General features: G+C 40.6%; 2 protein-coding genes, 2 long non-coding RNA genes and 1 pseudogene across 20 annotated transcripts; 3 read left to right on the top strand and 2 right to left on the bottom strand.

The window, feature by feature from the left end:
• Positions 1-28687: 28687 nt before the first annotated feature.
• On the bottom strand, positions 28688-90676 carry ILDR2 (immunoglobulin like domain containing receptor 2). Of its 15 annotated transcripts, none has more exons than XM_054526101.1 (10): positions 90447-90644; positions 73002-73334; positions 71966-72085; positions 55051-55107; positions 52135-52281; positions 50860-51036; positions 42558-42671; positions 38126-38342; positions 36193-36918; positions 28688-34932 (listed from the first exon to the last, which is right to left on the bottom strand). In XM_054526101.1, exons 1-9 carry the CDS (start codon positions 90490-90492, stop codon positions 36207-36209), a joined length of 1923 nt encoding a protein of 640 aa, XP_054382076.1. In that variant the 5' UTR covers positions 90493-90644; the 3' UTR covers positions 28688-34932; positions 36193-36206. The 15 variants fall into 15 exon arrangements, with proteins under 15 accessions (XP_054382076.1, XP_002809886.1, XP_054382101.1 ...); XM_002809840.5 differs by having other exon boundaries at positions 36246-36918; XM_054526126.1 differs by lacking the exon at positions 90447-90644 and adding an exon at positions 88413-90433.
• On the top strand, positions 63079-66795 carry LOC134761944 (uncharacterized). The gene is made up of 2 exons (XR_010141204.1): positions 63079-63482; positions 66034-66795. It is a non-coding gene; the product is annotated as an uncharacterized LOC134761944 (long non-coding RNA).
• A 2446-nt stretch (positions 90677-93122) lies between the features above and the next one.
• LOC129048952 (uncharacterized) lies at positions 93123-104280 on the bottom strand. 2 transcript variants are annotated; one of them, XR_008511665.1, is made up of 3 exons: positions 100251-100382; positions 99479-99570; positions 93123-94011 (listed from the first exon to the last, which is right to left on the bottom strand). It is a non-coding gene; the product is annotated as an uncharacterized LOC129048952 (long non-coding RNA). The 2 variants fall into 2 exon arrangements; XR_008511663.1 differs by lacking the exon at positions 100251-100382 and adding an exon at positions 104090-104280 and having other exon boundaries at positions 93281-94011.
• MAEL (maelstrom spermatogenic transposon silencer) lies at positions 104063-138091 on the top strand. 2 transcript variants are annotated; one of them, XM_002809841.3, is made up of 12 exons: positions 104063-104600; positions 104853-104945; positions 106494-106593; positions 107813-107968; positions 109157-109198; positions 119294-119418; positions 120187-120241; positions 120367-120508; positions 132108-132170; positions 133712-133844; positions 136962-137037; positions 137545-138091. In XM_002809841.3, exons 1-12 carry the CDS (start codon positions 104469-104471, stop codon positions 137730-137732), a joined length of 1305 nt encoding a protein of 434 aa, XP_002809887.2. In that variant the 5' UTR covers positions 104063-104468; the 3' UTR covers positions 137733-138091. The 2 variants fall into 2 exon arrangements, with proteins under 2 accessions (XP_002809887.2, XP_054382150.1); XM_054526175.2 differs by having other exon boundaries at positions 104231-104600; positions 106494-106584.
• On the top strand, positions 121068-121186 carry LOC112130941 (5S ribosomal RNA; annotated as a pseudogene).
• Positions 138092-144179: the final 6088 nt, after the last annotated feature.

The following is a 144179-nucleotide window of genomic DNA, read 5'->3' as shown; positions in this document are numbered from 1 at the left end:
GTTACAGGCAGGGTTGTTACCTACAGGAAGAAATTGACGAATTGTCACATTTGGGGACAACCTGGGAGCTGCGGACCAAAGAGGCCTGAGAGCAGTTGAGTGTAAAGGCAGGGCATACAGAGGCCACCTGTAGAGTTTACCCTCTCCCCCGCCCCACCCCCGACCTTGGGTCCTGAATGAGGAAGAGAGTAGAGTGCAACCCATTGTGAGCCCTTTCTCATCAGGCTCTAGGAAATAACAACAGCTGATATGTACGAATTCCCTGCTAGGAAGTGAGTCTACTATATTACCTCCTTTAGCCCAAACCATAATCCAGTGAGGTTTGAATTGCTGCTATCCCCAGGCCATAAGTGAGGGAACTGAGACTCAGGAAAGTTCAGTTGCTCTAGATTACACAGGAAGTGGCAGAGTTAAGACTGGAACCTAGATCTCACTGACACCAGAGTCCATTTTGCCACAATAACCACAAAAATATGTTAACTCCAGTGAGCACTTAATATCCGCCAAGCATTGTACTGAATATGTTTTTTGGCAATGTTTTAAAATCCTTGCCACAACCCCCCACAAGGTAGGTACTACTATTGTTATTCCCATTTTACAGGGAGACAAACTAAGTCATAGAGAGTTAAGAAACTTGCCCACAGTTACACATCTAGTAAACTCGCCCACAGTTACACATCTAGTAAACTTGCCCACAGTTACACATCTAGTAACATCTAGTAGAACTGGACATAAGCCCAGAAAGCCCCATACCAGAACTCATACGCTAGCTACCATGTTCTACTGCTTACTCTAGTGTAAGTGCCCCTGTCCATTTCTTCCCAAAGATTTCATCTGAGACAAGCTGGAATGGTCTGAAAACTCCCTGATGCCCTCCAACCAATGTAGCTGATGCCATCCTTTCAATCATCCACATTCTACTATACCTCCCTGCAGCTCCATGATTTCTGTACACTGTGGGGATGGAGCTCATGCATGCCCTGCACCCACATTTTGAGAGACTCCCCCTCTACAGGCTGCACTGTCCTCATTAGATGCACATCAGATAGGTAAGAGATTTAGGCAGCATAACCTTTTTTGTTTTCTTTTTCTTCCTCTCTCTCCTTCCCCTCCTCCTCCTCCTCCTCTTGCTCTGTCACCTGGTTAATTTTATTTTTTATAGAGATGGATTTTTTTTTTTTTTTGGAGACAGGGTCTTTCTCTGTTGCCCAGCCTGGAGTACAATGGCACAATCATGGCTCACTGCAGCCCTCAACCTCCTGGGCTCAAGTGATCCTCTCACCTCAGCCTCCCAAGCCGCTGGGACTACAGGTGTGTACCACCATGCCCAGTTCTTTTTTTTTTTTTTCCTTTGTAGAGATGAGGGGACTTTCTATGTTGCCCAGGGTAGTCTTGAACTCCTAGGCTCAAGCAATTGGCCAATCTCGGCCTCCCAAAGCGCTGGGATTACAGGTGTAAGCCACTGTACCCAGCCCTGTCTTTTTTAATTACAAATATATGACACCTGAGTTTATTGCTTTCCCCAAGTTACCAATTGTTTTGTAGAGTACAAACCTAGAAAATAGTAACTGAATGGTTGACCCCAGTTCAGGAAGATGAGGCAGGTCTCACCCACATGAAACTAGGACTACTGCAATTTCCATATGTTATTTAAAATGGACTTTGTGGAACTGTACCTTTATGGTAGATCCCAACCCAGCTGGCTTTGCTCTGTTTCCTAGTAGGATTTGCGGGGCTTGCAACTTCAGACAAAAAATTCCAGAAGTGTGCCCTTTGCTACTTCTGCATTATTAGAATCTGTTGGAAGCCTGTGATGTTCCATTTGCCTGTGAAGAGGGTGACAGCTGGTGTAAACCAGGGTCATGAAATTTGGCTGCTTCCATGGCAGTGATTTCAACCTGAGGGATGCCTACTCAATACAAAATAGTAATGGCGGTCACTGCTAGATATAACAGACTCCTGGGTAGCCTCAAACCTCAAAGTACTTGTATTGCTTTAGGCCTGAATGGCAGGTTTTTGCAGAATGCTGATAATAGGAGCCTCAACCTTTTCCACTCTGTGCAGAAAAGAGGACATGGAAAGAAGGAACTGTCTGTGTGTGTTCTAATGCCAAGCAGAGCCAGCTTCTCACCGGATAATAATAATGTTAGGAAACATTTATGAAACATTTAACATGTCCACATAAATTAATGTCTAGTCTATTCCAACAATTTCCATGTCATGTAGGGGATACTGTGGAACCAACCAGGCCAGGGCAATGGAATCCATTCCATCTGGTTGCTATGGAGAGCCCAAGGGGGACTCCAGAAAACATACAGTGTCTGCCCATCATTTCTGGAGCCTGATATAACCAAAGGAGATTACTGGACTTTGCTTGCTTGAACAGATTATTTCTATTTAATTCACCCTACAATAGCTTTCATAAGAGCAGTGGTTCTCAACTTCGGTGTTACAATCACTTGGGAGAATTTTTAGAAATTCCATGCCCTGGCCATTCCCCAGAACGATTAAATTAGAATGTCTGGGGAATGGAACCCAGGTATCAGTATTTTTCAAAGCCTTCCAGAGATTCTAATGCACACCCATTCCTCATAGTTTTCCCCCTAAACCCTATTTAATAAGGGATAGGGCACCTATGTGATAGGCTAATAGGCGCAGGGCACCTACCACATCAGCCAGGGCAGAGGACCCCTGTGGGCTGGGAACCCCAAACATTCCTGGAGAGCCTAAACATTAAGTACACTGAATTAAAGGAAGCACATTCCAAGATGTTTGCTAGGCTCAAATCAGAAACCAATTTTACAGAATCGTTTTATAAAAAGTTATAGATTCTTGTTGAGGGCATTCCAGGATGGAGGTAAACTGGCCTCAGTCACATGGAGGTGGTTGAGCCTGGGCCTTATTCTCCAAAGCACTCTCATCTGGTAACCAGCTATAAGTTTCCCTTTGGCTATCCCGAAGCTTTAAGAAAATTCACACCTGGCTGGGCGCCGTGGCTCACACCTGTAATCCCACCACTTTGGGAGGCCAAGGCGGATGGATCACAAGGTCAAGAGTTCGAGAACAGCCTGACCAACATGGTGAAACCCTGTCTCTACTAAAAAAAAAAAAATAGCCGGGCATGGTGGCGCACGCCTGTAATCCCAGCTGCTCAGGAGGCTGAGTCGGGTGAATCGCTTGAACCAGGGAGGCAGAGGTTGCAGTGAGCAGAGATCACGCCACTGCACTCCAGCCTGGCCTGGGCGACAGAGTAAGACTCCATCTCAAAAAAAAAAAAAAAGAAAGAAAAGAAAAGAAAAAGAAAAAGAAAATTCACACCTAATGTGACAATCTACTTTCAGTTGTGTGTAGGGAATTAGGGAAGAGCCTAAAGGTGAACAGATAAAATAGAAGCAGTCACTTTGTTTAGGCCTACATGGTGGCTGGACACTGCAGGACTGGGTTGGCAGTGGCGTGAGCAGTGACGAGAGCCAGGCAGTCGCAGAAACACACTGCTGTTACAGACTGACCTAAAGCCTGTGTGAACCCCTTCAGCTGCCACGACTGCCGAAGTTCTCAGTGCCCCTGAAAGTGAGGCTGGAAGTTCTGTGTGCAGCAGGGGGGCGAAGAGACATTATTATTTGGACATAATGATGAATGCGACCTCAGCTGTACTCATTAAGCAAGTCACGTTTGCCACATATTGGCAATAATCAAATAATTCAATCCCTAATCAAATTCCCCATTAAAACCAAGTCTCACTCCCAAATATATGTGTTTCTCTTGGGCCATAAGTGTTGGACAGAGGTCTTCATGGTTGCTGCAGGGAAGAAATGTATGAGTAGTCTCTCCAAACAACCAAGCAGCCTGGGGATCAGAGGTCCAGGACACAGGGCCACATATGTGATGTGTGTTATATTGGATGCTAACATCTTTGGATGAAAGGCTGTTCCTGTCTGGTGCAGTCATGAGCAGAAATGACCAAATAAAGCTTGTGCTTGTCTTAATCTATGTTATTTGTGAATTATTTTGTCTCTAGTCTCCCCAAACAGAACAGTGAGAAAAACCAAGGCACTAACTTCGATTTGGCAAGTAATAGTGTCATTTTGAAACATCTGTAATATACCTGTTTACCTTTTTCAAAATTTTTACTGACAAAATCACACTATCCCTCTAGTCATAATCTGAAGCACTGTGTCTCCATAGTGATGATTCAGGCTCCCGTTGCCATGGTGATCATTCTATGGGCTAAAACACTTCCATCAGTTCTTCCCCTCATTCTCATTACCATTGTCAGTTTCTCAATCCAGGCCCTTATTATGTCTTTGGGATCTAGCACTGGGCCTGACAAATAATAGGTGGTCAATGTATTGAATGAATAGCCCAACTGAGATTATTAAAATACCACTTACCTCGTCTTTCTGTCTCTAGGCTTTGTCCTGTGGGTTATTATGCCTTATCTTTTCATTTCATTCATCTGTTTTCATTTACTGGCAGTTTTACAGAAGAAACACTTGCTCATTTTAGAAAATTCAAACAATTTTAGATACCTACAAAGTTAAAAGTAAACATTCCTCTCCACCAAAATAAATTCCAGCTGGATCAATGATTTAAACATAAAAAAAATGATAAAAGTTCCAAAAGAATTTATAATCTGTGGTGAGAAAGGCTGCTTTAAATAAGAACAAAATCCGGAAGCCAAAAAGAAACAAAATTAACATGTTCAATCATATAAACATTTCAAAACGCTGTATGAGAAAAAAATGCCATAAACAGTCAAAAGATTAATAGCAAACTGGAAAAATATATTTGCAGAACAAATGGTAAAAGTTAAACTTCCTCAATTATCAAAGAGCTTTTACAAGTCAGTATGAAAAAGATGACCAGCCCAGGAGGAAAATGGTCAAAGGTTATTAATGTTTGCAGAAAAAGGAATACAACTGGTCAGAAAACAAATGACAAATTAATCTCTCAGAATTAAATAAATACAAATAAACAACAATTAATAAATAAGATTTTTTTACCTCTTTCGCAAATACAGATGTTTAATGACACCTAATGCTACAAACCTAAAGGGAAAATGAACACTTTGCTAAGTCATTGGTGGAAATTTGCATTGGTGTGTTCTTTCTGGAGGATAATTTGACAATATCTTTCAGAATTTAAAATGCACATCTCCTTTCACTGGTAATCCCTCTGCCAGAAATTTACACAATAGATATAGTTGCAGATGTTTAGCAAAATATATGTACAAGAATATTTATTGCTACATTGTTTTGCCACAGCAAAAGACTGGAAACACCCAGTAAGTGGGGGCAAGTTAACTAAATAACAGTAAACCTGTATGATGGAATAAGGATGCCTCTGTGAAAAGACTGAGGTAGTTCTGTGACCTCAAGAGTCAAAAGAACAAGTTGCAGTACCACATGTAACATTTTTATAAGAACAGACAGATGCACATATGGTGTGAAAATATGCATTAAAAGAGTTTTTAGAATAAATTACAGAATTAGTTATCTGTGGTATGGAGACTGGTATGAAGACAAGGAAAAAACCTTTTACTTTCATTTTGTATCTTTTGCTCATTAAATTTTTCATCTTAAAGGGAGCCAAGCTATGAGGATGCAAAGGCATAAGAATGATACAATAGACTTTGGGGACTTGGGAATGGGAAGTGGGAGAGGTGGGTGACAGATAAAAATCACACATTGGGTACAGCGTATACTGTTAGGGTGATGGGTGCAGCAAAATCTCAGAGAACCCCACTAAAGAACTTATTCATGTAACCAAACATCACCTGTTCCCCAAAAACCTATTGAAATAAAAATTTCTGTTTTTCATCTGATACATGTTTCATGTATGACATTAAAAGAACTATTAGCAGGGGTTTCCTTTACTTCCCTCAACTGCAATGCCCAAAGATGTATTTTACATTCAGTTTTTTCTATATATGTATAAGAAAGATGCAAATATGTATCTTTGAATATGCATAATTATCATCTCTGTTGTTAAAAAATGGGGATTATATATAGTTCAGAAATTTGCTTTTCCAAATTTTTATATTATTCACATCTTTCCATTTAAGGACATACTGCATAAAATTCTACAGTAAGACTATGCTGTAACTTATTTACCCATTCTTATATTATAATGTTATTTCTATTTTTTTGGCCTTTACAATTAATTCTGCAATGACCATAATTTTACATAATTAATTTTTGTATGCATGTATTTTTGTAGGACTGATTCCCTAAAGTGGAATTCTAAGTAAAAACAGAGATGACTGAGGCACAGGAGGTCACAAGAAACCTCCTGCATGCAGGTCATTTAAAATATCTGCTATTATCATGTCTCTTAACCTTCCATTGGACAACATGAGTCACGGAGGTGGTGAATTACACTCTGCCCACAATGTAGCAACGGCAAGGACAGAGACAGAAGGAAGATTTGGGGATATATAATAAAGTTTGCCACATTGCCAGGATGTGTGTATTTTTGGTTTTGTCTTTTCCTTTAATGACATTAATTTCTTGAGCAGCTGCTGCCAGTGTCCCACTTATATCCCCCTCACATTCACCTCTATAATATAGCCAATGCTGTCGCCATGAATATCCAAAAGTTCTGCCTGAGGACTTTTCTTCAGCCCGGCAAAAAGGATAAGCCAGAAGTTCTGGAGAGTCATGCCCTCAGAAGCAGTTCTCAACCGAAGATGGGCAAGGAGTTGAGGAATAACTAGTCCAGATTCCGCACTTCTCAACTCAGGTGAAGGAGGCATTCCTATATAGCCTCCCACATTCATCCATCTGGATTGAGCTCCAGTTGCGGGAAATGATAACTGCCTTAACGATGTATTGTTTATTGACGTCCTTCCTTTCCCTATCTCACTTTCCCAGGACCAGCCCTCTCCAATAAACTAGTTTCCTCAAATCCTTATTTCAGGGTATGCCTTTTGGGGAACCCAAACCAAGACTATCTTACTCCAAATTAATTAATCCCTTGTGTGTTAATTAATCCCTTGTGTGTTAAGAGTTTGGTGTAAAGATATGTAGAACATATCTATGGATTCTAATTTAGTATATCAACATTAAAGTATAAAATCAAGAGCTTTTTTAAAAATCCTAGATAATTCTTATATATTAGACCTATATTTTTTTGATGTGACATTAAATTCAGAGTCTTTACTTCACCATGACTGTTACTTCTTATTTTCCCTCTAAATTCTAACAAATGAACTCTGAGAAATGCTCAGAAAAAGTGAATCAAATATAAGATGATTCTTCTTCAAAGAAAAATATAAAATTCACTCTATCTTCTTGCCTAGCTTCATCTTTATGAACTCTATGTCCAGGCTCACTTTCATTTCTTGTCAGTTATTTTCCAGGAATACAAATTTATTCTTATGCTATTATCATTATTATTATTATCATTTTTGAGATGGAGTCTCACTCTGTCACCCAGGCTGGAATGCAATGGCGTGATCTAGGGTCACTGCAACCTCTGCCTCCCAGGTTCAAGTGATTCTCCTGCCTCAGGCTCTTGAGTAGCTGGGATTACAGGCATGCACCACCATGTCTGGCTAATTTTTGTATTTTTAGTAGAGATGAGGTTTCACCATGTTGGTCAGGCTGGTCTCAAACTCCTGACCTCAGGTGATCCACTGCCTTGGCCTCCCAAATTGCTGGGATTACAGGCATGAGCCACTGCGCCCAGCCTATTATTTTTGACTAGAAGCATGCTTAACCATTTGATCTCTTATCACAGGGTCTCTGTGACACTCAGAGTCTAGTTAATAAAGGGAAACTATTACTGTTCTTAGGGCAAAAGGGACAAAGAGACGAGTGTTACTCATGAGAATTGAATTATGGAAGAGATATCACTCCTCTAGATGTCTCTGCTTTTATCAGAGATATGACATCAGGACAGATGTAGTGGGTTAAATTGTGGCCCCCAAAAGATATGTCCAAGTCCTTACCCTTGGTACCTGTAAATTTGACCTTATTTGGAAATAGGGTCTTTGCAAATGTATTTAAGGATTTCAAGATGAGACCATCCTGGATTTAGGATGGGCTTAACGGGTCCTCCTGCATTTAGGGTGGACACCAACTACTTGTGTCCTTATAAGAGAAAGAAGGAGATTTGAGACACAGAAAGATACAAGGTAAAAAGTCATGTGAACATAAAGGCAGAGATTGGAGTAATGTGTCTACAAACCACGGAATGCCAAGGATTGCCAGCAGCCATGAGAAGCTAGGGGAGAGGCGTGCAAGGGATGGTCTCTAAGAGCCTTCAAGAGGAGCCAGCCCTGTTGGCACCTTGATTTTGGACTTCTGGTCTCCAAAACTGTGTGAGAGAATAAATTTCAGTTACTTTAAGCTACCCAGTTTGTGGCAATTTGTTATGACAGTCCCAGGAAACTAGTACGGCAGGGAAGGAATGGAGAAGAAATACCCTGGCCTCTCTCCCCCCCGCCCACTGATCTCCTTCCAGTGCTTTCCACCGGCCAAACTGAAATGGGAAGGGAGCACAAAAGAGGCAGTCTGCAGAGCACAGCATGCAGTAGATCTGGAGAGGAGCAACTGAGAATCCCAGCACCACAATGAAATAAAAATTACAGTAAACAATAACTATTTTAAACAAGGTAATAAATGAAAGCATACCAGAGACAGCTGCTGAATTGCTTCACCTAGACAACCAAGGCTAAAAATAATTCATTTGCTGTGGGGCTTTGTTAAATCACAAAAGTAAAAGAGAGCATTGAGATCATCCAACCCAAGTGCTTTCTCATTCCGTTCATCAAGAACAGGCTTGCAGGGATTGGTGACTTGTGCACCTTCACTCAGTAGGTAAGGGAAGGAGTTGGGCCTGAAACAAGATCCGCCCAAATCTCCATCGGTTTCCCCTTGGCTGATGTGTTATTTTCCTCATCTACAGAGATTTCTTTCCATCAAGAACTCCATCCTAGTGTTTTTACTTTCTCCATTTTTATGCTGTTTACAGAAACAGAAACTGTCCTTTTCAGATGGGCTCTCAAGCAGAGCCCAACATACCACAGGAAGAAATTGCCCCATCTTCCCTGGAGAAAATGCCACTTGCAGAATCAGGCACCACTGATTTCCTGCAGAACTGTACTATGAGGTGTCCAGAGGTATGGCTGGAGTCAGCATGCTAGCTAGCTGTCCACACCCTGATTTGCTCATTGAGCACATGTGCATTAATAGGTGCCAGGCCTTGCACCAGACAATGAAGGTGCAGCACCAAAACCAAACACAGTCCTTGCCCTCAGGGGGCTCACAGTCTAGCAGAGAAGATGAATGAGCAAATGTGTGAACTGGGGGGTGGCAGGTGCGGGGAGTACCTACCTCACCCAGCTTGGGATTCAGGGAGGCTTCTGAGCCATGGAGAATGTAAGAAACTACTTTTTCCTCAAGCACCATAGAAGCTCATGAACAGATATTTTCCTCATTCGATGGCATTGATTTTTTAAATACAATTTATCTCTAGAACAATTTGGGGTTCACAGCAAAATTGAGCAGAAAGTATAGAGATTTCCCATGTATCCCCTTCCCCCTACATACACATAAGCTCCCTCACTATCAACATCCCCTGTTAGAGTGGTTCATTGTTACGGTGAACCTACACTGATGTATCATTATCACTCAAAGTTCATAGTTTACATTAGGCTTCCCTCTTGATGTACGTTCTATGAGTTTTAACAAATGTATAATGACATGTATTCACCATTAAAGTTTAATACAGAATACTTACACTGCCCTAAACATCCTCTGTGTTCCACCTATCACCCCTTCCTCCCCACTAACCCCTAGCAACCACTGACCTTTTTCCTGTCTCCATAGTTTTGCCTTTTCCAGAATGTCACATAGTTGGGAACCTACAGTATACAGCCCTTTTCAGATTGGCTTCTTTCACTTAGTAACATGCATTTAAATTCCCTCCACATCTTTTCATGACTTGATAACTAATTTGTTTTTAGCATTGAGTAATATTCCATTGTCTAGATATCCCACAATTTATCCATTTACCTACTGAAGGGTATCTTTGTTACTTCCAAATTTTGGCAATAAAGCTTCTAGAAACATTCGTGTGCAGATTTTTGTGTGGACACATTTTCAACTCATTTGAGTAAATGCCAAAATGTGATTGCTAGATCATATGGTAAGAGTATGCTTAGTCTTGTAGGAAACTGCCAAACCAAACTGACTTCCAAAGTAGCTGTACTATGGTTTCTTTCTGAAACGACTTAGTCTCGTACCCAGCAGTACCTGGGTATACACGAGGTATGCTTTCAGCAACTCCAACAAAAAACCTCCCTGCTGGCCAGGTTCTTCCTTCTAATTGTAAGATGCCCCTCCCTCTGTCCTTTATATTTTGTCTTCTTAGTTTAAGTCAGAATGTAAACCCCTGTACAATTGGTAACAGTTTTTATTGTCATCGATTATGTATACCTTGAATAGGAACGAACATTCTAGGAATGTTTTAATAAAGCAAAATGCAGTGAAGGTTAAGGGGAAGAAGAAGCAGCGTACACAGTTGATTCATGAACTTCCTGTCCCAGGAGTATTTGCTATATGCACGGGAAGAGATTTGTCCTGTTTAATCTGATAAGTGGGGAAGGAGCTAACAGCCACCAGGCATTTAACTGGAACTGGGGATACAAAGGTGAGAAACTGTGTCCTTGAGAAGCTCGCCACTCAGGCATGTACAAACACAATTTCAATATCATATGATAAGTACTATAATTGCAAAAACCATTTTTCCTTTATTTTCAATAGACTGCCTAGTTGTCAATAGAGGTGTCACATCATGTGTTGCAATCTTTGATGCAGAAAATATAGTTTACTCCAAAAGAGGTATTAAAGCACCACAGAAGTGCAGAGGCTTAGAGGAACCTCACTCTGGAATGCCTGAGATATCTTCATTGAGGAGGCAAAATCAGGCCTTAACACTGTAGGGGATGAAAGAATATCTTTTCTTCCCATCTTAGGTTTATGGCCGAGGCCCCTATAATGAAAGACAGGTTTACAAGAGAAAAGTATACACATTTATTTAATATATTTATGAACATGGGAGGCTTTGGAAATGAAGACCCAAAGAAACAAGTAGACTTGTATATTATTACGTTTAGGTTTGATGAATCATGGACAGTCATAGAGAAATACAATGGGAGGACAAAATTGTATAATCTAATGCCAATAAACTGCAGAGAACTTAGAAAGCCCTGTTTGTTCAGATTCTTCTCTGTGTTCTCATGTCTTCAGAGATAAGCATACTCCATTCTTCTCGGTGTTCCCATGTCTTCATAGATAAGCATACTCCATTCTTCTCGATGTTCCTATGTCTTCAGAGATAAGGATGTTCCTTTATCTTCAGAGATAAGGAAGGGCACCTCTCGAATGAGGGTCTTATGTCCTGCTTCAGGGCAGATGAGTGATGGGGAGGTGAGGGTAGCTTCTGCTTCTGCTGTTTTCTGAAATGCCAAGGTGCCATATTTTAAAGTAGCACGTCCTGAACTCCATCAATGCTCAACAATACATGTCACTTTTTCTGGCTCTATTACTGAAAGAAAGAACTTTTAAGTCAGACAAGTCAGCTTGGACAAAGGTGTAGAAGTGAGAAATAGAATGGTCTGTTTGGAGGAAGAGCAGATGGTTTGGTGTGGCCAGAGAAGGTGCTGGTGCTGCTGCTGTTGGCAGGAGGTATGGGATGGCAGGAGATGGGATATAGGTGGACAGGAGTCAGCATGTGAAGGAGTTGGATGCCACAAGCTGGAAGTTTTCTTTGTACTGTAGGCTTGTGCTGTTGAACAAGACAGTCAGTGGCTCTCAAGTAGGTAAAATGTGGCTTCTACAACTAAGCAGAAGAATTTTAATTTTATTTACTTCTGTTCATGTAAAGATAAAAATGGAAACAGATATATATATATATATATCATGTTGAAATGATATTTTAGAAATTTTGGATCAAATAAATTATATTACTAAAATTAACTTAATCTACTTTTTTTTTTTTTTTTTTGAGACAGATTCTCACTCTTGTTGCCCAGGCTGGAGTGCAATGGCACGATTTTGGCTCACTGCAACCTCCGCCTCCCGGGTTCAAGTGATTCTCCTGCCTCAGCCTCCTCAGTAGCTGGGATTACAGGCACATGTCACCACACCCAGCTAACTTTTTATTTTTAGTAGAGATGGGGTTTCACTATGTTGGCCAGGCTGGTCTTGAACTCCTGACCTCAGGCGGTCCACCCACCTCGGCCTCCCAAAGTGCTGGGATTACAGGAGTGAGCCACCATGCCCAGCCTACTTTTTTTACTTTAAAAAAATTAGGCTCCCAGAAACTTTGAAATTACATATGCAGCTTACATTATGTTTCTATTGCACATTGCTGCTATACGCAATTGGGAACCATTGAGAGTTTTTGTGCAGGACAAGAATATGATCATGTTGGGACTTTAGAATAACAACTCTGATAGCAGAGTAAAGGATGACTTGGTGGGAAAATACAACTAGCAGTAAGGTGACCAGTTAAGAGGCTATTGCTATAGTCCACATTAGAGCTAATATAGACCTGCACAGTGTCAGTAGGGATGGAACAGAGGAGCTGTATTTAAAAGATATTTAGGAGGGGAAGTTGGCGTGGCTTGGTAATGGGTTGGCTGTGTGTGTGTGTTGTATATTAAATAATTTTGTTGGTCTTTATCTCTGGTTCCTGGGAGGTAACCTCTAAACTTTGGGATTTCCTGAGTGACAGGAGTGTCTTTGTTATTTATGCTGGGCTTCCTGGACCACCCCTAATTTATGCTGATGAGGTGATTCATGGTGTGCCACTAGATGATTTCAGGATAGGGGCTGGCCATGCCAGTAAGATTAACTATGTGATTAAAAGTTTGGAGTTTTGAGCCAAGTGAAACCGACCGGACCTCCCAACCTTAGGGAGGGGAGGAGTGGGGACTTAGAGATTGAGTTCAATCACATGGACAATGGTTCAATCAATCATGCCTATTTAATGACACCCCAATGAAAACTCTGGACAACAGTGCTCAGGTGAGCCTCCTTGTTGGTAATATACGTCAATGTCCTGGGAGAGTGACACATTCTGAGGACAGAGAAACTTCATATTTGGGACCTCCCCAGGCTTTGTCCTATGCATCTTTCTTTTGGCTAGCCCTGATTTGTACCTTGATAATAAAATTGTAATTGGAAGCATAATGTTTTCCTGAATTCCATAAGTTGTTCTAGTAAATTATTAAACCTGAAGTCATCATGGGAAACTCCAAAATTTGTAGCCAGTTGGTCAAAAGTGCAGGTGGCCTGGGAACCCTTGAGCTTGCAGCTGGCATCTGAGGTAAGGGCAGTCTTGTGATGGAATGTGCCCTTAACTTGTGACATTTGAACTCATTCTGGGTAGCTAGCATCAGGGTTGCACTGCACAATGAAAGAAAACAAGTTGACAATGACTCCACAGTTTCTAGATTAAACAGTATAAGACACCCATAGGAAATGAAGTCTAGTTGGGGCACGAATTTGGTATTATGCCTGTCGTTTTTGAGGAGTCTATAGTCTTCAGGGTTGAGATGCCTAGGAAGAAGTGCAGGTGGAATTCAGGAGAGAGTCCAGGCTGGAGACAAAGATTTAGAAGTGTTCCATATACAGGATGTTGAAATAGAAATATTTCTGCCTCAGGGTTCTCTAAAGCCCCTTGATCCCCACATCCACTTTCCTCAGACTCTGCAGATCATTCTGTGTCTTTGTCTTTTCTACCAAAACTCCACCCCAAAGCTATTCTTTTCTCTTTGTGGTCTTCCCACCCTGGCCCAAAGTAGCTCCCAGAACTCTTCCAGCCTGTGTCCAGCCAAAGGTCCAGAATGGCTGGATAACCAGGTGGCTCAAAGCACACCTTCCCTACCTGGTATGTAATGTATCTTCTGCTCTCACCAGTTTTTCATCTGACAATCTTTCACCTCTTCTGGATAAGGAGGGCACACTCTGAAGCTTTGCATGTTATTTCTCTTATCACTTGTACATGATATGACATGATGAGATCATTTACTTTTCTTAATGCCAAAGACATTCATTTTTTTTCGTAACAAATATTTGGGTCCCTAGTATGTACTTAGTGTTAAGGATACAAAGACAAAAAGGAGGCCAGATGCAGTAGCTGACACCTGTAATCTCAGCACTTTGGGAGGCCAAAGCGGTAGATTGCTTGAAGCCAGGAGCTCAAAGACCAGCCTGAGCAACATAGGAAGATCCCATCTTAAAAAAAAAAAGAAAAATTAGCCAGACATGGTGGCACATACCTGTAGTCCCAACAACTTCGGAGACTGAGGTGGGAGAATCCCTTGAGCCTGGGAGGTAAAGTCTGCAGTGAGCCATGATTGCCCCACTGCATTTCAGCCTGGGTGACAGCGCAAGACCCTGTCTCAAAAAAACAATAATTATGATAATAATAAAAAGATGAAAAAGACATGATTGGCCGGGCGCAATGGCTCAAGCCTGTAATCCCAGAACTTTGAGAGGCCAAGGCAGGCAGATCACCTGAGGTCTAGGAGTTCAAGACCAGCCTGACCAATATGGTGAAACTCCGTCTCTACTAAAAATACAAAAATTGACCGGGCATGGTGGTGGGCACCTGTATTCCCACCTACTTGGGAGGCTGAGACAGGAGACTTGCTTGAACCTGGGAGGCTGAGGTTGCAGTGAGCCAAGATCATGCCACTGCACTCCAGCCTGGGTGACAGAATGAGACTTCGTCTCAAAAAAAAAAAAAAAAAAAGAAAAGAAAAGAAAAAGAAAAAGACATGAATGCTATCCTCAAGGAGTTTACAGTCTGGGGGAATTTGAACATGCACGTGCTAACCAAATTCTTTGGTTATGTGATTGTGTAAGTTGTAATTGAGGAGCTAACCTATTTCACTTTACAAGCTGACAGGAGTTAGCAGATTCAAGATGAGCCATGGGCCTTTTTGCTACCCTCTCAAGAACTTGTTCATAGAAAAAGCTGGATGTCAGAAAATCAAATATTTCTTCATGTTTTATGGCTAAGTTGATACCAAACATTCAAGCATTTAGATCTGCTTTTAAAATCATTTCAAAATATGTATATATTAGCTTTTTTCAATACAACCCTTCTTCTCCTTGCTCTGGTACTTATGTGAATATCCACAAGAGGGCTAGGGGAAGATGAAGAATTATTTTGGGACAAGCTCCACGAGAGCAGAACGCAAACAGATCTGTAAGATTTCCAAAGATGGCTACATAGGTCGAAGGACAATGCAAGGATTGGCTCTACTCCCTTGATACTTTGAGTCATTTAAAATCCAGCACAACTGACATCATCTGGGAGGCTGTTAGAAATGCAGAATCTCAGGCCCCACCTAAATTGTGCTGAATCCTAATTTGTATTTTCAACAAGACACCCAGGTCATTTGAATGTCAGTATATATCTGTCACCAAAGTTCCACACTCAGGTCAGCCTTCCAGCCTCTCTTCTGTCTATTGCTATCCTTTCGTGCCCACCATGGCAGCCTCCTTCTCTCTATTGCTATCCTTTCATGCCCCTCCATGGCAGCCTCCTTCTCTCTATTGCCATCTTTCATGCCGTCCACCCCAGGGCTGCCTCACCCATCGCCCTCTTCAAAAACCCTGAGTTGTTTATGTCTGTCCCTTTACCATTTCCCACTATTCTTTTGCTCTCTGATTTCTTTTCTCACAAGCATCCTACCCCCACAAATAAAACTTTTCATCTCATTGCACATACTTTGAGATTGCCATAGATAACAAATGCAACAGATATTGAAAAGGTAAAATCAACAGGACTCAGTAATTGCTTGGATAATTATAATATTCTCTAATATTTCTTTCTTTCTGTGAAGCATATAGGGTTGTTATCCATCTTCAAAGATGGGTAAACCACAGCTCAGAAAGGTTACATAACTTGTTTAATTCACAGACCTGGAAAGTGGCAAAGATGGGATTTGAATTCAGGAGGTCTGACTCTGGGACCTGGACATTTGACTCCTGTACTGGGGTGAGAAAGTAAGAGAAGTCTGTGATGATTCCTAGGACTTGTATTAATTAACTGCAGTTGATGAGACCACCAACAGAAGTAGAAAAAATAGATGAAAGTGTAGACCTTTTGTTTTGTGAGGTGGTATGGGTAGTTCTAAGTTACTGTTACTTTTATGTTAAAACTCCAGTGTATTTCTAAGGTTAAATGAAAAATTGATTGCTTTGGATTTTCCCACCTTCTTCATTCTACTTTTGTAACAATTTACTCTGATGTTTAAAATCCCTAGACCAAGCTCTTCCTGAAGGAATACAAGATGACAGGTGGAGCACACCAAAAGCACACTCAAAAGCAGAAGTAAAGCCCCAATAGCTTTATAGCTTTGCCCGGTCTCTTTGGTCACTTTCCATTTTTAGCAATCAGAGTTGGTGGCCTGGAAGTACAGTCTGGGGCTACAAGGGGCTCACACTCTGTGTATCTAACGCAAACTAATTGAGCAATGCCTCAAATGCTCCACATTCCCCGAGTTTCTCAGGTTCTTGGCAGCTACACCAACGATTGAAAATAAACTCTGCTCCCTTCCTCTTGGGGGAAAACAGATGGCCGGATCCCCATCAACCTTACAATCACTAGGTGCCTCAGGGTTATTACAAACATTAACTAAGAACTTCTCCTACAGCTCCTCTCCATGGCCAACTATGAACAGCTTTTGAACAAGTTTGTTATTCATAGAATGACAAGCAAGAAAGCCCCCCAACCAGAGAATCTGTCTGCCTGGAGAGCAGGTGAGGCTTTGACACCAAGACATTATTCTTGCTGGTCCTCTCCTCTTCCCTCCCTCATCCTGAACCAAGGCTCCTTTTGCCCTCAATGGCACTGTCCCAATTTGTTTTTTTTATATTCAAGACCTGATTTCTCAAATGTTATAGACGTGATTTACAAAAGGGAGACAGTTTTAGAATCCTCTGTGATCATTCTCTCACAGGCCAAAAGACTGGATTTCTAAAACACAAAAACCAGGGCCAGCAGGATTTTATTTTTCTGCCTTCTTCCCTAGTTCCCCCACGGGGCTGCTTAGGCTCATTGGTTGCAGACAGATATCTGTGTTAACAAAATACAGCCACTGACATTCACATTACCTCATCCATGCAGCAGTTTTGTCATATGGGTCCCTTTGATATTACGAGTGACCTTCCCCCTTGGTGCCAGAGAGATTTTAGCTGGAGTGCAGTGGCGTGATCTCGGCTCACTGCAACCTCCGCCTCCCGGGTTCAGGCGATTCTCCCGCCTCAGCCTCCCGAGTAGCAGGGATTACAGGCATGTGCCAGCACACCCGGCTAATTTTTCATTTTTAGTAGATATGAGGTTTCTCCATGTTGGTCAGGCCGGTCTCAAACTCCCGACCTCAGGTGATCCACCAGCCTTGGCCTCCCAAAGTGCTGGGATTACAGGCATGAGCCACCAGGCCCAGCCAGTTTCTTTCTTTTGACAGATGCAAAAATCTCTCTCTTTTTCTATGAGATCCTGGACCTCTTCTGTCTGCCAAGGCTGCACATATCTCTCTCCCACTTTACAGGTTAGGAAGAAGAAACAAAAAGCTAAAGTGCATAACATAAACTCTGAATCAATCCTTCTTCCTGTCCTTCCCAACAGAACCTGAATTTGCCTGGGTGTCATATACTGCCCTCTATGCAACAGCTATGACTCAGAGAGCAGTAACTCCAGGCCTATTCCTTATTCATCTAAGCCAATCAGAGGGCAGTAACTCCAGGCCTATTCCTTACTCATCTAAGCCAATCAGAGGGCAGTAACTCCAGGCCTATACCTTATTCATCTAAGCCAATCAGAGGGCAGTAACTCCAGGCCTATTCCTTCTTCATCTAAGCCAATCAGAGGGCAGTAACTCCAAGCCTATTCCTTATTCATCTAAGCCAATCAGAACATGACAAGCTAAGTCAGAAAGTTCAGGCTACAAAGACTCGTATTATATAATTAGAGAAATGACTTCTTTCTTCCTTGTTGGAGGTGAGTGAGGAAACACATTGTCTCAGTCACCGACCACAAGAAGATCCAGTTTAAGAATGAAGCTTAAACTTGAATGGCAAAGAGTAGAGTTAAAAAGATATTGGTAACATATTTAAACTTTTGGAACAACCAATTATTGTAGCCTGTTCTACATTTTGTAGGCTAATAAATGTCCTTATTGGTTTTGCCAGTTTATGTCAAGTTTTCTGAGTTTTGTTTGTTTGTTTTGCAATCAAAGCATCCTATCCTACCCTGCACTTCAGTTTTGTCCACCTCAAGAAATTGCACTGCTGTTTTCATTAGTTATTTAAGTCAGAGACCTGGGAATCATATTTTTTCCCTTTTCCTTCACTGTCTCCAAAATTGAATAAATCAACAAGCCTATTTTCTCTACCTCCAAAATACATTCATAATCTATCCTGTATATCCTTCTCCACTGTCATCGTCTTATTCCATTGTCCCCCACACAAAATCTGCATTTGCCCTCCAACAGTTCTCACTTCTTCCACTCTTGCCTTCCCGTAATCTGTTCTCCATACAGAAGTCAGAATGATCTTTTTCAAATGTAGGCCACATCATTCATCTGTTTGAAACTTTCTAATGGTTTCCAACTTAGAAAAAAGTCCACATTTCTCATTGATTTAATTACAGTAAAGACTATATCACTATAATAAAGACCTCAAAATACAGTGGCTTAAATAAGAGAGAAGTGTATTTCTCTTTCACTTAGTCCAGCCAGGCAGGCCAGTTCTCCATGAGGTCATTTGGGAGCCAGGTTCCCCCCATCTTGTTGCTCCACCATGCCTAAGGCTAGTACATTGTCCTTATTTACATGGTTGGTCACTCAAGGGAAGGAAGTTAAAGGCAAGTAATTTCCCTTCAGTCAAGTAAGGTGAGTGTTGCACATATCTCTTCTGTTCACATTCCTTTGGCAATAACTCTAGTCACATGGCCACAACTCACAATAAGGAAGGCTGGGAAATTTAGTCTCTGGTTAGCTATCCAGATAAGAGTCTTTTTCTAAGGACAAAAAAGAGAAGAGATTTGGGGAGGGTACCTAGCAGTCTGGCATCTTTATAATGGCCTTCTCAGCCTAAATGATCTAGGTGATGTTGGGGGCCCCTGCAGCCTCTTCAACATCAGCTCCTACGTCCTTCCTTGTTCACTAATTTTGAACCATGATGGCTTCCCTTCTGTTCCTCAAACATTCTGAAATCATGCCTACCTCAAGCACTGTTCACTTGTTCTCCCTTTCCTTGGAACTCTGCCCGATGGTCCTCTCAATCTCAGTTTCTTCTTATCCTTCAAGTAACAGTTTGAAAATGTCCCATCCTTTGAGAGGCCTTCTCTAACCACCCTTCTAATATTTTCCTCCTCTTAACAGTCAATGTCCATGATCCTGAGTTATTTTCAACACTGATCCTTTTATGAAATCATTTGAGTATTTCTGTATTGGCTGTCTCCCTCGCTGGAGTTTGAGCTCCATAAGGGTAGGGGGCCTTATTTGTCTTAATCTTATTCACTGCTGTAAGCTCAGTGCCAAACCATTGTATAGACATGATTAGTGCCCAACAAATACTTTTTTAAATAACTTGAATAAAAGGATAAGAGTATCCTAAGCAATATCTCCCCATCTTGTCCTTGTGCAATTATCTTTCAGATCAAAATGTGAGATTTTGCATTTATCCCTTCTCATTTCATCTTGTTAGATCTGGCCCATTGCCCTCGTCTACAGATCTCTCTTGGGTGTGACTCTGAACCTGCCCCCTGCCAGTGGATCTGCAGGCCCTTCTCACCACTGCATGCTAGTAGGCAGGCAGCCACATGGCTTGCACTGTATCAACTGACACTCAAGGTTCCACACTTCTTTAATCTACACTTCCTGTTCATTGCACCCCCTTTTCATATGAGCTTCTACAATCTCCATAGTTGTTTACAAAGCAAGAACTGAGTGTCATGGGGAATAATGAACAAGGATTCAGGAGATCTGGATGCTAGCTCCAATTCCACTGCTGTTTGTTGCTGTTTTCTAAATCACCTTGAGAAGTCATTCCCTTCTTTGTGGTCTTGACTATTGGATCTGTAAAACAGAGAAAATCATGCCTGTTTTGCTTTACTCAGAGACTCAGATAACAATGTACATAAATATACTATGGAACAATTTAAAATTCTGTTGGAGTAGAGGGTAGTATTCCAGGACAGCCAGGGCCAGATCACAGGAGTCAGAGAGAATCTGTGCAACATGGGGAGATTGTAGGGGCCCAGAGGCCGTTCTCTGGAGCACATCTTCCAAAACCCCACTGCACTGTACACAGTAGGGCGTCTTGTATTTTCCTCCCCTGGTTTTCATGCCAAGCATGGAGACACCTCCTTAAAAAAACTGCAAAAGAAAAAATCCCTTTGTGCTAGGTAACAAGATAAAGGCCTTACTCAGAAGGGAGACTTTTAAATATTGTTATAACAAGTTTAACCTATGGCCCTATATTGCACATTCTAAAGTCTCTCAAAAATCCCAAAGGGGATTGTATTCGTAATAAAAATGTAAAAACTTAAAAAGCTTCTTTTTATCTCTCTCTCTCAAAATCTCGTATAAATACTGGTTATACTCAAAATCTACTTTTTTTCCTCTCCAAACTCTGCTAGCCCATTCTGGCCGTGATCTCTTTCATCCTCTTCTCTCCCATGGTCAGCTGGTTCCATGTAAATCAATCGAGCTGAGCCAGGTTCCACTGGATTCTTTCCTTGTGAACCCATTAAATCGTTTAATACCACAAAATCACAGAAGCTGAGCCAGCTGTTCAGCATTTGGTGTGCACTGAAGGAGAAAGAGTTTGAGGAGTGCTCATAACATTTAAATTTTCTACCTATAACACTGATTTGTTACCTTTTAGACTAAATGAAACTGAGGCTCAGATATGGTGGAGAGGGAGCAGACCTAGGGTCTACCAGAGATTAAGTAGCTTTCTCTAGTAGTTCAGTGGTTTACCCTCCCCTCTACCTCGACAGGATGTTTTCCAGGCTCCTCTGAGTTGTCCAGCCCTGATGTCTCTAACTTATACACATAGCTTATACTTTTTTGTGGTTCTCTAGAGCTTGGGAATAGTAATTGTATGTGCTGATAAAAACACATACAAACAGCTTTTGGACTGGTTGCCTCCTTCATGTCCCAGCCACAGCATCATTTAGAACCTCTATAGCTACAAAAAAATCATCAGTTGGAGTGAGCAGCCAAGGTTGGAAACTGATAGAGGGACTCTGGTGTTTCTGCTTCCAAAATCTGTGGCCATACTCTATCTCAGAATCTCTTCTGCCCATGGCTTATAAGTGAAAACAATCCTCATCGCCTGCCTTCCTCACTCCTCCAGGTTTTTATGTGAAAGGAATCAATTTTTTGGCAAGTCCCTTTGAAAAGTTTTCCAACCTCTGTTCTAGGGTATGGCTAAGCTGAAAGCCTTAAAGTGACTGAGATCATTTGTACTGGCTGAGATGTGACCTGGATGTAAAAGTGTTTGCGCTTATTCAACCCACATGGGAGTGACTGCTCTGCAGCCTTCCTGAGGTCAGAGCTCTCAGGATATCATAAAATGATCTCATTTTGGTTTAGTTAAGCTCACCCTACAAGACCTACTGCGTGCCACATACCACAGTGGTATGAAGGATATACTAAGAAAAAGAATACTTTCAAAGAACTTGCATTCCAGTGGGTAACCAGACACAAAAATAGATCATTTTGTGTTCATGCATTGAACATGGTGACAGGACGAACACTGCAGAGGAAGCATGGACCTGGGGCTCTTAGCTCAGTCTGGTGGGAGTGGGGCTTCCTAAAAGATGCAACATCCAAGCTGAATCTTAAAATGTATGTAAGAAAGTGCTCAGAGAGGGAGAGGAAGGTATTCTGGAATAAAGGAACAGAGGTACAGAACAACACAGTGTAGTCAAGCTCTACAAATGTTTCTGCATATCACAGCATAGCAAAGAAGTAGAAAAGAAGTAGAGGTAGAGACCGGCAATGAAGTTGTGATGGCAGAAAGGGGTGGGATCACAAAGAGCTTTGCGTGTTCTAAGGCACTTGACAATATGTGAAAAAGACTATGAAGACCCAGAAGGGTTTTAAGAGGGAAGTGGCAGTCAGACTTTAGTCTTGCCAGGTATCTTAATTTCAACTGAACCACTTGTTATTTGAGTTTTCTGCTTAGGAAACATTTGGAGGTCTGGAATTTCATGACTGAGAGTCCTTATCAAGATATGACGTGGCTGTATGTAAGAGTTCAGATGTACCCTCAGGCTTACCCTCATGAATAAATTGTGTGATGCTCTAGTGTTTTGCCTGGACCTAGGGGGCCCAGCCACCCATCAATTCAGGGCCTCCATGGCATGCAGCCCAGTGCCCCATTGCCCCTGTCCTCTGTGCAGGTCAGCACTGCCCACTGCCAGACTGCTCTCTACCAAAAACCAGGGTTAAGTAGCTCCCTTTCATCACTAACAATTCTTACAGCGCAAGTCGTTAGGTCAATTTTTTCTTTCTGATACTGTGAGGATAATTTGGCAGCATTATCAAAGCTGCTGGTCTCCTTAAGTCAAGAATTTAAATCATTCCATTTAGTTCTGAACTTCCTTGAGAGAGAAAAAAAAATGTGTTGATGAGTTCCTTGGAATGAGAAATATATTTGCTATGATGAACAGCTGTTTGCCAGTTCTTGAAGACGTTTCTCTCTGAAGCACTGAAAATATACACAAGAGCCCTCAAGTGTCTGGAGAAGAGGTTTCCTTTTGAAAATTCCCCATGGCCTACTGTGAGTGACTTGAGTTTGGATCACTGTGAAAAATCCACCTTCATGTGATAGAGTTATTTACGTCTCAGGAATCGCCATGGAACAATGAGCACTCTTCCAAGTTCTCTTCATGGAGTGTGCTGTAGGCCTGTTCATTTCTTTTGAGGGAACATCTCTTAATAAATGGAGTCTCCCCACTCCACAATCTGTTGCTCTAAATTTGCTAAAACATTTTCAATATTTTGTCTGAATTCCTGTATCAAATTCTGGAATGGAAAGAAAGTTTAGTATCATGGTAATCAATAATCAGAGGAATGTGAGATATTGGTTGCTTGGAAGCAGTTAATAAGTTTTTTTTAAGAAAATATATTTAAAAAGTCATATAATGTAATGTAAAAATTATACATATTTTGAGTGACATAGTCCTATTCTTCCATGACCAATGCTGTACACACATAAAGGCTAAGAATTAAATGGGAGCTCACCAAAGAACAACCAACTCCCAAAATGCAGGGTTTCTGATAACCATGTTAGAGAAGGCCGCTTTGGTCTGAAGCTGAGATGCAAAGAAAGGACTCTGCCCAAGTCACAATGTTCTCCTTCACATGAAAGAAGGAAGCACAAACGTGCTGGCCATCCCTGAGAACAGGAATTGAAAGGTGTAGGACCAGAAAAGAGAATGTGGGATGCGTAAACACTTACTATACACTGGGAAATGTGGCATGCTGAACTTCAGACACTCAAGGAATCCAGGTAGTTCTCCTTTCCTGTTTATACAGAAAGAAATGAAGAGGTGGATAGGTGTCTTAGTCACTTCGGGCTGCTGTAACAAAAATACCACAGACTAGGTGGCTTAAACATCAGAAATTTATTTCTCACAGTTCTAGAATCTGGGAAGTCCATGCTCAGTGCACCAATACATTCAGTTCTTGGTGAAGGTCCTTTTCCTGGTTTGCAGACAGATGCCTTGCTGTATCCTCACATGGCAGAGAAAGAGAGGAAGTAATCTCTCTCCTGCCTCTTCTTATAAGGACAATAATTCCATCATAAGAGCTCCACCCTATTGACCTAATCACCTCCCAAAGGCCTCATGCCCAAATACCATCACATTAGGGATTAGGATTTTGACATAAAAATTTGGGGAAGACACAAACACTCAGTCCCTAGCAACAGAGAAGCAAAATGTCCCCTGTTCTATGGAACTTAGAGAGGAAGGGAGAAGCACCTTGCCCAGCATCAAGTATTTTTCTTGAAACTGTCTAGAACCTCTTACAAAAAAAGTAGAAGGTGAATAATTAGGAGACAACAGGAAGTAGGAGAGAAGAAATGAGGGTACTGGAAGAATCCAGGGAGGAGATGAAAGGTCCTAATGAAGGCAGTGACACAGAGATGGATTTCTAAATTCAGAACGAGACAAGTATAACCAAGGACATTCACTGGTATGTGGAAGGCTCTGGTAGGATTTGTCACTGAGCTGCGGTAAAAACAGCCTCCCTGAAGCCTTGGGTGGGAATAATATGTGTGAGGGAATTGGCAACAAAAGGAAGCCAGAAAGGCTGGTTGTTCAGGGCTCTGTGGCTGCAGATAAAAAATCTTTTTGGATGCAGTAGCAGATAGCTGTTGGTGTTGTGTATGTGTTTTGTCTGCCCAGCATCGCTATTCTCACTTCTTCTATTAATAACAACTCTCTTCTCTCTTTGGAGAAATCTTCCTATCCCACTATCCAGTCCATCGCAGTCTCACCTTCCTGGTCATAAACAGACTTGCCACATCTCTGGCCACATGATTAGCTCAGATATGGGCACATGACTCAATATGAGTTGACCACAGTCTTTCTCCAGGATTGTTCTCATGAGTAAAGCCTTTTGCCTGCTTGGTCAAATGAGCTGGAAAGTTGTGACTCTCAGACTGCTAGTGGCTATATTCCTGCCTTTTGGAGTAAGTCTATCCTCACTGAGAAAATGTATTGATGTAAAAATACAAGTAGGTGTGGATGATGGACAGGGAATCTTCCTACATTGAGACCCAGGTTTGTTCTCAGTTCCTACAACTCTTCCAGCCTGTGAGCTACTCCAGGATCTCTCTAATAGATGAGCTCCATTTCTCCTTTTCTTGTTCTTAAGCTAGTCTGAGTTATCTTCCTGTCATTTGCAACCAAAAATTTTTTTTACTAACACAGCTGCCAAAGGAACGAAACATCAGAGGCTATTGCCTTGGCCTGAGGGAATGAGAAAAGCTAGGTGCCTAAGTCATACCAGCAACACAAAGAGGCTGGGAGGGTGGGGTTGTATATTAATGTCCATTATAATTTTACTACATTCAGTTGAACAAAGGGTTTTTCCAAAAACAATGTTAATAGAAATTGACATATATATATACGTGTGTATACATATATATGTGTGTGTGTGTATATATATTATATATTATATATATTATATATAATATATATAATATATAGTATATAATATATATCCTTCTAGCTTTGCTCTACTGGACATTAACATCTCAGAGAAAGAAAAAGAGCCAGAAAAAAATCCATTGTGGCTATGCTTCTACACAAAATTTGTAACAAAATATGAGAAAATATCTCCAGAGAGCAAGGATTGTTTTAAAAAAAAGTAAAGTGTTTTAACATGTCTGTAATTTTCTCCTCCACTTGGTTTTTAGAGACAGTGAGAGAGAGAACAAGAGACAGAGAGATTGATTCATCTTTGTACAGCTGAAGACTAGGGAATGGACTATTTAGGTCCTTTGGTTCTACAGTTTGATGACATGGTTTTTGCTTGTTAAAGAGAAACTGTCTTCACCATAATTCTGCAGAATCAGAGTCCTGACCTGACTTCAGAAAGCAATTGTAATTCAATGGTGTTAAAAGCACGCTTTAAAAGAGCTTTAAATCACAAAAGGCATGTACCCAAATCCCACTTGATCCCAAGCAAAAACCTCATGGTTTTCCCCACATTATATACACAGAAGCCTGCCTCAAAAACATAATATGGCAAGTTCTAAACTGGCAAAGTGTAAGAAAAACATATCCCTTTTAAAGAAAAAACTCCTAATGCACTTAATTTGCTTTTCAAAAACCAAATTCATATATATAAATTCATATATAGCATCACAATAAGCTATATAAATTCATATGTAGCTTTTCCCTTAAGTAATGTGAGGCACACCTCCATCCAATACGGGAAGGTTAGCAAGAGTCACTCTCTTGGACGTGTGCCACTAGATGGCGTGTCAGACTAACTCACTCACCTCTAAGCAACTTCCTAGCTACTTCTACACCTCATGCCATTTTTGGTGAGTCATCTTAGGCCACCTGATAAGCATTCAGGAAGTGCTTATAACCAATTCAGCAGAAAATATAATTTTCACCTAAGTGGTGTGATGAGTATGATTAGGATGTCTCTGCCAAGATTTTCTAAGAGAACCTGAAATTAGCCTACTTCTTATTTCTTGAAATGAAAGCATATAAAAATTGGATTAGAATTAGATAATCATAGGGAAAAATGAATTATTTGTTTTGCCTAATTTTAATCCATCCTATAAGTCTACTCCTTCCTTGCTGCTTCTTTTTTTCTTGTCTTTTTAAATTTTTACCTTTTTGTGGAGGATGGGCTCTCACTATACTGCCCAGGTAGGTCTTGAACTCCTGGCTCAAGCTATCCTCCCACCTTTGTCTCCCTAACTGTTGGGATTTCAGGTGTGAGCCACAGTGCCCGGCCTTCCTTGCCTTTTGAATGAAATCTATATCCATAATTTATTTGACCACTCTTAACAATTAAGAGCCTTCTGTTCACTTTTAAACCCTAAAATAGTCTATGTCTATAATTAAGAAGCCATTCTCCTATATTATCAAACTCTAAAGAACATGTAAAGTTAAAGCCTCTTGCCCTCCCCATCTTAAGTTTTTGTTTGCAGTCTAGAGGTTGTATTAGAAAGAAATGCATGATGCATGTATGTGTGCCTTTTTCATTTTCTCCCATTTAGCACACTTACTTCTTCCTTACTCAATCATTCACTCTTCCTGGCTCCCCCAGGGTTGCTGTGTATATATAGAGTCATTATGGAGAAATGTAAGGCAGATAAGGAGCAAGAAAAGTTTTTCTTGACTGGCACAATGTAATATGGCATTGTACCACACATGAGCTTAAAATAAAAAACTATAAAACCCATAAAGAAACAAAAAACTGTGAGTGAAAGTTAGCAGAAGTAACAAACTCTAAAAGTAGACCCGTAAAGACTGCAGATATTGGAATTACTGGATATAAAATTTTAAGTTAGTATCTTTAAGATATTCAGATAAATAAGAGGGCATTGTAAAAAAAAAAAAAAAAAAGAGTGAGCCACAAGACAACAGGGACTATGTAGATTTGAAAAAGAACTAAACTCCTAGAAATGAAATATATATGAATTAAAATTAAAACTCAAATAAGGGAGATTAGAGCTAGCTGAAAAGAAAATCAGTGAGCTGGAAGATAAACCTGAAGAAATTTACCTGAATAGGGAACAGAAGACACAGAGAGAGGAAATACAAAATATAGATTAAACAATATGGGGCATAGAATGAAAAAAAAATCTAACGCTTAATTGGAATTCTCAAGAGAGAGTTTAAAAAGAAGAGGAAATATTTGATGTGTTAATATAGCTGAGAGTTTTCCATATTTAATGGAAAATCCAATCCACGGATTTAGGAAACACCACAAATCCTAATCTGGATAAATAAAAAGAAATCCACACCTGGTCACATGTTAATTAAACCAAAGAACACTAGAGACAAAAAAATCTTTAAAACAGTCAGAGAGACCAGACAGATTAGGAAGGATAATTAAACTGGTAATTGACTTCTTAAAAGCAAAAATAAAAGTCAGAAGGGAGTGTAATAATAACTTCAATGTCCTGAAAGAAATAACTATCAATCTAGAATCATAATCAGTGAAATTATCTTTCAAGAACAAGAATGAAATAAAGACTTTTAGATCAACAAAGACTGATGAATATCCTACCAACAAATCATTACTGAAGTAAACTTCCTTCAGAAAGAAAATATTTCAAAAGGAAGATCTGAAATATAGGAAAAAAAGATGTGTAGAAAAAACATGTGGGTGATTCTAAACAAATACTTTATAAATAAAAACAAAAATATTTTATAAAGCTGAAAAACCAAGATGGAATTAAAACAGACAAAATAATACAAAATCCAGAGGTGGTAATCAAACTGTTTTAGAGTCTATCTTTAAGTTAAATCTACATGTTAACATTTTTAAGTTAACTACTTAAAAAAAATTGAGCCCAGATGCTTCAAGCAAAAACAGATTTTCTGCTTGACAAGGCCACTAAAATCTGGAATTCCCTTGAGAGGGCTTAGCCATCCAACACAGGATTAATAGTTCTCGGAGTATTTATCACTTCTTTTGCTAACAAAGGTTTTTAATTGCCTCCTCTTAATTATGGTGCTGTGGAATTTCTCAAATCTTAACAGAACTTGAAGTGTCCTCCCACGAATAGCTTCCTTCCTCCCTTCCCCCCTTCCCCAAGTGTAATTTCTAGCAGGCATATGCTTGCGCCCATCTTGGAAATGAGCTAGGTACCATCACCTTATCCAACCACCTTTCCTACCCTTCATCTCCTTCTGAATGTTACACAGTCTGTGGAGAGCAGTAAGAGTGACAACAGAATTTATCTAGCTTATTACAATCTGTAAAAGCATACCTTTTGCTCTGTGAGTACCAGCCCCCTCTGTAACCCCACAATATGTATTCCTCTATTACTGTACTTACAACAATCAGAGGAGGACATGTATCGTATGATTCTCTTGCTGAGGCCATTTAATGTCAGATCATGATTAACCATAGTTGTGTTAATTATGAGTTCTTGGTAACAAATGTAGGTAAGAATTCTTTATTACATTTAAAACATTACAATCAAATTCAATTTGTATGTCTGATAGAAAAAAAAAAGTCATGGACAACAGTAATACAAACATTTCAGTTTTGATGTCAAAAACAAGGCACAAAAACAACTGAAAGGTGGCCCTCACGAAGCCAAATTCTCACCCTTCTCTGTCTCACCCTTCTATTCCCTTGTTCTTTTTTCTCACAAAGCAAATTTCTTATGCAGTCGTGTCTAATACTTTTGTTAATAAAATGGCTTTTCCTTAAAGCCAAGGTAAAAGAGAAGCTATTTGTGTCTCTTTCAGCCTTCCCAGAAGAAATGAGTCAGACTAGTTACTTCATGGCCAGCCCCACCAAGAAACTCTAAGAAAAATTTAGCTAAACTACTATATCTTTTTCCTTCTCACATTCCTTATCTCTCTATATCTGATCCCTCTTAGTTCTACCTAAAATCTTAAAATGTAGTGAAGATGCCAGATTTTTGCTGTTAAGCAGCTTCTGCCTGGAGTTCTGAATCCAGATCAATCTGTAGTTTCGTTCAGAAACTTCTCTGCAAGAAGGATTCTCCAGAAAACCTGAAGCACATATTACCCCTCACAGCACAGCTAATGAAAATGAGGCTCTCAGCTGGGTTCAGTGGCTCATGTCTGTAATACCAGCACTTTAGGCAGCCAAGGTGGGAGGATCACTTGAGGCCAGGAGTTTGAGACAAGCCTGGGAAATATAGCAAGACCCCATCTCTACAAACAAACAAAACAAAATTTGCTGGACGTGGTGGCATTTATCTGTAGTCCTACCTACTTGGGAGGCTGAGGGAGGAGGATTGCTTGAGCTAGGAGTTTGAGACTGCAGCGAGCTGATAGCACCACTGCACTGCACCGCACCGCACCATGGGCCACAGAGCAAGACCCTGTCTCAAAAAAAAAAAAAAAAAAAAAAAGAGAAAGAAAAAGAAAACGAAACTCTCCTTGAGTGAAGCCACAACTCCCTTTTAGATTAGCATTTGAAAAATGAATGGTGCTTAGTTGGATGAAGCAGCAACAGTATCTGTCTTCATAGCTTCACCACATCCATGACATATGAACAAGCATCAAGTCTACGGCTCTTCTCACCAGATGTCTCACTGTGAAGAGAAACTGGAATCTGGAATACCCAGATTCCAGTCCCATGAGTATTTAAGGAATTGGAAAGGACACTAGACAAGACAGTCAGAAGGCCTGGCTTTATAATTTTAAAAACCATTTGACTACAGACAAGTCACTTAGTATTTTTCAACCTCAGTTTTACATTCTATGTAACAAGACCACAACATCTGCCCTGCCTCTATCACAGGAGTTGATGCTGGGATCAAATGAAAGTGTTCTGTAAACAGTAATATATCATAAAAATAACACAAATATTATTAGTATTAACCTTCTCCCCTTCAAATAGTGCTAAAGCTCAGGCTGCTTCTTAAAGCAGCTCAGCATTGCTCTTGCACCACTCTAATATTAAATGCCCCTTCTTCAAGCTTCATAGATCAGTTTCCCAGATGACTAGGGGGTAGGATAATGGCAGAAAAAAGCGAGGCACTTTTTCCTTCTAGGACTTTCAGTAGCTGGCCCCCTATTTTAGTGAATTTGGATTTCTACATCCTATCAATCAATTTCAGACTTCCATTAAGATGCTGGCAGCATTTAAATCTGATTTTGGAAGGATATAAAATGAGGACTTTTATTCTTGTCCACCCAACTTTAGGTAAGACCAAAGCAGAAGTGCTATTGGCCAGTCATCCTTATAATTCGTATGCTTTATAAAATGATTGAGTTTTCCATTTCCCCAAAGGCATCTTTTCCTTCTATTCATGATTTAAGCTTTGCTAAAAATATATCAAGGGAATGAGAAAATTACCTGTAATTCTTGTTGTCTGTTCTGAGACTGTCACAATAAATCACTATTCTGGGAATGGAAATATCTACAACAGGCTCGCTGGGAGTGCTCCTGACACTCCTTTCTCTCTGCCTGTTTTCCCACTACCACTAGCATACTCTGCTGAGCCCATCCAGGTCACAGCCAGACTTCTGAGTGACTCACCACAGCCAGCCCCAAAGGATTGAGAGGGACCTCACCAGGACATTTGAAGAAAAAATTCTAAGGCCCAAGGAACCCTCAGGACTAGCTGTTTGGAGTACCCAGAGGTATGACTTAGTGCAACAATTTCCAAATGCATCTGATCTCAGGAGTCACCTGGAATGCATATTAAAAATATAAATTCTGGCTCTAGACCCACCCAATCAATCTCCAAGGCAGGGTCCAACAATACCTTTTTAACAGCAGCTATCAAGTTAATTCTTATGGTTAGGCAATTTTGGGAAACACTAATCAGCAGAAAAGATCCAGAGGTTGGGAGTCTAAAGACCTAATAGGTTTGTGACTTCATTAATGGCAGTGATGGTTTCTTCACCTATTAAAAAAAAATTGGGTCGGGGGCGGTGGTAAATTACAACAGTATCTGTGACTTCAGCTTCTCTCAAAGGCAAGATCTAATCAGACTGCCTATGTGAAATTTTGTGGACTATTCAGAAATATTTACAGATGTGGTCAGGTGCCTTGGGTTTGGGTGGCAGCCTTTTCCCATCTCCAGTATGCCTAATCCTATGTCAAGTGCACAGTGAGGATCATGAAAAGGGGGATGTGAGGGCTAGCATCTCCGTGAGACCTGCCCTGTGTTGGTGAATATGGGCAGCAGCACTCACAGCCGCAGAACTGAGCCCCAGGAGCAGCCATGCTGAGCTCCCCTGTGAACGTGCTTGAATGGAATAGCTGACATGCACCAGGTCCATGGCCATTGTCTTCAACTCTCCAACTTCCTAATGAATCCATGCATGGCCTAGAGAAGCAGCTCATCTACCAGGGGACACCTCCTTGCCACCTGCATCCACACTCCCTCCTCCAGCGTGTTCCTGACTCAGTAGTGACTCATAGGCAAGCACAGCAGCTTATGCATCATCCCTCTGGGACCCCTGCTGCTCACCCTTTCCCAATCCTAATTCACCTCTTTTCAGTTCAGACTTTTGAGTATTGGCTTTTCAGATCACCGAGTCTATGTTTAAATAAGACGATGGACAAACACATACAACACTTTAATATCAAAGTATTCTCATTTAAGTTTTTAAAAAAACTAAATCTCTGGTTTTATTACAATTGATCCATAGCACTATTTCATACTCTATGTATAAAATCTCCTTTCTTGAGCATGTCTTATTTCCCCTATTAAATTACGGGGTCCTAGTGGACAGAGATTATGTCTTACACAAGATTTACTTTGTACCCCAATTAAGACCTAGGAAAGAAGCTAACAATAAAACCATTTCCTATGCAGGACACACTATTCAAGGGAGAAGAAACAAAAGGACACGTAGAGGAAAGTCAGGGGTGCTGAGAACAAGCTTTGACTTGTCAACTCAGCCTTAACTCCTGTCCATATACCCAGAAACAACTGCTTTTTCTCTCTACTGAAAGCCTGGAAGTCTGAATGATTTATCCAGTTCTACAAAGGACAACCTGGTCCCAACTCCCAAGGTTAATTCAGTAGCCTGCTATCTTCTTTGTACTTTTCAGTCTATCTGTAGTTTTGTTGTCTTTGGAATTGCAGGTTTCCAATTTTAATAATTCTTTAATTCTTTCCCATTGCTACCCTCAACCTTCACCAAAATCATACATCTGTAGCTTTAAAAAAACATTATTTTTGGTCTCCGCAGCTGGTGCTATGAGGCTCTTTGGTGGTGAAAAGCCTGACACAGTGCTCAGTATAAAGCGATAATAGCTACCACAGCTACCCAATATTCTCCAAAACTGCCTGAACAAGTTGAAATCCAAAGCTGGTGACTAAGAAATGTTTTTTATCATCTTTTCCATCTGAACTGGGGTCCAAACAGACAGGCTAGACCTAGGCTTTCAGAGGCCAGGGACACCAGCAAGTCTAAAACTCAGCACCAGGGTTATGGCTTGTGTCTTCCAGCCCTTGGAAGTGCCAGCACTGGGTTCAACTGTTTTCCTGATTTCTCTGGGACTGGCCAAAGCAACAGGGAAGTCCTTTGGTAGGTCAGTTCTCCAAGCAATGACACATACCAGCTCATCCCTCCGACCCTCACCCAGCCACTTTTTTATTTCATTGCAAACATAGGACTTTTTTTGGAAATGTCATGGAGTACAAATGGATACTAGAGGAATGGTACTCCGAGAATAGGGTCTAGCTCCAGTCGGTTGGCTCTGGAGAAGACCAAAAAGATGGTAAAGAAGAGATCTTCAGAGGCTGTCCACAGAGCCATACACAGGGAAGAAACCACTGCTGGATTAAGGGATAGCAAAGTCAAGCATTATCCTCCACTGATCTGACCCAAACATGTACCCCACAAGGGTGCAGGGTGAAGAGCTTTGATAAAAATCTGTCAACAATAGTGGAGGCTATGAGAAACACAAGTGTGGATGGAGTAAGAGGTTCAGAGATGAACATTCAGACAAGAATGAGTCAGGTTTGTTCTTAAAGAGACATGAACATAAAGAATGCATCAACTTCTCATGCCTCGAGTAGGAATCTGAAATTTGGGCTGGGTTCAGCTAGGCAGTTCTTCTATTGGTATCACCTGGACTCACTCATGTCTGCATCAGCTGGAAGTTGATGGGCTGTCAGATAGGGTGACAGGGGTAACCGGGCCCTTTTCTCTTGTCATGCAGCAGGAGAGTCCAGGCTTGTTCACCTGATGGTAGTTGCAATGTTCCCAAGAGCAGCAAAAGAGGACAAGCCCCATGCACAAGAACTTTTCAAGTCTCTGCTTGTGTCACATTTGTTGGGCTACTGGCTAAATCAAATCACATAGCCAACTCCAGATTCAAGGGGTTGGAAAAAAGATGGCACCTCTTGATGAGAAGGAAAGAGTTTGTGGCCATTTTTGCTATCTACACAAATGATAAAATCCAGAGATCTAGCTTTGGGATTTAGGCAAAATCTATCATTTAGGCAAGGGTGGGAATAGGAAGTACTCCTTGCTGAGAAAGCAGTATCTCTAATCTCCTGACAACAGCCATAGTGGCAGTCTAGTCAGGCCAAATGCTGTATGTTCCACATCCCCCATGTCCTAGAATGGCAGAACTGGGATGGCAGAAACAATTAACAGTAAGTGAAGCACAAAACCAGAAAAGATTGAGTGAAGTTTCTGGGTGAAATGGTCCACATTCAAAATATAATGAGATGATGTTATTTCCCTTTTAAATTCCTTCTCATTCTTTTCTATATGCATTACTGCTTTCTCCTCTTTCCTCCCTCTTCTCTTTCATGTGTGTATTTTAAGCATTTATCACAAGGCATCCGATGACAATCTAATCAGAGTGCAGAGGGAGGCAGGGCTCTGTGTGTGGCACCAACCTGTGGGAAGTCCAGGAGAGGGGAGGAAGAGAAGAGCCCTTAATGTCTAAGACTCAGATATTGACATGTGCAGCAGAAAAGGAAAAAGCAGTTTACGTTCTCAGAATGGAAAAGGAAATACCACTTAGACAGCTTTTCAAAAAGGTATACTCGCTTTTGCTTTGTCCTAGCCACTTAAGAATTGTCATTCAGAACAGCAAATTGAAGTCATTTCTGTGATTGTCCCAGAGGTCACTGTCACTGAGCTCACCAAAGGCCTTCTGATTTTAGTGTAACAACAGTCATTGACTAGTGACTGGAAAGTGATGGGGATAAAAGGTATATTTTGACTTGAAGCTATCTTCCCTTGTCAGAAGAAGGCCTTCTAATAGTAGTAATAAATTCTTCTGTCTCTAAGTATAGCACAGGAGGTATAGAAAAGCATATTGTAGGCATAGGCAATCTCTGGAGTTTAGCAGTCCAGAGCTAACTCTCTTTCAGAATTGTAAATGGAGTCCTGGTTCTGTTAAGGGAGGAGGTTGGGCAGGATAAACGCTATAGTCGAGAAACTCTGTATGTAGGAATGTTCTCACACATTCTTGCTTTCTTGGTAAGCTTCTCAAACTAGTTAGATGGACACAGAGGTTTGAAATCAGCCTCCCTTAAAGGCTGCCTGCCATCCCTTGCCAAAGCAGAGATCAGCAAATCTTCCAAGGTGATGGCCAGAGAAGGTCCTGGGCCTGCTGGTTCTTGGATTTGTGTCTTGTCCCCGTAGTCCATGTCTGATTTCTCATTATCCAGAGAAATGTCGACAACATCAGACCACAAGGGACATCCTGGTTGGAAAGTCATTCTAGGAAAGAGCAGAAAGAGCCCAACATTAAGCCACATGCTAGTTAAAGAAAACAACGAATAACAGATGGTTCTCTGGGCAGAGTCCACAACCCGTTCAGTGCCAGGCACCCCTGACTCTCAGAACCTTTCATTAGACCTGTGATGGTTGATCCTAAGCCTCAGTAGAGGCTAAAGCCAGCGTACATCTGATAGGCTTAGTTTCACGGTCACAGAATAACTTCTCACCCCCTTTGGGATAACTACTATGTTTAGAGCTCTACAACAGCAAGTGTGGTTGGTATTCCATAAACCTGAAATCACCTGAAAGTTTCTTCCCTACTCATAGCACTTTGGTTATTGCATTTTTTTATTTAAGGAAAAATAAAATAGACTGAATTCCTTTGGAAGGGTTAATAATTGTGTCAAAACCTTTTTCTGTTCATATTCCTTCTCCCCATACTAAACACTAAAGAAAACGTCCAGCTTGGATTCATAAAAAACGAAATGGTGGGGAGGCAGGGTAATTGCGAAGGGGGAGAAGCAGTTGTGCTTCGAGAGTGATCTCCAAAGCATGGGGGTCAGAGGCACTTGGTACCCCACAGCGGACATTTGTGACTGTCCCCCAACATTTCTCTGAGGTCCAGGGCTCCCATTTTGGGACTGTGGGATGGAGTAGGCAGCTCTTGGCATTTTAAAAATAATGAAGTCTATGTAAGACCACTTACAAAAGAGACAATGAACTGGGTAGGGACCAAAGGATTTCCTTCGCATATACGGGCACAATACAGTTTACACTAAATAAAACGTCAAAAGAGGACAGACATGAGTTGTCCTTTGCAAGCAGCAGTGGCTCTTAGCCTTCTCTGGGATGTCGATTCTTGGAAATTGGATGCAAGTTACAAACCCTCGCCCCAAGCAGGGCTGGGGAGGAATGCACATAGACGGATGCATTGAAGATTCTGCACACAGACCTCAGAAGCCCACTAAAGGCCGGTAGTGGTGATGGCTCCTGGAATCCCTTATGCTAAACGCTTCTGAGTTGGTTAAATACTTAATGCTCCCTGTAAAACCATGTACACGCCTTCAACTTTCTGCCTGGTTTTCAACTCTCCCAGCCCTTGCTTCCTTCATCTGGCCTTGGACAGAGTGAGGCTGAAAAACCCCCCGGCCTAGCATCCGCGGACGAACTCTCCTAGGCAGGCCCCTGCGGCCTCTCCGAGCAGGACCCTCCCGCCTCGCCACCTCCCCGGCCCCCAGATAGCGACACTGCCCGCCCTGCCTGGAGGCTCCCGCTCAGTCCCCTCGGAGGAGGGGAGGCAGACGCAGTCTCACGGTTTTCTTGGCGGGCTCCTTTTTCCTCTTCTTCTCCGAATTGCTGTGGTAGGGCAGGTCGCGGCCGCGGTAGGACGGGCCGCGGGTCAGCTCCAGCTCGCTGTAGGGCGGCAGCGCGTCGTCGGATGCGTCCTCCTGGTCGTCCTGCGACGAGCCGGCCTTGTAGGTGCCGGGCGGCGACCACGCGTAGTAGGAGGCACTGCGCGGGCCGAGCTGCGCGCTCCGCTTGGATGGCGTCTCCAGGCTGCCACCGCGGCTAGCGCCCTCGGGCCGCGCCTGGCGTTCCCGCGCGCTGCCCAGGTACGAGTGGTCGTATTTGGGTGCGGTGCCTGGCGTGCGGCTCACCAGCCGCGGCAGGTGCGCGTCCTCGGCAGGTCTGCGGCGCGCTGGGCTGAAGGCCCAGCCGCGGTCAGCATCGGTCAGGGGCTCGCGGCTGCGGCTGCGCTGGCCGTAGTACTCCTCCAGGGAGTCGTCCTGGTAGAAGCCGCTGTGCGCCCGCGACTCCGAGCGCTCGAAGCGGCTCCCGCCCCGCGCCTCGTGGCTGTTGCCGTCGGCCCGACGGGGCCGCTGGCCGTAGGAGTCAGCGAAGGCCGCCAGCTCGTCCATGGAAACGGCCGGCACCCCCGTGGCGAAGTTCTTCCGCGACAGCATCTCGGACTTGGAGCGCGGCTGGCTGCGGGCAGAGGAGGAGGGGGTCAGACGGCCGGTCCCTCCCTGGAGCTCGAGGTACAGCTCCCAAGAGCAACCATCGTGTCCTCGGGCCGCGCTCAGGAGACCTCGGCCTGAGCCTCAGCTCCGCTCCAGGCTGGATGAAGCATTCCAGGCTCCTCTCACACCCCAGAACGTCAAGTAGGGGCAACCGAGTCTATCCCACTCGTGTGCCACGCATCAAAATGGGGTTGTGTGGATAGAACATATTCTGTATCCTATGGAATACTGACACACCGTGGGGCTGCCTTCTGGTCATTATGTTGTGACCTCTGGTTGACAGCCACACGTCTCCACCCTCAAAGCCAGCGCAGGTGTCAGTACACACAGTTATGGTCCCAGGAGTCCCTGTAATGTGTGGTGACACACAGAGAGGCCTTTCTTCCCTCAGAGCCGAGGGCCAAGTTACCTACTGGGGCAGGAGGGGAGAAGGACGCTTGCAATTTGTAAGGGAAAGGCAATGTCGACTGTCTTTTAAGGTAAAGGACAGATGAGTGGTGACGGTGCTATTTAGGGGGAATAGCAAATCTTAGCCTCCCACAATTGTTGTGGGAGGCCACATCACCTGGGTAAGTGCCTTAGCACCTAGAAGTTTCCATTTTCCCAGCTTAAAATAGGGACATTAATAGTAGCTGCCCTTTAGAGTTATGAGAATTAAATGTAAGAGAAGTGTTTGGCATTTTACTTTTCACATACTAAATGATCAAAAATGAGGGAGATGGCCAGGCATGATGGCTCACGCCTGTAATCCCAGCACTTTGGGAGGCCAAGGTGGGTGGATCGCTTGAGCTCAGGAGTTCAAGACCAGTCTGGTCAACGTGGCAAAACCCTGTCTCTACCGGAAAAAAAAAGATGGAGATGATGGGTGGGATTTTTTAGAGGTTATAGGATAAAATATATGAGAAGGGCAGAGATATATTAATGTTCATTAAAGGGTCTAGGGGACCCATTTCAAAGGTCTTGAATAATTACTTCTACACATGTTGTCACAAGTGTTCCCTGTCTTGACAAATGTGAGATGTTCAATATCCTGTAGAAAGAGAGATGTGTCAGGATAACCTGGAATGGGAGACAGAGATGCTACTGGATGGCATCTTCCTTGCCTCCGATCTACCCTGCCTTCCAGCTCCTGCCCCCTCACACCGACCAGACCTGCCCCTCACAGCCATCACCTGTGCCTGAAGCTCTCTCGATCCTCTTTGTTATACTCCATGGCTGAGGGCCCGTGGCTTGCCCCACTGCTGCCTCCCATGACACCTGACCAATAGTCAGGATTGCTCTCCAAGTCCCCAGACACAGGGAACTGCTTGCTTCTCATCTGATGGAAAGACTGGCGGAAATTGCTGTCCTCCTCATGTAGGGAGCTGAGTTCTGAGATGGTGTTGTTATCTGCAGGGACAAAATCAGGCATGATAGTGCTTTCTATGTGTTACTCTGTTTTAGACAGGAAGAGAATCCTGTTAAGGGCTGAGACCCTAGGCTCCAGGAAACTCCTGCCTCATTCCTGTCCAGGGTGGGTTGTAAACCTGAACTAGTGGTGTTTGTATTCTTAGCTCAGCAGGAATTGGCTCCAGTTTGAAGCCTACTTGCTTACAGAGAGGGAGGTTCCTACATGCTTTGTTCTTGGAATAGGAGAACAAGTTTGTTATTATTGCACCTAAGGCAGGCTTTCCAGAACTCAGGATCTCTGTTGCTGGCCTCCTCCTAGTACATCATCATCCTTGTTCAAATGTTTTCTTCTTCCTTTATAATTGTGTGATGAGCTGTGTTGATCCTAGACATGTTAAGCCAAAAACAGAAAAAGAGAGACAGAAGCCATAGATCACAGCATCTTCCTTACTGCTGGCCCAGTCCTAAGATGGACCTTCAGAGCCAGTACTGCCATATGCTGTAGAGGCACTGCATTCCGGCCTCCTTTGGCTGTGCCCCTCCCCACAGAGCAGGAAGTCCACAGAATAGTTGAACAGTCAAGGAGAGACCTGTACCTATTATCCATATACCCCCTGCCTTAGCCCATGCTCATTTAGGAACCTGGAAGATCCTGCTCAAGTAGCACCAAGCCTACTTCCAGCACTTGGGCAGACCTCTTCCCCTCTCCCAAAAAAGTTTTCCAGGGGTATGTGTCCATGAGTGGCTAGGCCAGCATTTCCAGTATGGAAAGAAAAGGAGGGTGTGCTGTACTTATACCTGTGGGCCTCTACTTATACTCTGGCCCCAACCCAAAAATACAAATGGGGGTATCTAGTCACAGCTTTCTAATTTCCTAAAGTGGCCTAAGTAGCTTTTTGCAAAAGCACTTGTGAACAAGGACCAGAATCACAGTCTGGAAAGGAAAAAATAAACAAAAACTCAACTATTTATTTATAAAACTTTGAAATGTATTGAATTTCATTGTACTTAAAAAATAAATCTACTGAATCTATTTGCAATGTAACTGAATCCATTGGTTTTCTAAAGTCCTTTAATTAGAACTTCAAAATATTATCAAAAACAACATTTACCAAATTTCAGGCCTAGCTGCTGAGTGAGAGGTGGGCCAAGATAAGATGTAAAAATATGTGTCTCAGATTCCCTCTGCTTTCCCCCCTCACTATCCCCAAGAGTCCTTGGAGGAACAGGGGATTTTTGCACAAAGATGAGGGAGGGTCTCCCAACACAGCCTCCTAGTTCTGTTTCACCAGGGACACAGCGTTTGCCACGAATGCCATTCAATTTTATCATGCAATCAGTTGATTTTTAATTATAATTTAATTTTTAACCTTTTCTTCCATCTAAGAAGAAGGGACTATGCCTATTTTAAGGAAAATAACTCAGATACTATTGATTAATAAAATCTAGAACTTTCCCTTTCTCATGATCCCCATGAATTCCAGTATCCCAGGGATCACACAGAAGAGGCCTTTAAAATGCACCAAATGAGCCTACTGAAAAATAGCATTGTTGGCTTAGAACTTTCCTTAAACTTCAGGGAATACTTGACTTTTTTTATTTATCTAGATAATGAGGACGATCTATGTTTCACTATTCACAGTGATGGATTGTCTAAGTTGTATATTGTGCTAAAATTTCTGCCAAGTTGAACACAAACATCGACCTGCCCCCATCTCACAGACATCCATAATGTAACTCTAGGATAGGGGTAAGCAAACTTCATTTTGTAAAGGGCCAGAGAGTAAATATTTTAGGTTTCGCAAGCCATATTGGCACAACTATTCAATTCTGCCACTGTAGCATGAAAGCAGTCATAGATGCAACATAAGTGGATTGGCATGGCTATATTCCAATAAACCTTTATTTATAAAAACAGGAAGTGGGGCTGGGCATGGTGGCTCATGCCCATAATCCCAGCACTTTGTGAGACCAATGAGGGAGGATTGCTTGAGCCCAGGAGTTTGAGACCAGCCTGGGAAACATGGCAAGATCTTCATCTTTATAAAAAATTAAAAAATTAGTTGTGCATGGTGGCACATGCCTGTGGTCCCAGCTACTGGGGAGGCTGAGGTGGAAGGATCCCTTGAGCCCAGGAAGTCAAGGCAGTGAGCTGTGTTTGCACCACTGCACTCCAGCCTGGGTGACAGAGCAAGACCTTGTCTCAAAAAAAAAAAGGAAGTGAAATATATTTGGCCCAGGAGATATAGTTTGCTGAGCCCTATACTAGAACTTCCCAGACTAAAAACATCCCCTAAACCACCCCCACCATTTAGAAGGGCAAAGCAAATGAGGACCATACTGGCTAGCAAATTCATGAGCCTGGACCTCAAACTCAATTCTTACAGAATCTGTTACTCTCCTGCCCCAACCTGAAACCATGAGATCCATTTTATAATGAGATTTCAAGATTGCCCAGTTCCATGATCCAGCCCATGGTTTACTATGCTCTTCAGCAATAGGACTTCTCAAAGTAAACAGTATTCCTGCTTTATCTCTATGCAGTTGTTATAATATTAACTTGCAGTTTCCAGGAGATCAGGGTTCCAGTTCTGGCACTGGCACTGAGTACTGGCGCTTGTTACTTTCCCTTTCTACCTTAGTGAAGGGGATGGATTCAACAACCTCAGAGTCCCTTCCAGCTCTGGCATTCTAAAGTCCTATTAGCTAGAAGGCCGTGGTCTCTGAACAGAATGGAGCCATGGAGCCATCCACATTACAGCCATGGAGCCATCCACAGTTTGCCCAAGAGTTTCTTCTGGAAAGAGCACAGGACTGGGAATCAGAAGAGCTGGAATCTGGTCCTAATTGTGTCACCGCATCCCTAGGCTTCTGTTTCCTCACCTGCACACTACAAAGGTTGACCTAGGCCATCTCTAAGACCTCCTTTGACTCTAAGAGTCCATTACCTTATGACCATTAAGCCCCTAGAGACCATTTTAATCAAGTAGAGAGACAGGAGACATCACCTAAACCAGAATTCTTCCTTTAGTTTTAACCTTAGCTGTTAACTTTTTCTCTGAGCTGTGAGATTCGCAAATTTCCTGCACAGACTCCTCTGTGGTCCCTGACTCACTCTGTCTCTGGCCCCTTACAGGGATCCATGACAACATTGTTACAACTAGCTTGTCAAGTGCAGTGACATCTGCATTCCTGACATTCCAATCTGGAAATGGTCTTTTTATAGTCGGTGTGGTGGGAGGATACAGCAATGGATACAACGCAGACAGGATGAATTTAGAATTGCAAACTGGGTGGAATATGTTGTCCTTAATCTGAATAAAGCTCCTCTAGTCTGGGACTGTTTCCCCAACAATTCCGTCAAGTCTCTCGTTAGTTCCAAGAAGAGGAGGGTAAAGAGACAGCGTAATGACCTCACTTCCACACCCGCCAGCACCCTCTGATAATGAGCTTGTCCATGTGGGACCTGCCCTGTGTTACCTCCCATGATACATAAGTTGGAATCCACCCCAAGAATCAGCTGTGTCAGCTGCAAAGTATGCAAGGGCTGGGGGTGAGTTAAGGGTTGGGGCCTGGCCACCTCAGACTCAGTATTCAAAAAGTTCTTTTGACAAGAGGATCAGCCTCTTTGCTTGCCCCTTAATCTCTGTTGTTTGGCATCTTCGAGGAGCGACATCCTCTTTTTTCCAGATTCATGTGCCAAACTTGTTCTTTCACTTTCAGGAGGCCTCCATGCAGCGAGTTGGTGGTTGTATTGTCCAAGGCTAGCGCCCTTCACGTTGGAAAAAACTGATACTTAAGCTTCCACATCTTAAGACATTACTTTGAATATATTTTAAAGGGAGTAGAAGGGAAAGACTATTTGGAGTGCTTTATTAAAATAGTCTTTCCCTTCTACTCCCTTTAAAATATATTAAAAGAAAGTATGTTGGTTCTCTCCATGGGGCATGGATAACACAGCCCCAGAAATACTGACTGCCCCATGGAGAGAACCAACATAAACCAAGATGCTACCGAATTGCTCTACTCTTCACACCAGAAGACCTTTTTTTCCCTCTGTGTACTGAGAGCTACTTTCTTCAGTAGTGTCACCAGCACCCCTGCTAATTCTAAGCCTGCAAGCTCAGGGCTGCCCAAGTTTGGTGACCCCCAAATCCCCTTTACATACTAACTCCTGCATAATGCACAGATCACAGAAAACTAACAGATGCTCACATCTGCCTCTCATCCTTCTGGCTGGATCAAACTGAGCCAGCTCCTTCTCAACATAGTACAGGACCTTCATGGAGTCTCTCTCTTTGTCAGCCTGGATCCGGTAACCTTTGCGAACTGTTGAGAAAAGCACAAGAAGGTGAGCTGAAAAAGGAAAATATCAGGAGGAGGCCTCCATTTATTTTACCAAGTAGAAAATAGGGTTCCCAATTATAACAACTCTTTTTGAAATCACCCAGAAATAACGATCTATATTTATACATATGGGACCATATCTGTGATCCCCTTTATCAGATGGCGCCACTGGAATGGAGGACCTAAAGGTCAACAACAGAATTCCATTACAGTCTATTTTTAGTCATTTGTTAACTTCTGCTTCCTATCTTTTGACCTCTTACAGCTCCACTTAGCGCTGATCTTCTCAACGCTTTTGTGTTCCATTGGAGGAGCATATTCACACTAAAAAAAGACCACTTTCTAGATTGAGGACATGCGTCACTCTAGCATCTGAGGATCCCACCTTCACTTTGTGGGAGAACAGGTAACTTACAGATACTCAAACATCAAGGACCTTGACAAAGTTGGCCTGAAAGCTTTGAGTTGCCTAGGAGATAGTGCAAAAGTTCCTTAAACTGAGTTGTGTATAAGAGCTAATATTAATTTCTAGACCCTATACATAGTAGTACAAAACAAAATTCAAACTATGTGGATTTTTAATTATGGTTCCATTTTATTTCTTTAGCATTTTCCTTTTAGGAGAAGGAATACTGTGTTTTAGACATGATTAATTTGACCTGCTGCGATGTGGTTACAAGCAGCTGTTATTTTCAGGGCTTAATAAAAAATAAAACTAAAGCAGGAGAGAGAACATCTCCTACATCTCTATCACTCATATTGTCAGAGACAAAGGCTGTTTAATCCCCACATCACTTAGTATCAGTCTAGCCCAATACCAGCCCCAAGAGTGATAGATACCAGTGGGCCTAATGCACAGATAAGAGAAAGAGGAAAAAACGAAAGAGAGAAGGGAATGATGGAATGGGTACTGAAAAATAATGGTAATTAGTCAGTACTTACTGGGCACTGAAAATGTGCTAGATACTGTGCTAAATGCTTTACATGGACATTTGTTCCTCAGAACCACCTAAAACAGTACTGTTATCAGCCATATTTTATGTTTGAGAAAATTTTTGGTCAGAGGGGTTTCATAACTTGCCCAGGAAAAATTTAGCAGTGCCAGGGCTGGAACCATGTAGTCTGATGGAAGCTTAACCATATTTGGGCATCTTACCTCTCTAGAGTTTAGGAAGAGAGGTAGTGAGAAGAGACAGGTGAGAAAAACAAGGAAGGAAAGCCCAGAGTAAGAACTGCTTTAGCTATGCCATAGGTTGTATGGTCTGCACAGCATGGTCCTATATTCCAGCTATTCGAGACTTTTCAATGGGATGTAAGCTAGTGACCTAACTCCAACATTCCCTGTTCCCAAAGTGGGGCAAACACCATAAAGAAACCATATGACTACATGTAAATTCAGAGAAAACCCTGCTGTATAGTGTCTGGCCATGTTACCCTGGCTGTGGACAAAGCCCTCCCACACAAGCTATTTACGTGGAAGATTAAAATGTAAAATTCCATAGCACTCTAATTGTAGTCCAAGCACTAAAAACAGAAGTCACCCACACACCCATTTGCAGGTGCACTGATTTTCTATATGAGAATATACTGGGCAGTCCACATTCATCTCAAATTGTGGAATTACTTAGAAAAAAAATTAATGAATCTCAGCACACACTTTTTAGTGGCACTTTCTCCCAGAGGTTAGATCCATAATCCTTGTGTGGAAGCAATGATTAGCAGAAATAATTTTATTTATCAAGCTAAACATTCTTCCATCTCTACAGAGGCATTTACTGAGTCGTACAGACAGTTCAATTAAAATGCAATTATCCCACGGAACTGCTATGTCTGTTCTGGAGGCAGTTATGTCTGATGGATGAGACTCCGGCCTGGGAAGTGGGGAACTGGGCATTGTGTAGGCATGCAGTGCTATTTATTGAGGGACCTCAAAGAAATGGTGACCTATGTAGGACTCAGTTTTCATGTCTATAAAATGCAATGAATACTTCCCAACCTTTAAATAATCTCTTAAAGATGAGAGGACAACTAAGACCAAATCAGTGGAGCACTTTGAGTTCTCTGTCATCATCAGGAGCTGCTCAAATGCTGCCTCAGCCAAAGGGCTGTCTTTGATTCTCATAGCTTGAAAAGTTCTGTCTCTCTCTCTAACTTACAAATCATTCAGTTTGAATTTTATTATGGCCCTTAATATATTCTAGTTTGTTTCAAGTTATCTGTATAAATGTCTAATCTTCTCAAAGATTCTTGAAGGAAAAGAATCCTTATGGTTCTGGATCTCCATGTGCCTAAAACCATGCTTTACACATAGTGGGGAACTTAAAAAATGTTCGTTGCATTGCTGTCAGTCTGGGAATCGGGGCAGGGTTAATGGTTTCTTTGAGAAGTGCATTTTCAGTAGAGTTTTCCCCTCTAGACTGCAAACTTCCTGAGAGCAAGGACTAGGTTCACTTCTGTATCCCCAGCACCTAGCATAGAGCCTGGCACATTGTAGACATTTGAAATATGTGTGTTTGTAATGAATGAAGGAATGAGTGAATGAATGAGGAGAAACTGGGAATAGAAACCATATTATAAGAGACTACAACATATAGCAGATGAGGCCATATGGGTGGTTTATTGGAGAATTTTGACCAGGAAGGGAAAGGCTTGGATCGTAGAAAAGTTTAGGTAAGTATCATGATCATTATTATTATTAATTTTTTTTGAGGAAAACTAGCATGTCTGTATGCACTATGAAAAGGGCCTACCCTACCTGGAGCTGTGGTTTTATCTAGGTGTTCTAATTTCTGAAGCACTGTTATGGTAAACATTCAGTGATACTGAGCTAGAGGTCATGGGGGAGGGGGCCCATAAAGTTGTTGCTGTATGGCACAATGTACCAGCTGTGCCCTGGCAGAGAGAGATGGTCGGTGAGAGATGGCTGCTACCCTGAGAAGCAGCTGGAGGATCCTCAGTTAATTGCCACTTGGACTAGAGCATAGTTTTCTATGTCATTATAACAAATTACACTCCTCATTATGATACAGATTTGATTGTGTATGCATAGGTTATCATGTCCCTGAAAAGTTACAGTAACCATTTATAGCCTCAAATGAAGATGATAGTTTTGCCTTCAGTGCTGGCATTATAAAGAGACTCCACTGTACCAGATACTTTCAGCCTTGACTTCTTAGTCACAGCAGCCCATGACTTCAGAAATCTAAATTCCTCTAATTTGTCAAAAAAGACAGAGGCAAAGTATTGATCTTTTGACTTTAGGAGTATCATCCATTTGGTTTCAGTAGCTAAAAACCTGGGCAATTCTCCTTCTAAAAGCTATTGGACTGTTTAAAAATGATAAGCTATAAGTTCAAATATACTAAAGTATTCTCTGATCCTGGTAGAATCTGGCTGTATGTCACATATATTCTGAGGAGCATATGAAACATCAGAAAACCTTTTCTGGTCCCTCCTCTCCAAGGATGAGATTTTCCTTTCTGAGCTGGCATTATGGATCAATCTTATACTGCCTTGTATTACTTACTCATTTTATTTCCACTTACAAGCCCCAGCGACCACCTGGTAGACTGTAAATTCCTTGAGGGCAGGTAAAATTTGTTGGCATTCATTAAATTTTTCTTGATTTGAAAGCAAATAGCATGGTCTCAAATTGTATCTGTAATTTGTCTGAAGATCACAGAACTCTCTGGGACGTATGGTGATGTTTTAATAAGAAATGTCCTAGACTATTGGCCAAAGTTCAGCATATTTGGAAAATGACTTTTTCTCCAGTGATGTTTCAGTTTAAGATCGATGGATGATTTATCTGTTTTCAAGTTCAGTCTGGCCCAAGTCATTTGGTTGCTGTGGCTCTTCATACTTCACCTCCTCTAATTTATTAGCCTTGCCAACTTCAATTTTACTGGAGAGGGGATATTGGGATATTCACTTTGATGCCAAACTATAATTTTAAAAATTCTTATTGTTAAAGGATTTTTGCTGATACTTTTGACCCAATTAAGGCTTAGGTAGTTTTCAGCTAATTTCCCCATTACAGCCAAAATCCAACTTGTAAAACTTGCAAAAGAAGTCTCTGAGGCAGATACTCATGGATATAGCCTTGTTCTTCCTGTCCTATCTTAATAAGCTAAGTAAAGCTGTTTATGGATGATGGAACAGCTGCCAGATTCCACCCCCAAGGTGACAGCAGCTCAGCTGTGGGAGAAGTGATTCTTAAAATTTGCATATTCTCTGTATACATACAGTAGGCATATATATAGATACACATCCTTATTAATTTTGAAAATGACATTTCAAAACCCTACTTGCCTACTCAATTCTTTTGCATGAAGAATGGGTGGAGGACAGGTAGATGTGGAAACAAAATGGATTAGAGCAAAGCAGAGTAGATGTGGAAGGACCAGGTGGGAGATCATTGTGTTAAGCAAGGTGGGAGGTAATGGCAGCAAGGACTAGGACAGTTTCAGTAGAGATGGAGGAAAGGAAACCAACTTGAGGTTATTTTGAGATACAATCTAAAGGACTTGGTGACCAATTGGATGAGGGAAGTGGGGGAGAAGGAAGGGATAAGGATGAAGTCTCTGCTTCTGGTTTGGGCTAAAAGGTGGACAACAATGCCATCCACTGAGATAAGATATGTAGAAGCCGGTTCGAAGTGAAGAAGCAGCCGATTAATTCAGTTTCCTAGGGGCTGAGGTTGAAATGCCTGCAAAACGCCCAGGTGGGGATGTCCAGAAGACAGTTGGATATACGGTATTAAGGAGCAAAATAGAGGCTGGAGATAATGATCAGAAGTCATCAGCATATAGATGATGATTGAAGCCACAGGAGTGAATAAGGTTTCCCAGGGAGAGGACCTCAAACAAAACAGGAACATCTGGAGGATGTACAGTGGAAGAACACCCAGCATACACAGAGATAGGTAAGAAAAGTTACAAAGTACAGTGCTGAGAAAGGCAAAGAAAGATGAGCGCCTCAGAGTGGCAAATGCTTTTGAGAAGTCAAAGGAGGTAATGATTGAAAAGCATCCATTAAATTTAGCAATCAGACCATCTTAGCAAGAGCTGGTTTCTGGAATGGTGAAAGCAATAGCAAGATGGAAGGGAGCCGGGGAGTTGGTGAGAGCAGAGGGAAAGGAAACATTTAATATTCAAAACTCTTTCAAGGAGTTTGGCTGTGAAGAAGAGTAAAGGGACAGGAAAGCAACATCTGAGGACCACAGGATTTTTGTGAATTGTTGTATTTTAATGGGAGAGACTTTAGCATATTTTGAATGCTGACGGGAAGGAGTCACTAAAGATGAAAAGAATGGAGATGTGAGGTGGGAACAGGGTGGAGTGTGGGTATTCAACACAGAGAGAGCCTTGACAAAGCTCAAAGGGATGGATCCAGAGCAGCACAGGAGCAGGCAGTCTTCTTGCATGGTAACAAGGTCTCAAGTAGCTGCCATGAAGAATGGGAGAAGGAGCTAGAGTGCCTCTTACCTCTTCCATTCAGGTACCAACTGGCTATACTATACATAGTTCATCAAAGATGCCCTTTTCAACCACACAGTGTTCAAAAGACTGTTGTGTACAAATGTAATCTGAAAAATTACTGTTGTGAAATAATTACCCTAAAATTGAAGTAGTATATAAATATAAAATAGGCTAAATTGACATTTTTGTAAATTAACATTTCTTAACATTTTTAATGTTCTTTAAAGAATAATCTACATGGAACACTGGCATAAGCCACCTTTGCTAAAGGAGGACTAGCCAAACACCATCACTAGCACTCCCCATGGGACCATGAGTACAGAAGCATGCCTGGTGAGGATCATGAAGAAGTCTCTCCTGGCTCCACCAGCCAGACCATGACAGCATGGGCCAGACTAGCTGTGGTGACACTGATCGCCACCCTTCCTCTTTTTCCTTGCTAACAGAACCATGATTTTGTTCACTTCCAAAGTAAATAGTTGTTTAGGCCTAAGAGGTGCATCTTGAGTAGTTCAAGCCAATTTTGTTTATGAATGGGCATGAGCTCAATTCTTGCTGATAAAACTAAAAGGGAAAGTCTGCTGGAAAAGTTTTTCTCACTCTTGAAAAAAGTGGTACAATACAAGGAAGAGAATACCATTTTCAATCTTTGAATTTGCTTAATTACCTGGAACTATGCAGTCATCAAGAGATCATGAGGTAAGCCAGCTGAGGAGGACAGGGGATGTGCTCAGGATAACAGAAGAAAAGACAGAGGAACTAGGTCCTTCAGGGCTGCCACTTGAACTGTTCTATTAACCAACCCTGGAACTACCTTACCTCGACATTTCTTGTTATGTGAAATAATATATTTTCCTATTTTAATGCCACTTCTAATTACAATTGGTTAGTATGGCAGAATGAGACCAAAATGGTTGAACTGCAACAAAGAGAAACTGGAAAAAGACAGAAAATGAGAGAGAGCAAGTATTTTCTATTCTATGAATAAGAACAGTTTTATTAGATAATCCATGAAATAAAAAATAAGGGGGAAAGGATTCTGGTGGGAAGAAAGATTAGAAAAAAGACAAATAAAGAGTATGAGATAAGTTCCACTAATGTCTCTTTTGCCCACTTCATCTTTCATGGAAATGGATTATATCGTCTAATGTCTCTTTTGCCCACTTCATCTTTCATGGAAATGGATTATATCATCTTTATTTCTCTAATTCTCTGTGTGTCACTGATCATTAACTTTTACTTCTCAGTCTGTGACTCATTCTGTATCAGATGTCAGAATTCTACTAATAGCTCCTGGGAGAGAAAAATACAAATCCTAATTACTCATTGAGGATAGCCACTCATTCTACAATCAGGCACTGGCAGCTCATTAGGTGGGCTAGATAGCCTTCCCCACTTCACAATGGAGGCAGTCCAGATACCTCCAGGGAAGAAATGTCTGTTTTACCAACCCCAGCGGCTCATCTACATCTAGGGATTTAAAAATCACCTTCTAAATCTATAGCACATACAATCCTAACCTTCACTACCCTGTAATCCTGTCCAAATGCCTCCAGAAGAGCTATATTTTAATGCCCCTCCACCTCTCCACCTATAGCTCCTACCTACCCCTGCCTATAACCACAAATTAATAGTGCCTCAAATGGGGCTAACCTTCAGCTAAATCAGCTCTCCTTACCATTTATTTCAATTCCGTCTATGATCTATGATCTAGACAACTTGGGGTCATCCTGAAGCCTCCTTTTCCTTCATTCCCCAATATCTCATTATTTCTTTCAAAGTGTCTCTCAGCTTTACGCACACATTTCACTCCCATTGTCTCCATCATAATCTAGATGCTCACATATCTCAACCACTTCAACCACACCTTAGCTCATGGTCTCTGGCTCTACTGTCTCCCACTTGCCACTCCCTTTGTCATGGTGCCACCTCTGCCCTCAGGAGCCTGCCCACAGTGGCTCTCACAGCAAGCCCCAGATCTTCTGGAGGGGTTTCAAGGCCCTCCCCAGTCTGGCTCCATCATATCCTTCTACCTTCTTCCAGTCAATCTGACAAATTGGACACTGTCACATACTCACACTGTGTTCTCCCAGCTCTGGGATTTCATCACGCTGACCTTCCCACTTGGGGTGTTCAGCATCCCCTGAATGTGCTTTCCTAAATCCTATTCATTCCTCTAGGCTCAGCTCAAATTTCACCTCCTCCCTGAAGATTTTGTGACCAGTCCAGTTCTTTCTTCTTTGAACTGATTGTCTTTAGCATACTCTTTAGCATCTGATTATCCTAATAAAGGTCCATTCTCTCCCTGACCAGGCCACGCTGCTTGTCAGAGAAACCATGTCCTACACTTCTTGCAGGCCCTCACAGTAGTAGTGAACTCCTGTAGGTAGGGATGAAACAACTATTTGCTAACTGAATAATCAACATTCAAGGGATACCTTGTCTCTTTTCTTACAGTTCTAGTAATTGAGGAGTCTAGGGAGGAGGCAGGGGTCAGCAATGTCCTGCAGCCTTTGGAAAGCATGACATGTACCCTAAAAGATATCTGACATAGCTGGAAGGATCCCATTTCTGCAACGGAGAAAACTATTTTCCAAAGACACATCACTGAACTGACAGTTCTTAACAACAAGGAACCACTGTGGGGGCCTGAGACAAGCATGGGCAGGGCAGTCCGGAACTACATTTACCACTGTGGCTTCCTCCAGTGGAGTCACTTGGTGCCAAGGGAGGTGGATGCGGCTTGTCCATCAGCATGCCAGATGAGGGGGCTCCTCCCAAAGGGACAGAGGGGATGGAGTAAGGGCCGGGGACACCGGAGACAGAGGGAGGGTACCCGGCCTTTGCTGCTTTCCCTGCTTCATACACTGTGGAGGGAGATCAAGAGCAAGAGAGATTACGTCGTCCCACCCTCCACAACCCTCACACCAAAAATCCCTGAGGATGCACTTCAGGGAGCTCCTGGATGTGTGTATGTGCATGTGTGAGCATTTGTTCTTCTAGAACTGAACTGATTCACCAGAATCACTCTCCCCCACTCCCTTGGACTCTCCAGCTCCACCAAATGGCAACGACAAAAGGAATTACAATGTTTAGTACCTGGCAACTAAGTAATTAAGTGGTTCTGGGAGCTGTCACAGCAGCATCCCCAGTGACAGCAGCAGCCCACTCTTACCCACACTGTCTGGAGGCAGCCTAGCACAAGGACTGCCCAGGGCTGCTTCAAGGAGGATCCTGAACCTTCTCTTGAGAAGGAAAGCAAGTAATGGGCTTGCACATGGTCCTTGCTCTGTGATTTCAAAAGCAGAGCAAATAACCTGAGTCTTCCTAGAAACTGCTTTAATCCTGAAGACACTAAAGATACCTGGTGTGCCTCTCTCTTTCAAGATGTGTTTGGTTTATGGGAGGGGTACCAAACTTAATGTCTATATGGGCTTGGCCAGTAAGGTAAAAATTGTGAATCCTCAAATAAGAACTAGGCCCTATTGTGGCCCATGTCATCACGGGAGTAAATAAAACAAATCTGTGGCTGGGTGGGTTCCCAAAGGCCACAGTTTGCACACTCTTCTTATATAAAAAGGAGGTTCTCTGCATGGGAAGGGAATGACCAGAGAAGATTTCCTCTAGTTTGAATGCCCCAGGCAGACGGAACAGTCTTACCCCACAACCTCACCACGCCAAACCTGCCCTTCCATTTTATCAATAGTGTCCATGAGAATTCCAAATGCATGGAGTGACAGATATCCATGGATAAGAAGTGTGGAGAGGTGTATGTAGGTGAAAAGGCAAATGAGAATGGTCATCCCTGAGGCCAGGGGCACCCAGCGGAGAAGAGAGTCTGGAATGACCAATCTTGGGGGTGGCAGGACAGGAGGTGGAGGAGGAACCCAGCGCACACAGCTGTCAGGTAGAGAGGTAGACATTTCTCTCGATCGCTCTGTCTCCCCAGCGGTCACTGTACTCACAGGCTTGAGGGCAGCAGCAGGAATCTGGGCAGCATGGGCAGCGGACATAGCAGCAGCAGCTGTGAGGGCAGCACTGGCACCAGCAGATCCCCACCAGGACGAAGAAGAGGAAGACGCCCAGGAGCACCAGGCCAACAAACACCCACTCTGGAAGGATGCACAAAGAAATCCACACTCGAGGCAGCCCACCTCCAGGGCAGGGTGCACTCTGATTGGCATCTCCCGGTGAAAGGGGGAGAGGAGGAGGGACCTAGGGAAGAAAGCTTCTCTCAACAGGAGACAGAGCCCCAACACTCAAGAGGAACTCTGAGAGTCAGGAGTGCAGACCCTCAGTCCCGGGGAATGGAGAAGAGGGAAGAAGGTTATCTATGTTACATTGGGTACATGTAATAACCGGCACAAAACAATGTGGGGATTTCAGAGTCCTGTACTGGGGAAAGGATTTACACTATTGACCGTAGCGTCAGAATAAGGATGGGACCACAGCTGAAAGAATCCTGGCTGGTGGGAAGGACAACCTTGTCTGCTGGGCTATGAAGTGGTGGGTTCTGTGAATAGTTATTTTTATTTTTTTATTTTTGTCCAGTTAATCCTCTCTATAAAAGTCTAAGTCCTGAGGAAACAGTCTCTATGTCTAGGGGTCTAGATGTAGTTTATAGTTAGGTGGTTCCAGGCCCCTTATGTAATGTATTCACCTGCTTTCCCTGCTGATTGCCCCTAGAACACCTTTCCTGTACTCAGCACCAGTTCTGAGATCCAAACCTTTTGCTTATACCGGGACAACAATCCATGGCTAGAGAAAACTAGAGACGTGGTCTCCATAGAGAAGACACTGTCCCCGTAAACAGAGAATGAGTTTGGTTTGATCACACTCAAGCTGCCCATGCTAGGCAGCCAACCTAGCCAAGGGCTCAAGTGGCTCTGAGCTTGGATAAATGGCAAGGCTGACATGTATATCTGGGTATGTTTGTTAACTCCGCCTCTTTCACAGCTCTGCCAGAAGCTGAATGTGAATTCCGTTTCATTTGCCCATCCAAAAGATTAAGAGAAAGGAAATAAATTGCGAATGGCTTAGATAAAAATTACTGTGGCCCTCAGGTGACTTGTCTCAGCATCATACTTTAGAGACTTGGCTACAGGACCCAACTTCCCCCTGGAGGCCTGGACAGACTGGGGAGAGCCATGCTTTCCTTTAAAAGCCAAAAAGACTAAAGCAATTCATTTTGGTTAAAAGCCATCTATCCCAAATCCCTTTACAATGAACCTCAAGCACACATTATTTTTCTTAGATTTTGATTATTAAATATTCCTTCAATTAAATGGACATTCCTGGGAGCTTGAGAATATGATATTTTTATCAAATAATGGGTTGTATAATAATGGTTAACAAAATGACTTTGTTTAGATCATAATTTCCTCAGAGAAGAAACAAACAACATGTTTCCTGAATGTCCCTCCTCACTAATCTTTCTGAAATACATTCAAATTAAACAGGTCAACGTCTCTTCAGTGAGGGAATGGGAAGGCCTTGTACCTGGCTGGAGTGGCCTGGAGAGCATTCATGCCGAGGACAATCGATAGCAGAAGGCTTTGGCCTAAGCCTTAGTAACAACACAATAATGCAACACAGCCTGAGATAGATATGAGCTCTTAGGTTTAGATGAGCTGTATGAAGTGGTGGCTACAACTTGGGTCAAGCAGTCAAGGATAAGACTGGAAAATTATATGTGAGAAACAAAAGAATATTATCTGTGAAAGGATTCTTGGAATCAAAGGGAGGGAAATTTAGCCATATGGGGCCAGATATGAAAAACACAGTAACTCTTTCTTGAGACTGGGACATGTAACAAGCACTGCAATGTAACATTGTTTTTGTGATGAACAAATGCTTACAAATTGAGGGAATTCTGGATAGGGGGATTACAAAGAGGCATACATTTGTGTCCTTGGGAGCAACATCAGTAAAAAGAATGTCTGTGTTTGGGTTGGCCCCCTAATGGAAAGGGACTAGAATTCATAGACGAATAATTAGTGAAGCTCAATGGTGAAGACTCTGGATGTTTTTAAAAATTTGAATTAAGCTAAAAACCAATACCCGGGGATATTTTGTATCTCTGTTGCTATTAGGCAGCTCTTAAAACTTTGGCAGAAATCCTCCAAGACAAGACTAAATCATCCCTTTTCCTACTGTTTGAGTTTAGATATGTTCTTCCCCACAGTTCATTCTCGCTTCTCTCTGTGCCTCCCTCAACTGCGGATCATAAAGCTGTACCAAACTGATGTTGGCTTGTCTAGGCTGGTGGATTCAGCTGAAGGTACATAAAAAGACAGAGATGTATATTTGTCCCAGATGTCCTTCACATATGGTCCGTGGACCCGTAGGGACTCGAAGGGACTAATAAGTCCCTGAAATTGTGTACAAAGTAATGTAGGTCTGCAAATTTTTATTTTTCAAGGGAGGAGGGGTACATAGCTTTCCTAAGGTTTGAAAAAAAAGTTTGAGGATGTTATAAAAGGCAATTCAGAGTAACATGGTTGTACAATAATGAATCGGTGAACATATAACTTAGGAAATAAGGAAGGCAGATAAATACTGATTGTATTAAAAATACTTTTAGGTATATGGGTACAGCTCAAACACTGAAATGGAGATTGCCAAAGAGCCTGCATGCCTGACACTGAAGGACTGGGTTGCCATCTCAGCCTATTTTTAATTATCATTATTCTTTTAAGGCCTAGTAATAGAAGGAATGCAATTTAAAAGCCCTTCCAATGGGTTTAGTTAATCCTGGAAAAGATCACAGACATATAGACAAATGTGGCAATAAAGTAAAGAAGCAATTAGCGACTAATGCAGAAGCAAGACAGATGGAATAACAGCAAATCAAGCAAATAAAGAGTTAAATGACCGAATACCTGGCATAATCTCCACAGCAAAACTGGGCAAGAGATCAGCAAGCAGCCCTGTCCTGCCTAGAAGAAGTGGAAGGAAAAGAAGAAGGAAAGTGGTTATTCCAAAGGAAAACATAGCCTAAAGCCTGGCTCCAGTTGGTACCATCCATACGTGGGGCCATTAGTGCATGCTCTTTGTGGTATGAGAAGCACATCACCAAAGCTAGGCTGAGACAAGAGAATGACTTTCTCTGTCAATCTTTGGCAGCCATCTAAGTGAACTCTGCACCTAAACTAAGCGGAAGCAGAAACAGAACTTTCTCTCCAACTATTTATAGGAGGAGGAAATCTCTGCTTGAGCAGACTGACATACACTATCTCCATTCATTTATACATCCGTCTCCATACACTTCATTGGAAAGTCAAGCCCGTCTGTATCCAAATGTTCAATCTACATTTTCATACATCCATACACAGTCCTATGTCCATATAAAAACAAAAGTACATATTTGGTTTTAACTCAGAATTATCTCACTACATGATTCTATTTGTGGCCTAAAGATATTTCAATGATTAAAATTTTCAAAGGCAAGGGAAAGATAAAACTAGATCAGTTACACATTCCTCTACACTCCTTCTGGCTTCTGAAATACACTGTACATATGTAGATGGTATGCCTTTTCCATATGGCACCCACAGCTGGCATTATATGGACCCAAGTGCCTTCTGCATAATATGGCAAAGAAACTTAAAAGCTGGAGTCAGAACAGGTGCCCCTCAAGGGCTCTGGGAAGCAAAGAGCTGTGCAGGAAACGAGAGGCTGGAAGATGTAAGGGAGCAGATTAGTCTGTTTTAAAACTAGCCTGATTTACAGAAAGACATGATGAATGCTTTCATCATGTTCTCATATCAAGGTGAAGTCCTGTTATGAACTTCTGCCCCTGACATTATATCTCTACCACACCGAAGCCTTGCTAATAAACTAGTAGTACTGTAAACAACTAGCAAATTTCCCTCCTTTCAGACTTGTGATGATGGTAGAAAGTCACTGTAGCACCTAAACATGCAACTAAATTCTACTTCATTTAGGTACCCGACATATACCTCTAGAACAGCACCATCCAACAGAAATATAATGCAAGCAATGTGGATAATTTTAGCTTTTCTAGGAAGTACAAAAAAAGTAAAAAGAAACAAAGGAAATTAATGTGGTACTATTTTTAGTTTATGTGACTATCACTAAAATATTGTCATTTCAAGGACTTAGTAGACACATGTTGCTATTGGACAGCACAGCTCTGGCGATCTGTTTCATGCATATAGATATGGCTCATTTAGAAAACAATTCTTCATGTTAAAGTTTGTTGAGGTGCATTAGAGAAAAGTTTACTCGTGTGTGGTTCATATTTTAAATCTAAGGTCATGGTTGGTCACTTGTCCCTTCCTCTATCAAGTCACCCACAGAAAAGAAGCTCTGACAAAGACCAAAGAAAAAGCGGCTCCTCCAGGACACTAGGGGAGTATGCTGGAGCTGGGGCAAGATTTAGTGAGCAGGGTAGAGGGGTCTTTGCTCACTTTTTCTTGGCTCTCCTCAACTCTACAAGGCCAGTGTGGTAACATGTGTCCTAGTCTATGTGGGTGATGGTCCCATATTTAAAAAGCTAATGGGGACCAGAGTATATTCCAAGGTAAGGAAGTATGGGATGGGTGACTTAGGCCAACTCTGCTTTTGGCCTTGGCAAATACAGCTTCCTTCTTTCTGTCCCCCATCTCATGCAGCTGACATGGTAAGATTGCTCTGCTGCTTGCAAGGTCTCTTGGAAGGACAAGTAGGAGTCAAGTGGGACATTGGAAAAAGGTGTCTTCTCAGGCTAGTCTTTGACCTAAGCCTTCATAAAAGACTAAGAGATGCCCCTAAGGCTTACGCAGTTCCCTAGGGTAGGAAACTAGTAAAGATTTGGGGCCAAAGCTTGAGAAAGTGATTAAGAGACAGCATGCATTGGTCTCCTCTGAGTGTTCTCTATAAAAATATCTTGGAAACTCAACGAGGTAATAAACACCTAGTCAAAGATTTGGGAATTTGGGCTCCTGGAGATTTCTTGAAGACCAGGCAATAATCAATGATCAAGAAGTCAATACATACTTTTTTTTAGCAATCCAGTTATCAGATATGTACTTGATGGTGGATTTTTATTGTGTTTTTTTTCAATCTGCATAATTTGCACTTGTAAATATATATCTTGGTGTATCTTGTAAAATCAGAAACTTTGCTAGTGTTTACTCTCCACTTCTCAAGATTACCAATGTTTTAAACATCTCTGGATATGCTATGGTCCAAATCATTACTTAAATTCATGATAGAAATGTAATTGATGATATAAGCTACCAATTTGTGGGCTCCCATAGCAAACTGTAATAATTAATTAACTATAAAAATCCATACATCCAAGGAGGATGTGGTGCTTATACATATTATATGGAGCATGTTATATTGGAAAAAGCAGTGAACTGGGAGTCAGAATACTTAGGGCAACTTCATCATTACTTCACTTGGTGATTACTACAGGCAAATTACTTTCCCTTTCAGGGTCTCAGTTTTTTCATTAGTAAAATGAAGGGGTTGAATGGAGTAGTCTACAAACAGAAAGACCATCTATCTTGGTTTGTCTAGGACAGTTGTGGATTATGCCTATGGTTCAGGTGTAATTTTTAATAGCATCTCTTTTGACTCTCAAAGTATTCTAGTTTGGACAATTAATTATATGGTCACTCTATTTATATCACTTTTAGTTCCCAAATCTGATACTCAGTGATTGGAGTTAAAAACTCAAATGTCTATGGGCACCAGCAGGTAATGCAAATGAGTGCAGCTGGCCAGATATAACAGGGAGTAGCTAGAGATGTCATCAGGAGGCTGCTACTAGTCACCTCTAGCCACTTGTGGCCCCACAGAAATGTGTCTTCAGGGTTTCAGATCATCCTATTTTTCAATATTTTCCAGGCCCCAGATTTTATGTGAAATAACTTGATTTTCAAATGTTGGCAACCAATTCATTATTTTTAAAACACTGGGTGAGCCATACACAATATGTCTGCAGGCTGCATAGAGCCCAGAAATCATGAGTTTGCAACCTCTGAAGGGTATACACACACAGATAAATTTATGGGATGGTAAAACACAAAGCTGCATTTCCCTACAGGCTGTTTAGGTTACCTTGATGGTGTTCTAACATTACTTCCACACACAGAATGACAGTAAATACAAGATCTAGTCACCTATGTTCAAATTAAAATTGGAAACAATAGTATTACGCACCAAATTGCTAGCCCTTCTTATTTCTAGGGAGCTAGAATGAGCAGCATGGAAGAACAATGAAGGAACTTGCATTTTTTTACTTTAGACTTTTTTACTTTTGTAATGGAAAAAATTAAAATAAGGAAAGGGTGTATCAGACATATGGACAGGAGATTCACAAAGCTTGTCACTCCAACAGGAAGACATACATCAAGCTTCTCATTCTCCCTGAAGCAACAGTCAATAGCTGATGCTTCAGAAGGTGAAGCTTCCCATAATGCACCTGTGTAGTGTTAGCCGCAGGGTAGTGTAGGTGATATGTGCAGTAAAGTGGGTGAAATTAAATATCTTCAGAATTCAAAACATAGTAGGAGTTTTGGGAGAGCAGACAATACCAATATATCATGTCAACAGCAGAGATGGTGCAAAGCTCTATAGCTTTTATACCATTACTTATATTTTATTGGAGCTAAAGGCATTTTAAAAAGTGGATTTATGCTGAATATTTATGCTGAATATTTCTGAAAATATTCCACTTCCAGCTTCTTCCCTAACAATTCCTAAGAAATGTTATTGCTAGTTAGAAATGCTTTATCTTTTCTTCTATCATATCCAATGAAGGCCTGATCTTACAGAGTCTAAACAATTGCAGTAAATACATTCCAGATTTCAGCAGCACTTTACCAACACTTGTGAATCGCTGTCATTCTTCCAGGATTCAGTTTAAGAGTGGCAATTACAAGTCACTTTAATGTCTGAGGAAAGGATGGAAAGCAAGCCCTGCAAATAGAAGGCCACATTTACTCTTTTCAAACCACAGCTCAAACTATCAGTGGAAAATACAGTTTTTATGTAAGCACTCAAACAGTTTTCCCCAAATCTTGCAGAATCCATTACTTTTAAGAAATTTCCACATGAATAGACCAAACGAATCAGGCATACTAATACTTTGTACATGCACACACACAAGTGCCAGTTTCATATCATACTGTCACAAACTCTAGAGCTAAATACATTCACACGCTTCGGATGAAATGATCAGGGTAGAAATATGCATTGTGAATAAAATAACTTACCTACCTTACCTATAAAATTCCCCATTTCAGTTGTTTTCTGTCACTGCCACTTTTGAAGTTATCCTCAACTGAACTCTTTGTACACATTCCTGCAAACCAGCTCACTGTTGGAATGTCTCTCATTTATTCATTCATCATTCATTCATTCAACAAAGAAATTTATGTTTAGCTAGGTGGAGACACAGGGGACAAGATGTGTTCCCTTGAGACACTTGAGAGGCTCACAGTCTAGCCCACACAGAACTCGGCTTTAGTTATCTGCTTCTGTGCCGCAAGACCTATTAAATCTTCCCGCCAAATTAGTTTTCATCAGCCCACTTTGCATTTTTGACATCAGGTTCTGCCTGGTCATGGGGCCTTTCCCTAGAGACCTAGTCCTTGCCTGGTTTCCCACTTCTACTTAGAACATTATCTTTGCATATTTCACAACAAATTATGTCCTAGTGGCATTTCTCCAAGTTTTTTTTTACACCTTTTTCTTGCTAGGTTAGCCCCCTCAAAGCAAACTTGATTTACTTTCTTTGCTTAGATAAGCATTTGAACTGCTTTGTTCAATTCCTTACCACAGAGTCCACAAGACTGAGATATGTTCTGACACAGCCCTGTAAGAATGCTGCACTAAGAAGGTGCTTCCTCCTCCATGCTCCCTAGGACCACTGCACATGCCTTCATTAAAGCAGTTATCTCATGGCTGAAATGTGCCTTTACTTTTATGAGTGCCTCCACTAGCAAGATGGAAACCCCTCCAGAGCAGGGACTATGCCCTACGCTTGGCATCTCCAGAAGCCCAGCATGAGGAGGCACCTCACCCACCCATCAGGAACTTGAAGTGTTTCCAATAGCAAATCCCCTTGTTCAGTATGCAGGGTTTCTAGCTGGACTTATGATTTGCTGCACATTATAGTGACTTTATAAACTTCAGGTGGAAGTAGGCTTTTAATGAAAATATGAAAGAACTATTCATTTATTCATGCAGCATTATTCTATATACTGCAGAATGTTTAACACTTCTGAACTCAGGGAAGAATGCCAGGAGCATTCTCCAGTCATTGGAATATCCCCAAATGCCATCTTGCTATCTAAGGAGACAAAAGCACCACCCTACCCCACACCAAAAACTTGAATAGACCAAACGAATCAGGCATACTAATACTTTGTACATGCACACACAAGTGCCAGTTTCATATCATACTGTCACAAACTCTAGAGCTAAACACATTCACATGCTTCGGATTAAATGATCAGGGTAGAAATATGCATTGTGAATAAAATAACCTACCTATCTTACCTATAAAATTCCCCATTTCAGTTGTTTTCTGCCACTGCCACTTTTGAAGTTATCCTAGGGTATTTTTGAGGAAGTCATTACAGAGATATAATACACATAAAAATTTCAGCCAAAAAGACTGTTTTGGTCTCTACTCTTAAGACTTAAATCCAAGCTCTAATCATTTCCAAGCCTTCAAAGTTACAATGGAAGGTACAGAAGTTCAGGATTTAGGACAAACCTGTTTTCAGAACCTGATTACTTAATTACTTGATAACACATTGTTTAATGCATTGGAACTTAGGAAAAGGAAGTATAACATTTCCTTTATCTTTATGACACCACTGCTGACAGCAGAGTTATCTCCATTTCTTTAAACTTATTAAGTTGGAGTCCTTCTAGGGTTTGCCAACACACTATACAGCTGAACTTTCTGTTCAGGACAGTGAGGAATGCCTTTCTTCCCCAGCTCCGTGTGGTTCCCCTCTTCTCCCTTATGTTTAATGCACATCTCAGCTTCATCCCACTTTCAAGCTTTCCTCAGATGCCCTAGATCCATTTTCAGGGATGTACTGTATCCACCCCCTGTTCTGTCAGCTCCTAACCCTCCAAAATGTTTCACTCCTATGTCTTTGAGGAGAACAGATGCCTTTCTCTGGCCCTTTTAAGTGTAAAGATGTTTCTATGGCTATGCTTTTAAGTGTTAAGTTGTTTCTATGGCTATTTGGAATCCCAAATAGATTGGAAATTTCCCAAGGGCACACACATCCCAGTTTTTATTCTATATTCCCATGGTAACCATGCATTTAATAAATATAGTTTATGACTATCACAAATGTGGATATAGCCCCCCTTTCTTTTATGTATATTTATAAACTATGTTCTTAAGCATTTCATATGTTTACTTTTTCTTTCTGTGTCCTTTACGTTTTAGTTCACTTTAAATTATAGTCTTAAAGGAGAATAATTCTGAAACTGAATTCTATCCATAAAATAACTAGTATTGGACCATCTACAATTAACTGTTAATAAATGCTTTGAGGTTGGTTTTTTGTTTTTTGTTTTTGTTTTTGGCAGTAGTTATAAGCTTGGCCTAAGGAGCTGACTTCTATTCCCACAGAATCCTAGAATCAGATTTTATAACTAGAAAGGATCTTAGAGGTCATCTAGTCCATATTCTACCCTATGTTTCAGGGATCTGAGGCTCTGAGAGGTTAAGAATCTTACCCCAAGTCACACAATTCACTAATGATCAAGCCAGGAATACAACCAGGTGTACTCACCCCAATTCCAGTATTTTTCCCAATATCTCACCACCCCAAAACTTTGCTTATCCTTCATCTAGAAATGTGCACCAACTGCTTTCTAGTCTCCTAATATTTGTAGTGAATGACCCTGAAATTTGTTCATGTTTTTGGCATTACTGCTCTACTTATGTAATTAAAATACAATTTTTGGATGTAGGAAATGTTGAAGATAACTGAAATTTTCAGCACCTTTTAAAGTTGCAACCAGAAAAAATGATCACTGAATACATCATAACACAGTATGGGCTAATTAAAAGGCATTCACCATGCTGCTACAAACTAATAAACAACAAAAATGATTGCAAAGTAATCTGACTTCACAAAGTGCTATAGTGATTCAACCTCCACCCCCAGAGAGCGAATAAATACAAAATATTATTAGAAATATAACATGGTCGACTTGGCCTGAGGTGAAATGCAGAAGACTGCTAGATTGACTTTAAAATGCCGTGGAGGAGCGTGAGATGTCATGGAACGGGGAAAGTGAGTTTCTTGGAGCCCAGTGTGGTGTCTTGAAGTCACCGTGCTCCATCCATCAGACTACCACAGATACAAAGATAGCAAGAATGGCCACTTTCTTTAACCAAAAAAGGCCCTGGCGGTCTCAGGCAGACACAGAGGGGCACACACTTGGTAGGTCTCAAACTGTCAGAGTTCCTGCCCTTTCCCCCGTGGCCAGCCCCCTTGGTATGAAGGGGTTGGCCATGGGGCCTTTCCCAGACCCTCTCATGGGAAGCCAATTCAGCAAAGTCGGAGGCACAGCCCCCGTGTGAATGCAAACCTGCACGCCTGAATAGCGGCAGCTGGCTTTGGAGAAAAATGGGACAACTGTCTCCTGCCCGGCTTTCAAGAGCTGCCATTCTTTCTTTCCAGGGGCTGAGCCGATTTCTCGGTGCCACCCACTCTCGCGCCTGCCCCTTGCCCCCGTTTCCTCCCCCGCTCGGGCCGGCGCTGGTCCACCCGACTACAATGCAGCGCGCGTCTGACCCAGCTGCTCCGGCTCCTGCCCGGGGTAACCACGGCAACCGCGGGCCGCCAGGAATGCGCGCTAATTGAAGGCCGAGTTTCCTCCCACAGTGATGAGCAACAAGTGAAGCAAAAATAGTGAGGCGGAATAAAGGCTGCGAGGAGGGGGCGGCGGGCGCGACCGGGGTGGCTGGGGGCTTAGGGAAGAGGAAATAGCGCCTGCAAGACCGCATTTGTTCTCTCAACACCGGGCAGTGAACGGCCGCGAACGACGTCATTTATGGTTCAAAAATCTTAGGGCAAATTTTTCAGAAAACAACTATTACGTCAAACTCCCATCTCTTTGCTGGGCCCCTTTGCTCGATTCAGGTACCTAGATGAATGGAGATGTATGTGCACATACATAGGTCCCCAGGAACGAAATGCCAGCTAGCAGCCGGGTTCAGCAGGTGGAGGTGAGCCGACACTAATTTCCCCTCCAACCCTCTGGATCTTCTGTTCTCTTCAATCTATGGGAGACCCTTCAAGGTGGTCAGCAGCTAAAGGTGGGTGACCATCATACCAGTTGGCCTCGACAGTTCCGGTTTATGCCTGTCTTGCCAGAAATTATTAAAAGTCCCCCCTTTTCACTCTCAAGAGTATCCTAGTTTGGATGATAAGTTGTAAAGTCACCCGATCTAAAGTCTTCCCAAGCCCACCCAGATCCTAATCCAAGTCCAGTGTTCTTCAGACCCCTCCAGACTTCATCAAATGGCCTGGCCTGTGTGACCTAATCCTTGTATTTAGGTTAGGCAGTAAACACCCTGCAATTAACTAAGGGTCATCCACTGAGAAATAGGGGCTTCCAACAGCAACCAAAAGATAGCATGCTGGGACAGAATGCTTTCAAACCCACTAGCAGAAGATTTCCACTGGGCTGATTAGGGTCACCACTGCCAAAACACAGTACAGATGCCATTGAGAAAATGTGAATCTATTAGCAATAGGATTGCCAATTCACAGATGGCCATTAAAGCCTCTGTCCGTGGAATGGGCTAAAGGAAAATCAGCTCTTTAGCAGGAATCCCCAAATGTAGAATTCCCTAAAGAGGGTTCCCTCAGATTAGGGATGAAATGCTGGCGATGTGATGTGGGGAGTGGTAAGGGGTGGGAGAAGGGAGCTAACATTTACTAAGTTCTTTGTGCATTTAATCTTCACAATAGGTCTTCCGTGTAAATTTTATTACCCCTCCCCATTTATTCAGCTAAGGAAACCCATGCTCATAGACATTGACTTGTTCCAAGTTCATATTGCTGCACTGAGTCCAGGGCTGTCTGACCCCGCAGCCTCTGCTGTTCACAGTGGACTTTATCCAATATCCAGAGAGACCTTTGGTCAAGATCAGTGTCACAGCCTCAGCACTATTTCTATCTGGAGCCAGATAATTCCTTTGGGGAATGGGAGAGCTGCCTTGCGTATTGTAGAATGCTTAGCAGCCTCCCTAGTCTCTACCCACTAGATGCCACAGCATCCCACAAGTTGTGACAACCAAAAACTATCTCCAAACGTTGCCAAATATCTCCTGGAAAGGCAAAAATTGCCCCTTCTTGAGAATCAATGGCCTACACATTTAACATCCAAATACAGCTTTAATATTTTCTTGTATTGTTCTCTAACTGCTTCAGAAATATATCTTTTATCTTCACCAGAAGACAGTAATTTTTATAGAGACAAGACACTGTCATTTCTTTATTTTGTATCCTCACTGTGCTAGGGATATAATATGCAAAAAATAATCATTTTTTAAAATAATAATTTAAATACAAATCATACTTGAAGCAAAACTGACTCCACTCCATGGTGCCTATCAAAGAGCAAGGTTGAGATTATGGAGTAGAAAGGTCTGAAGGCCAAAGGAAGCTTCTTGCAAAGAATGAAAGGCATGATCCCACATCTTTGAAGGAACCACAAGCCCTACTCCACTCTTCATTCAGTAGAATGAATGTTATTGGCAGTCATTAACCAGAATCAGATTCTAGCTGACACTTGGCTAACTTTTCTGGCTCTTCCCTCTCCTCCATCCCTTCAATGCATTTTTTTTTTCTGGTTCTTTTTAAAAACAAGACCAGCAGGGGCATCTAGGTAAGCTCAGGGCAGAGCAGGCCAAAGCTAGGAGAGAGTGCTGGGAGAAAAGGCAGTGGGGCTGAGGCCTGAAAAGCCACTCCTCATTTGTTTTCTGTCTCATGGGAAACTATGGAGTTATTTCAGCTGTTCTGGAAACCTGAAGGCACAGGTATCTGCTGATGATAGAAAGGATGATTCTGCTTTTTTTGGGGAATCAACCCTACTGACGCATAATCTGAAGCATACCTGATGCATAATTGAGTTTACAAATGAAATGTAGGCACAGCTCAAGTCAAAAGATGTTCCAAAGAAGTAGCCTCCAAATTTATGGTGAAAGTGTGGCTCTGTAATTAATTTCTTTTCTCCCTTCTGCCAGGAGTAAACTTTTTCTTCCTTCTCCCTCATTCTTTTTCCCTCTTCCTCTGTTTGTAAATCTTAGAAAGAAACAGCAGCAGCCACTCTCAGAGATCAAAGTTTTAGCAGGCAACAAAGACCTCCAAGGAGGCTGTTGCCATGGGAACTCTGGGAGCTGAGGCCCTTTTAATCGTCAAATCTCCTTGGTTAGCAGCACCAGGCTGGGGCTGGCAAAGAGAAGAAGGAGGGAGGGGAAGCATTGGCAACAAGTAGCCTTTCTGAAGAGACTGAACTAAAGTCACAGGGGTGGGGGGTGGACAGGATTCAAACTGAGGCAGCAGTAACACAGGGGTGGGTGCGGGGGCATTTCTGCATAGCATTAAGACACATGCTCCCATTAAACATCCCTAAAGTCAATCGCAAATTCTGAGACATCCCCTCCCAAGAATTCACTGATTTTGTATTATATGGCTTTTTAATACTAGTGGATGGAGAACTTTATTTTAAAGCAGAATAACAATTTCAGGCACAGTATTGTGAATAATTTGATCTAAAATATACACACACACACACACACGCCTGCCCATTCCTTTACCACTTGTCTATGTAATATAACTGTACTTCTGGTTAAATCACAGGAGGAGATAGAAGAAAAAATAGGAGCGTGACAGGAAAACAAAGGCAATTCTGTGGGCTTACATTCGTGGGGAAGAATCAATCCCAAATGAGCGCCTACTCACAAGGACCTGCTGGGAGCATACCTATTTCTGGCCTCCTGGATTAGCATTGCATTTGGACCATAAAGAAGCAGAAATGGATCAATTCCCCAAAACGTTAATGTTTGTTATTTGCCTGCCTGACATTCTTTTCTTCATTTGGAAACAAATTGCCAGAGTTTCCTTTAGGAAGTTACTCTTTTTCCCTTTTCCCTTCAGTTCATAGGTTCAGTTGGGGTTGGGTGGTATACTACAGTCCTCTCACACACAGGCCACCCCCAACAACAGGACTTTTACTGAAACTATGGGGAAAGAGGCACTTTATCCTCTTGAGATGGAAGGTGCTAAAGACCATGGAAGGGTGAATCTGCTGGGGGCCATCATCTCTGCCCCATGCAGAGAGATCCTGCCTGGAAATGATGCTAACACAGAGAGTTCAGAGTCAGGAGATGGAGATGAGGAGACAGAGATTCTTTAACACATAATCTGAAAACCAGGACTTAGCCATGCTTGAAGCTAGGAATACCCCCGGATTTATCTGTTACGTAAATCAAATTATCTGTTACCAGAGTTCCCCTAAGCCAGTTTGAGCCTCTATCCCTTACAATAAAAGAGTTCTGAAAAATACAACAGTTACCTTTGGATAGTGAGATCTTTAGGAGATACTTTCTTTTGTACTTTTCTGTTTTGTTTGAAATTTTTACAATAAGCATGTATCTTTTTTTCTAAAACAGAAACAATATTAAAACAACACAAAACAGCAGTATTTGAGGTATCACCCTCAATAGGGAATTAATTCTGCCATCTATGGATCTTTTAAATAAAGTCAGAATCATAGAAAGTATTCCAAAAAAACATCTTGTTTATCGCAATATCCCCGACAAGAGAACCTGTTCCATATTAAAAGTTCATCAGAGAAGGAGTTTCTTATAATTTCCCTCAACCATCCATAGTTTCCAAAAATTGTTATTTACCATTAGGAATGTCTTCCTTCGGGTGAATCTAAACACCCCTTCAATCGTATCCTCTTATTCTATTCTTGGCCCACAGGCAGGGGTGTTCATCCAGTCACATTTCCTTCCAGGCCTTTTTCCCCTTTTTCTAATTAAAGGCCTTTAAAAAATAAGCTACCACATAGGACATCAGAAAGAAGGGGTCAAGCCCTCAGATTGTACATCGAAAGACATAAGAACAAGGCGAGCTGCTTTTAGATTTTAAAATAACTTCCCTGTTTGAGCCTTCCTGAAATGGTGAAGTCCTTTGCCTGCCAGCTGGAGATGCCCCAGGGAACTTTATTCCTGTCCAAACAGTGGCATGGTTCCAGATTATAAACAGCCTGTCCTTACCATGGATCCTAGACAAATTTCTAATCTTGGATGGCAGATTTCTAGACACTCCCATCTTCTATGACTGCTGGTATGGCCCTATGATCCCAAATGACTGTCTAAATATTTCTAAGGTACCTGTCACTGTCATCTTAAAGCACCAAAACACTATATGCATTTCCATCTTCACAATGACTTTACCTTCTGAATCATCAAAAAGACATTAAAGGGTGTTCAGTATAGTTTTTGTGTTTAATGCTGAATCAGTGGTTGTCCTCCCATTTCTGTGAATCACATATCTTTGGATATTTCTGAAACCATTGAAAGAACCATCCATAGCGATTTGTGGATGGTTCAGATGTATAGGGTAGAAGGAGGGGTGAGTCATGCTCAGTGGGAAGGAATGCAATCTAGACAATAACAACTATGCCTTTGAAGTCAGAGCTTCGGTCAATGGTTGTGGGCAGTTTGACTAAGAAATAAAGTGAAATACTGAAGCAAACCTGGAGCAAGTAACAAACATTATCCACGGCCTCAAGCAGTAACTACGTTTTTTTTTTTAACATAGCTTATTCTATAGCTTCTTCATACAGACAGGTCATGTGGTATTGCGGAAAGAGATAAAGCTAGGAATCAAAACACTTGAGTTTGATCGATGACACTTTTTTAACTAGGATATTAGTCATAAAACACAGACACCAATTTTTTCATTTGGAAAATAATACCTGCCCTCCTACCTTACAAGATTATTACAGAACAATTTTATAAACTACAACTTATTTTCAGTGTACATTAGTATTAATGCTAGATGTAGTAATGGCATCCTCTGGTAGACACATATTGTTTTTTTGGCATCTCACATCTATTCTTCTTTTATGTAACAGTGTCTTAATTTACTTTGGAGAATTAATTCTTCTCTGTGTCTTGATAAAGTAACTATGAAGAGCCCCTGGTTTCAAAAGGCTAAGCAGGGGACAACTGACCAAACTGCGTCAACAAGAACTTCACCTACCCTGCTTGCTAATAATTGTTCTGACCCTAAGATCTAACCCGATTCCTCTGTTAAGATTTCTTCACTGGTTCCCCTAAGTCTTCAGAATCTAGTCCAAACTTCTTAGTCTTGCATATAAGATACTTCACAATCTTGCTCCATCAACTTTTCCATCGTTACCTTTCTGAGTATAATGAAGAAACCAAATTCTTCTTAACTTTGCCTCTAATTTATATCTTTAACCCATCTTTTCTTACTAATTAATCTTCTGTAATTTCAACCTGTTTTCTGCTCCCCATTTTGTGATCATCTCCAAGAAAAGCTACAGCAGTTGACTGTTTCAAGCTACCATCAATAGTTTTTTTCTTCACTCTTGAGGGATTAGTCCTCTTAGCCCTGACCTACTGCAAAAGACCACAGTTTATTCTTCTGGGTTCCTTGTGAATGAACATCAATCACCCTGCATGTTCTTGTAAACAATCTGTTACTCCATTTTTCTCTGTCATGAGGATTGATTTCCTGGGAGATCATTCTCTTATTCATCAAGGGAGTCACATCAATCATGTTCATCTACTTTTTAAACCAAGAACTTTAGAATAGAAATAAAGCTCAAAAGTAACTTAACTGAATATCTTTTCCTGTGCGTAAGTACCTCCAGGGACATAGAACTCATTTCTGAGAATACTTATTCCATCTTTAGATGTCTCCAGTTGTTAATGTTAGATGTCTCCAGCTCTTCTTTTACAGTGAGATAGACTCCCTCCCTTTGTTACTTCCACTCCTGATTCCATTTTATCTAGCCAGAGTATGTTTCCATTCTCTCTTCTATATAATTTCACTTCAAATATTTGGAGACACTTCTCATGCTCACTGTTCCAAGTCCACTTTTGCTAGACCAAATCCTCCAAGCATTCCTCATATAAAATTCAATGACTGAGCCAGTGGTTCATGAACATTATAATTAGCAAACTGTGGGTCCCAGTTATCTTCCCACAGAGGTCTTCATCTGCTTAGAAATGAACTCAGAAATCAGCTTGCTCTCCTGGTCTCACATAAAAAGAATACTTAACAAATAGGCCAGCAGGATGAAATAATCCCAAAATAAGAAATTTTACAACTGTGACAGCATTTTGAAATATTGTATAAAGGGATGTGAAGACAAAAAAGACTCAGAATTTTGTATTTGGAAAGTAAATACAGTGCTTTATGAACTCAGAAAAATTTTTGTAGATTTCTAACCCCTTTAAATAAGTAACACAGCTAGTGTTGCCCTAAAAAGTTTCCATGACAAATTTATCATGCTTTGAACATCTCTAATGTTGAACAAAACAGAATGATGTGTTTCTTCCCTACCAAGAGCCCTAGCATGTCTCTGTTTCATAGACAGGCTGCTTCTACTGCAACGAGTTTGGATTTGCAGCCTTGGTAAGTTTTCCTTTATGATTCCTTTAGAGTAATACTGATTTTTTTTCTTCATCTTTCCTCCCATAATTGGCGACCACTGTCATCTGAACTTCTGTTTTACTCACCTCTCTGCTGCTGGCCCTTTTTTTCCTTGAGAATAGCATTTTTGCCCAAGTTGCTTTGCATGTTTTGATCCAGAGGAATGCCCTTCATACACTTCAACACATCCTCAGATGACAAAGCTATCACTCTATTCATTTCCCCATGTTTGCAGAACAACTGGGACCAAATTATTTAAAGTGGTTTTTACCTGGCCTCCTTTTCCTGCACAGGCAATTACTTCTCTGCAAATGGCTGCCCTGGCCAAATAACTATGTTCACAATTAGCTAATTGTGGGCTCAATGAGCCACTTGTTCCTTCAAACTTGGCTATTAGGGTTGTGATTAAGCAAAAATGTGTCTTTTTATTCCTTTTTGATTTACAGAGTCACAGCAGATCCCAGATCTGATCTCCCTATGTTCTTTACAATGTCAATATAAACTTTTTACTTTTTCATTTCCTGCTGAATATCAGTCATATTTCCATTCTTTTACAAGTCACAAGTTACACTTTATATATTGGACCCAAAGACTTTGTTTGAATTAAGTCAACCTTCTAATAAGACAGACCATTATTACCTTAATCCAATTTACAAAATATAATGAGGCTGGGTGGGCGAGGTGGCTCACTTTTGGGAGCAATTTTGGGAGGCCAGCACTTTTGGGAGGCCAGGGTGGGCAGATCACTTGAGGACAGGAGTTGGAGACCAGCCTGGCCAACATAGCAAAACCCTGTCTCTACGAAAAAATACAAAAACTTATCAGGGCGTGGTGGTACGTGCCTGTAGTCCCAGCTACTTGGAGGCACGAGAGTCACTTGAACCTGAGAGGCAGAGGTTGCAATGAGCTGAGATTGAGCCACTGCAATCCATCCTGGGAGACAGAGTGAGACTCTGTCTCAAAAATAAAATCAAATAAAATAATTTTTAAAAATAAAACAATAAAAAGTATAATGCTAAGGCATCAGAATAGTTATTTTGCCAAAGTCACACAATCATGATAAAGACTAAAACTAAAAATCCTAAATAACAACTGCCACTTTCTCCCTAGGGATTGAGTTTCTCTACAATTTTTATATAGGGTACAAATCTACCTTCAACCTCATTTACTTTTAATAGGAGGCACCCTTACAAATTACTCCAAATTGCTATCACCTGGTTTCTTAGAAACTATAAAAATGTAATTTCTTTTGAAAATGGCTTTAAGTGTATATCCTGAACTACCTTTTTCCCTACAATTATGCAGTTTCTTTTCTTATTTCTGTATGTTCTAATTTTCTTGTTCAAACAACATTAATAGAGCACAAAATATGTGCTAAATTTTCAGTTTCATACAGAGGTCAGCTCTCACTGACATTCCTGCAATCCACAAAAAAGGAAAGTAGCCAAAAGTAATGAGTTTTCATTTATGAGGAGATTAATATTAATAAGGATTAGATGTATTTGCTTTGAGAATAACTTGGACACTTTCAGGTTTCAAGATATCTGGCTTCCAACTAAACACTAGTACATCTCCCAAGCAGCTCTTTTTATTGGGCATCTTTTATTACCAAACTCTCTAGTTTACAGCTGTCTTTTCTTATGATTGTTTTAAGTGGAGATAATCCAGTGGGAAAAGATTCCTGATGTCTCCGGAGGTTCTGACACATCAGTGAATTCTTATCTCTGTGTAATCTCTACCTTGCTTCAAAGGCCTCTAGCATTTTCTTCAAAATTAGCATATAACAAGACAAAGAGAGAAATCAAGGTTAAAGGTGAAAGTAGAAAGGAGGGAAAAAAAACGAAGAAAGCAGAAGAAATATTCAGGACAATGATAAAAGGTGGGGCGGGGGGGGGGTCATAGCTTTCAAGAAGTAAGACATAATAAGTACAGCTACTGCTCATAAAGAGCATATTCTAAAAGGGAGTGTGCATGAAAGATAAGACTGTGTATGCAACCTGCTAATGCACACAGGGGGAGAAGTGAGAAGAGGGATAGGATACAGTGCAAGTGAAAGCAGTCTAAGATGAAAATGTTACCTGTTGTTTTCACTTACCCAACACCAGCAATTCCACTGAGTCCTCATTTTTCCCCTCCAGGTCATCTGGGGTGGTGATAATACAGTAATAGAGTCCGCTGTCTCCCCACATAAGCTTTCCAATTTGAAGATCTGCATCTGTTATCACAAAAAGAAGGACTCAGTCCTAAAACTCCGTCCTCTGAAAGAAAAACACTAAACAATGGGGGTTGGGAAGGGAGAAACCTTCTGGGGTATCTGCAGTATTTTCTTTCTTTATCTGGATGGTGGTTGAAAGATGTGTGCTTTGCTTAAAACAAACAAACAAGACCAACAGAACCATAACAAAAACTAGCATCTCTAAGGAAGGACAATTAGAGCCTGTCAGAAACCGGTCTAGTTCTAGTCCAGTTTCAGGAGTAGGAGATGGCTTTGAACCAGGCCTGCGGAGACCCCTAAGAGCCAGGAAAATGCCAGAATTATTCTGAACTCATGGAAATAAGCTAAAATCACAGGATTTCTTCAAAATTCAAATAATCAAATAGATCATATCGGACTCTTGGGACCCTTTGAGGTCCAGAGCTTTAGAGAGCAAGAGAAAGGGTGGAATTGATGCAAAGCCACCTGGGGCTTGGGCCAAGCATCTACCTGGCTCTGTTATTTGTATGCATACATCCCTTCTCCCAGCAAAAAAGTCTGCTTTCCACATTTGGGAAAGGACCCTAAAGGCTGATGTCAAGGTATAGGATGTTTGGCTGAAGAAGTTTTTCCCCTAAAACCCGTGTCAATTCAGCTCTAAAAACAAGCTCCTGAGGCTTGATGCTGGGCTCTGGAAAGACTCTTTCCAAAGTTCATCTGTGTGTCTTCAAGAGATTTTACAGGATCCACTCTTTTCCCCCTCACCATCCCGTTAAAGCAATGATAGGTCTCTTGATGCTCCCATTTCCAATAAAATAAAAGTCTTGAGGGTCTGAAAGGGTGAGAGGCTAGGATATCACCATACTGACATAAGGGAAGGGAAGAACGAAACTAACCTCCCTCCCATTTCCTAGATTCAAAATAGGGGCGTTATTACCATGAACAATCGTGATCTCTCTGCCCCTGTAGAAATCTCCCAGGGTGACAGTCGAGCCCTGTTTTGAAGCTACTACTCGAACAGTCCTCCTGCTGTCCAAACAATCCAAGTAGGGGTCCCATTCCAGGTTTCTCTTGCTGAGAGATTGGACCCGGGTAGAGGACATGCCCAAGGATTCTCCCATGCGATCCTGGCAGTAGGATTTGAACTTCCACTGCACGACTGCAGGCTGATGGGAGGATGTTGAGAAGTGGCAGCGAAGCACAGTGGGCTGGAAGAGCATGGCCACCTTCTTCTTGTCGGGCACTGTGACCTGAAGGCCTTCGACCATGGCTGCAAAACAGAATAAACATGTCCAAACAGTGTCCATAACCTGGATCTCACCTTCCATCACATGGTCACACCTTTCCATTTCACTTCCCTAACTTGTGTCCCCTCAACCTCATTTTCACAATTACAATTAATGGCATTAATATCCATCTGGTTGCCTTGTGCAGAAATAAGCCCTCTAATATAGTTTGGATTTGTGTCCCTGCCCAAATCTCACGTCAAATTGGAAGAGTGGCCTGGTGGGAGGTGACTGGATTATGGGGGCGGGTTTCCCCTGTGCTGTTCTCATGGTAGGGAGTGAGTTCTCACGGGATCTGATGGTCTAAAAGTGTGTGGTACTTCCCCCTTCACTCTCTTTCTCTCCTGCTGCCATGTGAAGAAGGTGCTTGTTTCCCCTTTGCCTTCCACCATGATTGTAAGTTTCCTGAGTCTTCTCAGTCATGCCTCCTGTTAAAACTGTGGAACTGTGAGTCAATTAAACCTCCTTTCTTCACAAATTACCCAGTTTCAGACAGTTCTTTATAGCAGTGTGAGAGCGGACCAATACAACCTCACTCCCTATAACCAGTCAGGCATTAAGTCACATCAACTTAATATCTTAACATCTTTAATATTTCTTCCCTCCTCTTTAATCCCATTACTATTGCCTTTCCTTAGACTCTCTTCATTTCCTCCTTGTAATATTACAATAATTTTTGTTTGGTCTCCCTGCCTTTAATCTGTCAACATCCAGTACACTCTTCTTGCTACAGTTCAGATGATCTTTCTAAACTGATTGTTATGGCTCTCTTTCTTAAGACCCCCTCACTCATCCTCCATAGCCCTCAGGATAAAAACCAAAGTCCTTGGCAAGGTACTCCGTCATCTAGTTCCTCTTACCTCCTCAGCCTCACCTCTCACCTCTTGAAACACCTCTCTTTGAGCACCAAGCTCCAAGAATATCAAACAACTAATAGCTTCCCCAGTGGGATATCCTGTTTCATGCCTCCAGGTCTTTGCACATGATGTCTCCTGTTTCTGGGATGCTTTTTCCTCACTTCTTTGCTTGGGCAACTTTTTTGCATCTTTTAAAACCCAGTTCAAGGGCTTCTTGTAAAGCCTTCTCTGACCAATAAGTTTATCACTTCCTCCTTTGTGCTATCAGTACACCCAGCATTTTCTTCTAGACATTTACTCTCACAGTCTTCCGAATATTTCTTTTCATGCCTGTCAGGCCTGTCAGACTTGTCAGGTGTGGAAGGTATCTTACCTTGCTGCCTGGCTTGTGAAGCCCATAGGTACTCAACAAATATTTGATAAATAATGACAATGAAGCTAGGAAGTATCACTTCAGGAGGAAGTGACTTCCCTTCCAGTGGTGACCCAGCAAAGGGGACAGAGATGAAGAGGAAAATAAGTCTTTGACAGAAATGGAGGATTTCAGATCAAATGCAGTAGACTAAGTTCAAAAGCTTTGAAGGGTAATCAAAAGAAGGAAAAAAAGGGGGGGCTAAAAAGCAGATGAGAAGTTTAAGTGGTAAAAAGATCCAACCTGAGGCTTGGTGACCAAGAAAGAATGAGAAATTTCAGTGAATGAGAGACCAGGGGAGTGTTTGAGAAGCAAAGGTCCCACATGAACTCAATGATAAGATCTAGAAATTCCAAGCAAAGGGAACATAACTTTCTCAGTTGAATGGGAGAGTCAAGAGTTTCTAGCTTGATGTGAGGTTAGAAGCGGAAATAGAGTTACGATGAGAGGCAGAATAAATGAATATGAAGATATGATAAAGAAGTTCCAAATTGAATCCAGGAGACTGCTAAGTCAGCTTCAAGTAGCTTGGGGCAGAGACATGCAAAAAAGGACTACTTTCCATGGAGTCCTGTCCTTTATTAGTGCCAGTGTTCACAATGACATCCTGCAAAGCCAATTCACTCCCACAGCTAAAGCATAAACTTATTTACGAATATGCCTCTTTACTGAAGGACCCTTGACAAGGGCAAGATACATATTTGTACTCATATCTTCTGACATCCAGACCAATGTCTCTATTCAATGAAAGGAACAATGAAAAAGTAGGTCCTAATTCCTGTTGGGGAAAAGGGTTTCTGCATTCTGTAACATCTGGAAGCGAATACAACAGAGTACTTGAGATTTATCAAATCTCAAAGCATTTTGGACCTACCCTGTGCTCAATAGCTACCTACAGAATAAATGAAGAAATGTATGAGCAAGTGAATGGCTATTAATATGGGAATTTCTAGGACTTTGCAGAGGAAACTAGTTAAATGAGTCAGAAGTGTAGTAAAATAGTGTTGGCATCAAATAGGAATAGCTTTGAATCTCATCTGACCATACACTAGTGATGGTTTCTTAAGCAATCTGAGACTCATTTTCCTCACCTATAGAATGAGCATCATAATGCTTACTCTCAGAGTTGTTAACAAATGTTCTTTCATTGGGCACCTTCAGAGAGTAGACTCAGTAGAAGAGCACTGTGACCGGTAAAGAGTAGGTCTCAAATGCTAATTCTCCCTCACCTTGCCAACCTTTCCCCTCACCTCCCATCCTGAATCTTGATAACCATCCACCACCACCAGGCTTGATTACATCCAGATTATGTAGATCCGCCCCATCAAAAGGCAAACAATTCCATCTGGAAGCTCACTGAAGAACCCTAGTTCTCATGCTTCCCTTCACCACCACTAAATGTTGATGTGGATAATTCCATTCTCCCTCACTTACACAGCTAGATTCGGAAAATAAATTTCTTTATAGTTTCTCCTTAAATTCTAGTGCATTAATTTTTTAACCTTGTAATTATTCTTCAAATCCTTAGTTACACCCCAATTTTTCAGGTAATAAAAATGGGACAAGCGAGGTGAAATGACTTCACTTAGCAGTGGTTGAGGCTGGATAACCACTCACAGGCACCATTCCCATACAAGGCTGTGTGCTTGACCACACCTCTTTTCTGCTCCACTGCTATTCTGGCGCTGCTTGGGAAATCACATTTCCTAGCCTTTCTTTTTTTCTTCTTTCCAACTTTTGTTTTAGGTTCAAGGAGTACATGTGCAGGTCTGTTACATGGGTAAATTGTGTGTTGCAGGGGTTTGGTGTACAGACCATTTCGTCACCCAGGTGGGTGCTGTACAAAAGTGTAGTGAGATTTATTTATCTTTTTAGAGAGAAAGTTTGGGGTTTTGATCATTAGATAATTACTAAGAATAACCTCCTTCCAAGCTCTGTTCTCTGTTAATGAGATTAGCCACTTGAGCAAGCCACTGGACTCCCTTAATCAATTATTAATAGAGGTTGGTCAATTCTTAGCTTCTATGACATAAACATAAACTCATGCTCCAAAAAAATTAAAATAAAAAATACATTCTCAGAAACATCTGCCTTTTTATAGCATGATACTTAAAGGCATGGATTTTGTAGTCAGTCCTAAGTAAGAATCCAGGCTCTACATGACCTCAAGCAAACTACTCAACTCTGATGAGTTTCAGTTTCCTCGCTGGCAAAACCAGAATAACAGTAACTACCTTATGGAGTTGTTTGAGGGTTAAGTAAGATTGTATCCTAAGTATTTAGAATAATACCTGGTATATAGTGAGCATTCAATAAATGTAGTTGCTAACGTTGCTGAGGCTATCAAGAGCAGTCTGCTGACTTCTGTGAAGCTACAAACCTAGAGCTACACAAGTACAGAGATCAAGGTGTCAGATGCCGAGTGTGTACAGGGCAAAAACTGCACAAGAATGCTAGAATACATCATTAGGAGTTCAATAGTTACAGTGCCTGGGTATGCTCCTCACTGCACATCACTTATGCACCTCCTGGAACTCAGAAGTAGAGAGTAACCCTGCATGTGTGTACACACATGCATACACATGTACACACGTACAGGCACAATGGGACTCTAAGCTAAAGGTAGATCTGGAGAAGACAGGACTAGAATTCCAAGTAAATGTGAATTTATTGGATCTTTGAGAACCACAGAGTGAAGTGTTGGAGATAAAAGTAAAAATGCCAATCCCTGCTTCCGCACTACAGGTTTCAAACTCTGAGATGAATGCCATCCAGTCCCCAAACTGCCCTGACCAAGTTTATCAGGACCTCCATTCCCACTGGAGGGTAGGATCTAGAATTGCTTTTCTGGCCCTAACCCTGGATCCCTGGTGAGTGTCTAGGTTTCCTATACCACTGGGCAGCATCTCTTTCTCTCAACCTGTGTTTACCTTATTTAGAGACTGTTTTTCCACCTTGGTATCCTGATTTGTAATCCAGTTGCTCCACTGGGTCTGAACCCTTGCCCTGAACTCTGGCCTGCTTGTCTAGGACCCTAATACCAGCCCCTTCTCCTGAGGGTTGGGTATTGTTTCCTATACCTTCATGCATGGCTGATTCAAATCTGAAACTGTGATTCTGCTATCCATCCAACTGCAAAAAATACCTCTCATGGGACCCCCACAGATCAGGCCCCTCAGAACTGGTAGCTAATTTGGGTGGGGACTAGGATTGCCAGTCCCCTGTGGACACTGAAGTTTGACCTGGAGATACCCTCTCTCTGGCTCCCATTCCTGAGAGGTCTGCCCTGGGAGTAGGGGAGTATCCTGAGCTGGGGTCCTACCTCTTAGAGTTTTTGTTTTTGTTTTTCAATTTTCCTACTTGTCAGATGCCAAAAACCAGGTACCAACAACAAGTACTTCTTATGCTGGAGTCTATACAGGCTAATAAGAATATGTAACAATACATTTGAATTCCAGATAAATTAAACATTTTCAGCCTCTTTGTAGTGATAAGCTGTGCATTTGATCTAAGAAATCTGATTTACTCCCAAGGTTCCAACTACCAGTTATGTCTCACACCCCCAACTCCCTTAAGCCTCATCTGCATATTTAACAAACACTTTAAATTAAACATGTCTAAACCTCATTCATCATCTCCTCTTTTCCCACCCTAGCTCTTTTTTTATAAACTCATCCTTCCTCTATCCCTCGCTCTTTTGCCAAAATACCACTTAATCTATTGCCCTAGATAGAAATCTTAGTTTTGATAATTTCCTCTCTGTCCCTGACCACATTCAGTTGGTCGCTAAGTCTAAATATCTCTCAAATTTGATCTTTCTCTATTCCCACTGTCACTCCCTTAAATCAAGTTTCTATTTCTGCTACTAGATAATAGCTGTAAAATGCTTACTGTGTGTCAGGGATTGTGCTAAGCACTTTTCATGTAGTATCCTAATGAATTCTCTCAAAATCCTATAAAGTAGGCATTGTTATTACACCTGTTTTATAGATGAAGAGACTGATGCTCAGAGAATGTATGTATGTATGTATCTTGCCTAACATCTCAAGGTTAGCAGGTGACAGTTTAGGTTTGAACCTAGACTGACTGGCTCCAAAGATCTTCACCATCCTTTTACACAGGTCCTCACCACCACCTGGGTTTGAGAATAGCCAACTAAATGGTCTTCCTACTTCCAACCCAATCCACTCTCCATATTTTTCTAGAATACTGTTTTTAAAACACACATCAATCACATCAGTTCCTGCTTTAAGGCCTCCATCGATTCCCCATTCCCTCCAGGACAAAACTGAAATACCCTGACATGGCATATAAGGCTTTCTCCTTGACATGGCCCCCAGTATGCTCCAGCCATACTGAAATATTTCCAACCCTTTGACTATAAGTATGTTATCCCCTCCTCCTGGGCAAATATCAGGCCATGTAACTGAAGGAGTTCCTGGGAGGCTGACATAGAAAAGCACTGAAAAAGGGTCTTGCCCACACATAAACAAGCACACGCTGGTACAACGGGAAGGCTGGGCCTCCAAGTCCAGGCACTGGTAACACCATATGGGACTTGAGTTTCAAACTCCTATAAAGAAATTTACAGAGGTGCAGAAAGAACCTGTGCTTCATCCTATAAACTAAAGTAGGTATTCTGGAAAACTAGAGAGAGGCACCTTAGGGGAGAGAGCAAAAGAGAGGAAAAGAAGTGAAGAAGCAAGGTAAAGAATTATACTGTAGAGAGTACACCTGTAAAAATTAGACCTTCTAAATCTAAAAAAAAAAAAAAAATTTAAGAATTCCTCACTGAAAGAAGCACTAGAATTGAAGACCACAGGTGGTTTTCTGCTTTGCAGAGGAGGGAGGCATCATTCTTAGACCACCAGACTATTCTTTTAACTGTTTTGGTGCCCTGACCTCCAGGAAAACCACCCTTGACTATCTAATTTTAATTCAACCAAAAACATATTTTGAAACACTATGCTAAGTTCTGGCAAAACAGATTTAAAAGACCAGTCCCTCATCTTGAGAAATTCAATATAAAGTTCATTTCTAACTATAAGGTCCCTGAGGGCAGGGGCCAGGATTTGGTTGACTTTGTATCCGTAGTATACAGCAAAGGCAAAGAATATAGGTGAAGCTAAAAAATGTGGAATGAATTAATGAATGAATGAAAACCGAACCTGTGAGTCTGAAGGGCCTTTCTTAGCAGGTGGTCCCCAGCTCAGAGAATGGATTCTGGCCAATAACTAGGAAAGCTGCCCAAAGGTAGAGTGAAGAGTGACAGCTCAGAGCAGCAGCCCCCATCTCAGCTAATCTCCAGGTGTAGGTACCTTGTCACCAGGCTAGGGAAGATCAGCTTCAAGTGCAGACAATATCTCGCTGTATGTGAAAAAAAAGGTCCTGCCCCAATTCTCATGTAAAGAAAACGATTCTATATATGATGAACTGTGTTCTTGCAAGAATAACAAACACAGACTCTAAGGCAATGCTATTCTTATTTTTAGCACTTTCATTTTTTTCAAAGCAAGTTCCTTTCCCCCACTAGTTGTAAGCTATTCCTGCCAGCATCTTTGGGAGGCAGATCTATAAGCACAGCCCCATTTTAGAGAAACAAAGATTGCTGCTAAAGGGCATGGAAAATTATCATCATTAGAGACAGGCATCTTTATAAATATTGTATAATGCTCACCCACCCCTTAACTCTTCGAGTACCAAAAGCAGGATTTGACCTCAGAATTGCCCATTCCTCAGCATACCTTGGCCTTCAGATTCTTTCTTCATTCAGTATGACAATATGGTTTGAGTATCCCTTATCTGAAATGCTTGGGACCAGTAGTGTTTCAGATTTCAGATTTTTTTGGATTTTGCAATATTTGCATATATATGAAGAGGTATCCTGGGGATGGGACCCAAATCTAAACACAAAATTCATTTATGTTTCATATATACTTTATACACATAGCCTGAAGGTAATTTTATATAATATTTTTAATAATTTTGTATATGAAACAAAGTTTGTGTACATTGAACAATCAGAAAGCAAATATATCAGGTATAGAATTTTCCACTTTTGGCATTATGTAGGTACTCATAAAGTTTCAGATTTTGGAGCATTTTGGATTTCAAATTTTCAGATTAGCAATGCCCAAACTGTACAAATCTTTCTTTGCCTGCCTTCAAGTTAGGTATTTTTTTTTTTTTTTTTTGACAGGGTCTCTCTCTGTCACCCAGGCTGGAGTGCAGTGGCACCATCTCGGCTCACTGCAACCTCTGTCTCCTGGGTTCGAGTGTTCCCTCAGCCTCCCAAGTAACTGGGACTACAGGTGCGCACCACCATGCCCAGCTAATTTTTTTTTTTTTTTTAGAAGAGGCGGGGTTTCACCATGTTGGCCAAGCTGGTCAACATAGGTATTCTTTAAGACATTCATCTTTTGTTTTTACAGTTTTAACATGTTGTCCCAATTTCCTAAGATACTTTTTAGGAACAACCAATGGGCAGGTTTTTTAAGTGTAGGAGATGAATAGGGAGATGAGTAAACATCTCCTCTAGGTTTGGTCATAATTCAGACAAGGAAAGAAAGCTTGTTCAGCCCTTAGTAGCATTGTCGGGATGAGAATAAAACATTTTGGGAAATATTTAAAGACAAGGCTAAAAGTATAAAGACAAAGAAGATGCAGCTTGAATCTTTTTTTCTTCTCGAAATAGGAACTATTCATCGCCTTGATAAACTTGTGTTAAAAAAAAAACCCAAAAAACTAAAATAAAAAAGCTTTACCAAGAATAGTAGACATTGCCTTGGAATCTGCCTATTTTCTGAGCCTCATTCTCCAGCTTTCCCATTGACTCTGTGAGTTAATCAACTTCTTTCCAATAAAGTCCTTTCCTGCTTAATTTGGCCAGAATCAGTTTCTCGTTGTTACCATGGTATACCTGATTGCTCAATCCACTTTAGGATTAGGGTAACCAGATGTACCATCTTGAAATTTTTAAAAACATGATAGTGTTTTCATATGTTTTCCCCCCAAGAGTCTCAAAAGCAGCAATAGGTCACTCTTTTCCAAAGAGCCATGGTAAATACCAGTGCTGCCACTGCCCAGGTGGATTTTTGCTCATGGCATAGTTATTATTTGCTGCCAATAACTCCGGTGTTTGTTTACACAAATCTTGCTATTCATCAAGCATATTTTCTCTGTGTCCAAGTGTGCCATCCTTTCTTGTACTCTGCCATCACTGTGTAGGTAAAAGCTAGAAACATTTTCTTTCTGTCTCATTTGCCTCATCTTCCACAGATCTGAAATGAGTTCATAAGTGATGTCTAGCTGGCTTACACGCTGTTCCAATGGGACAAAGCAGTACTAAAAGAAGTCAGTCTTTACCCTGCAATGTGGAGGTACTTTGAAAACTGTCTTGGTTTCCAAGTGGGTCAGACTTCTGGGATGGAACAGCTACTTAGACAAGAAAAAACTCCTCTAACAAAGCTCTCATCAGCCTTTACCAACTTGTTATCTGTATCTCCAGTCTAGATCTCTTTCCTAAGCTCCAGAATCAAATATACAACTTCACTGTCCATCAGGATGTTATGCAAGCACCTCAAACTCATCCATCTGTAGATGGAGACACTAACCATCTCCTTCTTCCTTTCAGTAATAGAAATTCCCAGGTTTAATTTGGCCAGCCAAGTAGTATATATTTCCTAGCCTCTCTTTTAGCTAAGTGTGGCCATGTGACTAGGCTCAGGACAAAGGTATGTTAGGAGAAGCGATGTGTGTAACATCTGGGCCACTTCTCTCAAAACAAGTGGCTTGCCCTGGAACTCTACTTTTCTTGCCCCTTCCTGTTGAGAAATGGCTATGAGCAGTCTCGGAAGCTACGTGTTGGAAATGGTAGGCTTATCCCCAAAGATTTGGACTCTTACAGGAGAGAGAAATACACTCTTTTGTGTGGGTTACAATATTTTAGGATCTCTTAGTTATAGCAGCTTAGGCTATACTTTAAATGGGAAGGAAGGACGGTAGGAAGGTAGAAACGGAGGGGGAAGGGAGGGAGGGGAACCTTCATCTTTCTTCCTTAACATATTTCTCCGGCTGGATGCGGTGGCTCACACCTATAATCCCAGCACTTTGGGAGGCCGAGGCAGGCAGATTGTTTCAGGCTAGGAGTTCGATACCAGCCTGGCCAACATGGCGAAACCCTGTCTCTACTAAAAATACAAAAATTAGCCGGGCATGGTGATGTGTGCCTGTAGTCCCAGCTTCTTGGGAAGCTGAGGTACAAGAACTGCTTGACCTGGGAGGCAGAGGCTGCAGTGAGCTGAGATCATGCCACTGCACTCCAGCCTGGGTGACAGAGTGGGACCCTGTCTCAAAACAAAACAAAACAAAACAAAACACATTTCTCCTCTTGTGTTAGTTCATGTTGATGAATGGCATCTCCAGCATTCCCCAGCCAGAAACTTGGAGGCACTTTGACACTCTCTCCCCTTCAACCACCACATCCATCTAAGTTAGTCCTATGTCCTCCACCTCTGGTCACTCTGTCCAGTTCTCTCATCCTCACTGTACCATGTGAGTTGAGGATCTCATTGTGTCTCGCCATGCTTTCTGCAAGTGTCCCCTAGTTGATTTCTGCTACAAGCCTTGTCCATGTCTAATCTACTCTCCACACTGAGGTTCACATGATATTTCTAAAATGCACATCTGATTGTACCACTCTCTTGCTCTGATTCTTAAAAGATTCCCTCTAGCCTTCAGGAGCACAAAAGCTCCTTTCAGATGGGGCCACTACCTTCCATTCTTCCTACAGTACTAAATACTCTAACCATACTAAAGTATTTCAGTTTTCAGAAAACATCATGCCCTCCCCTGATTCTTGGCCTTTGCACAGGCTGTTCTCTCTGCAGATTCTCCTTCCCCCATCCCACTCTTCTCTGGCCAACTCCTACTTATCCTTCAGGACTTGCTCAGCTATCACTGCCCCTAGAAGCTTCTTCCTGTTCTTACAGCAGTCACAGTACCCCAAAGAATCACATCACTTTCCCTGAGAATTTCTTATTTAGCCATCTATCTCCCCCACTAGTAACAAGCTCCCTCTGCAGACTTCTGAAGATTGATACATGGTAAGTACTCCATACATGTGTTGAATAATTTAACCCAGTTGACAGATTATAGTATTTACTCCCAATGATTTGTTTCCTCCCTATCCTTGCACTGGTCCCTGCAGGCACCCTGTAGGCACCTTACCACCCCGTAGACTTAAGCTTGGCCACATGACTTGCTTTGGTCAATGGGTTGTGAGCAGATGTGCCATAGATATGGCCAAGCAGAAGCTTTAAAGGCATTTGTATGGTTTGGCTCTGCCCTTGCCCTGACCCCCTTGAACATTTGCCCTCCACTGTGAGAACAAAATGCTCAGATAGTGGCTGCTCCTTCATCCTGGGTCTTAGAGTAAGAAGAGAGTTGGAATTGAGCCAACCCCATCAAAGCTAGCCAGTCCATAGCTACCCACAGCTGACTGCAGGTCTCATATAATATGAGCAAGAACTAAGTGTACGTTGTAAGCTATTGAGATTTGGGCACTGCTTGTTTCCGCATCAAAATTACTGACAAATACATCTAGTTTGGGTTCATAATAAGTATTGAGGGCCTACTGTGTGCCAAATATTGTGCTAGAAGTTTTACATAATTTAATTTTAATTATCACAACAACCCTATAAGGTAGGTTAGCTTTCCATTATTAAAGCAACAACAACAACAACAAAAAAGATAAAATCCTAAGCTGGCATTCAAATCCCGGTCAGTTTGAGCCTCACCACCCCCCCTACACGCTGCCTCCTGGTGAGCCAAGGGCATGGAAGGAGCGATGATACAGGGTCTCAGCTGAATGCAAGGGCCCTACTCATTATTCAGCACCACTTTCTGTAGGGTTCCGCATGCTGAAGGAGAATAGAGGAAGCAGCATGTTCTTCTGAGTTCTTCCTTGTTCCTTGGCCTGTAAAGAACTCTAGTCATCCAAAACACCTTCTTTCATTTTCAGAAAGCCAAAAACTATCTTGAAGACTGAGACTTTAAGCATGCATATGCTGTAGCTACATCCTGTGTGGCTCCTGAGAGCACAGCAGCAGCCCCTAGTCCCAGATGGGCTCTGATGTGCCATCAGTTTCTGCTCTGTCACTGGGGCACATCTTCTGCTCTCATGTGCTTTGCTGGAGTCCTCTTCATTCGCTCCTTTCCCACTAGATCTTAGGATTTCATTACGAAAAACTATCTGCCATTCTTTCTCACTTTTCTTGTACTATTTCCCTGAGTTCTATAAACTCTGTGCCTCAATATCCAATGCCCCATAATAGACACCATGTATGTTCACCTAAATCAGGAGTTACAGTTCGATCTACCTTAACCAGAAAAAAATGTTTCCCTGAATTCAAGCACTTCAAATAACCGAGTCATATTAAGGCAGTGACATTATCTCTTATTCTTTTTACCAGTAAGATATCATGGGCTTGGACAAGTCATTTATTTCCTCTGAGCCTTGGTCTTCTTAAGGACAGGTAGGTAACACCAGCCTTACTTACTTGGCAAGATCAAATGGGATAATGTCTATGAAAGCCACTTAACACATAGAAAAGCATCATAGCATGTAAATAAGTGAGAACAACATTGGGAAAAAGAAGGCATAAGAGTAAAAATAGTTGGAAGGGGTGAACAGGTGAGTCCCAGAACAAAAATTTGGGACTAGAAGGGACATTCTAGGACCAGATTGGCTGGAGTAAGATTCATCCCATCTCGTCCAAAGTACTTGCCTCACTTTACCAGTTCCCAATATGACCACATTTAATTGTTCAGAGTAGAACCTGTCCTGTCCAGCAACAGCTCCATTTGTTCTTCTGAAAATTTGAGGAAGAGCTCTTCCTTTCTACCTGGCGTTTTTCATTCCAATCATTAATGGTCTGAGAAAGTCTGAAAAAAAAAACAAACTGGGTCTCCCTTGATGGCTCTTCCTGGGTAAATTATAAAAGGAATCATGTACCTGTCACTCTTTAGCTTTCATTTACAACTCATCAAATTTTAATGGGGAAAATTTCAGAACCCTAGAATCTTAGAGCTGAAGTTAACTTTAAAAATCACCTTGCTCAATATTTAAGACCAAGATCCAAACCCATGGTTATATAGTGATTTATGGAGGAGGTGGGACTAGAACCTAATTCTCAGCTCTCAGGTCTTTCTACTAACTGTGTGCTGATACTAATACTACTAACACTGAACTAAGCACTAGGTACTTGCACTGTAGTGCGAGTAGTGCAAGACTACTCATACTGATATTCAATTCTATATAAACTAGCCACCCAGAATACTCCTATGTCTAAAGTGTAAACAGTGATGAGGATATTCAAATAACTTCCCTCTCCTAGTCCACAGAGAAGCATCCAGGCTGGGGGACAATGCCAAGCTGGAAGAGCTGTGCTAAAGTGAGGAAAGAAGATGAACGAGGTAAGTTCCACGGAGAAAAGTAGAACAGAGGAGGAAAAGAAATTGGAAGGTATACAGGACAGGAAAAGAGATAACGGAAGTTGAGGTGTCAGCAGTCTCTAAAAGTGATTCTTCTTTCTCCAGGGCTAATAACATTTTAACTCTCTACACCCAAGCCTATCCTTCAGTCACCAGGTGTCTACCTGAACATGAAACCAGACCAACTAATGATCATTCCCTGATACCTCCCTTCCCACTGCAGGCTGGGTTGGGGGCCCTTCAAGGCACTCCAGAGTACAGATCTTTATCACTGCTTTTGCACAATGCTACTCCATAACTGGTGTCTCCACCACCAGACTGAGTACCTTAAAAGCAAGGGCTATGACTTATTCATCTTATCAACCCCAGCATAACTTCTGGGACATAGGAGTAAGTCACTCACTGACTATTCATGAACAAATATCTTAACTCAGCTATCACGTTTTCTGGGAATTTGTTTCAGAGCTGCTGCACCACTCCTGGTTTGGGTTGAGTGTGCTTCCTCCATGCTCTCACAGCAGGGGTGTGGCTCTCATCAAAGGACCTTTAATTACCATGACAAAGTGACTGGAAAACTTGGTTTTCAGTTTTTGTTTTGAGACAAGGTCTCACTCTGTCACCCTGGCTGGAGTACAGTGGCACAATCTCAGCTCACTGCAGCCTCTACTTCCCGGACTCAAGCAATCCTCCCACTCAGGCCCTTGGATAGCTGGGACTACAGGTGCAAGCCACCGTGCCTGGCTAATTTTTTTGTATTTTTTGTAGAGATGAGGTTTCACCATGTTGTCCAGGCTGGTATCAAACTCCTGGGCTCAAAGAGATCTGCCTGCCTCAGCTTCCCAAAGTGCTGGGATTACAGGCATGAACAAGTGCGCATAGCTGAAAACTTATTTGAATCACTGACTAGACTGACAACGCTTTGAGGGCAAGGACTATGTCTTTTAGTGCCTCATTCTCAGCACTTATTATAATACTTAGAAATCACAGGAATTTAGTATGTGCTTGTAGAATAGACAAACAAGTGAAACCAAAAGAAATGCTAATAAAGGGCCGGGCATGGTGGCTCACATCTGTAATCCTAGCACTTTGGAAGGCCAAGGCGGGCATATCACCTGGGGTTGGGATTTTGAGACCCACGTAGCCAACATGGTGAAACCCTGACTCCACTAAAAATACAAAAATTAGCCAGGTGTGGTGGCGCGTGCCTGTAATCCTAGCTACTTCGGAGGCTGAGGCACGAGAATTGCTTGAACCCAGGAGGCGGAGGTTGCAGTGAGCCGAGATGGTGCCAATGCACTCTGGCCTGGGTGACAGAGTGAGACTGTCTCTCAAAAAAAAAAAAAAGAAAAGAAAAAGAAATGTTAATCCATCAAGCAATCTTTATCATAGAGATACCCAAAGAAGCCTCCAGGAAAACACATCGCTTGCTCCAGGAGTGTGTTCCCAGAGTGTCGACACAGCTCCAGCGTTTCTCACAGCGTCTGCTGCCAGGAAAGGATAAAACGCCACCCATATTCAGGAACAAAGACAGAGTGAACCCTCCTTCAAGTCTTATTGCTAGATGGCACCTGTTGCTAAAATAGCAGCTGGTAAGCATTTTGTTTTGTTCAAAATAACAACAACAACAGCAACAATAACAAAACCAATATATTACAGGAAGCAACATCACAATGGCAATAAGGAATCATGAGGCTAAATACACAACAGGAAGAAATACAGAATTTTAGTAATGAAAGACAAGGAAGAAGCTGCTAGAGCTTGGAGGAAAAAACTGAAGTGTTGATTAGAAATTGCTCAGCTTGCATTAAAAAAGAGAAACAGGAGGAGAGGGGAGAGGAGAAGAAATAGAGAGGGAGTGGGAGAGAGATGGTGGGGAGAGAAAGGGAGGGAGAGGAAGAATGAATGTGGTTTTTTTCCTGGCTCTCTGTCTCATTTTTAATCTGTTCTTCCCTGTCTCCCTTCCTTTCTACCACCCCCTCAAAAGAGAATTCATTGATTGGGCTGGACTAAAATTTCTCACCTTTCCTCTCATGGTTCGCTGCGAAGAATGAGTCTGAATTCATCTCCTCCTTGTCTGCTTCTGTCTCCTCCCTCCCCTCCCCAGCCGCCATTGTTTGCTCCTCTACTTTGCTGAGGCTGAGAGGCAGCCTGTCTGTCCACACCTCTGACAGCAGTGATGGGATGAGGAGAAAGCAGGAGCAGGGAGCAGAGGATGATCAATGGGATCCCACGAGTCAGTCTCACTTTCGGAGCAAAGAATCCCCAGCCATCTGACAGCTGAGCTGGTCCTGATAACTAACCTGTTGCCTGATTCCAAGCAGAACAGCCTCTCCAGGTGCAGGTGGCAGAAGGCACAGCCAAAGCATCGCCTCCCTCAAAACAAAAATAAAACAAAAAGCCCTCCAGCAAAAAACCCAGAGAGGCAGCTTAGGAGAGGGCAAATGAGACTGGTCTGGGGTTTGAGAGAACTGGGATCTAGTCCCTAATCAATCAGGAACATGCTATGTGCATATTGCCTCTCTAGGACTCCATCTCTATAAACTGAGAGGGCTGAACTACAATTCCTGTAGTACCCTCCAGTGATATGATTCCATTTCATAAAAAGCTGTGAGCCATCTAAAGAGAGCTCTATGTTTCCCTTCTTCTCTCACTCCCTGCAAACCCCCAGAGTACTTCTTTTAGGCAGACCCCAGTGTGTCTGTAAGAGCACCTCTGACTCAGGGACCCCTCCCCCCGATGCCTGGCTGACTTCAGTGCTGTTGTGATACAGGCTCAAGGACTAAGTGCCCTAAGAATACTGATAACCGAGAGTAGAGGCAGATTAAGGATGTGAAGAATCAGTGAGGGTGGGAGTGGAAGGCACTGGGAGGCCAGGGGAGCAGGGTGGCATGGATCAGCCAAACCCTGAAATTAGAGATGATTCATATCTGAATAATGTGGGAGGGATGAACTCAAAGCAGCCAAAAGAAGAGGCTAACTCTGCTGAGGGTGCCTCCCCCAGCCTAAACCCAGCAGTGGGGCAACGGCAATGTTAGGGGCATTTCATTTGAAATGGGAAAAATATTTAGGCAATGAAGAATCTTATTCTGAAGCTAAGGGAAATGGGGTATTTGTCTTTTCTTGCTAAATGTATTTTACCCCCTTTCCATGACTTGTTTTAGCTATTTTAAGCTTGTTCCCCTTTGCCTAGTGCCTTGATTTTGTCCAGATCTTCTGGCTGGTGACCCTAGAGGTGACAAAACTTCTCATGTGGTACTATTTTCTCTTTTCTCTCCTGCCTTCCACCCCCATCCTGTCCTCACCTTTCTGACCCCTTTTTCCATTTCTTCCATCATTCTGCCCCCACCGTGATTTGAATGGTTGCCTCTGACCCAGTCCAAGCTATCCAGACCTTCCTCACCCCCATCCCACTCCTTTCAGCAGGGCTGCTTTGTGAATCTCTCAGGGCTGGCCACCCCAAGGCCCCGTATCCCTACGGGAATTGGAATCCTCATGTGAGGAAATGGGTTAAGAACAAGAGCATCTACTGACCCCAGGAGAATGGGGAGAAAGTTCACCAAAAAGGAGGGGAGGATACAGAGGACCCAGCTAGACCAGTGACTTTGATGCTGGGGAGAAGCCCAATGCCTCTAAATCTCTCTGCAAATTATCTTTTAGGGAGCGGGGAGTGCACCTATTAGAAAGGCTCTTCTGCTTTCTAATTATCATTTGGGACCACTCCCCAAATGATACCAAGTAAGAGAGAGCCAGGCTCTAAACTCCACAACCAGTGAAGGTTCCATCCCCATCTCCTTCCCAACCTCCAGTTCTTTGCACCCTCCAGAGAGCCACATAGAGAATGCCCTGGGTCCCCCTCCTTCTCTAGGGAAGAAATTAAGGAGACAGTCCTCTAGCCTCCACCTCCAGAAAACCAGTTCATTTAATTAATCAGCTCCCTCTGAGCTTCCTTTATTCCAGCCAGGCTTTTCACAAGACTCACAGCATTACAAACTCAGGATAAGACCGAAGGAGAACCGTTTTATGGAGGGGAAATGCATTCGAAAGAACAACCTCAGCGCCAATGAGTCAAACACCTGCATCTAGATGCGTCTCACTTGTCATTGGGCTTCTCCCCCGCCGCCCCCATCATTCTCTCTCTCTCTCTCTCACACACACACACACAAACACATACACAAACACACACGTTGCCCCCCTCCCCCACTTTCCGCCAGACCGCTAAGCAGCTTTAAACATGGTCAGTAACGAGGAAAATGGGGGGGAGGGGGGACGCGGTGAGAACAGAACCACTACAGGAATATACAAAGTTATTCGTTTCTGTAGAAAAGGACTCTTACCTGTTAGCCAGAAGAGAGAAATCCACCTCAGCAAGACCCTATCCATCTTCCCCAACTTCCCATCCGAATTACGGAGTGAGGAAAGTGAGAAATGGCTGGAACAGAAGGATCGCTGTCACCCCGCGACAGCGGACGGCGGCGGGGCGGCGGAGCGGCGGGCACCGGGCGTCCCCGGGCGCAGCGCCCGCCGGGCCGGCCGCGCAGGAGGGGCCGGGGGCTGGATCGCGCCGCCGGCGGAGCGCGCGCTGCCGCGGGCTTCCGGGATCCGCTCGGCGCTCGGCGGCGCATCCGCACGCCCAGCCAGCGCGGCGCGGGGCGAGCGTCTCCCCGCCGCAGAGCCCGCCGCGCGGGGGAGCTCAGCCGCCGCACCGCCTCCCGCGCCTCCGCCCCGCCGCCCGCTGCCGCGACTGCCAAAGTTTCTCGGTCACGTGCAGGCCCCCGGCGGCCCAAAGGTCAGCGTGGAGTGATTGAGGCCACGCGGTGAGAGGGGGTCGCTGGGTGGCAGGCAGCGAGAGGCGCGGGGTAGGCCGCCCCGCGGGCCGCGCCGAGCGGGGAGCGACCATCGCGGCTTCTCCCAGGGACGCCCGCGCCCGGGAACCCCGGCGAGAACGCTGGCTGGGGACTCGAGCAGGGGGAGCCTGTGTCTGCGGGCAGCCACAGCCAACCTGAACGGGGAGAGAGCGACAGCGGCGAGGGTGGGGGACGGCGGGGACTTGGCGTAACTTCTTACGGGACTTAACTAGCAAGTCCTCTAGGCTAGAATGTTCGCTTCTGCGGTACCCCCGCCCCTCCGTCTGGTTTCCTTTTTGACAGTGCAAGGAACCAGGCAAGAGGCTCCGCAGAATTGAAAAAGGTAGGCGGGAATCTCGCGTCATTACTTTTTCCTGTTAAAATATGAGGTAGAATAAGGGCATCCGGCCCTTTAACAGAAAATATGTAAAACCAGAATGAGATAAATGATTATAACGGCTTAAATCCATCCAACACTTCATAGATTCCAGCACGCATTCACATGGATTATTCCTATTTGTCAGACGGATTTGTCTTGTGTCTCAAAATGTATGTGTTGAGAGAGAACTGAGAAATGTATGATTTGCTTAAGAAATATATTTATGAAGCCTCTACTAGGTGCTAAGAACTAAGGTTACAAAGTGGAATGAGATAGACTTCCTGCCCTTAGGAGCCTCATCTTGGGTCGAGGAAAGGGAGGAAGGTCAGACCATTAAAGACATGATACTTATTCCTAGTAAAACGGGGCAAGTGCAATAATGGAGACATAGAGAAAGTGCCTTGGGAACATAGAGGAAGGACTAAGTTAGTCGTGGGTGGGGAGGGGGCACCACCATAAAGGAGGGGTAACATCTGGGCTGGCATTTGCAGAAAGCACAAGATTTGAGCCATTCAGGGATCCCTGGTGGAAAGGGGGCAGGCGAGGGCATTCTGGGCAGAGGAAAGAGACATAGCAGAAAGGTCTCAAGTAGCATCTGAAAACAGTGGTGCCAGGCTGGAGGGGAGTTCCTGGAGCAGACAGACTCCACACCTAAGAGTGAATGTGTACACAGACAGGGAGGATATGTATGTGAACATGTGAGAAATGGTAAGAATAGACCCTGGACAGCCGTCTTTTATGGCTGCCTGACATCTCAATTCCCTTCTTATTCTGAGAAATTCCAACTGCAGAAGCCAGAAAGTCTAGAGCCACCTCCCTGACCATCCCAGCTGGAGTGCAGGCCCGGGCCCCTGGCATAGCCAGGCTGACCTCTCCCTCAGAGCTTTTTGATTCTGGAGCAAGTGGTGGATATAAGGAACAAGGACAGTGGAGAACTGATTTTGTCACTGAGGCAGCAGCAGCATCCAGTGTACACGATCAGCTGTGGCAGAGGTCAAGCCACCAGGATGCTCCAAGGTGTGATTTTTGGCTATGGTCTTGCAGGCTCTCTGGGTTCTAGCCTCTCTTCTACATTTGGCTCTTCACTTCCCCAGCAATTCTTTGAGCCACGCAATATCCTTTCATAAACTCTTTCTTTGCTTATTTTGGCCAGGATGATTTTTTCATGCTATGTACTGCATGAGAGAAATTTGAGGACTATTTCCTTTCATATACAGAAAAATAAAAATATAGGAGGTACCTAACATTTGTGGGTTTCCTTTAGATTCTAGGCAGAGTTCTACATGTTTTACAAACCTTCTTATTTAACCCTAAAGAGGGAACTTAGGCCCAGAGCATTTAACTAACTTCTCTTAGATCAGGCAACTAGTAAGTGGCAGAGCTAGGATTTGAATCTGACTCTAAAGCATATACTACTGTTTGCACCACAAAAAGAACATCTACACCAGAAGATTGAGATGATATATTTGTATTATGCTGTGCCATTTACTGCATCTATGTGTGTGTGTCACACAGTGCACAAAAGAGCTTGAATAGTATTTATTATCTAAGCACACGTAACAGTGGCATTTTGGCCAGGTGCAGTGGCTCACACCTGTAATCTCAGCACTTCGGGAAGCTGAGGTGGGCGGATCGCTTGAGCTCAGGAGTTTGACCAGCCTGAGTAACATGGTGAAACCCCATCTCTACAAAAAATATAAAAATTAGCCAGGCGTGGTTGTGCATACCTGTAGTCCCAGCTACTCTGGAGGCTGAGATGGGAGGACCACTTGAACCTGGGAGGTTGAGGCTGCAGTGAGCTATGACCACGCTACTGGACTCCAGCCTGGGTGACAGAGTGAGACCCTGTCTCAAAAAATAATGGCATTTTATGCAAAACTTGGACATATGAGCAAGTTTATACATGTGAAAAATGGGAGATGGACTGAGTGAAGGGAGCCTGGATGTGTATATGAAGTGGAACGTGAACGCCCACAGAAATGAGCTCATGTCTGCTCAGAGGAGGTGTCTATGTGTAGTTGAATCAGGAGACTTGAAGAAGAGCTCGTGCCACAAGGAATCATAGAATGCAGTTGCCTTGTCCATCATCCCAGAAATGTGTTTTCCATGTAGTGCCCTGCATGTCTACTTTATAGCCAGAGAGGTACACATGGTGTATCCTGAATCTTCCTGAGTGAGTGGGGCCCAGGCCATCCTGAAGGGGATGCTAAACTAGAGTGAATCACAATGTGTGCCCCTCCATCACCTTGCACATGTTGTTACCAAGGTGATGAAGGGTTAATATAAATTTTGAAGTATATGTAATGATTCAAAACACGTAGCCTAAGGGATGGAGGTGGAAAGAAGATGGGAAAATGGTGTTATTTTGCCATATTGGTGGTGGGTGATGGGATATGGCACCCAGAGTCCCAGTGTGGTTTCTGAACTTCCAGAATCAGGATCATATTACTGTGTTTGCTTAAACACAGATTCCGAGGCGCTACTAAAATAATGAGATCAGAAACTCCAGGTAGAGCCCATAAATCTGCAGTTTAACCACTTTCCCCAGGTGCTTCCGATGCACAGTAATGTTTAAGAAGCAATACCTATCTTTTTGTTCTCCTGGGAAGCTGTTGAGCTGATGTTTTCTAATGAGCCTTGTATCTGGTGAAGCTCCAGTTGTTCATTCATTCTGACCTAATAGGACAGGACCCAAAATAGAGAGATTGATTCATCACAGCCAAGGAAGGGGTCTGGATCTGCAGTACTTCAAACTTTCTACTGCAACGAGACAAACATGTCACAACAAGGACCTGTATGGGACCAGAACAAGATTCCCAGGAAGCCATAGCTGGGATTGTATGTGGTGGGGGGACTAACAGGCTGCTTCAGCAAAGCTCTACACTATAGAACAGAATTAGGACACAGAGAAAAGAGAAGTGAACCACCGCAAGGAGACATGCTGGTAGCTGGTAGCAACCACATAGTTATAAATATAATGTAGCTGAATCCTCTTTAAAACATGATTTCATTGCAGACACACAGGCATGCATGCGCATGAATACTGCTTAACGTGAGTCTGTTTAAAGCACACAGACAAAATCATATTTCTACTTCTCCTCTCTGATCCTGTATTCCAAGAATAATATATGAAGTATGACTCTGAAACAGATACCATTTTTCTCATGTAAGTTTGGTCCATCTTTTTTTTTCTCTTGCTACCTTTTGGGTTAGTTATCTTTCCCATCCTCCATACCTTCAAAACCACCCTCAATGAATTATAAGTTTAAAAAAAACTAAACCAAGGAACTAAAAAAACTGAAACCAAGAAAACCAAGGAACTAAAAAAACTGGAGACTCTAGGCACCCTATACTGAAAACCAAAAACATTTTCAATCTTGAAGTCTTTTCATGTTGAATAAATTGTTTAATTAAGAAAATGCTTTAAAGAAAGGAAATGCAAATATACAAATGCATTATGCCAAAACAAAACAAAAAAATCTGAACTGGCAAGAACAGTGGACACTAGACACCATACTATCTAGAAATTTAAAAAGGTAAAAGCCTGGGAGAATGTGTTGAAAATTCGATGTACTTCCAGCAGATTTAATCCAAGAACCTGCAGTCTCAGGCTTCAAATCCAACTGCAGTGGTGCTGGGTGCTGAATTAGGTGATGGTTTGTGTGCCCCATCCTAAAGCTAGATCCTGCTCAACAGTGGGGGCAGCCCTTGCCTGAATTAGCTCTCTACCAAAGCATTCCCTAAAAAGGTCCATCCAAGGATAATGTGCAGAAAAAAAAACATAAAAGTATATTTAGAGCTTGGTAGCAAATATGAAAAAATACATTTAAAAGGGACAAAGGAAACAAATGAGTAACAATGGTTATCTCTGGGAAAATCATCATTCATTTATATTTTTTCTTTATAATTGTCTTTCTTTCTTTTAGAGACAAGGTCTGACTCTGTCACCCAGACTGGACTGCAATGGTGCCATCATAGCTCACTGCAACCTTGAACTCCTAGGCTCAATGCTATCCTCCTGCCTCAGCTTCCCAAGTAGCTGGGACTGCAAGTGCATGCCACCATACCCAGCTAATTTTTAATTTTTTTTTTTTTTTTTTTTTTTTAGAAACTGCATCTTGCTATGTTGCCCAGTCTGATAAACTCCTGGGCTCAAGCAATCCTCCAACCTCAGCCTCCCAAAGTGCTGGGATTACAAGTTTGAGCCACTGTGCCCAGCCTATAACTTCCTATACCCTCTAATATTTCTATAATATAGGAAAAGGTGCTGGACAAAAGCTGTGCCCATGCCAAAATTTACTCATTGTAAATTTGTCCTCCAGTCTCTAGGACATCCCTGCAGAAAGGAGAGAAGCAAGGAGAAGGAGTGACAGGTGTTTCATCAGGCCTGTATCTTCAGCCAGATACAAAGCCCCCACATGTACACCTGCTCTCATTATGTCTCATTCGTGAGCAGTTAATCAAGTTAATTATGAGCAGTTGAGCCCTGGGAGCTTTTACTGACAGTGCAACCTATAATTTCTTTATAAGTTACAGAGTCAGAGATGAAGGTTACTGCTCTTTTAGGAGCCCTGTCTCCAGTTTTTGCTTTTGTTTCTGTTTCTATTTCATTGTTAGCATCCTTTGGAGACCAGAACAGCATTGACAGCCCCCTAGATGAGCAGCAGAGCAATTCTTACACTAGTGGTCAAGCAGCTTCCTATAGCCCAAAGGCTATAGGAAGAAAGGGTAACTGGCTGCCTACAGTTTACAAGATGAAACTGCCTTGGGCTCTGGGTCTTGGTGATTTAGCCAGAAGATTGTTTCTCAGAGCCCAGCCCTACACATTCTCCTAAAGGCCTTCTTCCTGGCACAGGTCAAAGACGGAACCTGAGAGAGGGAAATGAGCCAAAACAAATACGTCACCCGATGACCTCACCCCCAGCAAATGGGGAGGGAAGAGAGCTAGAATGAGAAGGCCAGAACATCGAGCATCATGAAAAACTGCTCAAGCAAGAGAAGTGGCATGTGGGCTTTAAAGACCAGGGTTAGAAAACAGCAACCTTGACCTTTGTGTTGAAGTAGCAGGGTGAGGATCTCTCACAGAAGTGTTAATTCTGTACTCCTTCCCCAGTTCTGAGTAGGTGCCTTTTACATAGAGATGATCAATGTGTACTTGTCCAATTAATTACAAACTGCCCCCACTGTATTCATCTTCCCTTTTCCTCATCTCTCCTTTTCTTTTCCCTGAATTCATTCATTTATTCCACACATTTGTTGAATACTTACTATATTCTAGACACTATGCTATCTAGAAATTAAAAACGAATATGAATTCAAAGATGAATGAATCACAGCCCCTTATGTCAAAGAGCTTACATTTGAGTTGTCTCCATGTGTGTAGAGACGGAGGGAGGGAGGCAAATATGTGGTCTTTATGATGGTGTGACAGGGCCTGTATTAGGACATGTACCAAATATGGTAGGAAAATTAAGTGGGGGAGGGTCAATTAGTTATCAGTAGTCCTGGTCAGAGATATCTTCATGAAAAGGTGACCCCTGAGCTAAGCTTTAACATCATTTGGACAGAATTTCTAGGGGCAGAAAGGGAGCAGGAGGTAGTACAGATGCACAAGCAATAGGCAGTGGTGAGAATAGGAACTGCTGCCCAGAGCATAGGTTTACAAAAGGCAGAGTCAGCAATAAGGCTGGAAAGGTAGGCTGAGGTTGAATCAAGGGAAACCAGGCTAGCAGATCTGGATGTAATTCCACTGGCAATGTACCATCCATGAGAATTTCTAAGTAGAACAAGATCAGACCTGTGTCTCAGCCAAGTTATTCTGGCCACAGGGTGTAGGATGAATTGATGGAGACAGTGACAACAGATTGAGGTCTCTTCCATGGGAGAGCTCATTACAAGAGCTCAAGAAGTAACAAGCACCTAACAAGGGGCCGCACGAAGAGAATGTTAACATCAATTGAGAAAGACATTGCAAGGAGTCACAAGAGGTAGAATTCACATGTATATTGCAAGCAGGAGGAATCAACCAGACATCAGGTTGAGTTACTAAAGAATCTGAGAGCATATTCAAACAATGTCTAGATGGCACTCAGAAATTTATCTCTTAACTTTGGCAAAGCATCAGGTAATAAACAACCTTGAACATCTAAGATAAACAGATTGGAATGAGTGTTAAGTTGGGATCTCATATATGTCAAAGTAACTCAAAGGCTGTGTGGCATGCGGAAGTCACTTCACCACTCTAAGCCTCAATTTCCTTTTCTGCAATATGGGGATAATCATGGAATCTATTTCATAGGGTTGTTGTGAAGGGGAGATAAGATAACCCTTGTGGAGTGTTTAGCAGAAAGCCGGATGTAGCTTGCGATGAATGTCACCTATTATTACTACTATTATTATTATTAGCACAGGAGGGATGATGCACACTGAATAATGTTGGCCTTCACTTAAACTACCATCAGGAAAAAACTCAGCCACATTTTCCAAGAACACTTGTGGTGCTCTTCAGTGGTTTGCATAACATGTACTTGGTTGAAAATCACACCTCATACTTAATTAAAAAAAAAAAGTAATAGTCATCCAAATCTCCAATGGTTTCCCCCAATTTAGACAAAAATCTAAAGTCCTTATGGTGGCCCTGTAAATCCTATATGATCTGGCCCTAGCTCCCTCTCTAATATTCTTTCTACTTTCCCCCTCACTCACTTTACTTCAGCCATGTGACTTATTTTGCTGTTCCTCAAACATACCTGATAAGCTCCCACCTCAGAGCTTTTGCACTTGCTATTCTTTCTGCCTGGAATGCTCTTCTCCAGATATCTACATGGTTTGCTTGCTCTCTTCCTTCTAGTCGTTGCTCAAATTTCACTTCTTCATATAGGGCCTTTACTAACCACCCTAAAATTGTACCCTCTATCTGTTGCTATTCTCATATCTTACATTATTTTTCTTCATTGGACTTAATGTCCAAAAAGATGTTCTGACATCTTGTAGTATACGTAATAGTTTATTTATTACCTGTTTTTTTTTTCCACTATAAGCTTTTTTCTATTCAACCTATTCTTGTGCTTAAAATAGAGGCTGGTATTCAGTGGGCTCTTAATAAATATCTATTGAATAAATGAACCACTTGCTACTGGAATCACTCCCCTCTCCTGGTTTTCCTGCCTTTCTTCCTGCTTTTTCACATGTTCTTCTCAGTCATCTTTACTGGGTCTTCCTTCTCTGGCTTCTAAATGCTAGTGTTCCTCAGGACTCCATCCTGGATCCTTTTTTTCTCTCTCTTCACTCTCTCCTTAGATGATCTCATCTAGTTCATGAATTTAACTACTATCTTTATGTGGCTTACTTCTGAATTCTTTCTCAAGCCCAGAACTCCAGACTTACATGGTCAATTGCCTACTTGACATCTCCACTTGAATATATAGTAGGCATCTCAAAATGAACATGTCCATAATAGAACTCTTGATCCACCCCCTCCACATATTTCAACCCAAACCTGCCACCCTTTAGAATTTCTGAATAGAAAAAAATCAATCTGGTTGGAAAGTGGGGAAAGCTGTTCTGTTTATGTAGGACTTAAGTAAAATAGAAAAAAAATCAATTTTATCAGAGAAGGAGAGGAGCAGTGGCTCACACCTGTAATCCCAGCACTTTGGGAGGCTGAGACAGGCAGATCACTTGAGCCCAGAAGTTTGAGACCAGTCTGGGCAACATGGCGAAACCCTGCCTCTACAAAAAATACAAAAATTAGCTGGGTGTGGTGGCGCACACCTGTAGTCCCAGCTACTCGGGAGGCTGAGGTGGGAGGATCACTTGAGCCCATGGGACTGAGGCTGCAGTTAGCTGTGATTGCGCCACTGCACTCGAACCTGGTTGACAGAATGGGATCCTGTCTCAAAAAAATGGACCTATGAGGAGAGGAGCAGATAACAGAAATTATTGGGAGCTTTGGACCTTGGAACTTCCTTGGCATTAGCGCTGTCTCCCTCTGCCCCAAAGTCTTCCCTATCTTAGTAAAAGCACTAAGTGCCAGTGGGTTACTCAAGCCAAAATCCTAGGACTCCTCCTTTTTTCTTACTCCTACAACCAATCCATTAGCTAGTTCTATTTTTCCCAAAATACAATTTGAGCCCAGCCTTACCTTTCTGTTCGAGGTTGCCATCATCACCCACATGGACTCCTGAAGGAGGCTCCTAACTGCTCTCACCATGCCCATTCTTAATGCTTTGAACCCTTTCTCCAAATAGAAAACATGACATGATTTTTAAAACCCTTAGAGTAGATCTCAAGTGTTCTCACCACAAAAAAAGATAAGTATGTGAAGTATTGCATATGTTGTCATTCGATTTAGCCATTCCACAACATATACATATTTCAAAATATGTTGTACACAATAAATATATACTATTTGTATCTGTCAATTAAAAATAAATAAATAAATATAAAATAACCCCCCTAAATGAACACCAATTGTACTTAGAGCAATACTCGAACCCCTTACAATGGTCATGGTCAAGCCCAAATCTCTGTTGATCACTCCAACCTCAGCAGGCACCATTCTTCACCTGACTAGATACAGTACAGCAACACTAACTAGCCTTCCATCTGTTCTGAAGAGACACCCAGTTCTTTATCACCTGAGGCTTTTACACATACTGTTCCCTCTGTCTAGAACTCTCTTCTTTCAATTCTTCACATGACTAGCTCTATTCCTTCCATCCTTTCTCATTATAAAAGCCACCTGCTCTTCATAGAGGTTTGCCCTGATCACCCATCTAAAAATTTGGTAGTTAAATCTAAATATGGTTTTAAAAATGCTAAAATATGAAAAAGCCATCTTGCCCAAGGTGGAGTAACAGGAAATGAATGTATCCAGTAGCTTGAAATCAAACTGCAATTACTTTTGCACCAACCTAATAAAAAAACTGGTCAAAATATATGAAACAATGTTCCCAGACACTAGACACTGGGGAGTAGAGATGAGTAACCCCTGAAAGAACCACAGCAAACAAGGTGAGCTCTGTGATTGCCACAGGTAGCTGCCTGGAGAGAGTACCAGAATGCAGTATCACAATGGGTTACCTAGGCAGAGCCCAGTGGAGTCTCCTTGAGTTGAGGAGATGGAGGTGGGTGTCCAGGTGTGCCACAGTGGATAGAGTTTGCAGGGCAGAGTACCAGAAACAAAGGAACACACAATGACCAAAAAAAAAAGGCTCTGGAGATGTGGTAAGGATCTCCCTTGAAGCCTGAGCTGAATACTGATCAGTGCATGTGTGGGAAGAAACTACACAGAGCCAAAGAAAGAACAACCTGAAAGGATTACAAGTAACCATCCTTGGAATTCACATAGGACTAGAAATAGTTTGTATTCCCATCAGCCAAAGTGGAATTTGGCTCCAAATTTTATGGAATATCAAGTACAGTACTCAGATGTTATATCAGTAGAGGAGAAAATTAGCGTTAAAGATTGCTCTGATCTCAAATAACAAAGCAGAAAAGTAAGCCTAAAAAGAGTGAAAACCAGCCTCAAACTGTTTCCAAGTAACAGAGCTGTGTCCCAAAACAAAGCCCAAAAATGTTTATAAGAATATAGAAATATGCAGCATAAAACAGGGTAAAATTTACAATGACCAGCATCCAATCAAGTATTACCAAGCATACAAAAGAAACAGGACAACATAATCCATAAGAAGAAAAATCAATCAGTAGAAACAGACCCAGAAATGAAACAGATAATACAATGAGTAGACAAGAATTAATGGTTATTATAATTATATTACATGTTGCAACTGTATTCCATGTTAAACAATGTAGAGGAAGGATAGACTATGTTAAGTAGAGATATGCTTAAAGAGTTTTAGATTTTTTAAAAAGACCCAATCAACTTCTAGAGATGAAAATAAACAATCTGATATGAAAAATACACTGGATGGAATTAATGCAGATTAGACATTACAGAATAAAGTATTAGTAAACACAAGGACACCAATGGACACTATGCAAAATGAAACAGAGAAAAAAGACTGAAGGAAAAAAATGAACAGAGCATCAGTAAATCGTGGGCAACTTCAAGCAGCGTAAAGGAGTAGTGAGGAAACTTTAGGGGATGGATATGTTCATTATCTTGATGGCAGTGATGGTTTCACAGATGTACATGTAAGTTTAAACTCAATAAATCATACACTTTATATATATTGTGTTTATTATACTTCGGTCATATCTAAATGTTGTTATAAAAAAAAGCAACGTGAAATTAAAATCCCAGATGATACCAACGTGGGAGACAGAAGTGGGATGGTGGTGTGTGGAGAGGGAGAGTCTGAGTGGGAAGAAGTAATAATTTTCTAAGCTGCTTGTCTATTTGGGAAGAGGGGATGTGAATACCTATTAGCTGTAAAAGTTGTGATAAAAATGTAAGTTTTAAAACAAGTGTGCTGAAATTTATGGGTAACAGCAGAATGAAGAAAAATAGAATGTATAACTTTAAAACCAGTGGAAGAGAAAGTACAGCAAAAAATACTTATCAATCCAGCTCATGCAGAGAAGGAAAAAATTAGAAACATAATAAACAGGCAAGAAAATAAATTGAACAAAGCTTTTTATTCAAGAAACTAAAAAAAGAAACATAAAACAGCCTGAAGTAGAAAGAAGGAATTAATAAACTTAAGGCAGAAATGTGTGAAAAGGGAAAGAAAAACTGTAAAGTGGAGCAATAAAACCAAAAGTGTTTTTTAAAAGATCAATAAAATAAAATTTGGCAAGTATTAAGGAAAAAAATCTGGAAGGCATAAATAATTAGGAATGCAAAGGAAAGGAACGTGTGTGTGTGTGTGTGTGTGTGTGTGTGTTTAAAATTACAATCAACTGTTAACATTTGTTTTTATGCCAATGTTTTTTAAAGTCAACTTTATTGACTTTAAAATGAAACACTCCTATTTTAAGTCCATAGTTTGATGAATTTTGACAAATACATACTACTAATAGCCACCAACACCACAATTAAGGTAGAGAACATTTCTGACAACCCAGAAGGTTCCCTGTGTCAGTTCTCAATCTCCCCTCCTCACACCTCCTGGCTCCAGGTAACTGCTGATCTGATTTTTATAACTACAGTTTTACCTTTTCTCAAGTTTTGTATACATTGAATCACATCCTATGTATACTTTTATGTATGCCTTCTTTCACTCAACAAAATTTCAAAATTCATCCATGTCGAATATCAATAGTTCATTCCTTTTCATTCTTGAGTAGTAGTCTGCTATATGAATGTGCCACAGTTTATCAGTTCACCTGTTGATGAACATTTGGGTTGTCCATCTTGGAGCTCTTATGAATAGTGCTACTCTCAAAATTCATCTACAAGGCTTTGTGGATATATATTTTCATTTTCCTAGAAGAATGGATTTGCTGGGTCCTATGATAAGTATAAGAAACTGTCAAGCAGTTGTCCCACCAATAATGTATGAAAGTTCCAGCTGCTTCAATAATGTATGAAAGTTCCAGCTGTATAACCATACAAAAGATAATGAAATGGTAGTTAAAGGTGGACTCACCCTCCAAAGATATAAAAGATCAGAGAGTTTTACTAATAAGCTCTACCGACCTGTCAAGGAATAGATAATTCCCATTTATTATTCTATCTGAACACAACCCTGATACCAATATTTGGTAAAGAAAATACGACAAAATCTATACAGTTCCATATTACTATAATCAAGAAAGCCAAAATTCTATATTATGTTTTTTAAAAAAGCAAAGCCTCATGATCAACAATAGTTTATACTAGGAATGGTAGGATGCATCAGCGTTAGAAAAATCTAGCAATATTCTTTATGTTAACAAATTAGGCCGGGTTCAGTGGTTTATGCGTGTAATCCCAGCACTCTGGGAGGCCTAGGCAGGCAGATCGCTTGAGCCCAGAAGTGTGAGACCAGCCTGGGCCACATAGGGACACCTCGTCTCTACAAAAAACAGAAAAATCACCAGGGCCTGGCGGTGTGCACCTGTAGCCCCAACTACTCGGGAGGCTGAGATGGGAGGTCCTACTTGAGCCCAGGAGGTCTAGGCTGCAGTGAGCCAGGATCGTGCCACTGCACTCCAGCCTGGGTGACAGACTGAGACCCTGTCTAAAAAAAAAAAAAAAAAAAAATTAAAAGATAAAACCGTGTGATTACCTGAAAAGATCCAGAAATTTAGCAAATTTTCAACTGCCATTCTTGATTTTAAAACATAAACATACCCCATATATACACACACTTAGAAAGCTGACCCGAGAAAGGAATTTTCTCTGGGAAACATAATTAGAAAACTGAGAGAACCAACTAGCACGATGTAAACTAATATAAGAGATCAGTAGTGTGACTAAATACACAGGACCGACACTAAAATTAATACCTTCTCTAGACATCAGCAGTAACCAATTAGAAAATATAATTTTTTAAAAGAAATTTTTCATAAAAACTCATATTGTTAATTAGGAATAAAATTGACAAAGAAACAGTTTTATGAGGAAATCTATAAAACTTTAAGGATATTTTAAATCTCAACCTCTTCCTCTGTGTTTCCTTCTAAAACTTATATTTAAATGTACTTTTAAAAAATTCGGTTTTGTTGGTTCACTGGTTTTTGTCATCCTCTCCCCTCATTCGATTGTAAACTTGAGGGCAAGGAAGACCTTATTTGTCATGTTCCTCATACATGTTCCTCAACACTTTTCACAGTGCTTGGCACAAAGCTGGCTGGCCCTTTGTACCTGTAAAACACGGAAACATCCGCAGCTCCTCTTTTTCTCTACCTACTTTGTCGCACATTACGCAATAATGTGCAGAAATTGCTCCAGGCCTCCCACGTGACAATGCCTCCGCCTGCCACGCACCCAGCCAATCAGAGCACTTGGCACCTGCGATCGCCCTCTCCCCCGGACCTCACCCGCAAGGCGGCACGAGCCGGAATCTTCCAGTCTCAGGCTGTTTGTTCCCCCAGCGGGGCAATGCGACTGCGCGCCGCTTCCTGATTGGCCGAGAGTTGCGGGCTGCGTGCGCAGGCGTCTACCTCGGTTACCTAGGGCGGGAGCCCGCCGAGGGCGCCGGTGCTTTGTGCTGTCTGAGGCCAAGAAGGGTGACCGCGCTGCCATGCCGAACCGCAAGGCAAGCCGGAATGCTTACTATTTCTTCGTGCAGGAGAAGATTCCCGAACTACGCCGACGAGGCCTGCCTGTGGCTCGCGTTGCTGATGCCATCCCCTACTGTTCCGCAGACTGGGCGGTAAGGTTGGAGAGGAGTGAGAGGGCTGGGCAGGGCAGTTGGGCAAGCCGGAGGGTGAGGCGGGAGGGCAGAAGGCCTCGAGGAGGTCAGGCGGCTTGGCCCTGCCAGAGGAAGAGGAAGGCCCCTGTTTGTGACCCTGGGCAAACCGACACCAGAACAACCTCCCAGTAATGCCCCGGCATCTGCCTGCGGGCCCTAGAACACGGGATCCTCACGGCTGTTTCTCTTCTTTCCCCCTTCAATCTCCAAAAGCTTCTGAGGGAGGAAGAAAAGGAGAAATACGCAGAAATGGCTCGAGAGTGGAGGGCCGCTCAGGGAAAGGACTCTGGGCCCTCAGAGAAGCAGGTAAAGTTAACAAGAGAAGAGCCGCCATCTGCCTGGCACATAGGCATATTCAGTAAAGGCTGGATGAGTGAATGAGTGAATGTCAAGGGTAGACTGCTTTGGGGGTTCGGTTAGTGCGAAGACGACGTTCTTCTTTTCCCCTGGTGTCAGAATGCCTGTTAAAAAAAACCAACAGCCTCCACAACTAGGGCATGCACACATTGGTGTAATTTGGTGGTGAAAGGCCTGGGGAATTCCTGTTAGTAAACCTGCAGACAATACACTTTGATCGGTAATGGGAGTGTAATATCTAGGGGTTGTACTAGATGACATCAAGGTGTCCCTTTCAACTTTTCTGTGATTAATGAGCCTTGGCGGGGGTGGGGGGTGGGCAGTGGGGGCTTAAAAGTAGTTTAGACCATTCTGTCTTTTTTTCTTTAGCAAAATATACCATTCTTTTAAAAATGACACCTGAAACAAAGCCAGCTGCTGTGTTTAAAATATTGAAATAACAAGACTTGGATTAGTTCGTGTATGTGTGTATGTCTTACAAGAGTTGAATAGGCTGGACACGGTGGCTCACGTCTGTAATCCCAGCACTTTGGGAGGCGGAGGTGGGCGGATCGCTTGAGGTCAGGAGTTTGAGACCAGCTTGGCCAACATGGGGAAACCCCAACTCTAGTAAAAGTAAAAAATAAAAAAAGCTAGGCGTGGTGGCAGACGCCTGTAGTCCCAGCTACTCAGGAGGCTGAGGTGGGAGAATCGCTTGAACCCGGGAGGCAGAGGTTGTAGTGAATCGAGATTGCGCCACTGCACTCCAGCCTGTGCGAAAGAGCAAAACTCTGTATCAAAAAAAAAAAAAAAAAAAGTTAAATGAAGTTTATTTGGGTAAATTTTTGTGTAGTAGAATGTTAAAGTACTAAATAAAATTTGTTTTCTTGTTGATTTGTATGAGGAAAGTGCAAGGTAATTGTTGGTGCTACCCCACCCTTTGTTTTTTCCATTCTTACATGGTAAAATTCCATTCTTAAACTGTCAACATTGGATTGAAATTCAAGAGATAGTTTTATTTTGTGGATTTATGAGTAGAAGCTCAGTTGAGTTTGTACTTATACTTGCAAGCCTTATTCTTACAAGATATCTCTCCTCCAAACTTAAGCTATGGTGTATGTGTACCTCATGTGAGACTTGGAGACAACATAACCTGGTTTTGACTTTAAGTGAAAAACAAGCAACATTAGAGTACTTTGGGGCATAGTGTGCTTTTGGCCACTGGCCTGGCATGTAGTAGGTGGCTCAGGATGATTACCTTGGATAATCAGTAGTGGGCAAAATGACTTTCAGTAGTAGTGACATTGGTTATTTACCACTCCCCCCTTCTGATTCAGAATATTTATAATTTGTTATTCTGCCTTTGGGTGTTGGTATTATTGACAGATATATTTATTCACTGGATTCATTGATCTTGGTAATCTATAGGCCGTTTTGCAGTTATTTAGCTAAATTTTAATATATGGTCTAAAGTGCCCAGCAAGAGTTTATGTGGCCAATCATTCTCTTCCTCTTTAGAAACCTGTTTTCACACCACTGAGGAGGCCGGGCATGCTTGTACCAAAGCAGAATGTTTCACCTCCAGATATGTCAACTTTGTCTTTAAAAGGTGATCAAGGTAGAGTAATCCTGAAATATTTTGCTTAGATAAATTTGAGTGCCCAAAACACTATATTTGTCAGTAAAAATGTTTTCTGTTCATTTTGATCCTCCATTTCAAAGTAAATAACTACAAGTGTTAAATATTGTGGTACTGACATTGTAAAAGATTAGGTAATTTGTTGAAATAAAATAGGAGAGTGGTTTTTGTTTTTTTTAACAAAAATCTGGTTTCTGTTTCTACCACTTTATATGTTGTTAAACATAGGTATTTTTTAGACTTGTTTATAATTGGACACTTAAATACACTTAAGTTAAAAACAAAAGTAAACAGGTGGAAGAACGTTTTCAGATCTATTCTACAGTGTGATGACTACAGTTAATGTAACGTATGTTTCAAAATTGGTAAGAGTAGGTTTTACATATTCACACCACAAAAAGTGAGGTGATGGATATGTTAATGAGCTTGATTTAATCATTCCACAATGTATACATGTATCAAAACTACATTGTACCTCATAAATATGTATATAATTATTATTTGTCAATTAAGAACAAAACATTTAAAAATCCTGGGTGATGGAGGGGGCTTATAAAGATACAAATGAATTATGGAACTTGCCAAGAAGAGAACATAGTTAATAAGGGTTGTTGCTATTCCTTCTGGCTGTTTTTATTGTGTTCTGCCTTTGTTGAACACTGATAAAACTTTTAACAGTCTTAAATGTGTCCAATCTTGGTAAATAACACTTCACACATTCTCACATTCCTTTATTCTTTTAGAGGATTTATAGGTGGTCTTATATATATTGGTAAAAAGTGAAAAAAGAATGAACTAAATTGTTCATAGTTTATATTACAATCTTTCTACATTGATGCTGCTCAGCTTCATTTCCCAGACCTATATATTTGTTGAATATGGGTCACTGCTCTATGTCATTCCTGAGATTCAGGGCTTATCTATGGCCCAATTATGTAGAGCTGGCCGCAAGTTGGAATAATTTTGTTGCTTCATGCAAAGAGTGGTTACTTTAATCCTTGATAATTGTAATTATAAGAATTTTGATTTCTTTATTTGGTACGGCTGATTGGTTTTCTCTTTTCCAGCTCATTTAGGAATATAAGAACAGAAAGAAAATTGTTCTAAAACATTTTTTCCCTTCAACTAAAGAGGCTTTTGTGGAAGAGGTAAATTTGAGACATTCATTTATTCATTTTATCTTACAATTTTTTTTTAGCTCTCCTTGGAGGCATTTTTTATTTTTTGAACATTTTTAGCCATGGCGAGCTACCTCCTCATTGTGAACAGCGCTTCCTCCCTTGTGAAATTGGCTGTGTTAAGTATTCTCTCCAAGAAGGTATTATGGCAGATTTCCACAGTTTTATAAATCCTGGTAAGTAGTCAGAGTAGATGCTAGATCTTAAATGTGTATGGTTTTTTTTTTTTAATCTTGACTTTATTTGATAATAGTACTTTTTCTTACAAGCTCACGTACAGCTGTGTTCTTAATGTTACAAGACTTCATAATACTTATTGAAAAACTGTTACGAATTAGGTGTTGACAAAGAGTTTTTTGGTTTAGGCTGTTAACCTCAAGTTACCATTAAAATCAGATGGATAGACTATCTGAACAATTCATAGCCTGCTATTCACCTACCTATGGCTTTACATCTTGAGATTTTCTAAAAGCTGTGTATGCCATGATCTTTTCTTTCTCTGCCTCATCCTTCACCTCAGTGGTGACTAGCTTTTTAAGCTGCTATTGCTTTGTAGCCTTGAAATTACTTAACCTCTCTGAACCTATTAGCTCATCTGTAAAGTGGGGATAATATCTATTGGAGGATTGTTCTAAGGAATAGATGACAAATATGGAAATAGCCTAATACTTAATCAGCTCTCAGATATTATCAGCATCTCTTCTTCCTACTGTTCCATCCCATTAAAAAGCAAGGTAGGTATGAAGACATAGGATTTGATACCCTTGAAGGTAAGTAGGAAAAATATATAGGGAGAAGAGATTGGGGACATGACTTCATTTTTAGTTTTGTCAATTATCAATTACTTTAAAATTAATTAGGACATCCCAGCACCTTTTTCCTCATTTTTAGATGACAGAAAAGCTAATCATCCTACTCACACTTGTGAGTGTTGCTACTTAGGACAAGTCAAAGAGCTGCTTTTCCCCACATGGGTTGTAAAAATATTAAAAAGATAGAATTTGGGGACTGTTTTTTCTCTGAGAAATGCATATACACCTTGCTGTATCAATGCCCTTATGACCCCCTGAGGCCCATTCATGGACGTGGAGCTAAGACTCTTTTGACACATGCTTGCTTTATCTAGCATTTCTTTCTCTGTAAGGAGTAACTTACTTTTAAAAGTAGCTTAGACAATATACCAAAGTCTTTAACAGTTTTCATACCTTTGGTTAAAAATAAACCCTATAAAAGTTTAATCTTTTGTATTTTCATGTAATAAAAATTACCTTTCTGTGTAATAACTTGGTCATCTTGTAGAGTATTACTGTAGCACTAGAGAATTTTGAAATTTCTGCTTCTCAACAAGATATTTTGTATTATAGGTAAAATTCCACGAGGATTTCGATTTCATTGTCAGGCTGCAAGTAAGTATAAAGGAATGGGGTAGGATTTGCGACTTGAATGTATTCATACCTGGTTAGACTTATTCCTTTTACACACAAACTATAAAATAAGAGGAAAATAACTTTAGGTTATTGTTAGAGAATCTGCATAGATGTGATAGATGATGTCTGTGATCTTTAAATTTTTTATAGACTAATAGTATACTGTCCCTTTTCTTTTCAGAGAATTGTTTTATTTTCTGTATATATCCTTTGACCTCAAGGTCGGCTGTTCTTAGTGGCTGGGTACTTAGGAAAGCCTTTTAAGAGGTCTCAGATTATCTAGATTTAGGACTGTTTTCAGGGACATCCATTTCAATTGTGTTTTACAAGTTAATACTTCAAAAATAAAGAGTTCTGAATTTTTTAGATGAGGAAAACAGTTTTCTAAGTATTTTGCAACCAAAGGGCATAACTGTATATCTAAGCCCTTGAACTAAACCCTTTTTCTGGGAATTAGGTTTTAAGTGATTTTCTGCTTAAATAGAATGAAAATCAGAATAGGTTTATTTTTAAATGTATATTAAAAGTGTCAGTGCATAGGGACTATTTGATGATTCCTGTCTGTGAGGTAATTTTTTTTTTTTTTTTTTTTTTTTTTTTTTTTGAGACAGAGCCTTGCTCTGTCACCAGGCTGGAGTGGAGGAGCGTGATCTCGGCTCACTGCAACCTCTGCCTCCTTGGTTCAAGCAATTCTCCTGTCTCAGCCTCCGGAGTGGCTGGGACTATAGGCGCATGCCACCGTGCCCAGCTAATTTTTATATTTTTAGCAGAGACAGGGTTTCACCATGTTGGCCAGGATGGTCTCAATCTGTTGACCTCGTGATCTGCCTGCATCAGCCTCCCAAAAGTGCTGGGATTACAGGCAATGAGCCACCGCGCCCACCCAGTAATTTTTTTTTTTTTTTTTTTTTTTTACTTAAAAATGTGGACAGCTAGCCTCTAGAAGTGTTTGAAATTAAAAATAAGTTTTTCAAATCTGCCACAACCAGCAGCTGTAATACTTTATAACACTGTTCTTTATAAATGAACATATTTTGGACTTATATTTGGTTGTATATTTTGAATTCTTAATATGTACTAATTCATTATTTGTTTGACTGGAATCAGGGCTGTAGGCTATGGAATAAGAAATGTAAGGGAGAATTGTTTTAGTAATTCCTTTTTTTTTTTTTTTGGAGACAGAGTTTTGCTCTTGTTGCCCAGGCTGGAGTGTGTAATGGCACGATCTAGGCTCACTGCAACCTCCGCCTCCTGGGTTCAAGCGATTCTCCTGCCTCAGCCTCCCGAGTAGCTGGGATTACAGGCATACACCACCACACCCGGCTAATTTTGTGTTTTTTGTAGAGACGGGGTTTCTCCATGTTGGTCAGGCTGGTCTCAAAACTCCTGACCTCAGGTAATCCGCCCGCCTCAGGCTCTCGAAGTGCTGGGATTACAGGCATGAGCCACCATGCCTGGCAGTAGTTCCTTCTTATATAGCTTTGAATGGAAAGTAATTACAGTATAGAAGAAAAATTCTGTACTTGCTTTAAAGTGTGAACATAGCTAATATCCCCAACTGTTACATCATCTGAGGTTATTGAACTAGATGGCAGTTAAAAAAAATAAAAATAAAAATAAAAATGGAAACTTAGCCGGTGAATTAATTTTCAAGTTTTCACTTAGACTCTGTTTCAGGTTTATTCATCGGTTAAATGCATTGGAATCCCCATTGTGTGCCAGACATTCATTTCTGAGACTGTCACTGGCTTACTGTTTCTTTGCTGTTTTGATTCTGTTAAATCCTTCTTAAAAATCTATTTTTGATGACCTATTTTTACAACCTTTTCAAATTAATCAGATTAACAGAAAGCATGGTTCTTTAAAAAAATCTAAAGATTCTAGAAATGTTTTCTTAATTTATTATTCAACTTAGTTGAAACTGAGTAAAACGTTTCTCATTCAAGGAAACTTAAAATGTTTGGAGCTTACCAATTTGAGTGTGTCTTAAGTTGCCAATTTGATAATCCCGGGAAATGTGCCAATTAAATAAGATAAAAATGACTATTAGAGTGACACCTGTCACCATAATAACTAAAAATGCCTATGCTAATGTAATTGAGCTGATTTGGAGGAGACCATGTTTTGTATAGTAACACACTGGAACAAATTTACATGTGGATGTGAAGAATTTGAGTGGTATTTAAGGGACATGCATATGGATCTCTCAAATACTCCTGTGCTGTCTGATCTTTTATGAACTATGAGTGAGAGTATAGGAGGTCCTGGTTCTTCTCCTTCCCCACTTTAACCAGATGAGCTCTGCTTCTCTCCATTTTACTGGTTAATGATTTTCTTGAGAGAAATTCTGCTTTAAAACATCAACATTTTGAAAATTGCTTTCAGCTTCCTATACAAAAGGTCCATCAGCTTTTCAAAGGAAGCTTCTACACACACAACAGATTATAACATTTATTTAAGGTATAAAGAACATTAATAAAAAAAGCACCCACAAGTCAACTGAAAAAATAGCACATTTCTAGTGCCATTGAAAGTCCCTATATCTCTCCCTGATGGTATTCCCTTCCCTCTTTATGAGAAAACTACGATTCTGAATTTTGTGTTTGGATTTTGTGTATTTCTTTTCTGAATAGTTTTACTACATGTACGTATTTGTTTAAATGATGTATTTAATTTTACTTGTTTCAACATTTATGTAATTAACATATTGTGTGTTTCAGGGTGCCCAATCTTTGGGCTTCCGTGGGCCACATTTTTTTTTTTTTTTTAAGATGGAGTCTCGCTCCCTTGCCCAGGCTGGAGTGCAGTGGCGCGATCTCAGCTCACTGCAACCTCCTTCTCCCAGGTTCAAGTGATTCTCCTGCCTCAGCCTCCTGAGTAGCTGGGATTACAGGTGTGCATCACCATGCCCGGCTAATTGTTTGTATCTTTAGTAGAGACAGGGTTTCACCATGTTGGCCAGGCTGGTCTTGAACTCCTGACCTTGTGATCTGCCCGCCTCGGTCTCCCAAAGTGCTGGGATTACAGGCGTGAGCCACCACGCCTGGCCCCCCGGGCCACATTGGAAGAAGAATTGCCTTGGGCCACACATAAAATACACTAACACTAATAATAACTGTTGAGCTAAACAAACAAAAATCACAAAAAAATCTTGTAATGTTTTAAGAAAGTTTATGAATTTGTATTGAGTTGCATTCAAAGCTGTCCTGGGCTGCATGAGGCCTGCATGCCGCGGGTTGTACAAGCGTGATATATATATTTCCTTTCCTGTATTTTTTAATTCAATATCCTTCACTCGTTTTCTGTTGAATCGTTTGTTTTTCTTACTGATTTGTGGAAGTTTATCTTATCTGCTGATGGATTTTTAAAAATTGTGTGCAGATACCTGTTTTCAGTTTGTGTCTTGTATTTTTCACTGTCTTTATGGTGTCTTTTAATGAACAGACTTTTTAAACATTTTTTGATTTTTAGAGATGGGGTCTTCCTTTATTGCCCAGGTTGGAGCATGATGGCTGTTCACAAATGCAGTCATAGCTCACTGCAGGCTCGAATTCCTGGGCTCAAGTGATCCTCCTGCCTCACTCTCCTGAGTAGCTGAGACTTGAGGCATGCACAACTGTACCAGCTTGTTTTTATTTTTAATTTCGTAAATGTGTCGATATTTTTTATCATTTGTGGGGTTTTGTGTCTTATTCAAGAATTCTTCTTTACCCTAAGGTTGTGAAAATAATCTCTATTTCTAAAAATTATAGAACTTTATTTTTTGTATTCAAGTTCTTATTCTACCTGGAATTGACTTGTGTGTAGTATGAGGGAGATATTCACTTTAATTTTTAACCATGTGGATAATCATTTATCACAGCATCATCTGTTGAATAATCAATTTGTACCTCAATATGTAGTGCCACCTGTATCATATCATGTTTCTGTTTGTGTGTGGGAGGATCTTTTGTTCTCTTTATTCTGTTCTGTTCTCTTTTTTGCTGTCAGTATCATATTCTTAAACACAGATATAGATAAGCCCCCAACCTCATTCTTTTGGAATATCATGGCTGCTTTGACCCTTTGTTCTTCCATACCCAATTTAGAATCAGTTCTTCATGTTTTATATTAGGTCATTTTGGAGAAAACTGGTATCTTCATTATATTGAATCTTTATATTTGTAAACATGGGGCTTCCCTCTTATTTTTTAGATCCGTAATGTCTTTCAATAAAATTTTATAATTTTCTCCATTAACAATCTGAATATCATTTGTTGAATTTATAGTTTATCATGCCTTTTGTTGCTGTTATAAATGATATCCCTTGAAATTATATTTTCTAATTGTTTACTTTTATATTTTGGTTTTGTCCCACCCATTGGTAAACTCTGAGTTTTTAGCAAATTACTTAATCATATCTGTTAAGTCACTTTGTTCTTTCTAATCTACATATCTTCATTTAAAATTTTTATTTGCTTTGTCTTAGTATACTGACCAGTACTTCTAGTTTCTAGTGTTTCGCCAGTGAGTATGCTATTTGCTGTAGTTTCTTCTTTCTCTCTCCACCCCCGTTTTTGGTGTGTGCTCTTTATCAGGATAAAGATGTTTCCTTCGACGTGCACACCTTGTTTTATTGCATTTCACTTTATTGCACTTTGCATATATTGCATTTTTTTACACATTGAGGTTTCTGGCAGCCATGCATTGAGCAAGTCTATTGGCATCATTTTTCCAGTAGCATGTGCTTACTTTTCTCTGTGTCACATTTTGGTAATTCTCGCAATATTTCAAACTTTGTCATTATCATCATGTCTGCTGTGGTGATCTGTGATCAATGATCTTTGATGTTACTATTGTAATTGTTTTGGAGTGACATGAACCATGCCCATATAAGATGGCAAATTTAATCAATAAATGTTGTATGTGTTCTGACTGCTCCCCTGACTGGCCATTGCCTCATCTCTCTCCCTTTCCTTGGGCCTCACTATTCCCTGAGACACAACAATATTGAAATTAGGTCAATTAATAACACTACAATGGCCTCTCAGGGTTCAAGTGAAAGGAAGGGTTGCATGTCTCTCACTTTAAATCAAAAGCTAGAAATGATTCAGCTTAGTGAGGAATGCATATGAAAAGCTGCAATATGCCAAAAACTAGGCTTGTTGTGCCAAATGACCAAGTTGCGAATGCAAAGGGAATGTTCTTGAAGGAAATTTATGTACTACTCCAGTGAACAACGAATGATAAGAAAGTGAAACAGCCCCATTGCTTATATGAAGAAAGTTTTAGTGGTCAGAATAGATCAACATTCTCCAGTTACCACATTCCCTTAAGCTGAAGCCTAATACCAAACAAAGCCTTAACTCTCTTTAATTCTGTGAAGGCTGAGAGAGGTGAGGAAGCTGCAGAATAAAAGTTTGAAGTTTGCTGTTTGGTTCATGAGGTTTAAGGAAAGAAGCCATCTCTATAACATAAGAGTGCAAAGTGAAGGAGCAAGTGCTGACGTAGACGCTGCAGCAAGTCATCCAGAGGATCTAGCTAAGATAACTGATCAAGGTGGCTACAGCAAATGGCAGATTTTCAATGAAAATGAAACCACCTTCTGTTGGAAGAAGATACCATCTGGGAGTTTCATAGCTAGAGAGTGCCTGGCTTCAAAGGACAGACTGATTTTCTTGTTAGTGACTAATGCAGCTGGTGACTTTAAGTTGAAGCCAGGGCTCATTTACCCATTCTGAAAATCTTAGAGCTCTTAGGAAATTATGCTAAATTGACTCTGCTTGTGCTAGTAAAAATGGAACAACAAAGCCTAGAAGACAGCACATCTGCTTATTGCATGGTTTACTGAATGTTTTAAGACTACTGTTGAAATCTGCTGCTCAGAAAAAAAGATTCCTTTCAAAATTTTACTGCTCATTGACATTAGACCTAGTCATCCAAGAGTTCTGGTGGAGATGTAAAGAGATTAATGTTTTCATGCCTGCTACCACAACATTCATTCTGTAGCCCATGGATCAAGGAGTAATTTCAACTTTCAAGTCTTATTATTTAAGCAATATGTTTTATAAGGCTATAGCTGTCATAAATGGCGATTCTTCTGATGGATCTAAGCAAAGTAAATTGAAAACCTGAAAAGGATTCACCATTCTAGATGCCATTAAGAACATACATAATTCATTGGAGGAGGTCAAAATATCAACATTAAAGGTTGTTTGCAAGAAGTAGATTTCAGCCCTCATGAATGACTTTGAGCAGTTCAAGACTTCAGTGGAGGAAGTAATGGAAGAGAACTAGAATTAGAAATGGAACCTGAAAATGTGCTGCAGTCTCACAATAAAACTTGAATGGGTAAGGAGTTGCTTCTTATGGATGAGAAAATAAACTAGTTGCTTGAGATGGAACCTACTCCTAGTGAAGATGCTGTGAACACTGGTGAAATGACAAAGGACTAAGAATATTTCATAAACTTGGTAAAGTAGCAGCAGGGTTTGAAAGGATTGACTTAAATTTCAAAAGTTCTGTGAGTAAAATGTTATCAAACAATATCACATGCTACAGAGAAATTCTTCATGAAAGGAAGAGTCAGTCAATGTGGCAAACTTCATTGTTTGATTTTAAGAAATTGCCACAGCAACTGCAGGCTTCAGCAACCATGACCCTGATAGTCAGCAGCCAGTAACATCAAGACAGGATCTTCCACCAGCATGGGAATGTAAACTAGTACAACCACTATGGGAAAAAATATGTGGAAATTCCTTAACGAACTAAAAGTAGAACTACCATTTGAAAATTCTAACCATCCCACTACTGGATACTTACCCAGAGGAAAAGAAGTCATACGAAAAGGATAACTTGCACACACATGTTTATAACAGCACAATTTGCAATTGCAAAAATGTGGAACCAGCCCAAATGCCCATCAATCAACAAGTGAATAAAGACACTGTAGTATATATATGTGTGTATATATATGATGGAATACTACTCAGCCATAAAAAGGGATGAGTTGATGGCATTCACAGCAACCTGGATGGGATTGGAGACTTATTCTAAGTGAAGCAACTCAGGAGTGGAAAACCAAACATACATTCTCACTCATAAATGGGAGCTAAGCTATAAGGATGCAAAGGCATAAGAATGATACAAGGGACTTTGGGGACTTGGGGGCGGAAGGGTGGGAAGGAGGTGAGGGATAAAAGACTACAAATTGGGTTCAGTGTATACTACTTGGGTGATGGGTCCACCAAAATCTCACAAATCACCACTAAAGAACTTACTAGTGTAACCAAATACCACCTGTTCCCCAAAAACCTATGGAAATAAAAGCATTTTTTTAAAAAGATCTTTCACCAGCAAAAAGATTAAGTCACTGAAGACTCAGATGATCATTAGTATTTTTAGCAATAAAATACTTTTAAGATATGTTTATTTTTAAAACAATGCTACTGCACACTTAATATAGTCATAACTTTAGAGTACAGTAAACATTTATATGCACTGGGAAACCAAAATATTTGCGTGACACTTTATTTCAATACTTGCTTTATTGTGGCAGTCTGGAACTGAACCCACAGCATCTCCAAGATATGTTTATATTCCTTATCTGGCTAGGGAGATAGCAGTTGCACATTTTAATGAATGCTTTTTCTGCATGTCATATGACTTTTATCTTTTGTTCATGTGGCCATTTATTTACACTCCATCACCCAGGCTAGAGTGCAGTGGCATGATCTCAGCTTGCTATAGCCTCTGCCTACCAGGCTCAAGTGATTCTCGTGCCTCAGCCTCCTGAGTAGCTGGAATTACAGGTGCATGTCACCACACCCAGCTAATTTTTGTATTCTTATTAGAGACAAGGTTTTGCCATGTTGGCCAGGCCCAACTCAAACTCCTGATCTCAAGTGGTCCACCCACCTTAGCCTCCCAAAGTGCTGGTATTACAGGCGTGAGCCACCGTGCCGGCCTCATGTGGTAGTTTACTAGTGTTAAACGAACCTTGTCTTCCAGGAACAAACCCAGCGTGGTCACTATATATTTTACGTATAATATACCAAGTTTGGTTTGTTACTATTTTGTTTTAGGACTTTTCCATTTATGTTAAAGACTGAGATTATCTAATTTTATTATCAAGGTTATTTTGCCATTATAAAATGGGTTTGGGAACAGATTTTAAGATTTTGAATTTGATTCTTTTTTATGGCTCTACAGAAATTACTAATATTGCCTTTAATTTCCCTAAACATAATAAGCCTAGTTATTTTAAAAGTGTTATGTTGGATAATCCTCTTATAGGGATCTTCTTTTTCTAGTTGATTTTATAGTCTGTTGGTTATGGTGATGTTCAGTCAAGCTAACAATCTCTTCATATGTCTAGTTATTTTCGAGTGCTAAACAGTGTATATGAAATCTTGTTATTTCTCTCCAAAGAAGATTTATGATTGTGTCTGTCAGAAAGCTGGAGTCACTAGCATCTCAGATTACCCTAATGCATTTTCATGGATTGAGGTGGTTTTAAATTGGGTTTCAGACATCACAAAAGTCAATTTGTAGTTGGCCTTTACTAGAAAAGGGGGAAGGATGGACAGGTAATCACCAAAGGATTATTAGTAAAATTTACAATTGACTTCACAGCATAAACAACGGAAGCCAGAAGACAATGGAATATTTTTTTAATTATAAATTTTTATGTAAGTAATATTGCAATAAAATATTTAGTTCTTACCAGCTCTGAGTTTATTGGAAACTCTCTTCTGTTTCTCAGCCTCTAAATCTCCTCTTCCAGAATTGGTAACTGGCCCTGGGAAGAAACAAACCCAACTGCCAGATTCAGCTCTCTAAGATTTCTTCCTTTCCAAGATTTTGGGCCCATGATTCATTCACCGCATTTTTGTCTCTGCGGGTCTTTGAAAAAGGTGTTTTATTTGTTCAGCTTTTCCCTAATCTATCATTAGAAGTTGAACAACTCCTGCATCTCTTTGGGGGAGAGTAAAGGGGAATGGAGTTCTTGCTCATTCACTCAGGCTGGAGTGCAGTGGTATGATCATAATTCACTGCAGCCTCAAACTCCTGGCTCAATTGATCCAGTCTCAGCCTCCCAAGTAGCTGAGGCTGCAGGTGCACACCACCACACCTGACTTCCTGAATCTTTTTTTTAATATATATAATTAACAATTTTATGCTAAAATTGGTAATTTGATCGCCTCAGATATAATTATGTAAAATCTGTCTATTCAAAATCTGGAGTACCTGTGGGTATCTTTCTGTCAACTGTATATTCGTTCTCATTCTTGTTTTATTGTGTACCTGATCGTTAATGGAGTATTTGGTGGAAGTAATGATTTCAGAGTAATTTGAGATTTATGATAATGTTAACTTCCTCTGGAAAGGGTTTGTGTTTTCTTTTTTAAGATACCCAGAGGCCTAGAAGGCCAGGCCCAGAAGCTGTTAAAAGCACTCTATTCAGTCATTCAGCTTCCTCTTCCGGAATTGGCAAATGATCCAGAGGAAAAACTTCCCTAAAGCTAATCTCACCTCTCTGAACTGATATATTCTCTAATCTTAACCCATTAATTCCTTAATGCTCTATGTGATCTTAATATCCTCACGCTTTTTTATTTTCTGTGGGAAAGTTGGTCTAAATTACTTGGTCTTTTTTTCCTGTGAAGTGGGTGTCGTGATATAACTTTTTATAAAGCAGTCATTACTATTAAGTTCTCAAGCCTTATTAATAAAAAATTTATGAAAGGCAGCATGGGAATAGTAAAACACCGCAGGCCTGGTTACTGAACAAACCTGGGTTTAAGTCATGACTCAACTGTTTACCAATTATTAACTTACTGATTTCTGTGATTCTCAGTTGTTTCTCATACACACACACACACACACACATCACATCACATCACATCACATCAAATCATAGAATGGCTGTAAGACTGTGGGTTAAAATATGTAAAATCCTTACCAAAACGGGGCTTTGTACAAGTACTTAACTATGTGTTACCCACTACTCTCTCCTTGTACCCCCACTTCCATACCTACCCCATAATATTTATCTTGCTCAAAATTTGAACTTCTCCTTTTTATTTCCCTCAGGTGATTCTAGTCACAAGATTCCTATTTCAAATTTCGAACGTGGGCATAACCAAGCAACTGTGTTACAAAACCTTTATAGATTTATTCATCCCAACCCAGGGAACTGGCCACCTATCTACTGCAAGGTAATTTCAGGTTAAGTTCTTTTAAGGTATCAATTTATAGTACCAAAAGATCCATAAAACAAAGAATTTTTGCCTGTGTATTTTTGTCTGTATATTGTGTGTCTTAAAACACATTCATTTTGAATTGTTTTGAATGTAATTAGGTATAGTGCCTATTTTTAAAAATGTCTCCAATTTTGGAGAGATTTTGAAGACTGCAAAAGCTAAACATATTTCTATTTTGGTAGAGTTCATGTTCTCTGAGTTATTTCTGAAATATCTGTGATATCTTTTTACCCTTAAGAATGGATGCTCCATTCTATTCTGTACACCTATCTTTCCAAACAAGAATACCTTTTCTTCAAAACAGTCTTTGTAGCAATCCCTTCCTTCTTTGTTTGTAGTATTTAGAGAGATTATATTCTTCCAGGCTTGGAGTTGAAAAGTTGTGTTTTAACCTTGCTACTTAGTATAACCGTGAGGTGATTATCTGATCTTTTTTGAACATTGGTTTCTTCATTTGCATACCCTAGGTCTCTCTTGCTTCTCATAAAGTATCTTAACATTTCTGTATAAATGTAACTGACTAATAACAGCTGTAGTCTTTTCTAATATATGTCAATTTTTTATAGTTTTCATTTCATTGGCACAAACTCTTCAGTCTTTCTCCTGTGCCCCCTACCTCCCAACCCCCGCATTTTGAAAGGACAGCATTAGAAGTCATTCAAAGTAGGAGACGATACAAGTAGTTTTTTTGTTTTGTTTTGTTTTGTTTTTTGCTTTCTCCAGTCTGATGATAGAACCAGAGTCAACTGGTGTTTGAAGCATATGGCAAAGGCATCAGGTAAGTAAAACTCTGGGTTGCTGCAGAAGTGCTTTATAGTTAATATCTGTATTTGTTTCCACTTTGATATCCTCCAAGTATCTAAATTTACTAATTGTATGTGTTTTTCCATTTACTAATGTAAGAAATCAGGCAAGATCTACAACTTCTCACTGTAGAGGACCTTGTAGTGGGGATCTACCAACAAAAATTTCTCAAGGAGCCCTCTAAGACTTGGATTCGAAGCCTCCTAGATGTGGCCATGTGGGATTATTCTAGCAACACAAGGTATTGCTAGCATTTTTGTTTTAGAGTCATTTTGACTTATTTTCTAAATTGAGAAAATATGGTAGGACTATTTTTGCCTTTTTATGCAGTATTTTCCCATGAAAGCTTGGAATCATTGTATTTCCCTGAATATAAAATTTCATTGATAGTAAGATATATTGTTACTTGTGTATCACTAAAAACAAACTTGCCAAATAAACTGTTCTTTCTTATCAGTTAGAATTTCTATACTGATGAGAGAATGTCCCTAAATTTATTTAGACAGATTTTTATTACATAGAACTCTTGTACTTACATGTAAAAGAATATATAAGTGAAATAAATTGGCAAAGGTATTTTTTATTTTGAGATAATTTTAGACTTACAGAAAAGTTGCAAAAATAATACAGAGTTTACTATTCTGTTTCCTTAATTGCTAACATTTTAATACATTTTCTTTATAATTTTGTTTCTAAATATATATACACTTTTTCAAAACCACTTGAGGGTAAGTTGCTGTCATTATGCCTCTTTATACCTAAATACTTCAATATGTGTTTCCTAAGAATAAGAATGTTTAGTCTACGGCCATAGCACCCTGAACACACCTGATCTTGTCTGATCTCACAAGCTAAGCAGGGATTGGCCTGGTTAGTACTTAGATGAGAGACTGCCTGGGAATACTGGGTGCTGTAGGCTTTTGCTGTAGGCTTTTACTGTAGGCTTTTACTGTGTGTGTGCGTGCGTGTGTGTGTGTGTATAGAACATTTATATTACCATAGTGTAATGATCAAAATCAGGAATATTGAATATAGGACACAATACTATTATCTAATCTGAAGACCATATTCATATTGTATTAGTTGTTCCACTGTGTCTTTTATAGCCAAAAAAATTCTAGAGTCCAGTCCAAGACCACATGTTGCACTTAGTTATTATATCTCTTAAATCTGGAACAGTTCCTCAGTCTTATTTTCACTTTCATGATCTGGACATTTTTGAGTACAGGCCAGTTATTTTATAGAATGTTTCTCACTTTTAGTTGATCCATATTTCCTCATGGTTAAATTGAGATTATGCATTTTTGGCAGGAATACCACAGAAGGGATTATGTGACTGACTGCTCAGTGTGTCATATCTGGAGGCATATGATGTCAGTTTGTCCCATTACTGATGATGATAACTTTGATTGCTTGTTTAAGATAGTACCTATCAATATTTCTCTATTGGAAAGTTACTGGTTTTTTACCATATATACATATATATATATAGTGTGTATATATATATATATAGTGTGTATATATATATATAGTGTGTATATATATATATAGTGTGTATATATATATATAGTGTGTATATATATATATATAGTGTGTGTATATATATATAGTGTGTATATATATATATAGTGTGTGTATATATATATATATATAGTGTGTATATATATATATATGGTGTGTAGATATATATATATACGGTGTGTGTATATATATATATACGGTGTGTGTGTATATATATATATATACGGTGTGTGTGTATATATATATATACGGTGTGTGTATATATATATATACGGTGTGTATACATATATACGGTGTGTATATGTGTATATACGGTGTATATATATGTGTATATACGGTGTGTATATATGTGTATATACGGTGTGTATATATGTGTATATACGGTGTGTATATATATACGATGTGTATATATACGTTGTGTATATATATGGTGTGTATATATATGGTGTGTATATATATATGGTGTATATATATATATGGTGTATATATATATGGTATATATACCATATATAGTGTGTATATATATATGGTATATGTACCATATATATGGTGTGTGTATATATATGGTATATATATGGTGTGTATATATATATATGGTATATATACTATATAGTATGCCATACATATGGTATATATACCATATATATACCATGTATATATATATGGTGTGTGTGTGTGTATATATATATTGTGTATATATATATGGTGTATATATATATGGTGTATATATATGGTATATATGTGGTGTATATATATAGTATATACCATATATATATATATTTTTTTTTTTGAGAGACAGGGTCTTGCTCTATCACCTAGGCTGGAGTGCAGTAGCGTAATCTCAGCTCACTGCACCCTCCACCTCCCAGGTTCAAGCGATTCTCGTGCCTCAGCCTCTCGAGTAGTTGGGATTACAGGCACCCGCCACCATGCCCAGCTAATTTTTGTATTTTTAGTAGAGATGCGGTTTCACCATGTTGGCCAGACTGGTCTTGAACTTCTCACCTCATGTGATCCGCCCACCTCAGCCTCCCAAAGTGCTGGGATTACATGCGTGAGCCACTGCTCCTGGCTTTTTACCATATAATTAATAAATATTTCGTGGGGAAATACTTTCAAATTGGGTAGGTATTCTCTTCCTCAAACTTTCATATACAAATTTTAGTATCAAGTGGTGATTTTTGCCTGAGTCAATTATTACTATCATTGTGAAAGGTGATTTTTCTAATTTGATTGTTCCTTCTGCATTTATTGGTTGGCATTCCACTGTAAAACAAAAAAAAAGTTTCTCCTTTTTACCAATTTATTTATTTTTTTCATTTATATGAGCATGGACTCATGGATTCCTATTCAATACATTTTAGTCTATTATTGTAATTTATTTTTATGATCAAATTGTTCCATATATGGCCAGTGGGAGTACCTTCAAGCAGGGGTTTGTGTGTCCTTTTGACATTGCTTCATTGCTTTCTATCTAACAGTGCTTCTTTGCTTTCTATTTGGCACAATATGTTCCAGGCCTATCTTGTACTTTCTTTGTTCCAGCCCTGGATTAGCCATTTCTCTCAAAAATCTCTGGTTTCTTTTAGTGGAGCATAATAGTTAGGAGATAGAATCTGGGTGGTAGGTGTGCTCATTTCTTACTAGAGTATCATTGATTCTAGATCCCCATAGTAGAGAGCTAGGAAATATATGTTTGTGTGTGTGTGTGTGTGTGTGTACACACACACTCCATATACACTTGTTTGTAGCTAGGTCTCTCAATCTTTTTATCCATCTCTATCTTGAGTTCACACTTGACCTGTAATTTCAATCTAATACCATAGAGTTCTCTAGTTTTTTTACTTTTTAAAAAATTTCCTTTCTCTGAGAATGAGAACCCTGGCTGTCAGTATTTTTTAGAATTATATGGTACCACTATTTTTAAAAAAAGACATACAACTGTTTAGAGTTTGTTTATAATCGCTTTTAGTCTGAAAGTATATAGTCAAAATACTTTGTTCAGAAGTTATTTAGGTTCTTTTTTCCCCTTTCAGTACAAATTACTCTTGGAATATATTAATAGTTAAGTTCGTTTGCTTGTTTGTATTCCATTTTTGCTAATTTAGCTTTTGAATGTCTAAAGCATTTCCGTTTTGTAAACAAAAATAATATTCAGAAGTGTCACTTTATTCTAGCTTCATTAAAAAAAGCTTGTTAGGATTGCATTAAATTTATAAATTAACTTGGGGATAACTGAAATATTTATAGTGTTGAGTTGTTTCCAAAGACTAGGGACATCTTTCCATTGTTCAAATCTACTTTTGTGTCTTTCAAATATATTTTAAAATTTTTCTCACACAGATTGTGCATCTCTGGGACTGGCGCATTTTTGTAGGAGCAGTTCCTTGATAACTTTTTCCGTTCTTCTATGGAAATTGGTTTTATTAGACTTTCTAATTTTAATGGGGTAAATTTTGGTAATCTGTATGTTTCTAGAAAATGATACATGTTATATAGCTTTTCAAAGTTATTTGTTTAAAGATCTGCAAGGAAGTGTGGTCTCTTAAAATTTTTTTAAATTTCATCTGTTTCAATGGTTATCTTGTCATTGTATATTTGTGCTCTCTCATTTTTTGTAAGCAAATGTGTTGTCTTTTTTAATTTTTCAAAACAATAGGATTTTAATTTATTAGACCTGTTTTTCTATTCTCTTCCTAATTAATTTTTGCTGTTATTCTCTTTGTATGTTGTTGTTCTTTTTCTAGTTTTGGGGGCTGGAAATGTAATTTATCTTTTGCCTGATTTTTTTGCTGTGTTTAGTAGAGTGAATTTTCTCTTAATCATTGTTTTCAATGAATTACGTAGATTATTGCATGCAATATTTTCATTGCCATTTTAAATAAATTATGTCATTTTAACTCTCAACCACCATCTCTTTAAAACAAGGCTTTTAAATGTCCAGGTGAAAAGGACTTTCTGCATTTTGTTTCTTTTAGTAAATTCCAGTGTTTTTACATTGTGATCAGAAAGTGTTTATAATATTTTTACTTTTGGAAGTTACTGGTATTTGGGGGTTTTTTGCTGACTTAATATATAATCAATTTTTGTGACTGTTCTCTTGGCATATGAGAATATACTTTCTTTTCAGGATATAGCATTTGAGATCCACACACATCATCTACATTGATTGTATTGTTTACATTTTCTTTAGTTATAGTTTATCCTGTTGATATGTCTTGTGTTGACAGTAATCTCCTGTTATTACTGTGTTTCTGTCTGTGTTTCATTGCATTTCCTGTAGTTGTAAGCTGGCTGCTGTGATATTTGATGCCTTAAAAGTTAAAGTTTGCTGCACCTTGATACAGTAAATTGATCAGGGGCTCATGGAAGAGTATTCCCTGTGTCCTTGCATGTTTAAAACTTTTTCTAATGGTTTACACCATATTTCCTTGAGTTTCTAGAAAATGCAACTTCATTTCATGGCTTTGTGTGTTCCTTTTGTGAAATTTGGTCAGTTAATTCTCTTGGCCTTAGTTATCTTGGCCTTAGTTATCTGATCTTTTTGACTGGAGTTAGTTGATCATTTTGCCTGGAGACCTTAGTCTTTTTTCATTTTTAAAGTCTAATACTGTTGCTAGGCTGTTTCTCTGAGTTTATATGCAGGTCCATTTTCGGAGACATTTGGTGAGCTCTTTCAATATGCAGAATCAGGTTCTATGTCTGGAGATTTTTTTTTTAGATCATAGTTTAATGTTAGTTTTGTTCCACTGTTTAATGTTTCTTCTTAAAAGGAGTCCAATATATATGTATGTTTGATCTTCTTTGCCTTTCATTTTAATCACTTTTTCTGACCCTTTTTACTTTGTTTATTCTCATGGTAGTTTCTGCTTTCTTCAGTTTCTCTTATTAACTTTACAAATGAATCTGTTCAGCCTTGGGCAGTTGGTAATTTAGTTCTTTTCTGTAATGTTTTTGTCTTTTTTTTCCCCTCTCTTTCTTGAGTTAAGTAATTTCTTCTTTTTTGTTTATTTCTGTTTCTAGTTTTGAAGTTTCTCATTCAGGGTGTGTTTTTATATTCTCACATTCTTTTTGAGGATATTTAATTTAACATGGAATGGTAATTGATATGGTTTGGCTCTATGTCCCCACCCAACTCTCACCTCGAATTGTAATCCCTATAACCCCCACATGTCAAGGGTTGGACCAGGTGGAGATAACTGGATCATGGGGGTGGTTCCCCCATGCTGCTCTCATGAGATCTGATGGATTTAATAAGCATCTGGCATTTCCCCTGTTTGCACTCATTCCATTCTGCTGCCTTGTGAAGAAGGTGGCTGCTTCTCCTTTGCCTTTCCCATGATTGTAAATTTCCTGAGGCCTCCCCACCAATGCAAATCTGTGAGTCAGTTAAACCTCTTTCCTTTATAAATTACCCAGTCTCAAATATTACTTCACAGCAGTGTGAGAACAGACTAACACAGTAATGTTAGGTTTTTCCCCTCCTTCATATTTTTTTGGGGGGTGGGGGTATGAGAAATTATCAGCTAAAGTGTTTTGATTCTCGTTTTCTGTTTTCTTTTCTTTTCTTTTTTTTTTTTAAAGAGAGTCTTGCTCTGTCACCCCAGCCAGAATACAGTGACACAATCATAGCTCACTGCAGCCTGGAACTCCTAGAGTCAAGCAGTCCTCATGCCTCAGTCTCCTGAGTAGCTGTTACTACAGGCATGTGCTACCATGCCTACCTAGTTATTTTTCATTTGTCGTGGAGACATAGTCTTGCTGTGTTGCCCAGGCTGGTGTCGAACTTCTGGCCTCAAGTGATCTTCCTGCCTCAGCTTTCCAAATTGCTGGGATTACAGGTGCAAGCCATCAAGCGTGGCTATTTTCTTCTTATAATAGCTTGTTTTCTTCCCATAATAGCTTTCTGTAGATGAAGATACATTGCTCCTTTGCGTTTCTTGGACAAGGCTGATAATTTAGCGGGAGGTTTGATCGAGAGTCTTTGTTCCAAGAACCTTCCTCTCTGTCAATGTGACAAAGTACAGGTTCTTTAATGAATGTTTTCAGGGTGGTGGGAGTGTGGTTGTAGGTTCTTAGAATTTTATTTCCTGCATGATCTTAAATTTCCCCCTTTGCTTTTTTTTTTCCACCTGATTTCTAAAGGGCCCTTCCCCCTTCCTCTTTCACTTAGCATGGCACTTGCCTATAGTCAGTGCTCTGATCTACTAGGACTGTTTGAATATTTACGTAAAGAATGGGCTTCCTCATTGTAAGAATGATTTTAATTTAATCTTAGGCTCTCCATTTTCTTCCTTCCCCACAGTTTTTTCTGGACTCTACTCCATATAAAGGTTGGGGTAGGAGATTGAGAAATTGCTCCATTGGAAATGACAGTTTTCATTTTTCTATTTATAGACAACTGAGTTTTGTAGTGTTCTTATGCTGTAGGTATAGATTTTGTTTTCCCCACGTTTGTTGTTGTTGTTCTTGTTAATCTGTAAAGCTTATGGATGATGTGTTAAGATATTTGGATTTATGTACCATTACCTCAGTTACAGGCTGAAGTATTTCTAAAATTTCACATTGAGTCATTCATTGTCCATGTTTTTATACATTATTGTCCTCTGTGCCATTAAAAGTGTTGGCAATACAGCATTTCTTAAAAAACAACTCCACTGTTGTCTCTGGGGTTTTCTTCTAAGCATACCCTTTCTGCAAGTTTTGATGCCAGTTCTTTCTTGATCTTTTCAGAAGAGGTCAAAAGAAAGTTTTCAGGGACAAACTAATATGTCCTCAAATACTCTTTAAATGGTTTATTGACTAAAATGTTGAAGTATTGCAAATGTCAGGTTACCATCAAGATTAATAGTTAAATTTGTACATGGTTAGGCAATGGCAACTATTTCTAGACTGTCAAATAGACATTGTGCAATACCTTCAATTGTAAGATGCATTCTAATTTTGGTTAAAATGTCAAGAAAATGTGTTTTATAACTGAAGAAATACAGTATTGAGTTCAGCAGAGTAGCTATACTCTACAACAAGACTAGAGTAGCTCTAGTTTAAGACATTATTTGAGGTCCATGCCGTGGGATTTTGTTAAAGGTAAAACTCTTACATAGTACTGTAGGCACTTTACTAAACTTCCTTGGACAGGATAGATCTACTTTTTATTGAGCTTCATAACATAATAAGATTCAAATGTGTGATATTTTACAAGGGAGTTTGGATTGTAGTGTACAATAGAAACTGTTAGAATCTGTTAATATAAGCAAATGAAACTTATTCCAACCACTGCTCTTAAATGCTTACTAAAAGACCTTAAAGTTTGTAATAAATTTGTGATAAATGTTTTGTTTAGTTCTAAGAGAAATGAGTAGGTTTTGTATTGGTGAAATTGAGCACAGTTAGACAAATTGAATATTAGAATCTTAAGTAAACAGTCTGTTGATAACATGCATTTTGGAGGCTAGAATATTTATAATTTTTATAGGTCCCCTAGTCTCCTGATGCTTCTTGTCATAATTCTTCTTGGACTAATTCACTGTCTATGATCTGCTGACTAAACATGGCAGCCTTTATTTAATCAACAAATATTTATTGAGCACCTCCTCTGTGCCAGAAGATGATCCAAAGGTGAGCAGAATTAATGTGGTCCCTGCCTTCAAGAAGCTAACAGTTAAGTGGGAAAGAAACATACAGTACGTAATAAAGAAAATGGTAATTTTAGCTTGTGATAAGTGCTAAGAAGAAAATCAACAGGACACTCTGACAGAGAAGAATGTATAGAAAAGTAGACCACTTTATAGAATGGTCAAGAAGACTTTGAGGGTGTGACATTAGAACTGAAGTGGGAGAAAGATGCAGCCATGCAAAAAATGGTAAGAAGAGCACCCTGGACAGAGATAGAAAAGCCTTGAGGTAAAGGCTTGGTGTTTGCTAGAAATTGTTTGACAATCAGTGTGACTGGGGAGTAATGAGTGAAGAGGAGAATGCACAAGATGAGGTTGAAGCAGTTGGGGGTCATAAACCATTAGAAAAAGTTTTAAACGTGCAAGAACACAGGGAGAGATGGAAAGGAATAGGTTGATTTAACATAGGTTAAAGTCAGTAGACCTTGCTGATGGACTGGACCCAGGGAGAGAAAACAGAAAGAAATAATGAAAGATGACCCCCATGTTTCTGGTGTATACTACTGGATAGATGAGGAGGAGAGGAGCAAGGTTACAATGTTCTGAGGTCCTGGTGAGGCATCACATCTGGAGATAGCAGGCAAGCAACTGTCGTCCTGCTAGAGCTCAGTGAAGCGGTTTGGGTAGTGTCAGCATTCTTTTCACTATGTGCTGGGCACTGAAGATACAGTACAGGAAGACAAGTCTTCTGCCTTGATGGACCTCACAGCATGTAGATGAGATCACCTCGGCAAACAGCAGAAAGAGAAGAGGACTCGACACAAGCCCTGACGAGCTCTGACAAGTTAAAATGTGGGCAGAGGCTTTTCAAAGTCTCAGTACCTCTCAGCCTGTAAGTGTTGCTATGTTATACAAATCATAGCCATCATCAGTGTTGATGAGGGTTGAAGAGATGAGAAAAACTGGGATTCTGGATGTAATAATTTCATAAATCTCTGTGAAGTATTTGGTCTTCTTTACCACTCTATAAAGTGCTCTGCCTTTCTACACAATCTTCTATATCCTGTTAGGGCTATTAGTTTGCTTTTGTTCCCTGGATTATCTCATTCTTCTGGATTGTGAGTTGTGGTCTCCCTGTTTTGTTCTTTTTCATGTCGCAGGCTTTTCTTGAATGCCTGATTATCCTTGATTGCATTCATATTTAGAAATGAGGCTACAAAGCCGAGTGTTCCATATTGTTCAGTGGGGATTGTTAACTGATGAGGCTTTCCTGTAAGGAAAGCAGACAAGAGAGATGTTTAGTTGAAGGCAAAATCCTAAATGCTAGAATATGAAAGGCTTTGCTCTTGGGTACCAGCAGCCATTCTTGCTGCCTGGTTTTTCAAGAACAGTTTACTTTTTTGCGTGGGGGGTCAGGGAAGTAGACTATTATTTTTACAGAAGTTCAGCCTCGTGTCTTCTCTTTCTGCTCTGTGAGTAGAGACATGTTCACAAGTCCAGAGCCTCTCCAGAGTTCTGATAGGCAGACCTTCTTCTGCTGTTAGCCTCTTGAGCACTGAAGACTGTGACTTCTTTCCAGCTTCATCAGTTACCATTTATTTTATTTGCCACAGATTTGTTAAAATGTCTTCTATGGAGGCCTCTTCCTGCTTTTTTCCTTTATTGTGGACATCTACCATTTTTATTCTTTGACTGTCATGTTCACAGCATCTTGGGACCAAGAAGAGATAAATTTGTGCAGGTGTTTAATTCACCACCTTGAACCAGAAACCCCAGCAATAGTAGTATTAAGAGATGCAGTTTTATACTTTATCACTTTAGAATAGTTTTTCTTAGTCGATTTTAATGGGCTTTTGATACTTAGCAGGATTGGAGCTGCTCTTGTACATAAGGCACTTGTATGGGAAAGTTTCTGTGGGAAATATGGGAAAGAGTGACACGATCATCCTTGGCCTCAGAATCTCCTGTCCAATAAGACTCTAGTGTGAAGATACTAGTCATGTATGGTAAATTCTGGTAGAATTCCAAAAGAGTTTCAAAAAGTTATGAAAAATCGTATGCAGAAGACATCACTTAAGTGTTGTGAGGGTTTAAAAACTGTTAACTAATATATGGAATAAATGTTTTATTTGTTTCTTCTGTGAAGATAGAATTTCTAAAGAGCAGAGATTTGGGTTGAAAGGGGGGACCTTTCCAATAAAAAATGGCCTGAATAGTGACTCAGAGAAATGAAAGCCTGCCGGGCGCAGTGGCTCATGCCTGTAATCCCAGCACTATGGGAAGCCAACGTGGGTGGATCACCTGAGGTCAGCAGTTCAAGACCAGCCTGGATAACATGGTGAAACCCTGTCTCTACTAAAAATACAAAAATTAGCCAGGCGTGGTGGCACATGCTTGTAATCCCAGCTACTCAGGAGGCTGAGGCACGAGAATCATTTAAACCCTGGAGGTGGAGGTTGCAGTGAGCAGAGATCGCGCCTCACATCTAAATATGAATGCAATCAAGGATAATCAGGCATTCAAGAAAAGCCTGCAACATGAAAAAGAACAAAATAGAGAGACCACAACTCACAATCCAGAAGAATGAGATAATCCAGGGAACAAAAGCAAACTAATAGCTCTAACAGGATACAGAAGAGTGTGTAGAAAGGCAGAGTACTTTATAGAGTACTGTGCCCAACCAGTTTAGAGTTTTTTTGTTTTCTTAATTTTTATTTTTTGCCGGTACATAGTATGTTTATATAACTTAACTTTTGTTTTAACCTAAGGCTTCATGTTACAGTTTTGTGAACTACCACATTTATAGGCTCACTTTTCTTTGGAAAAACAGTGGGAAATTCTTAATTTTATTTTTAAGTAGTCTTCCATTCATCCATGCATGAAATAACTTTCATCCAGTGCAAATAATGGACTTTTTACACCGTTTAGTGTGTTTATAATTTTAAATGAAGACTTTTGCTAAGTTTAGGCAAGCTTTGTATTGTACAAGTAGAGCTGCTCTGAGTCTTAATAGACTGTGTACTCATTGGAAAGATATACACAAGTTTATAACAGCTCTTGTCATGGAAGTGTGCTATTTTAGTGTTTGTAACCTTGTATTGACTTACACAAATTATTTCCGTCATTTTCTCACCAACATCACCTCCTGAGATCTCCACTAAAACGCCACCTTCTCAGTGTTACCTTTCATTGACACTTTATCTAAAATGTTGTTCCTCCCCAATATTTTATATCATCTGTTTATTTTTATTCTCGTTAGAACTTTCCCAATTTTCCAATTTACTTTGTATTACGCTTGCATATCTTTCTTGATCTGTCTTTCCCACTAGAAAGTAAGTTTTGTGTGGACAATAATTTCTGTTTTTTCAATACTGTATTTCTCGTGCCTACCACAAGGCCTAGCAAATAGTGTACATTGAATAAATGTTTGTTGAATGGGTGCATGTCACTAATGTGCCAGAAGCACTCATTTTATTTCAAGGTAAAATTTGACTGTATGGTTATGTGTAGGTTGCGTAGTATCATGAATTTGTATCAGAGAATGTAGCATTAAAATCTGTTTTTTAAAAACCTTTGTGTTAAATTTGAAGTTTTAATCTTCAAGTAACCTCATTTTTTAAAAGATTTCAGATAGAAATCTGGCATATAAAAACCTTTAAGCAGTGCTACTTCAGTTAGATTATTAAAGTCCATTTTTTTGTACAGGTGCAAGTGGCATGAAGAAAATGATATTCTCTTCTGTGCTTTAGCTGTTTGCAAGAAGATTGCGTAAGTTGGAGAAAGGAGTTTCTTCATAATACTGTATTCTGATTAAATTATTCTATGCCGTTTTGCTTGCTATAGCTTTGGCAGTCGGGGTAACTCTGTTTCCACAATGCTCTTTCAAAACAAAGGGGGTCAAATCAAAACTACAGTGAGATATTATCTCACCCTGGTTTAAAATGGCTTATATCCAAAAGACAGGCAATAATAAATGCTGTTAAGGATGTGGAGAAAAGGGAACCCTCATACACTGTTGGTAGGATATAAGTTAATACAACCACTATGGGGAACAGTTTGGAGGTTCTCCAAAAATCTAAAAATAGAGCTACCATATGATCCAGCACTTCTACTGCTGGGTATATCCCCAAAGAAAGGAAATACATTGAAGAAATATCTACACTCCCATGTTTGTTGCAGCATTGTTTACAGTAGCCAAGATTTGGAAGCAACCTAAGTATCCATCAGCAGATGAATGGATAAAGAAAATGTGGCACTTATACACAATAGAGTACTATTCAGCCATTAAAAAAATTAGATTCAGTCATTTGCAACAACATAGATGGAACTAGAGGTCATTATGTTAAGTGAAATAAGCCAGGCACAGGAAAATAAACATCTCATGTGCTCACTTATTTGTGGAATCTAAAAATCAAAACAATTGAACCCATGGAGATAGAGAGTAGAAGGAATGATCACCAGAGGCTAGGAAGTGTACTAGAGGGGTGAGGGAGAAGTGAAGATTGTTAATTAGTACAAAAAATAGTTTGAATGAATAAGGCCTAGTATTTGATAGCACAACAGAGTGACTATAGTCAATAATAATTTAATTGTACATTTGAAAATAACTAAAAGAGAATCATTGGATTGTTTATAATACAAAGGATAAATACTTGAATGGATGGATATACCATCTTCCATGATGTGATTACTACACATTGCATGCTTGTATCAAAACATCTTATGTACCCCATAAATATATGCACCTACTATGTACTCATAAAAAATAAAAATAAAGGTGGTTTTGTACATCATATTACTTTTATTTTCTGTCCATGTCACCTCTCCTAGCAATATGGGTGAACCTTCAGAACCACTTCCTTATTGGAGTACTCTAACACATAGGTCTTTTGTTCTCGTTTTGTAGTGAAAGTACCTGCAGCCCCAGATAATCTGGGTGCTCTGGTAGCCCAGTGGGTGATATTAGTTCAGAGGATAGATTAGTGTTCATGGTTGTAGTCTTATTTCTGCCGCTGCCCTCTCCTTGCCTTAAACATTTGGGAATCCTGGTAATCTTTATCTTCATTGCCATGCCCTTAAAATGAACCTAAAATTTTATCTGGCAATCAAAAGATTGCTTAGCAGTAATAACCTGTTTTATTATATGTATTGCCATTTATTTATATGTCTTCTCTGAATCTCCAAATTTATTTTTTCCCAGTTTATAACAGTATCTCAGATGCTTTTTTTTTGTTAGAGATTTTAAAATACAAATACTTTTAGATGAATTAAATTAGATTCTGATAGTGAGATTTTTATTTCTTTTAAAGGTACTGCATCAGTAATTCTCTGGCCACTCTCTTTGGAATCCAGCTCACAGAGGCTCATGTACCACTACAAGATTATGAGGCCAGCAATAGTGTGACACCCAAAATGGTTGTATTGGATGCAGGGCGTTACCAGGTAAGGAACTGACTTTTAAGAGCTGCTGGTCTCTTTAGCTGTTCTACTCAATGTGATTCTGGCCAACAGCAGCAAAAGATCAGCCTTTGTTTGGTTCTTTCCCTCCCCTTAAACATTATTTTGAAGTACTTCATAGGATGTCAAACAGTTCCTAATCCAGTTGCATCTTCTGTAAAAATCTTTTTTCTCTGGTATATTTCCTACCAATTTAACAAAGTTTTAAGAAAGTTAAAACTGGTATTTAGTCTTTATGTAAAACATTTCCAAAGATTTATTCCAAAGATTAAATATCTGAATGTAAGTAATATAAATATTCTAAACATCTACTTCAAAAATGTTTAAGACCTGATTTAGGATTTGATTAAAAGCTATCTAATTTGTCTATCACCTTCCTTCCCTCCCTGCTGTTTACTGATTAGTAGGCCTCTAAACCACTAAGTGCATAGCGGTTAAGAGTATGGGCTCTAGGGTCAGAATTCCTGAATTTTATTTTAGGTTCTGCTACATAAAAGCTTTGTGACTTTATGCACAATACTTGAACTTTCTGTACTAATTTTTTATGTATTAAACAAGAACAATAATAGGGGCTAGTATTTGTTAGGATTAAATGCAGCAATATATGACAGTACCAAGGCCTCCCTGCCTTAGAGCTTAATAGATAATACATATTGTTATTTTAAAATAAACATGTAGTGAAAAGGAAACTCAAAAAATGGCATGAACTACTGATTAAAAACAACTAGATTCATCCTAGTTAATTATGCTGAACAAAAGAAGCAGTCTCCAAAATTACGTACTTTAGAATATACTGTATGATTCCATTCATATGACATTTTTTTGAAGACTAAACTATAACAAGAACAAATTAGTGGTTCCCAGGAGTTAGGGGTGGGAACAGGGTGTCTGTAAAGGGATTGAGCATGAGAGAGGTTTTTGAGGTGATAGAATGGCTCTGTATCCTGATTGTGGTGTTTACACAATTCTGTACATATGTTAAACTTCATAGATGTGTACACCAAAAAAAAGTTTTACTGTATGATAATTTAAAAACGGAAGGACTTCAGAGCTCTCCATATGTACTCTGGGCAAGACCCTTCTCTACCCTCCCTTTAAACCTTTTGCCCAGTGGTTCTCGACTCCATTTTGTGTCCTCCATGGGACATCTGACAATGCCTGGGGACATTTTTGGTTGTCACATCTGGGGAGGGGGTGCCCTTGGCATTTAGTGGATAAAGACCAGGAATGCTGTTAAGCACTCTATCTATACAGGACAGCCTTCCACAACAAAGCATTTTCCAGCCTAAAATATCATTAGTGCCCAGGTTGAGAAACCCTACCTTAGCTTCATCACCACTATCTGTGTTCACATCATCAGAATTAATCTCAATAATGTGCCTTTTCATTGTTTACATCAGTTACTATAGGAAGCCTAGGACTCTTAGATTCTCTCTCATCTCCCAGACTCATCTTATTTGGCTGGTCCTATTTCCTAGCCCTTCCCAACTCCTGAGAAACCTTCCTGTGGGTTTTCTCAGCCTTAGTTATCAACAAAATTTCAGGTATCTTCAGTTTCTTTGGGGGAAAGTCTATTTACCTTCTTTGTTCTAACTAAAACTTGATCCTCCTCTAAGGACACTGCTTCTCTATTAGCCTTTTCAAATGGTGACATCTTTTTCTTCTTCATGTGTCATGGGCCTAGATTTGAAGTAGTTGTACTTGATTGTGGCTTCCAGACTTCTTCATACAGTCTCCCCAAAATTCCTAGGCATTGAATTTCCTGTTATCCAGGATGTAATACCTTTTTGGAGTCAGTAGACTCCAAATGGCCTCTTTTTGGAGTCAGTAGACTCCTGAGTTTGTTCCCCTCGTTCTTAGAGCAACACCGATCCAGAAAACTGGTTTTTCCATCAGAATTATTTATTTCAATTTCCCTACACGTAGTCCTTCCAGCTGCCTAACCTCTCAGTTCGATTTCTTCTCCTTCAATAATCCTGTCTTCTACATAACAATCATATCCTGGACCCCAGTGGTACCTCCTTCATAATCTCAATTTCAAACATCCCCCTCTCAGACTACCACCATCTTCTAGTACCCCTATGCCAACAATTATTTAGTCTCTACTGGGATATACAATTCATTTATGCCTCCACTGTTTTATACTCCCTTACAGGGCCACTTCATTGCACAACTCCAGGGCACCATTCACACTAGTAATGCTGTAGCCTCATGTGTCCTCCTTTACCACCTTTGTCTCTACCCTTCACCTCCTTCCTTCCCAACTCAGATTCCTTGGCCTATCTTTTCCACTGCCTTGCATGCACTGTCAACTCCATTGGCCTTCTTTTTTTCATCATACTTGACAGATACTAACCCTTATTCCATGTAACTCTTCACCTACTCTCCTCCTATGCCTGTGACACTAAATGCGGCTGGAAAGGAACTACCACGCTGACCAGTCTTACTGACTATTCATCACCACCAGTTTCAAGGGGCCTTTATTGTTGCCTGACATACCCATTTCTCTAGTCTGATTAATTTCCTACTCTCCTAGACAGTTATTTCTCACCACCTTTTTCCTTCAGATTTCATCATCTCTTCCCTCACCTTTGCTCTAGCTGATTCCTTTGCCTCCTACTTCTCTGAGGAAATAGAAACAGTTAGGAGAGGTTTTCTACTTATTCCTACCACTCATCTACCTGCATCTACCACATCCTCTGCTTTACTCCTATTTTAATGAATGAATTTTCTGTGTTCCTATCTGAAACCAATCTGTCTACTTGTATATTAGATTTCCTTCCCTTACCACTCAAGGACATGGCTTCAGTAATTTTCCCCTCCTGTATCATCAGGTATTCCCTCTGTTCTAATTCATTATCAGCAAATGTGCTATAATCTCACTTTGAAAAAAAAACCCTTTTTTGCCCTGTAATTCGTAATCTCCCTCCAAAGTCTATCCTATTTTCTCCCTCTCTTTGCAGCAAAAATTGATAAGACATTGGAAAAGTATCTGAGTGTTAGTTTGCATTTTTAAAGAGTAATATGAAATTGAAGACAGACCATCCAGTAATGGATAAGAAATAAACATTTTTCCCCCTGGTATTTTCCTGTTACTTACAGAAGCTAAGGGTCAGGAGTTCAGGATTCTCTCATTTCAACTCTTCTAATCAGGAACAAAGATCAAACACACCCATTGGTAAGCAACTTATATTTTACAAAAATGCACCTAAAGGATGTTAGAGCCTATTACTAAGATCACAGGTGTGGTATTTAAACAGTGATATCTAAATTAGCTTTAGGATATAAGAAGCTTGTTGAATTGAGGGTTTTATTTGGCATTAGCACCTTAAACAATTTAGATGTGTACATTTTTGGGTCACTTGGATACATTGTAACTTCTCAGAATTTGTTAGGGCATTTAAAAGAAAACCTGTTTTTCTTGTAGCAGCAATAGCTTTATAGTTTTTATTTTAATGATATCTTTTGTGGGGTGAGAAACTTTAAAAGCTAGTGACATGAAATTTCAAGTGGTGCCTAAAGAACTTCAATTAAAAGTTTCCTAGGCTAAAAACAAAAACATTTTTCTATTGAATTATGGCTTAGTGAAAGACCTACGGTAGGATGAGTCAGTTAATTGAGGCATCTCTTTGTAATAAAATTATAAAATTGTGATATCTCTTTTCTCGTATTTTCAATATCCTAGGTGACTACCCATCTAGGGCAAAAATTTCTGGCCAAAACAGCAGCGTTCGGGGAAGAGGGATTACCCGCTTACTAGAGAGCATCTCCAATTCCTCCAGCAATATCCACAAATTCGCCAACTGTGACACTTCACTCTCACCTTACATGTCCCAAAAAGATGGATACAAATCTTTCTCTTCCTTATCTTAATGATGGTACTCTTTTCAATTTCTGAAAACAATAACAGGCCCAACTTCCTTCTTACTACAGTCATATTAAACAGATCACATCAATGACAGATGTCACTACTATAAAAACTACTTAATTTGTAAGGAAATTGTTTCATAGATTTAAAAAAATTGTGGTTGGAGAGCATCTTGGCATTTGTGCTTTTTTTCTTAAGGGATTGTTCTGCTTCCTGGCTGTATGATGGGTATATCATTAAAGTTTGGAGTCCTGTATGAACAAAACTGACATTTTTAGAGTTGTACTTTTGGGAATGTTATAGATTGATAATTCTTTCCCCTGATAATAAAGGTATTGAATATCTGTTATGAAAGGTACTAAAATAGTGTTAATCTGTTTCTTCCTGTCATGAAATGGGAACCTTACACTAGAGACCTGCAGGCTGATTTTATTGCAAATAACTAAGAAAATCAGCCTTTAACAAACACAGAGTTTTGCTACCTTAAAAAGTTTTTGAAAGATACTTACTTTGGCAAAAGAAGTCACTTGAAAGATGAGAAGGCAAAATTAGAAAGGTTAAGTAATTTACCCTAAATCACATCACATGGCTAGATATTGAATGAATTTCTCATCCATTGGACTGCAAAGCAAGCAGGTATTATATTGAGTCAGGTGTTCACTCTGTGACTGACTGAAACTGGCTTATATTCTCAACCTGGGGTAATATATAACCTAGGATGAGTAAAACAGGTATGGTAACCCCTTTTACTTTAAACCACAAGCCAAGACCATGCATGACATTGACAGAGGCAACAATTTGATTTAAGTCTGTCTGACCCCAAACTCTGGTCCCTCTGATTACAGAGAATGACTGTCCTGGGCCTCTGGTTTTTTATTAATACCCATATTTTCCTTTACTAACTGTTGAGTACCTACCTTGTGGACATTTTATATGTGTCATCTTATTAAATCCTTATTACCACTCTGAAGGAGGCGATACATGTTAGAGACCAAAAAATGCTCAGGTCACATAGCTCCTAACTGAAGGAACTGTTGTTATTCCAAGTCAGTCTGACTCCAAAGACCATGTTCCTTTTTTTTTAATTGGCTGACCTTTTGTATAGATCATGTTCCTAATGCACTATATTGTCCTCCATCTCGCATTCATCTGTTTCTGATACCAGATCTTTGAATAAGAACAATTCATAGACTAAATTTATATATTATATTTTCTAGTAGTATATTTTTCTTTAAAAACTTCATATCCAAGCTTTGAAACCATTGTGTCTTTCTTAAAAATCAACTTATTCAGAGGGTGGTGGCTCACACCTTTAATCCCACCAGTTTGGGAGGCTGAGGCAGCAGGATCACTTGAGGACAGGAGTTTGGGACCAGCTGAGGCATAATAGCAAAACCCCAGCTCTACAGCAAGTTAAAAAGTTAGCCAGGCATGGTGGTGCATGCCTGTAGTCCTAGCTACTAGGGAGGCTGAGGTAGGAGGATCACTTTAGCCCAGGAGTTCAAGGCTGCATTGAGCTGTGATCATGCCATTGCACTCTAGCCTGGGTAACAGGGCAAGACCCTGCCTCTACAAAACTAATAATAATAACTTTGAAAAACTCAGCTTATTAATAATTGGGTGGAGAAGATGAGGAAGGCTTAAAATATTCAGACTCATGACTTCAGATGCCTAAGTCTTGTTCTCTGTCACCTGAATTCAGTCCTCTATGAATTGTTCAAGTTAATTTTTTAATTTAAATAATAGTATTGGTTGTACTTTTGAGGTATATGTCAAATAACGATAACAATTCAATAGGCCCCAGGGATTTATTTTAAGAGAACAGCTGGTCTTTCCCTTCAAAGATAATCAAAATCCCCAAACCATATTATTAGTAAAATTCAAACCCTGTCTCTTCTTTAAAAAAAAAAACCTTTTGGCATTGAATTTGAAGTATTAATTGCCCTTCAGGAAGACTAGGTGAGTGATTGGTATACTCATGGATATCCTGGTTGACAGTGATTTCTGCCCCCTCTAACTCCAGTAGTATTTCCTTTGTATTATAACATTTAACTGTTTTTAATTACAGCTATTTTGGTTCATGACATCTCTTTTTCTCAATTGCAAACTTTGTGGTGCCCATATTTCTATATGAGAAGGTGTTCACTACATGTTAGAATCAATAATTGCCAATTTGAGTAATGGAGAAGGGATGTCAGAATTTCAAAGCCACTTCGTAAGGTAAAGTACTGCATGGGAAAGGGAACCATCTTTATTGTAGACTCCATTCCCATTCTTTTCCTCAAAACTAAGTGGTTAGTTTCATTTGTTCAGTGAACATGTTTTGAGAGTCTGTTAAATGCTGAGTTAAAAATACTAAGATGAATAAAGATGTGGCTCCTGATCTCAAGGAACTCACAGTTTAATGGGGGAAGTAAACAATTACAGTGCATTAATAAAAGTGGTCTTAAGTATGAGGAGAGATGTATGTAAATCACTGGAATAGAATTGAGAGTCTATTCCAGAAATAAACTCATATATCTGTGCCAAGACCATTCAATGGAGGGAAGAATAGTCTTTAAAACAGATGGTTTTAGGGCAACTGGATATCCACATGCAAAATAATGAATTTAGATATGCTGTGGTTTGAATGATGATGTCCCTTCAAAATTCATGTTGAAACTTAATCCCCAGTGCTACAGTATTAAGAGGTGTAGCCTTTTGGAGACCTTCGAGCAGAGCCTTCATGAATGGATCAGCACCCTTGTAAAAAGGCTCAAGGTTGAAGGAAGCACACTCTTGTTCTTCTGTCCCTTCCACCATGTGGGGACACAGTGTTCCCTCCAAAGGATGCAGCAACAAGGTGCCATCTTGGAAGCAGAGAGCAGCCCTCACCAGATACCGATTCTGCCACCACCTTCATCTTGAATTTCCCAATCTCTAGAACCATGGGAAATAAATTACAGTTCTTTTATAAATTATTCAGTCTCACGTATTTTGTTATAGCAGTACAAATGGACTAAGACAGGGACCCTACGTAACACAAAAATTAGTTCAAAATGGATTAAAGACCTAATATAAGAGCTAAAATTATACAACTGTTAGAGGAAGAAAATACAAGTGTAAATCTTCATGACCTTAGATGAGGCAACAGTCTCTTAATAGGACACCAAAAGAACAAACAAGAAAAAATAATTTGGAAGTCCTAAAAAGCAGCCTTGTGTGTTAAAAGATACTATCAAGAAAGTGAAAAAGACAACACACAGAATGGGAGAAAGTATTTACAAATCATTTATCTGATAAAGGTCTAGTATACAGAGTAATAAAGAACTCTTAACAATAAAAAAGACTACCCAGTTTCTAAATAGGCAAAAGACTTGAAAAGATACTTCAAATATCTGTTCCAAAGAAGAAATACAAATGGCCAATAAGCATACAAAAAGATGTGCAACATCATTAGTCATTAGCATATGCATAGCAAAACAAAAAAGATACTACTTCATACTCACTAGGATATCATCAAAAAAAGGAAAATAAGTGTTGGTAAGGATGTAAAGAAATTGGAACCCTCATACATTGCTGGTGGGAATATAAATGGTACAGCTGCTATGGAAAACAATTTGGCAATTCCTAAAAAAATTCAATACAGAGTGACCATATGATCCAGCAATTCCATTTCTGTGCATGTTTCTACAGAAACTTGCACATGACTGTTCATAGCAGCATTACTTGTAATAGCCCCAAAATGGATACAACCCAAATAGCCATGAACTGATAAATGAGTAAACAAGAAGTGGTATATCTACACAATGGAATATTATTCAGCCATAAAAGAGAATGAAATCATGTCATTTGCAGCAACATGAATGGAACTGGAAGCCATTAAGTGAAATAAGCCAAACAAAGACAAATACTGCATGTTCCCACTCGTGGAAGCTAAAAAAGCAGATCTGATGAAGACAGTAGATTTGTGGTTACCATAGGCCAGGAAGGGGAAGGGCATGGGGGACATGAAGGAGCAAAAGGAATATAAATGTATTTATTACCACTGAACTGTACACTTATGGCAGATGGTAAATTGCGTATGTCTATTTTACCTTAGTAAAAAATGTAGACTGGGTAGGAAGATGAATAAAGTATCAAGATGACTAGATCAATGGATTGGAGGTAAGATTGAAGGATAGATAGAGATTTTGTGGTACCAGGAGGAGTGAGCTAGAAAGGCAGGAGGTGGTGGTCAGAGAGTGCAATGCATGAAATTAAGATTATAGACGGTCACAGTTACTGATAGTGAGATAACCTGGGTATTATTTTATGAATGAGTTCCTGAGGGAGGTAGAGAACAAGATCGTTGGAGGAGAGGCGTTTAAGGAACTGAGAAGTCAGCAGTGAAACAGAATAGAGAATCCAGAAATAAACCCAAATACTTAGAGCCAACTGATCTTTGACAAAGCAAACAAAAATGTAAAGTGGGAAAAGGACACCCTATTCAACAAATGGTGCTGGGATAATTGGCAAGCCACACATAGGGGAATTAAACTGGATCCTCATCTCTCACTTTTTACAAAAATCAACTCAAGATGGATCAAGGACTTAAATCTAAGACCTGAAACTATAAAAATTCTGGAAAAGAACATTGGAAAAACCCTTCTAGATACTGGCTTAGGCAAGGATTTCATGACCAAGAACCCAAAAGCAAATGCAATAAAAACAAAGACAAATAGCTGGGACTTAAACTAAAGAGCTTTTGCATGGCAAAAGGAACAGTCAGCAGAGTAAACAGAGTGGGAGAAAGTCTTCACAATCTATACATCTGACAAAGGACTAATTTCCAGAATCTACAAAAAACTCAAATTAGCAAGAAAAAAAATCCCATCAAAAAGTGGTCTAAGGACATGAATAGACAATTCTGAAAAGAAGATATACAAATGGCCAACAAATATATGAAAAAATGCTCAACATCACTAATGATCAGGGAAATACAAATCAAAACCATAATGTTGTATACCACCTTACTCCTGCAAGAATGGCCATAATCAAAAAACCAAAAAATAATAGATGTTGGCGTGGATGCAGTGAACAGGGAACACTTCTACACTGCTGGTGGGAATGTAAACTAGTACAACCACTATGGAAAAGTGTGGAGATTCCTTAAAGAACTAAAAGTAGAACTACCATTTGATCCAGCAATCCCACTACTGGGTTTCTACCCAGAGGAAAAGAAGTCATTATACAAAAAAGATACTTGCACACTCATGTTTATAGCAGCATAATTCACAATTGCAAAAATGTGGAACTAACCCAAATGCCCATAATCAACAAGTGGATAAGGAAACTGTGGTGTATATATATACAATGGAATACTCAGCCATAAAAAGGAATGAATTAATAATGGCATTTGCAGTGACCTGGATGAGATTGGAGACTATTATTCTAAGTGAAGTAACTCAGGAATGGAACCAAACATCATATGTTCTCACTAATAAGTGGGAGCTAAGCTGTGAGGATGCAAAGGTGTAAGAATGACAATGCACTTTGGGGACTTGGGGAAAGGGTGGGAAGGGGGTGATAGATAAAAGACTACAAACTGTGTGCAGTATATTCTGCTTGGGTGATGGGTGCACCAAAATCTCACAGATCACCACTAAAGAATTTACTCATGTAACCAAACACCACCTTCTCCCAATAACCTAAGGAAATTAAAAAAAAATTTTTTTTAAAGAAATGAGAGGTCAGGATGTTGGAAGAATCATCTCCATGTACATTGAAATTACCAGTAATTAAGACTTGGAGAGAGTGGTAGTATCCCAGGAGCCAAAATTATTGAGAAAATGGAGGGTGGAGGTGGAGTTAACCCAGGGGTTGATAGGTGACATCAAAATGATGGTGATAAGTGTTAAAATCTGATGACATGAAAATCAAAGCTGAGAGTTTTAGAGAGAAGGAAGATAGAAAGTAACAGTGAGAAACAAGGAGGCACTATCTCACCTCCAGGCCCAGTGGTAACAGAGGTATGAGAAAGAAAAATAGCCAGGACTTGAGAAGGTTACAAGGGAATACTGCTCTCAGGAAAGAGCCAGATTTCAGTTTTAGCAAGGAAGTGAAGGGAGAAATCAGAAAAATGCTTGAGGCTGGGCGTAGCGGCTCACGCCAGTAATGCCAGCACTTTGGGAGTCTGAGGCAGGCGGATCACTGGAGCTCGGGAGTTCAAGACCAGCCTGGGCAACATGGCAAAACTCCATCTCTACAAAAAATACATAAATTAGCCGGGCATGGTGGCATGTGCCTATAGTCCCAGCTACTGGGGAGACTAAGGTGGGAGGATCACTTGAGCCTGGGAGGTTGAGGCTACAATGAGCTGAGATTGCACCACTGCACTCCAGCCTGGGCGACAAAGTGAGTCTGTGTCTCAACAACAACAACAACAAAAAAAAAAAAAAAAAAAAAGAAAGAAAAATGGTTGAAATTAAAGC

This window comes from Pongo abelii, chromosome 1 (genome assembly GCF_028885655.2).
Source record: "Pongo abelii isolate AG06213 chromosome 1, NHGRI_mPonAbe1-v2.0_pri, whole genome shotgun sequence".
NCBI lineage: Eukaryota > Metazoa > Chordata > Mammalia > Primates > Hominidae > Pongo > Pongo abelii.
The sequence above is the reverse complement of the archived record's forward strand: the minus strand, read 5'-3'. Positions and strand labels throughout refer to the sequence as shown.

What these genes read in the sequence shown, in the direction of transcription:
- MAEL (XM_002809841.3), top strand. Translation starts at nt 104,469, where the DNA reads ATGCCGAACCGCAAGGCAAGCCGGAATGCTTACTATTTCTTCGTGCAG. An exon ending in GATTATTCTAGCAACACAAG is followed by an intron (nt 120,509 to 132,107) that starts GTATTGCTAGCA and finishes TTTTTTGTACAG; the next exon opens with GTGCAAGTGGCATGAAGAAA. An exon ending in GCTGTTTGCAAGAAGATTGC is followed by an intron (nt 132,171 to 133,711) that starts GTAAGTTGGAGA and finishes TTTCTTTTAAAG; the next exon opens with GTACTGCATCAGTAATTCTC.
- ILDR2 (XM_054526082.2), bottom strand. Translation starts at nt 88,223, where the DNA reads ATGGCGGCTGGGGAGGGGAGGGAGGAGACAGAAGCAGACAAGGAGGAG. An exon ending in AGTGGAATTGCTGGTGTTGG is followed by an intron (nt 55,108 to 71,965) that starts GTAAGTGAAAAC and finishes CACTTCTTCTAG; the next exon opens with GCAGGACAGGGCTGCTTGCT. An exon ending in TGCTGTGGAGATTATGCCAG is followed by an intron (nt 52,282 to 55,050) that starts GTATTCGGTCAT and finishes GCATCCTTCCAG; the next exon opens with AGTGGGTGTTTGTTGGCCTG.